This window comes from Mesoplodon mirus, assembly GCF_964341445.2.
Source record: "Mesoplodon mirus genome assembly, chromosome: 5".
In the NCBI taxonomy this organism is placed as follows: domain Eukaryota; kingdom Metazoa; phylum Chordata; class Mammalia; order Artiodactyla; family Ziphiidae; genus Mesoplodon; species Mesoplodon mirus.
In genome coordinates, this window is record NC_138980.1 from 131,722,996 (window position 1) to 131,867,174 (window position 144,179).

Sequence of the window (144,179 nt, forward strand, 5' to 3'; positions counted from 1 at the left end):
ATCTTTAGTTTATTTGGGAAAGTCTTAATTTCTCCTTTGATTTTGAAGGACAGTACTTGGCTGGCAGGTTTTTTATTTTAGTACTTTTGAATATATTATCCCACTCCCTTCTAGCCTGCAAGATTTCTACTGGGAAATCTGCTTATAATCTAAAGGAAGCTCCCTTGTATATGATGAATCATGGTTCTTGGGCTGCTTTCAAGATTCTTTGTCAGTGTTTTATGACAGTTTCATGGGTCTTGGTAAGTCTTTAGATTTATCCTAGTTGGAGTCCTTTGAGCTTCTTGAATTTGTGTGTCCATTCCTGTGTCAGATTTGGGAATTTGGGGGCCATTATCTCTTAAAATAGATTCTCTGCTGCTTCCCCTTTCTTCTCCTTCTGGCACTCCAATAATGCATATATTTTTCTGCTTGATGGTATTCCATAAGTCCCTCAGGCTCTCTTCATTTTTCTTCATTATTGTTTCTTTTTTTCTGTTCTGCCTCAGTAATTTCAAAATCCTGTCTATGAATTTGCTGATTCTTTCTTTTGCCTGGTTAAGGCTGCTGTTGAGTCCCTCTAGTAAATTTTCTTTCAGTTATCGTATGCTGTTTCAGAATTTTCGTTTGATTCTTCTTCATTGTTTCTCTTTGATATTCTCATTTTGTTCATGCATCATTTTTCTGATTTTATCTAGTTGCCTACCTGTGCTCTCTTTTAATTCATTGAGCACCCCTATAATGATAGTTTTCAATTATTTGTCTGGTAATTCATATATCTCCATTTCTTTAGGGTCACTTTGTGAAGATTTCATTTGTTCCATTAAATGTGCCATGTTTCCTCGTTTCTCTGCTTGTTTCTTGTTGGGATTTTGGCATTTGACAAATCTGTCACCTCTTTCAGACTTGCAGTTTGGTTATGTATAGGAAGGACTTTCTCCATTCAACCTGGTTAGAGATTCTGGAGACCTCTCAAGCATTCTCTGTGGATGCATCCTCTCTGGGCTTGTGTGTGTAATCTCCTAAATGAAGAGTTTAGCTGGTTTCTACTCAGGAGTTCTTCCTCTTGTCTGCCTGCACTACTGGGACTCTCTGGTGCTACAGTAAGCAGTGATACCACTGTTTACTGGAGCTCCACATGTCTGTCTGTGGTACCGCACTCTGGTGTATGATAATTGTTTTTGTTCTTAGAGACCTGCACGTATGCACCTTGTTCCTGCCTGTGCTTGGATTCAGGCAAGACAGAAACCAGTCCTTCATACAGCACCCACTAAAGGTCAGAATGTTAGATGTGTGGGCTTCCCTGGTGGCACAGTGGTTGAGAATCCACCTACCAATGCAGGGGACATGGGTTCGAGCCCTAGTCCAGGAAGATCCCACGTGCCACGAAGCAACTAAGCCCATGCACCACAATTACTGAGTCTGTGCTCTAGAGCCCACGAGCCACAACTACTGAAGCCCATGCACCTAGAGCCTGTGCTCCGCAAGAAGAGAAGCCACGGCAATGAAAAGCCCACGCACTGCAATGAAGAGTAGCTCCCACTCGCCACAACTAGAGAAAAGCCTGCGCGCAGCCACAAAGACACAACACAGCCAAAAATAAATAAATTTATTTTAAAAAAGAATGTTAGATGTATGTCCTACCCCTTTCTCTCCCCAGGGAGTAGATGGGAGTTGGGGGTTTCCTCCCAATCACACTGCACAGCATGAAGGGCTCTGGCAAAATAAAGTGTCCCAAATTTTCCTACCAGGATTTGATATGGTTGTTTTTACACTTGCCTGAGGTGCAGGAATCTTTTAACTGGTTTCTCTCTCTCTCACATTAAGTATTTGACCCAAGAACTGTTGTTAAATCTGTGTCTCCACAGAGGCATGAGGGTCTAGGGCTTCCTGTTCCACCACTTTGCTGATATCATTCTGTGCTTGACCCATTTTTTTTTTTTTAAAGGCTTCAAATGGTTATTTATTTATTCATTTATTTATTTCTGTGTTGGGTCTGCATTTCTGTGCGAGGGCTCTCTCTAGTTGTGGCAAGCGGGGTCCACTCTTCATTGCGGTGCGCGGGCCTCTCACTATCGCGGCCTCTCCCGTTGCGGAGCACAGGCTCCAGACGCGCAGGCTCAGTAGTTGTGGCTCACGGGCGTAGTTGCTCTGTGGCTTGTGGGATCTTCCCAGACCAGGGTTCGAACCCGTGTCCCCTGCATTAGCAGGCAGATTCTCAACCACTGCGCCAACAGGGAAGCCCCCGCTTGACCCACTTTTAAAGGTCTTATCTGATTAGATTGGGTCCATACAGGATAATCCCCCTTTTGATTCATTCAAAGTCAGCTGATTAGGTATCTTAACTTCATCCACAAAATCCTTACAATTTTGCCATATTCTATTGGTTAGAAGCAAGTCACAGGTTCTACCCATATTCAAGGGGAAGGGATTACACAAAGATGTGGACATCAGGGGTCAGGAATCATGGAGACTCTGTGAGAATTCTGCCTACCATACTAGTCCTATCTTAGTTGGTGGTATGGGTACTTACAGAGAGGCTAGAGCCTAACCTCAAGTGTTTCCAGGACCTATATTAAATCTTGGCATATAAGTGTTTTGACTCCACTTACTGGTAAAAATGGGACTCTTGTTCAGATGCCACCCTCTTCTCTCATTAGCTAAGGACCGGACAAAGGCTAAAGGTACATGAGGTAGGCTCTTATCAAAGACTTTATTTTCCAGTAAATGACTACATTTAAATTCCCTGGTGCTTCACAACCCACGAGCTTCACTCCATCGTTCCCTGAATGTTCCACATCTTCCGAGCCTTTGTTTGGGAAGTCTTAGGTATCACTGAGTTGTACAAAACAGAAACCCACTCAACTGAGCTTCAGAAAAAAATGAGAGGATTTTTAGTGTGGATCTAGAGGAATTGCCCAGAATCCAAGAATATTAATTGGGTTTTATCAGGAACTGAAACCAATAACTGGAAATCTCTCAATCTCTGTGTAATGTTACCTTCTGGACCTACTTCATTCTTTCTACTTTCTCAGCTACTCAAAGCATACAATAGAAAATGGCTTTGTTACAATAGAAATTTTAGCACCTACTTACCATGTTTATACAAGTCTAGTACCTGCCCTTGTCTAGAATCACTACCCCAATTCCAAATTCTTGAGAAAGAGAATCTGTTTAGTCCAATTTGAGAAAGAGGTACAATCAATTATGGCCAAGGAGATAATGGTCCACCAGGTTGATCTCAGCTAAAGCCTCTTATTAGTTCTGTAAAAGTTTTGTTAAATACATAAATAAATAATTTTCTACATTATGATGTGTGGAAAAATAAATTTGTTCTCTATTTTTCAAATATCTATATTACATTTATTTACTTATTTATCTAATACTTTATATCATGTTAGATTAGCTAGAATCCCACTACAGTACTGAGTAGTGGTGGTAATGATGGGTATCTTCCTTTTCCCTGTGTTTAGTGGGAATGCTTCTACAATTTCACCAGGATATTTTTTTGATTTACCTCCTGACCCATTAGTTGTTCAAGACTATGTTGTTTAATGTCCACACATTTGTGACTTTTCCAGTAAAGGTGTTATCAGCTTAAAATAGACTTTATGTTTTATGGGAGCTTCATGGTAAGCACAAAACAAACATATACAGTAGATTCATAAAAGATAAAGGAAATCAAAGCATACCGCTATGAAAAATAATGAATTCCAGTGGTACTGGAGCAGTCTTTAATCTAGGGCTAATTGTTCCTCATTACTGAGGCAAGACTATTCTATGTACTCTACCGGATGCCTGTGACTCATGAGGTTTCCACACTTGCTGATGGAAATGGGCATCTTTATTCACTTTTTGTGAGCACAGGGCACTGTTGCCTCAAATCCTTTCAGGCAATTTTTTATCCTGCCCTGAGGACTTTCCTCACACATGTGCTGATCAGTACTCAGCTGAATTGAAAACGGGGACCCTACACAGATCTCTGGAGTTCTCTTTCTGTGCAGCTCTCTCCACTTCATTATTCTGCCCTGTGAACTACACCTCCCTTGGTGTCCTGGACTCTGAGCTCCACCTCCTCAATTTAGGGAGTCTGCCAAGCTTGCCTGGGCTCCCCTTCCATGATCCATGGCCTGGAAATACTCTCAAGGTAGTAGTAAGCTGGAGACAACTGCAGACTTCACCTTTTTTTCCCCCCTTGTCCCTCAGGGATCACTGTCCTTCAGTGCCTGATGTCCAGTATTTGAAGATCATGATTTCTTATATTTTATCTGTTTGGGGTTTTTTTAGAAGGGAGGATAAATCCATCATGGCCAGAACAATCAGTACCAACAAATTTACTCTGAAACATACATGGAAAAATAAAAATGTACATATACCTGAGCCAGTTTTGAAAAATAGGAGCAAAAAGGGAAGATGATTCTCTTGAGTGTTATCTCCATACCATAAGCATCACCTAGGAACTTGCTAGAAATGAAAATTCATGGGCATCAACCCAGACCTACTTAATCAAAAGCCCTTTAGGTGAGGCCCAACAAGCCTCCAGGTGACTGATGTGGTAAAGCTTGACAATCACTGATATATACATATATATATATGAAGTTTTAGTTAAAAAAGAAACACAGTACATAAAAGCAAATATAGAAAAATGTTAATGGAAGACTCTAGATGATAGATGTTCCTTATAAAGCTTTCAAATTTGCTGAAAAAAAAGGTATAGGTATAAGAACAGAAAAACAGACCAAAAGAACACTATAAAGAACTCAGAAAGTCTGTGTATACAGAGGTATTTGATACACAATAAAGATTGCATCACAGATCAATAGAAAGAAGTAGGCCTGTTTAGTAAATGATGTAAAGAAAACAAGGAATTGATCCCAGCATTAGGCCATAAACCATGGTGGACTCTAAATGGATTAAAATCTAAATAATAATGTATATATATCTATATCTATCTATCTATCTATATATATATATATATATATAGTAGAAGTAAATGTGAGAAAATAGCTTTTTGACTCAGCAATGGGGAAGACTTAATAACAATAAAGCATAATGATATACTTTATTGTTGACAAATTGATAGATTCGTCTTCATCTACGTTAAACTTTTTTGTAAACAAAATACACCATAAACAAAGTTAAACAGACTGGACTGGGAACACATATTTGCAAATGTCCAAAAGGAAAGGACAGTAATATCAGGAATGGACAAGGAACTACTACAAATCAGCCTTGAAAACATCAGAAAAATGGGCAAAGGGAATAGGACAATTACAGAATGGTAAACTTTAATGGCTAACAAGTATATGTACTTGTCAAACCACGGGTAATTAAAGGAATGAAATTTAAACCAATGTCAAAATACAATGTTATATTCATCAAACATGCAAAAGTTAGAAAGTCACATAGTACTATTTGCAAATGTGGAGAAATGAGATCCATGTTTAGCTAGTGAGAGCATAAACTGGTGCAGACTTTGTGGAAAGTACTTTTAGTGGTATTTTGTGAAATTAATAGTATCTATGACCTAGCAATTGTACTCCTAGGTACATATTCTAGACAAACTCTCACACAGGTTCAAAAAAATGAAATAAGGATACTCACCACTGTGGTGTTTATGGCAACACGGGGTGAAGTGCAGGCATCAAAAGTGTTCATCACTATAAAAATGGATAAGTCAAATGCAGTGGAGTCAAACTATATGTATACACATCATTGTGTGACCAAAAAATAAATAAATAAAATCTAGAGCCTGTTGCATTTACTTGTATAAAAAACACATAATACTGAATGTCTTTGTATAATCATTATTCACCACAAGAATTCCAACTTAAGATTTTTCTAATATTTTACATCCACATTATTTATTATCAATACTAAGGACATTTATTTCTGCTCTACAAGTGGTTTTGGTCACATTATTTCTTGGATCCCAAATTTACTTTTGAGATTAAATTTTCATTTTATTCCAGTATATCCCCTGGTACCTCTTCTGGAGAGGCTATGTGGGAGGTAAATTATGAAACCTTGAATTCCTGAAACTGTATTTTGCTTTCAGACTTAAATAACCGTAAAGTTTTGGATATATTGCTTTACTGTATCCTTGTATCCAATGATGCTGATGAAGATTGTCAATCTGATTTTGTTCACTTTACAAGTAACTTCCTTCACATTTTGGAACTTTGCATGGTGTCCTTTATACCTGATCTGAAATTTCATGAAGATCTATTTAGAAGTGTGTTCATGTTACAGTTTTTGTTATGAATGGACCCACTGATCTGAGGACCTATGTTGGTCTTCAGATCTAGGACATTTTCTTGAGCATTTTTTCTCATTCTGTATCTATCTCCTGCCTTCTCCCTTTGAACTCTATTGGATCCAAGTTGGAACATGAAGACTTTTCATGTCTCACTTCATACTATTTCTTAGTTCTTTTGCATTACATTCTATGGAATCCAAATCTAAGAGAGAGAGTTGATTTGCTCTTTAGGTGTATACTTCCTACTTAGCACAGTTGTTGAATTTGTGACAAATTCTACTTTACATTATGAAGATATTTAAATACTTTCATAAGTTTCAAAAGATACTGCTTTTAAATGGTGATTTCTTTGGTGACATTCTTCATGGTGTTGCTTTTTTTCAATTGTTTAGTAACTCTTGTTGTCATTGTAGTATGAGCTTGACTGCAGTAAGCGAATAACCTTCTCAAACTACCTGCACTGATGGTGGGTGAAGGCGATATTACACTGGGTAGGCCACGCCACTTCAAAATGGCTGCACTGTTTTTTTTTCTAATCTAAGCATCCATACTCATTGCTCCTGCCTTGGGCCAGACATCTCCTGCACATTGCTTGGCATAAAAAAGGTGGTTGTCCTAACCAGTTTCTCATGATGCAGCACCCAACCATCATTAGAACTCTTGCTTGATCCACTGTCCTGTCTCTACTTTTGAGGTATCCCTGAAGCCAAATACACCTTTTGTGATAGAATCTTCTGGCCCTACCTGCCCTAGGTCTTCCAACAATTCCTTGAAGTTTATCCAGTGCACACCTTTATTTTCCAAAACTTTGGAAATTAAATATTTTCACCTATCATAGTATTAAATAATCTTTTGTCACTTCTAGGGATATGGATGGGAAGGGGAGCATGAAGGATGAGCCAGTGTGCAACCTTAAGCAATTTACTTTGGGAGATAAGCCTGCACATGGTTCTTGGGAAAACAAATGCTCCTTTGAAGGATGATCCAAATGTGAATGAAATGTTTTAATAGCCATTCTGGGATGGCATTAGTTCTGAGTATTAGGTTTGGCCCTTCATGAAGGTGGGGAGCCCTACAATCATCTACCCTAAGAACTCATGCTCCACATACTAATTTTTCTTCAATTTTAATTTTATTTCTTCAGTTTTAGCTTATTTTTCTTTAAGTTTCCTGACAAGGAAATTAGTTGGGAAGAAGAACACACAAAAAAAGATCCTTCTAAAGCTCTGCCTTGGAGGAACAAAATTGGTTTGGTTAGATTAAAGGTCAGTTGAGGAAAAATATTTATCGACAATGTTCTTCATACAAAACAAAAATAGCTTTATTGAATCACAGGGTTGGGGGGAGGAAAGCATACATGAGCTTCTCATATATCATCCTGAAATCAGACTGAGGGCTGACTGAGAAGCTAGGTTGGCCAGATGAAATCCTATGAAAGATTGTAACTGTCCCTAGTTGTTATATTTGAAAAAGGGAATTATAACAGTAGCATCATTCTTCAGCCTCTTTCTTAAAAATTCTACTGAGGTATTTTCCCCAAATAAACCTTCTCAGTTTAGAATGTTGCTTGGATTTTAGGACTGTACATTTTTGGAGACTGTAAATTTTAATTCCGCAAATTGCTTCACAAAGAGTATGCAAAGTCCTAAAAAGAAAATGGCATTCTCTTTAAGATTTTTCCAAAACTATAAATGACTGTGTTTGCTACCCTGCTGGGCTTAAAATTCTGCAGAGGTAAAGAAACAGCAGCTTTAGATATAAGATAGCCAACCTTTCCTGAATTCTATTATTAGAAACAGAAGGATTACCTAAAGGTTTGAGCTGGCTACTTATATAATCTAGACTACCTTTTAAAAGTAATTGCTTGTTCCCTTGTTCATCATCAATTATGTGTATTCATTAACTCTTAATGAAACAAAATTATTTTAATTTTGATTTCAATATGTCATTCATAAGCAATCTATTTACTGTACATTAAACCAAAAGGATAAGCTAATAAGAACTTCAACAAAGAATGAAAAAAATACCTTTTCAAGTAGATGTGACTGATCACCAATCCTGAACTAAAAAACATTTCCATCCCAAAGGCTTCCTTCAGAAGTAAAAAATAAGGTAAACCTACACTTCTTCCATACCCAGAAATACAAGGGATTAAATGTTCTTAAAGAATTTTTCAAGTATATACACAGCTTCAAGTCCAAAGAGGTCAGAAAAATATTTACAAAATAAATATGTAGGGAATTTTAGAATTTCATGGACTCAAAGGAACCAATGATTCCTTAATGCATCAGCATAAAACTTTAGTTTGTGTAAACAATTCTGTGCTGGGCATATAATTTTTAATGGTTTAAAATTTTAGGGTGGTCAATTTTATTTTTTATTTTTTATTTTTATTTTTTTTCCTGTACGCGGGCCTCTCACTGCTGTGGCCTCTCCCGTTGCGGAGCACAGGCTCCGGACACACAGGCTCCGCGGCCATGGCTCGCGGGCCCAGCCGCTCCGCGGCATGTGGGATCTTCCGGGATCGGGGCACGAACCCGTGTCCCCTGCATCGGCAGGCGGACTCTCAACCACTGCGCCACCAGGGAAGCCCTAGGGTGGTCAATTTTAAATGCTGTTACTAAAAATAAGACAGTTTTGGTTTTGATGGTTTGCTACATAATACTTATTAAAAATAAGTATATCAATTATGGGCATGGGCCTTAACTAGATTACTCAATAATATATAAACTAAAAATGTCTCTTCTATTTCCTCAAAAGATTTAAATTATTACTTTTATTCAAATTTTGAAATTTTATCATTACCAAAACAAAAATTCTAATGAAGAATTCTTGTTATTTAATTTTAATTTTCCAGTATTTTAGAAGAAAACTTCGGCTATTAATTTAAGTGCAAAACTATTTTGCTATTAGTTTTTTAAGCTATGTGTCACGTTACTCATCTTGTAACAAACTTCCTTACTTGACTTTATGTGTTACGAGAACATTAAAATTTTTTTTAATTAACTACAATAGAATAAAATACTAGTGCATATAACATGTGTTACACTTGTAATATTTCAATATAATGTGCAGACAACTAATTTAAGGTTAGATCATTGATGAATCAATTGTTCTTTGTGGCTTATTTCCTTTTCTGAAATCACAGTCTGTGTATCTGATTCAAGGTAAAGAAGTTGAAAATGTCAGAATTATACCTATTTTTTGTATTCCTTATTAAAAGCAGAATGTGACTGAAAAGTGGACTGAAACCAATAAAAAATGATGGGAGTAATTTTAGAATGCCAAAATTAATATTTTAAAATAAACTATGAATAAAGGGAACACCAAGGCTTGTCTTAAAGAAGCTGTTTGTCATTTTTTTAGAGATTACAACACACATACAATAAATGAATTTTATCAAAATACAGCACATTTTGTCTACTATATCCATAAAAATCAATTCCTATGTAAATAGTACTGAAAATCAACTAAAATGAGTTAAAATTTACAAAGAGTTGTTAAAGGGCTTCAATCAATATTATTAAAACTATACAGTACAATAACCAATTGATAACATCTTGAAAGAAGTGCAGTATTGGAGTTCACATCTTTTTAAAAGTACTGCCTATTTACTCTGACTAGCAAGAAACAAACGAGTCCAACTCACTTTTGCAAACATAATGTAGATTGCTGTTTTCGCTAGTCTTATAGAAGACTTAACCTTAAAACAAGGTTGAAGAACAAAGTGAAACAGATTCAAAATTCCAAACTTATATTTCTTAGTAATTAAAAATGAATTGCAATAACTGAATATTGCTCTAATGAAACGCTCGGACTAGCCTCGACTAAAAACAGTTATTGGTCTTCTATGGCACTTTTTTCTGGTCCAAATAACCATGCATTAATTCTTACCATTGCATGTCACTCAAATTTTATTTGATTACATAGACAGAACAAAAACAAATAAAATTAATGGTCTGAACAAATTAATAAACCTCTATCAAATAATTGTTACACTAACGAGGAACAAAGGCAGTTGGTGGTAAAACACTATTACACTGATACACTTAGAAACCCTTTAAAGACTCTGAAGTGTCGAGTTCACATTTAATGTTACCTGTAGGAACAGCCCTTTATCTGAACACCATTACACACTGGTAGGCCTCAAGGACCCATCCCTTTGCTCTACAACTCTCCACAGCAATTCTCTATCACTGTGCCAGTTTCACAAACTTGCTTTGGTTTCCTAGCTCCATGCGTACTGTTTCCTTTTACTTTACCAAGGCAATGTTGAGACCAAACAAAATCAAGAGGCTTTCCTAAATCTTCTTACATTTTGTGTTACAGCAACACAATCTTAAAACTGGCCATTTCAGTTTCATTTGTTGCTTAAAATAAAAATTATAAATTAAGATTAAAATGGAGTACTAATTATAAAACAGATTGCAAGTACCACCATTTGCAAAAAATCAAGGAATTTCTGCATCATGGAAAATGCATGGACCAAAAAAAAAAAAAAAAACAAAAAGAAGGAAAGAAAATGCATGGACATGCATCTACAGAAGAGTTAAAATTTCCTGTGACTAAAAAATTGAAACTTGATTCACTAGTAGCAGATGTAGAGTAATGGCTATGACAAGAACAGATCCTGAAGAGCTCATAAAATGCAATTATTGTCTTTTTTATTTCTTTAAAAAGACATCACATTTTTTATTGCATTATTCTATTAATAAAAACACATTAACAGCTGTTTTTTTTTCATTCTTTGCTTCCAGATTTTTATAGGAAATAACTGTTTTAATCTGGCCTTGGAAAGTGAACCCACCAGCACCACCTTCACCTACTCACTCTTCAATTCAATATGCACATAGCAAAAGCCAACACTTCGAATCTCTTGCCCACATAAAAAAAAGTTTCAGCAGAAAAACATTAATACCAGTTGAATAAAAATAAGGGCATAAAAGCTATGAGATAGATAGCTCTGCCATCTGTCTCTGGGCTACAATCAAGGCTAACTAGAGCCTTGCACAGAGTTCAATCATGTGTATGAAATCCAAAAATAAACCTACACTCTATACAAAAACAACATACATTTGTTTTTGTAGCCTTGACTGCTATGTTTAAAAACCTAAAAGTTTTATATGGTATGAATTCAACAGTCTCCCCTATATACTGTACAGTGGTTCTTTCCCTCTAACCACAAATTCCATTATTTCATTAATGTACAAATTTGAACATATTTGAGTTCTTTATATATAAAAATAGTCAAAATATTAATTTCCCCTGCAAGTAACTTCCAATAAATCTTGCTGTCTCTCCATTTTTTAGTCCACAGCTCTTATGAGGAAACCTCTCGTACAATGATGAGTTCTACTGTGTTCTGGAAAGTTTTTAGCAAGGACACTGCTTGTCCATGTTCAATATTGATAAAACTGTAGCCATTAGCCTAGAAGAAAGAAGAAAAAAGCTTAAAAAAATTTCATAGTCATTTATTTGCATTTGTGCATTTGAATTTCTGCCAGGTCACAAACCTGGCCGAAAATAAGAATCATTTTGGCAATTTAAAACAACATCTAGACTCCTGGGCCCTACCCCATCTCTATGGAAATAAAATCTCTGAAGGTGGGACCCAGGACCTGTATCTTGCCCGCATTTTCAGATGATTCTTACATAGCAACCTGACATTAGGAAGCACTTGTCTAAGACAGTGTCAGACATGGTGTTGTGTGTACATGCTAAGGTGCAACTGAGGTCACCAAGCTGCAAGGGTAACACAGGTCAAGGCTTAGTCTTCCCATTGCCTAGGAGTCACCAGATCAAGGACACTACACTTCTTATAATTTAGGCTAAACATTTAATGATGTTTTACTATACATCAGACACACAGTTCTAAGTGCTTCTTGTGAATTAAATCCTTTAATTCTCGTAACACACAGAGGAGATTCTTTTATCATCTTATTTTAGAAGAAGTTAACATTCATAAACTTAAACAAAAGGCTAAGATATATTCCAAAAAATGCTAATGTTTATTTAAAAATATCAGTACGATCTTCCAAGGTACAAGGTGGAAATATTTTAAGCTATGAAAGCACTGGAGAGTAGCCTATAAGAAATGCCACTGTTTTCATCCACAAGTATTTAAAGATAACTTCATAAAATGCTTACTTTCAAATCTGGCATTTAATAATCCCTTGATGAGGAGGGCAGATGTTATAAAACAAAAAGTAATAAAAAACGTATCTTAGTTACCTGAATAATTTTATCACCTGGTTGCAATAATTTTGATGCTGGTCCTTCAGGCTGTACCCTTGTTACAAATATACCCTTTAATAACAACAAAAAAGATAATTATTTGATGGAAAGCAGTATGCATAAATAAAACAGTACCAAGGAGCAATCTTTTTTTTAATAGTATGCAAATATTTGAATTGTGGTGCAAGTTTTCTCCCTGTCTTCTCTGAATAATATTGTGACCATGCTATGTTATTTGTGCTTCTGGTAATTCTGACTTTAGTGATTTTTATTAAAGTGATAAAAAAAAAGTTACTTCTATAGATGTGAAGAAAAGTATTAACAATTAAAACATCACTTCACAATATAATGAACATTAAAAATTTTTGGTTAAATTTGTAGTCCTCAAACAATTAATTTGAGCTGATCACATTTCAAAACAAAAAGCTGAACAGTACAGAGGGAAATCACAAGGTGATGTCTGTCTATATCTATATAAATATCTGTTAGATTTTTACTTATGCATAAAAGGTACCAATTTAGTGAATAAAAATTAATGGGCATTTCAAGGATATATAAACAAAACTCACATCATCATCAGGTCTGAATGGGTTTCCTCTTCCCCCAACCCCTCCTGATATGCTAAATCCAAGTTCTGGATCCTTGTCAACTCTCACTCGAATCTGAGTTAATATGAAAATAAACTTATTACTAATATCAGAAAAAGCTACAATACAATAATAACCACACTGGTAAATTAAGTTCAGGAAAACATAAATATGTAAGAATTCACCTAAAATAAATATTTGGGCAGATGAAATGAAACTACAATGTGAAATATTATGTTAATAAGTTAGTGAGTTAAAGGCACAGCTGGGATTATAAAGCATAGCTCCTAAATTAATCTATTGCTATCTTATGAGGATATGCAACCAATTAATGTTGACTTTATATATTTTGGACAGCACGGACTTTAATGACATAGAGCATACACACAAAACATGTATTTTATTATCAGTTTCCATTTGTAGAACATCTAAATTACACAGTATTTCTGACTACTGGACGTTTCATAAGACATCTAAAAGATCCCTGGGTGGTTGTTGGATATTAACTCATTTCCTAAATCTGTTTATATGCTTCAAAGGAGTTGGGATTGATGATCAATCGATACTATTTTTTACAACCAAGCTATAGAAAAAGATGCAAGAACTAAACTTTTGTTATAAAACACTCCCTTTCCCCAGAGACCAAAACAAAAATGAATGAAGCATTTGTTCTCTAAGTTTCTAATATTATTATTTTATTAATAAACTATCAAAATACACGAATATATGACTGTTGACTTTTTAAGTACTTTGTAAGATTTAATTCTCAAAGTAGTTTGGAGACTATAGTCCAGTTTCAAAAGCTAACTATCAAATAACAATTAGAAAACTATAATATGCCATTCAAGTTTAATGGTCTACTATTTTTATTCCTGAAGAAGGTCCGATTACTGGAGTATCATCATCAACCAGTTTTGGAAAAACAACCACCTTAGGAAAAAAAAAAAATCATGCCCTCAATACTATCGTATGTCAATTTATCAGAACAGTGGGATCATACAGTCAAGTTAAACCACAAAGTTTAATACCTTATAAACTTAACATGAAACCAAGCCATTAAACAAAACAGTAAAAACTATGTTAAATTCTGTATGGATTTATTGCTATAATTAAATAACCTATAAAATACATTAAAAGCTTAGTCTCATATTCCAAATATTCTTGATCATTCTTACCTCTTGCCTTGCCAGTTCATGGCCTTGTCTAGGAGAACAATGGGGCTGTGTGTATGGAGGCTGGTGGGCCACTTTCAGCATCAAGTAATCAATTAGTTGTTCTCTAGAGGGATGCCTTGCCACAGATGCCTGAGGAAGGGGGTGATGTATTTGACTATAATTTGCCTGAGGCCTGAGAGGCTGGCCCATCTGTCCATTACTCAAAGGCATCTAAGAAAAACATGAAGTCTCTTAAAATGACCAATAATAATGCCTTGTTACAAATATTTGGATTTTCTTCTTGGAGCAATACAAAAGCACTAGAGTTTAACATTCTAAATCACACAGTATCATGCCATGTGTGCCATTTTTTCTAATTTTATGCTTTTAAAAGAAAAAAACCTGTTAATGTCTTAATTCTAAGCTTGTCTGAGTGCTCGCTGATAGATTCACTCTTTAAAAGTTTCAAATTAAGTACATCATACCTACATTTTAAATTATTTGCTTTTCTGTAAGCTTAACCCAATGTTAAAATGGTAAACAGTATGCCAAATTTTAACATTTAAGTCAGCCCATTAAAAGGGCATCTCTTCCCATACTATACTTAATCTCTCACATACACTCAAAAGATGCATTTGCTGATGCTTTTCTTCAGAATGAAAGTATAAGTAGTTTTGTGGTAGAAGTTTTTCATAATCTGAGTATATTCTTCTACCTCTATTCCTTCCTCTCCAGAATTAAAAAGCCAATCTAGCTATGCAGCAGAAAATTGATTTATTCCTCGTGTGTGTGTGTGTATCAAGTTAGGAATTTTTAAACTCTCTAAGTATTAATTCCATAGAATGTTAACCACAAAAATTAAACCATGACGTTTTATTTTGCTTTTCACAAGCTAAACAAAAACTCCAGATTATTCTGTTGCTGTTAAAGAAATATCTTTGTCTTAAAGTCTCTTGTTTATTAGACTTAAAAATAACCTTTATGGAAATGTGATAATAGCTTACTCTGTTAGTGTGAGGAATCTATCTGAAAAATAAGAGGTTATATTTACATTACAAATATTTGCATATAAAGAAATTTTTGTGTAGAAGAGGAAATAAGTACATTTAAGCAATTCAGTCATTTAAAACTTCATTGTTAACTATTAACCCACAAGGAAATTAGAGAAAAATTGTGATGATTTGAGTCCCATTTTCCTAAAATTATCCAAAGTAGAAAAGTTTGGGAAAACATTATAGCAATAGTTTCAGAACTACGTATCTTCTTATGTTCATCCTGCTGAGGAATACAAAGTTTGGTTTTGGTGAATAATATTTTTACTTAAAAAAAAATTTCTCTTTTTCACTGTATTATACTTGAGAACTTAGTTAATTCTGAAGCCTGGGAACATACATGGGTGTTTCATGACAGGGCACAAAGATATTATTCTCTCACAAATTTTATGTTGGTTGGAGAGAAGAGGTGCTATATTATCTCTTTTTAAAAAATATTGTGGTTGTTTCCCACTTGATCACTGTAGATTTGAAGCAATTAATCCACCTAGGAGTACTTAAATAGTTATGCAGTTATTTTATTATTTTTGCACAACTCTGTAGACAACACTTACTTTTCTTCATGTTAGCACAATTTATTCCTACATGCAGATTTAACACCTTTCTCCTGGGGAGAATACTCCAGACAATAACTACTTCTGACCCATTCTTAAGACTCCCTGACACCTAGAAATTGGACATACCTGAATGTGTAGAACACATTCTATATCAGTGTTGAACATAGCCATGGAATATACTAAGCTATGATTAGCAGATAACTCAGGAGAATAAAAAACATAAAACAAACTCAGTAACCCAAACCAGAAAATGGATATTAAAAAGAAAAAAGAAACTGGATAGCAGAAAAAGAAACTCGACAGCAATTAAAAGAAAAACAACAAAAAAAGGGTAAAATAAATACATACAAACTTATATGGCTGGATTCCTACTCTCAAGAACAAAGTAGAAGTTTATATAATACATAACTATGTTCACAATTATAACTGGTTATACTAGGGATATGGGCTTAGTTAAGATGAAGAACAGCTGAGGAAAATACTAAAGAAAAGAATTATCTATCCAGCATTGGTGACAAAAAAGTAAACTCTCTAAATGAGTGATGTTTTAGTTATAAAAGTAGTAAGAATACAACCATCATCTATTCTACCATATACAAAAGTCTTTCAAGGTGATTTCTAATTACATTTAAAGTATGTTAAAATGCCTTCATCCTCCAATGAAGAATTTAAGACAGGTTCATATTTAACTCTCCAAACAGTTTTACTATCAGGAATGCCAAGAAGTAGGAGATACTACAGAAATCCAAAGACAACAAAATGATTCTTCAGTGTGGAAGAAATCATGGAATAAACTAAGAAATAGCAGAATGAAATTTTATTTCATATTTCTCAATTATTAAAAAAAAACCCTTACTAATCAAGAGGTAAAGGTCCTCAAAAAAGCATTTTCAGCGTTAAAGCATATATGATATTTCTTAGTTCAAAAGCTGTAAAACACAATAAGCTCACAGATACTACTTCATTCCCTGAGCACCTACTTTCATCAAGCTGTCTGGAAGAACATCTTTGTGACTAAGTGTAGCTGACGGGTAGTTCTGCTGTCCTGAAATGAATATATCATCTTGACAAGGATCTCCTGCACAGGATGTCTGGGGATGCTTCAAATGAGGGGGAAATAAAAAATAAACACATAATGATCTTTAAAATGTGAAACCAAAATGATGATGACACTTGAGAGGAGATACTGCTAGACAATGGAAAGATGAAGAACCAAATCAAACATTACCATCATAACTACCATCGATATTAGCACCTTTATAATGGGTGTTAACTAGATTTATTTATTTATTATTGTGGTAATCACTTTGTAATACATACATATATCAAACCATCATTATGTATACCTTGAACTAATATAATGTTATATATCAGTTATATCGCAATAAAACTGAAAAAAATATTAGTACCTTTAACAGTCTTTCAAAGTTACATGGCAAAATGTTTGTTCTTATAATGTGTGAAAAGTACATATGAACACATACTGTTAAGATATTCCTTTATAATACTTTTAGTTTTATTTACAGTAATACCTAGCTTTTAACACTTTGAGCAATAAATTTAGTTATTAATCCAAGTTAAGAGTCCCAAATTTTAAGAGAAACTAAAATATATGCACTCCTGTTGAGCACAGCAAAAAGTTTTTTGGTAAAAATATTAACTGCTGTTTTTTTTAACAGCACAGTATCACCCAGGATTTCCTTATTAATGATGAGCAATATCAATAAACATACAGTCTTATAAAACTTGCTTTAGCCTAATTGTATCATACTAATATTAGCTCAGTATTTTCAAAAGCACTGCTCTGATTAAATGCTTTTAAATTTTATTAGAGTTCATATTTTTACACATCAAATAACATCCTTACATTATAGCTTATCTCACTGATACCTTTAGAGAAAAAACAGACTCAATATCTCATTATCTCTGAATATTTCTTATAAATATGTTGGGAAGCAAGATGCTTATTTTTCATCTTAATTTAGTTCTAAACACACCTAGCTATATTTTAGAAAACTACAGAGACTGTGATAAATAGCAGTACTGTTACCTTCAAAACAGTGTATGGCTGGCAACACATATATGCAAACTACATCATCATGTTGAAAAATAATCTGAAATCCAGTTCATTATGATATGCCATAGGATACATGTAAATCTAAGGGTTTATAATTTAGTCTTAGGAACCATATCTGCAACAAAGCTATCATGTGCAGTTTGTTGCTAGTTCAAACCATGGCTTAGCATTTTTAGATGTAGTTTGATCTAATTTTGTTTATTTATACAATGAATACTTTATTACTTTATTTTCCTTTTCCGTTTTTGAGATGTGCTTTCAGAATGCATAATAATCAACTCAGCTCACAGCTTGAAGTTTAAACTCAAGCGTGAATGTACGACTATGTCTTTAAATGAACAAGTGCATTATGGATGAAAAAGTTAATAAACGCAACAGACTCAAAGACTCTGACTTGAATAAAAACAAGCAAAAGATATTACTGTTCAAGAATTTGTAAAGAACAGTTGTTCCACATGACTATAAAGATTATCCCTGAGTTAATAAAAGCCCCCGGTCTTTACCCCATGGCTTCAGCTGGAATGAGTGCCAGAAATGCAGGGCTTACTTGCCATCATCTCCTCTCTGTTTCAAACTGCTAAGTTACAAAACGATTGTTGCCACTATTACGTAACACAGAAACCAGGTGGTGGCAGGTGACAGAAGGCAGAGCAAAATGGGTGAGGCCCAGCCAGAACAAAGTGGATCGAGGATACTGCTCCTATCCTAGAATACAACAGAGTTAAGCCAGGAGTATATTAAAAAGTAGTAGGAGATTGGAGGTGGTGGGGAAGGAGACACTCAGGAAAAAGCAAAGGACCCAGAAGCAGGGTCACTATGGAAATAAAACTATGGGGGAGAGAATGCGGCTTTACAACGGGAGAAAGGTCTTTTCAGGATGGAGGAAGAGGGGCAGAGGAAACATTTACTTAGAGGCCATGCTACCACCTCAAGTTGTCACGGAAAGAAAAATCTTAAAACAGCCACGCAGAGTTGTTCTGTTCTTTCTCCTTTTCTGTCATTCTTATCCCCTACCCTTAACTTTCATTCAAAGAATAAACCTTTCTTCTTCCCCACTAATGATTACGTGGGTAATAAAGGATTTGGGTTTTGCCTTTTCACTGGTACTTAATGCAATTTCTCCAGGCTCACATTTAATCATATTCTGCAAATTATGATTAAACTTAGTTCCAAGTATTTATTTGCCAACCCTCAATCACTCAAGTGAAAATTATTCTTTCCCACATCCCCTCTGTGTATTACACATGGCATAGCCTTAAAACCTTGAGTTAGGGAGAGGAAGCTAATTTTAAGAGAAAGCACTGCGAAGAAAAATAATTTTTTAAAAAACCTCTTAGATTCCTATCGCTCACCCTTTTTTATATAAGAGCTGACTACATCCTCAGTTATGACCACAGAAACGTAAGAGATAAAAACTAAATCAGCTTTGCAGAGTTTTAGAACTAAGCCATGGAAGAACTGGGAGGTAAACAAGATATTTAACCCACAGCACAAATTTATTTTCTAGAATTGTTAGAACATCAAAATGTGGGGTTTCTTCCTCTTCTATGTACTAAAGGTACTGATCTACTACAGGTACTCACTCGAAAAATGTGCCCACCAGAATCTCTTCCGTCTGCAATACTCAAGGCAAGACTGCCTTGGCTGCCATGCAGATCCCTAGAGCTGCCATAGTGAAAGTGGCTTACAGCAGTAAAATTGGAATTAAAGGACCTTGACAGCATGCTCTGAATAAAGAGGGGATAGATTTAACAGAGATTAGTGTAGCATGCAAAATTCACAAGACATGTTATGTACATAGACATATATACAAGTAACCCCAATACCACGCAGAAATATCAGGCAACACTGAATTTTCAGTGCCACTGAAAGAAATTGGCACTATTTACCATATATTTACATGAAAACATACATGTACACACATAAATTATATGTAAACCCAACCAGTCACATGTTTAAACACCAAAAAAGAAAGTGCAAACATACAGCTGCTTTTATAATGCGATTATTTCTTTTACTCCTAACATATCTTATTAGAAGGTTGTCGGAAGATAGGAATTGATGTTATACCCAGATATACCTGTATGTATATAGTTACACACAGAACACAAACTAATTTCTTTATAAAGACAAACTTTACCAACATTCAGTTATTCCTAAGTCAAAATGGGTTTCTAGAGAGTCTGCTTCATTTTATAGAAATTAATTGTCTTATTAAGTAAATGGAGAGTTTAGACATACATAATACAGCACAAAATATATTTGCAAAAAAAAAATACCTGGCTCTTGGCTATTGCAATTTCTAATAAAAATTATCTTCCACATTTAGGAAAACGTCTTAACATCAGAGAAAAGTTTAACATACACACAGAGTTTTAGGATATAACATTTAAAAGGCTCCTACTGCTTTATAATTACCAGGAAAAAAATTTCAATAAATCTAGAAAATGCACATGTAAAACTTTTTTTCCCATTCAAATAGATAGATATTAAAGATTATTATATTTTAGTAGTTAGTAGTGGCCTTGCTGCTTAAACTTGAAGAACCCTTCAAGTTTCACTGATGGTATCCTTCCACGACTGAGTTTACTATAAATGCCTAATTGCCAATCCCAGAGCTGCCTGAGAAATGTACTTCAATAAAAGCACTGCCTGATTCTCATTGTTCCTGCTTATTTATTCCCAGAGTTAACTACTGTTCTTTCACATGTGGATGCTTTTAGTCATGTCCCTAAACTTTAAGGGTCTGATGGTCAAACCGAGAGAAACCATATTTTGGGCATGACTTATTAGTAAGAAATCCACAAATCCACAAATACTTGTTATGACATTTACAACAAGCATTTATATATATGTTATGACATATATAATAAGCATTTCTGTATTACTCTTAGAAAATACAGATTTTCTCCAGATTATGAAGTTGATCTCTAATACCAAGAAACATTAACATGACATTCCAGAATGAAAAGAATCTGTAAAATTACAATGTACACGTTTAGTTATTTTGTGGATTCTGAAGTAAAGACTAAAGAAAAAGCTGAATTTAACAGGCCAGGCCTGTACTTTCCCAAACCATCTCACAAAGAATAAGGATTTGGCAGAGGCAGTTCAGAGGTTCCCCAAACACCTGATTAGAATGTAAAAATAAATTATACACATAACCACACACACAGAGAAACATTTCAACAATACACCCTCACGTGTTACACACAGTTTTAACGTGTCAACTTGAGTGGTCTGATTGACCCTTTTTAATAATATGTTGATCTTGGAACAAAGCCTTTGCTGTCATCTTTGAACATACATGAGGTTTTTGCAAATATTTCACTGATTAAGAAGGCTAAAGTTTGGAATAGGTCTGACTTTGAATCCAGGCTTGTACAGAGACAGCCACATAAAACTGCACTCTGTCACAACACATCAACACATTGTGCAAAGCTCAATTAAGTGCTGGGCAAACGTCCTGGGCACTGTTTTTCACTACACACTAATAGCTGTATAATAGTAAGTGAACATGGAAGTCATCATGTTTTGTTAATCATATTCTGGTTGAGTGCTTCTTATCAGTTTTTAATATAATAAGGAATACTGGCAAATGCTGATATTAGAAATAATTTTAATTTTGAAATAAATTTTTATTCCTTTTCAATCTCTGTTGATTAGTTTAATTAAATAAGTCTCGAGATTTCTGAGGTAGAATTTATTTTATACATTTGCGTTCCAGGTACAGTTTGCCGCAGTGGTTGGGAAGGAGGGGTTAAAGGTTAAAAAAAGGTTAAAAACCTTTACTGCAAGGTTAAGAAAAAACAAGTAAGCTTCAATAACTTATCTCTTTCTGTGTTACTACTAAACTCCTCAGCTGGGCAAAGTAGCAACTTTTCCTCTAGAGGTGGGGCAGGCATTGTGAAATCCCCCGAGGAAAATTTTCAAATGTCTACCACGCCATTAGAATTATGTTTAAGAGAGAGAGGAGGAGATGCAGAGGAGCAAATGGAGCAAATAGAGATCTTCCATCACAGTCTAAATCTTGTTGCCCTGTGTCCTCAAAAGGCTTTTCCTAATTTCACTGAATTGATTCTCACCTATAAATTACCAGTGAGCACAACAGGGAAACTACTGTCATGCATTCTCTAAGCAATCATACAGTAAATTCTAAACATGAGGTTTAGAATTTAGAGAGATACAAGTGAACAATGAGATGGCTGCTACTTGCTTCTTATTTACTAAAGTCCAGGTGTGTCTGTGTCAGACAGGAAAGTAGTGGAGAATAGCCATCTGAGATGCCAACTAAAAATACAATGATAACCAAACTCATCTCTTCCTCCAAACCTGCTATTCCTCTTCAATATCCAGTTAACAGCAGTCCCAAAAAACAGTTATTCAAGGTACCAATCTCAAGCTTAATCCCTTTTCCTCAATGAATGATTACAGGAATATTCCCATCAGAAGTAAACTCTTATAATCTATTTCAGAACTGCCTCTTGAATTTGTTCCTTTGCCTCAATTCCACTGATGTATTTTTCATTCCATTTATTTTCTGGACCATGAGACAGCCTCATAACTCAATCAACTTGACTATAGCCTCTTCCTCCTCAAATCCAGTTCCACACCATCACCAGAAGTTTATTTATAAAACAGTTATGTTACTCCTTTGCTTAAGAATTTTCCAAATTCCATAGGTAAGGCACACAAATTTAAAGAGCCTCAACAGTATGTAGAGAATTACAGCCGAAACAAAATGGAGAGCTGACAACGAAGTCGCCTAATGCTATAGATGCTCAGCTACTTAAAGCTAAGAACAGAATTAAAAAGAGCTAACAATTACAGACAGAGGTTCAGTGTGAATTGACATAAGGTATTAATCACATTTTAGACACTGATTTCTGAAAAACTTAAAGAATTTTTAAAAGTAACGATTAATTGAGGTTGTATACATTCAGCTGTTTTAAAAAATATCATATCAATAAACAAAGTTAAAATAATCCTTGGGTCAAATCCAGTGAGAGATATGAAGCTAAATCTTGAAGAACGAATATGCCTTATATACTTGGGCCACAGAACTGCCCCAAAGTATCAGTTTTAAGAATAATTAAAAAAAAATTTTATCTCCTGTCAAAAAAAGAATATCTATACATAAGGTTATAAACTGAACATGAGCTTATTTCCAAACTACATTACACTACACTAGAGCCACAGACACATGAGTTCAAATAGGTCAGAAATGCAATTTAGGAAAGTCAAGAGTAAATGCCATGCCAGAAGCCATCTGAGTCAGTGACAGTATTAGTCATACAACAAGAACTGGGGAAAAAAATCTTAGGTGAAAGATATACATTTACGATACATTTCTTGTTATTCTGTTAACTATATAGTAAAATGCTATTTCTGTAAACATATTTACATAATTAATTATTAATAGATGAGAGCAGGAAGCCAGAAAACAACAGAGGTAAACATGTATATATGTGTATTATTTGTAGTATGGCACAATCTAAACGAGATACACATACACACCTAAATATATAAAATGAAGGTAAGCCCATTAGAAAACACTAAGGAGTAAGAGAAGGGAAAGAAGTTTCTATTAACATCTCAACTGTTTTGAGATTGGGTAAGTCTAAACTTGGACCTCTAATCTCAGTACCAAGGAATAACTTCTAGAATATAGGTATATATTCAATAATTCAGAGTATCCTGTTTCATCAACAAAGACTGCCAAATATTTTAAAGAAAATTAGTAAATTCATAAATAGGAGAATGAAAAATTTATGTTTAATTACCTTTTCTAACTTTTTGGCCTCAATGTGTCGTAGTACTTGTTCTCGCCAATCGTGAGGAACTTTACTTTTTCCTGGAGGATCTAATAATGAATGTTCAGAACCAACCCTCGCATTTGGTCTTTTTGAAGGACTAGTCCGTGAATAATTGAAATCACTAACTGACATAGTTCTCTCTGGTATTTCACTAACAGAAGGTCGAGCACTCTGAGGCCTTGATGCATTTGGACCATCAATGCTGTATGTTCGTGCAGAAAGAGGTCTCTGTGATCCTGACATTATTGGAGGAGTTCTTCCCACTGAATGTAACTCTCTGTATGATAAATAATCTCCTTCAGGAACTTGGGCCCGCCTCGTGGGACCCAGCTCACCAAGATTTACAGAGGCTGTAGAGGACACACTACTCTGTCGCTGAATCGTAGTTCGCGATGCTCCAGGAATGAGTCGGTCATTTGGTGAGATGGCCCACATTTCCCCATGTCTTCCTGGACCAAGTCTCTGATGTAAATGGTATCCAGTATTAGCTCGAACATTGTTATGATTAGAGAAATTCCTATTGGCAGAATGTTTAGCGTAACTGTGATTTTCTGTGCTCTCTGATCTAGGAAAGCGCTGCGGAGGAAAACTGACATGGTCTACCTGGGGATTTTGTTTGGAGTGCCGCAAAGTGTCCTTGACTGTAGCACTGCTACTGTACTGGGTATTATACTGTGGAGGACCATATACTTGAGGCATGGACTGTGGGCCACTTGTTGTGGGGCCTCTTATTATATTTGGTTCTTCAGGATTATAATTTGAATCAAACTTGAAAACTGCCTTTGTACCTGCTATTAAATCAGAAGATGAAGAAGAACCAGTCAATACTTGCAGTGGTTGATCATACAAAAGCGTAGCTGACTTGCTCCTGACTATATTTTTTCCATCAATAGTAGATGTTACTTTAACTGTTGCACTTGGCTGTTGAGGTCCATTATCACTAAGTATGTCATAGATTTTTAGCCCGCCAGTCTCCATATTAGTTATGCTATGAGATTTCACAACAGATCCAATTGGCCCACTTCTCTGAGGGGAGAGATCTTCAGTGCTTTTGGAAAGACCCCCATCAACAGAAGAACTGGTGTCATGTGGTTCAGTCCTCCTAGGAGACTGTGGAGTTTCCTCAGAACGTCCATTTACCTTATTTATGCATTCGAGAGTAGGATACTTGTTTCCATTATCCAAGTGTTCAGTCTCTCCTTTAGCATTATTGCTTAAAAAGCCTGTTTCAAGCACTGTATCCTCTGTCTTTGATCGTTCCACTATCTCTGGTTGAAATGTATCATTAGTTACAAGTTTTTTAAGATTCATATTGATATGGTTTAATTTGTGAGATTCATCAGATGTGGCTGTTGAGTCAACACCTTTTTCAATAAGAACTAATCGCTCTTCAATATTCAAATCATATTCAGGTAAGTTAAAATCTTTTTTATCAGGAACCTCGGTTTTTTCCTCTGTTGAATGATTTAAAATATCTCCATTTTGTAAAAGGCTGTTAAAATTTTCATCTTCTTGCCTAAAACAAAGAAAATTTTATCACAAACATCATAAAGCCCAGTTTTCTTAGTAATGGGGAACATTAACAACTAATTAATTAATGTGTAGGTACATAAAGATAAGAGCATTGATGGGAGTTATAGATAAAAGGCATTTATTATCAAGCATGTAATTTAAAAATATTATTGTAACAGTCAAATAATATAGATTTATATTAAATGGAGACAAGGTAAAGCATACTAATTAAAATTCATAGGTAAGATTAATTTTCATCAATATCATCAATCTATCACAATAGTTTAATAGAGCTAAACAATGAAGAAAAATGTGATTATGTAATGAAATAATTCTCTTCTACTGCTGCATCTTTTCATGCCTGTGTTAAAACATGAAATGCTTGAAAGTTGGGCACATAATGGAGAAAAGGCCAGTAAGTTTAATAGTTAAGTAAAAAGCACAGAATATTTTTACAAATAATTCTGAAACCTCACATTATTGATCAGTTAATCATATTAACTAAGTAGGTATTATTAGATTCAAATATATATGAGGAAATTATACAAAGAACTAAACAATAACTCAAAGATCTACGAAATATGAAGAAAGATCAAAAGAGAAACTAAATCTAATCATTTTTCTGTGACTACACGGTATTTGGCAAATATTTATAAAATGTACCATATTCCAAAATTATAGAAGATATTTTATTTCTATTTGGTGATATGAAAACGTATTTGTGTCCTCTTTGTAAATATTCAAGTTACGTTTCAACAAATTCTTTAATACTGATCTTCCCATTAGGTAACAAAAAATATTACTAGAAATACAACAAAAAAGGTGTAGCTATATCCCTTTCTTAGCCTTTATTTCATTACAAAAAACATGACTTAGACTAAACTACTTCCTAACAATATCAGTAAAATTTTACTATTTGACAAATTAATCATTATCTTAACCTCTAAGAGGTTTTAAAATTAATATTTTACCATACTGATCTTAGCCTCAAATTCAGAGGATAGATATAAATGATTAAGCATAACTACAACTACATAATAGTTAAGCTCAATTTGAGACATAAAATTCATCTTTCTTTTAAAGCAATGCAAATCAATACACAGAAAAATTTGACTTAGATATGCCTGGAATTTAAGAACTATTTAACTCCAAAAATTAGTTAACAATATCCATACAATAAGCTTTAGATTCAGTACTAACCCAAATCTTCCTATCAAGCACTCTAGCTGATACAATAACATGAAAGTAAAATGGTATAGTCTCACTTTGATAACAAAACTTCTTGAGAACCCCAGTAATAAATTTGTTTTAAAATTCACCCAAATTCAAGCCTGTAGGAAGTAAATCTTGTTTCAGCGAGTTTGACCTACAAATTTAACTCTAAAACCAAAAATACAGCACTAATCAGAAATATTTGATTGAACCCTTTAATGATAACCCCCAAAGTGACTCTGCATTTCTAACCCTAAAAATACCCCTTTTAATTTGAATTATTCCGAACAGGCTCTTTATGTTGTAATACCTAGAAATATTATAAAACTGTTCAACCTTTCAATGAAGAGAATTTGAATATATTTTAAATCTTTTCTCCCCCATTTAAAAGACTGATTTAAAATGGAAATGTATAAAAGCTAAATAATTAGTAGTAAAGTGGGGAAGAAACCATATACTGCCTGAACCATTTCTATAATATTAATTTGTAAAATCTTTTATGTTTTAATAATATATATTTATTTGCCTTACCACTTCTATTTATTGTACAAATAAATTATTTTGTTAAGGTGTTCACAAACCTGATTTTGGAATTAATACCAATATGAGTTTGTTTCACTGGAGAGCAGAGTGAGGTATCTTGACTACTATCAGTGTTAAGAGAAACTGAATCAGACATCCGAGATGGAGAAGAACAGTTGCTGTTATTCTGATTGCTATTGTGTGTAACTTCATCTGATAAAGAATCTGTATCCTTTGTATCATCTGAAACAAAAAAAAAACTTAAGCTATTGATAAAGCCAAGAAGAATTTCCAGTAATGACAAATGGCATTTATATTGTCCTGGTTCAATATATAAGGTAAAGAATTATATGGTTAAGAAGATAAGCAGAGGCTCACCTCTGAAAACTCAGTCTTAATATATAAAAAGATTAAAGAATTTAAAAATAGTGATACCTTCAGTTAGTTTTTAGTGATACCTATAGTTTTTTTTTTTTTTTTAAATATGACCAGGGGCTTCCCTGGTGGCGCAGTGGTTGAGAGTCCGCCTGCCGATGCAGGGGACGTGGGTTCGTGCCCCGGTCTGGGAGGATCCTGCGTGCCGCGGAGCAGCTGGGCCTGTGAGCCGTGGCTGCTGGGCCTGAGCGTCCGGAGCCTGTGCTCCGCAAGGGGAGAGGCCACAACAGTGAGAGGCCCGCGTACCGCAAAAAAAAATAATAAAAATAAAATAAAATAAAATAAAATATGACCAGTGTTAGTTACCCAGAATTTGATTTAGTTTAAACTACTGACAAGATGATATCACACAATGTTTAAGGTCATCAATTAGTTTTAGTGAATATGCTTTTCCACACATCTTTAGTTTTAAAAAGTCATAATAGTAAGAAACACATAGTACAGTTCATAACCTTGGTAAACTTTTCTGGAGTAGAAATTATTTCATACATGTATGGAATTGTTTTCATCTATTCTGATAATAAAAATGAGCAGCACAATCAACCAAAAAACAAACACCAACCAAATCCAGAAATTTTCACGTCAGTTTTCCACTTTTTAAAATCATTTCAAAGAATTGTATACGAGTAGTGAACTCTCAATATGTGAGATGGATTTGTAACAGTTATATAAACAGAAATAGACAATATTCATATTCCATTATAGTCAGGTAGTATAAAAAGTACTATTTTTTTAAAGTAGTAATAAAAAGATAATAACTTAATATCTTTACAACCCTAAAGGCTGTTTTTAACTAACTCAATTCTAGCCAAATCACAGAAATAGTACATACAGATACATAGTCATAGGTGATTATATGAATTTTTTGCTGTTCCAAATATCTCAGTTCAAGTAGTCTGGATTGTGTTTACAGTTGAAAACAGTAGCACATGGGGCTCTGTAACTTCAATTTTAAGGTATTTGGGTTTTGGATTCTGAATTTTTAAAATACTGTTAAACTATATGGCACTTGAGTTCTCTCCTAGATATATTCTTCTTCTACCTCCTTATCATGGGGCAATTGTGACAATTAGATAATAACATGTATACTATTTAGCATAGTAATTAAGAATTAGTAACAAATATCAGTACCATTATTATTATGAAACCCCAAGCTATCCTCCAAAGGGCCACCTTGATAATAAGTTTCATTAATGCCATAAAGGTAAAGGCTGTATAAACCTCTGGTGGAGATAATGTAGAGATGTTCAGACATTTGGTGGAGAGGACTGAGGGAAGGATAAAAGGAAGGGATAGAGACTCTTCAAGTTCTCTTTCCTTTCCAAGAGTCTGAGATTCCATGTCAGATGGGGGTGGGGGTGGGGGTGGGGATGTTAAAAAGAAGTACTGGGAGAGATAAAGTAACAAGCAGCATGTGTTATACATCAGGTACTATGCTAGGTCTGAGTGCACTAATCCGATATATTTGAGAGTCACAAAACCCTTCATTAGCCTCACTGTATGTCTAATATATACACACACAAAATTAAGGAGCGCAAAGATCATACAGCAAGTAAGTGGTAGAGAAGGAATCATAATCTAGGCTTATTTGCCTATAAAATCTATGACATGTAAGTAAACTTGCACGAATGAGGGAAGAGAAAAGATCCATCAAGATTTTTCTTTAAAAACGAGAGGTAAGGAATAGATCTTTTAGAAAGGCATGTTTTAAAAATTGTTTCTAAAAAGTGTTTTAAATAACATAATGACATTTAGTGAAATTTATTTGAAAAAATGTATAAACTTATTCAGCCCATTTCTATTCTTAGTGCTTTCCTTTAACACCTAACCTTTTTTGTTATTACTAAGTGCTACCACTTTGGGCTGGTTAATAGAGGTTTCAATTAATGGTGGTCGCATCTCTGCCATTTTCATCTCTTCATCAGAAGAAAGTTCTTCAGATTCCTAATTTAAAGAAAAAAGAGAGAAAATATTTACAAAAATAAATTTTGGTTTCTTTAAATATTAAGTCATAAGAACTTCAAAGAGAAACAAATACTTAGAACAGGTAAAAAACCTTTTTAAGGTAATAGTGAATAAAACTAGTATATGACTTAAATTTTTCAAGACATGGCTGTAAAACTATGGAAATTATTAACAGTACACCGAAGTTCCTAAGGTATAATTTTCTGTACAGTCCTTAATCCAACTGTATTAATGATTGGTATGTACCTGGTAATATGTCAAGTGCGAGAAACAAAAATGAGTAAAACACAATCCCTGCCATTGAAAAACTCAAGTTTAGTGAAGGTACTCTAACAAAAAGTCTATTCCTAATCCTCAAATTTATTCCCTCAAGGATCACTGGGTTCCAAGGAATCAGAAGGACTGAGATGTTCTTCCACCAAAATGGATTAATGGTAATTTTTGCCCAATTTGATTTTTTTCTCTGGTATTTGGCAACTGTCCCAGACTATCTACCATTGAGTGCTGTTAGCACACAAAAAAAGAGACCTTGTCATCAACAAATATTAATAGAAAAATTTTAACACTGTATATAGTGTATATAAAATCAGATCTACTATAGGTTAAATTATTCCTAGTTAATATGATGAAAATAAATAAAAGCTCTTAAAAGGGTGTTCTATTAAAAATACTAAGATTTCTAGGTGCTTTAAGAGTGCCATAATAAGACATGGACTGGAGTCAGAAAACTGTTTCAGTAAAAAGGCCAGAGAGTAAATATTTTACACTTTGCAAGCCATACAGTCTCTTGTTTCAACCAACCAATTCTGCTGCTGTAGCACAAGAGTAGTCACAGGCAATATGTAAACAAACTGCCATGGCTGTGTGCCAGTAAAACTAAATTTCATCTGATTTTTCACATTTCACGAAATACACTTTCTCTTTTGAATTTTATTCAACCATTCAATAATGTAAAAGCTGTTCTTGGCTTGCAAGCCACACAAAAACAGGCAGTGGGCTGGATTTGGGCCATAGGCCATAATTTGCCAACCCTGTACCAAACTGCACTACAACAGTTAGACTGCTAAGTAGATTAGGGAGAGAACGTAAATTGGATTTAGTCTTGAAGGGTGAGTTAAGAGGGAAATGACATTCTGAGTAGGGGAAAGCATGGAAATAAGAAAAGGTATGGCAAGTCAGCTCCATGCAGCTGGAACTTAAGATAAGCGGCAGGAGACAGAAAAGGCAGACTGGAATGGATAGTAAAAGGTTATGCTCTGAGTATGAACTCAATTAAGTATGCATTGGTCATTACTGAAAGTTGACAAGCCAGGAACTCACAAGATCAGATTCTTTTAAAATAGTAACTCTGGTATTAAAGATGTATGAAAAGAAAAAGAGACTGGCAGAAAGGAAACTAGCTATACTGATAGTCCTGAAGAAAAAAAGACTACATCTGTCCTGCAATGGCAGTGATGGATAGTAAAGAAAAAAAGAATTTGACACAAATTTTGCAATTAACAGGACTTGATTGACAGAATGAATGCGAAGAATGAGATAAAAGGACAAGGAGGTCTGTCTTAATCTTTGACATCTGCAGCATTTAAACTGCTGACCAGGCCTTCTCCTTCATGAAATTATATTACACACCTGGGCTTCTGGGAACTGTAGTCTCCTACATATCCTCCCACCTTTCTGTTTCCTTTGCTCATCTCAATTAATCTTCCTGCAGTTAGCTCATATTCTTTCCTTTCTTACTCTTTCTCCCTGGATATTGCATTTTCTCCAATGATTATGTTTAATGTAAATAATTCTGCTAATAAGTCTTCAGTGGCTCCCTGAAGACTATAGTGTAGAACATCAAGTCCAAACTTCTTAGCAGAGGTATTAAGGGCTTCAGAATCAGGATCCAACCTACCTTACTAATTTTATTCATATACTATAACCCCTGACATATTCAGTCAGATGGAACATGCTCTTTTCTACATTTTCTAAATACCATGCTTTTGCTCTCATTATTCCTTCCATTTCATTCAATTCTCTTATTTCTGCTAATTGAAACACTTCAAAATACAGGTTAAATGCTTCCTTCACTTAAAGCATCCACGGTTCTTTGTAGCCAGAAAATATCTCCTTTCTAAATTTCTGTAGCACTTAATATCTCCAGCAGTGTATGAAGGGAATATAAAATGGTGTAATCACTTTTGGAAAACTGTCTGGCAGTTTCTCAAACAGTTAAACATAAAGTTACCATACAATCTAGCAATTATACTCTGAGGTATATACCCAAGAGAAAAGAAAATATGTATCCACACAAAAACGTGTACACAAATATTCAAAGAAGCCTTATTCATTATAGCCAAAATGTGGAAATAACCCAAATGCCCATAATGGATGATTACAATGAAATATTATTCAGATATTAAAAAATGCATGAAGTATTGATTCATGCTACAATATGAATAGTCTTGACATTATGTTAAGTGAAAGAAACAGTTACAAAGACCACATATCAGACGATTACATTTATATGAAATGCCAAGGACAGCCAAATCTAGAGATACAGATAAAGTATATTACTAGTTGTCTAGAATTTGGGGGGATAGAGAAGTTGTAGGGAGACAACTAAGAAGTACTGGCTTTCTTTTGGGGTAATGACAATGTTCTAAAAGTGACTGTGGTGAGGGCTGCACAACTTTCAGTAAACTGAAAAACCACTGAACTGCACCCTTTATTTAAATGAGTGAATTGTATAATATATGAGTCATATCTCAATAAAGCTGTTTTTCTTTTTTTTTAAAGTTACAGTTTTTATTGATCCACGGGATGAATCTCTTTAAAAAAAGTCTCAGGGGCTTCCCTGGTGGCGCAGTGGTTGAGAGTCCTCCTGCCGATGCAGGGGACATGGGTTCGTGCCCTGGTCTGGGAAGATCCCACATGCCGCGGAGCGGCTAGGCCTGTGAGCCATGGCCGCTGAGCCTGCGCATCCGGAGCCTGTGCTCCGCAACGGGAGAGGCCACAATAGTGAGAGGCCCGCGTACCGCAAAAAAAAAAAAAAAAAAAAAGTCTCATATTCAAGAAAAAAATTACTTCATAAGCAATGGTAGATGCCTAAAGAAGTCAAATAATTGAAATACACCTACGGCAACTTTTCATTTTTTTTTTAACATCTTTATTGGAGTATAATTAACAATGTTGTGTCAGTTTCTGCTGTATAACAAAGTGAATCAGTTATACATATACATATGTCCCCCTATTTCTTCCCTCTTGCATCTCCCTTCCTCCCACCCTCCCTATCCCACCCCTCTACATGGTCACAAAGCACGGAGCTGATCTCCCTGTGCTATGTGGCTACTTCCCACTAGCTATCTATTTTACATTTGGTAGTGTATATATATGTCCATGCCACTCTCTCACTTTGTCACAGCTTACCCTTCCCCCTCCCCATGTCCTCAAGTCCATTCTCTATGTCTGTGTCTTTATTCCTGTCCTGCCCTTAGCTTCTTCAGAAGTTTTTTTTTTTTAGATTCCATATATATGTGTTAGCATACGATATTTGTTTTTCTCTTTCTGACTTACTTCACTCTGTATGACAGACTCTAGGTCCATCCACCTCACTACAAATAACTCAATTTCGTTTCTTTTTATGGCTGAGTAATATTCCATTGTATATATGTAATCTTTTCATTTTTAAGTTACAGAAATAATAGCAATTGCTGTTATGAATTTTACAGAATGAGAACAACACTGCCACAATCTGATTTACATAGTAGGGACTTCCCTGGTGGTCCAGGGGGTTAGACTCTACACTCCCAATGCAGGGGGCCCAGGTTCGATCCTTGGTCAGGGAACTAGATCCCACCTGCATGCCACAATTAAGAAGCCCGCATGCCACAACTAAGAAGGAGTCCGCATGCCGAAACTAAAGATATTGCATGCCACAACTATGACCTGGCGCAACCAAAATAAATAAATATTTTTTTAAAGGACATAATTTACATAGTAAAAATTTTATACCCACTGTACTCCAATGTTTAAAGTGATAAACGAGTGGTCTAGAAAACATTATGAGATTTCTCAATGGCAGATGCATTAGCATATTTTCTGCTATCAGTATCAGGTTTCTCCTATCTTTAGTTAGCAACAATGAAATATTAAATTCTTACCATTTATCACTACTCCAGAATAATCATAAAGCCATACCTCAAAAACATCATCATGATTAATAATATGCTTCAAGTTCTCAGAGGCTTTCATATTTGCAGTCACTGGCGGATTCCCAGGACTAACTTCAGCTTCAGGTTCACTGGTCTTCGGTATAGAGTTTCCTATCATATACTTTTCTCTTTCATCAGCTTTGCTTCTTACTGGAGTAATACTTTCTGAAGTCTAAGTAAAAGAAAAGATAAAGAATTCACATTCTTTACATCTATTCTTGTATTAAAGTTCAGATGAAATTTTAACAGTAATTTAGTATCTTCCTATTCTGGATAAACTGAAGAAACTTTAAACATGGAAATCTGTAGGACTCACAGATAAAATGCTCATTTTGGGAACAGGTGGTCCCAAAGGTCCACAAGCCACATTAAACTTTACAATTTAGCTGAGGCTACATTTCATCCTAGAAGTTGCAAAGCTGGTATTTATGAGTGAGTCACTTAGCTCAGCATGCTCAAAATCAGGATGGCTAGATATTTTCCTGCTCATTGTGGAATATATAGTAACTCTACTGACATGATAAAACTTCTGTTTCTGTGATACAATGGCGGCAGAGAGCGGGGGGAGTCCATTAAAGAACACACAATTTAAGGATTAGTGTAGGTTTCAGAAACATCCCAAGGAAATGCCAATGGTCTGTCATAGCAATTACATTTAAAATTAAAACTGGGTAGAGTGAATCAATATTACCAGGGGAAAAAGTATTTCTATAACAATGAATTTTCTGACATTTGTTACCTTATTCTTTGTTCAGGCAATGATTTTTCAAAGGCTATGCTGACACTCCCCTGCCCATATGAACAGTCTGTAACCACACTGAAGTGGTAATAATAGCAATTAGGGAGTTTGCTCACTATTATAGCTTTTAGTTCAGGTATTTGAGAACACTGTCGTAAGTTTGGAAGTACATTTTCTTGTAAACAAAAAGGATCATTATATCATTTAAAAATTTTAAAGAACCTGAAACAGGTTTTGGTCAATGCTTTTGAATTTTCTAACCTTCATACCCACATCATTATTTATAACTTGCTGGTCTTCATGCGGTTTCAAATCTTTTCCAGAGTCTTCGTTAGTCTCTTCATCTTTTAGTCTATGTACAATGGTTTGAACAGTTTTAACCATATTCTTAAGCTCATCTGGGTATGGTGTTGGATATCTCTTTAAATTTCCCTCCTAGAGAAATAAAATAAGCACAATTTAAAATACAGATAAGTATTTCTTTTTTAAAACATTTTTATTGGAGTACAGTTGATTTACAATGTTGTGTTAGTTTCAGGTGTACAGCGAAGTGAATCAGTTATACATACACATATATCCATTCTTTTTTAGATTCCTCTTTTCCCATATAGGCCATTACAGAGTACTGACTAGCGTTTCCTGTGCTATACAGTAGGTCCTAATTAGTTATCTACAGATAAATATTTCTAATGTCAATCTCAAAATTTAATCTATAACCCATCTTAATTACATTGCTCAGAGGGGTAACTGTAAAGACAGATGATAGGCCTTTGAAAGTATTTTAGACTCAATAAAAGTATGGTTTTATCGATAATCAAAAACTTCACAGTTACAGATTTCAATGTTTTAAAAGCTTTTTTTTTTAGTAGACTTAAATATATTCCATTTGGAGATATATGGTGTGGATATTGCCAACACCACCTCTTGGCTTTGAAACAGATATGTTTTCCAGCTAGATGTTTATGCAAACATACATAAAATTCCTAGATTATTATGACATATGTGCTGGGAACCAAACACTTCTAAGGTCAATCTAATTATCATTTTCTGGGATACAGTTAGTTTTATTATATAAGGGGAAAAAATTACATCCATAAGTAACTAGAAAATGTGTATTTGCTACTTCTATCACTGCAACACAGTCTCACAAAGAAACAAAATGTTCATATCAAAGAGTTCTTTATCCCTATAATATATATAAGTAAATCACTAAAGAAAGGAAAGGGGGAAATAATAATCTGTTTTTCTCTTATATTTATACACACTATGAAATTTGGCTTTTAATTGCATAATTTTATATTGTTCTCGAATACTTTCACATGATAAATGTATTGGATTAATAAAATTTCAAGTGCCTTGAGGGCAAAATAGCACAGATTAGCTATATAGTACCCAATAAATATCAGCAGACCTGTTTAAAATTTGAAGGAAAAAAGAATAGACTCACTCTAGGAGGTGCTTCCCTTTCATCTTTGTCTTCATCACATTCAAATGCCACTTGAGCCCGCTGTTTTCTCTGTTCCTCCCACAATGAAGGATTAAAACTTTCATTATCTGATATGAACATAACTAGAGAAAAACAAACAAAACCCCACTGTATTTTACTATAATTATGAAAAACTATTACTTGCTCATAATTTTCTTTATGAGGTATGTTCATTAAGATAAATCAAGACCAGTCAATGTCAGCAGCTATAAATGCTACACTAACAACTAGGCTGTGTTTTTCCAACATTTCTTCACAATATCAATGACATATCTTTTCTTCCTTAAAGCTGATTTGTCTTGTTTTGTTACCAGAAGGATTCCTGAAGAGAATATAACAATTAAGACACTATAGATATGTGATTGTGTGCAGTTCCCTACAAAAAGTAACATGGTAATATATAAATTATTTCATCCAGGTTCTGGCATTCAGAAACCTTCCTAATTCCAACATTGTTCATTATGTACTGGGGGAGGGGTGTTAAGTCAGAAAGAGGGAAATACTTTGGTAAAAAATGACTACCCCAATGGCATGTAATTACATCTTTGCATGAAACATTATATATAGCTTTACTATGTAAATAAAGTAATTACAAGATATTCTCTATCAAAACTAAGGAAAATTGAAAATTTAACATAAACTCAACACTTATATATCCTGCTATCTGATATTAATATTAAAGATGTGACAACTGTCACATCTTTTTGCTTATTAGGCAACTAAAAACAGCTAAGGCTTAAAAAATTAATCCATCTATTATATATCACCTTATAGAAGTTTGTGTAGTACAAAATAAAATCACAACTTATTTTCTGCCCGTTAGAAGAAAACAACAAAAGGGATTAAAAGCACCTAAAATTAGTTAATACAAAAACTGAAATTCCTGGAATACCCAAATATGGTCAGTTTGATTATTTATGCAAAACTAGCATAATTATCATTTATTTTTAGCCCTTATTTTGGGCTTCTTAACCTTCTTTAATCTCATATCCAAAGTTAGAATGCCATGAAACCAAATACTAACAACAGGAATAAAGCTTTGAGATTCACCTTTTTCTTTGTTTTCATTACTTGACTCAAAAATTTAATTGCTTTGTGTTGTTAATATTAAATGAATTAGAGTGTTTGCTCTTGTTTGTCCAACGTGGTTCAAACTCCTGGGAAACCCTATTGACATACTTTTTGTGGTATACTTGGAAAGGCAAGCAGAGTCAAGCAGTTTCCAACAAAGTCTATTTCCAGGATTGAGAAGATTTCTCCTCCTGCCTTAGGCTTTTTTGTTACCAGAAGGATTCCTGAAGAGAATCTAACAATTAAAACACTATAGATATGTGATTTTGTGCAGTTCCCTCAGTTCCCTACAAAAAGTAACATGGTAATATATAAATTATTTCATTCAAGGTTTGGCATTCGGAAATAATCTTCCAAATCCCAATACTGTTCATTATGTACTGGGGGTGGGGATGAGGGTTAAGACTCCACCATCCTAGCCCAGAGATCTCTAAGAGTTTTAGATTACATCAAAGCAATTTTACACCAGAATTTTTTCAGAACCCCAAAGAAAACTTTTACCATGCCTCTCACTCCTGTCAACTTCTGGTCACCTACACTTTCTACCCTTTAGTGTAAATCTCACATCTTTTGAGATTCGGGGCATCAGGTAGTAACATTACTTTTTCTGCATTTCAGATGCCACTAGATCTGATCACACTGGCAAATTCATTGAGGACTCTAGTATTCGCCTAGAGTGTTTTTCTTTACCTAAGACCTGCCAAAATCCTGAATGATGAAAATGTGCAATGACCCCACCTCAACCCTATAATTTCATAATTCCTCGATGCCCTCAATTCCAATGTCCATCTGCATTTCACCCATGTGATTCACAATCATGGTAATACTCAAGACCTTAGTTTCTGTAATACTTTTCCACCTCCCTGACCACTACACTTGTCCTTCTAAATCATTCACTTCCTTATTATTGCTGGTAAACGTCAAGTTCCTTAACCTCATTTCTTTTTCTTCCTGTAAAAGCACTCTAGGTTTTATTTCCTTCTCTATTCACCTTACATTTCATGATATATTATTTCCACCATTCTCACCTTTCTTGCCCCCTTTCTTTAAGTCATACCTATGCAATAAGTCCATAACGTGGTACTTCAATCACCTACCTTCTTTGCCCTGGAATTTAACCAGAGAAAAATGACATAACCTTGTTGTTTAGAACCACTGCACATTTATGGTATTCCCTCCTCCTTGCTCCATCTTCAGTGCTGCTCAGGAATTCTATTTATTCTAAGTCAGTCTGCTCTGCCACTCCAAATCACTACCACTTCCCTCAAATGCCCTTCCCCCAGTCTTTAGAGGCAATTTTCCCTCAAATGCCCTTCCCCCAGTCTTTAGAGGCAATTTTCCCTCAAATGCCCTTCCCCCAGTCTTTAGAAGCAATTTTCTCTTTGACTTCACTGAGAAAATAAATGCAATGAAAACCCTCACACTGATATTGCTCCCCGATACCTTGTTTTCCTCAGGTATAAATTTATTGTTAGGTGGATCCGTACTTCCCCTTTTTCCTGTTTAAGACTGATTCCTCTAACTAGGCTCAAGATACCATGCCTTTTCTTTCAAATTTATTCATCATTATCCCCCTCTTACATCATAAGCTTCTTGAAAGCAAGGATTTAAGATCTTAAATACTCAGATCTGAGACTTCCCTGGCAGTCCAGTGGTTAAGACTCCACGCTCCCAATGCAGGGGGCGCAGGTTTGATCCCTGGTCGGGGAGCTAAGATCCCACATGCCATGTGGCGCGGCCAAACAACAACAACAACAAAGACCAAAAACTTAGATCTAACACAATGCCTGGCACATAGGTGGTAATAAAAATGGAATGAACTAAATGTGAAGCGTCTACTCTCGAAGTATTAAAAAATTCCGCCTCAACGACATTGTTTTCTAACTCATCTGTTTCTTTGAGACACTGTGATAAAGGAAAAAGCTTTTCTTGCAGTTGAAAGGAAATTCACCTGCCTGACCATACCAAATGTAGTTTCTGATTCAGTATTAATAAGTATACTAGTTATAGTGCTCTCCTTATAATACCCATAGTGAAATACTTTAAAAAACACATGAACTCTAAAAGGACTCAGAATATTATAAACTTATACTTTTCTGTTGAAGCCCCTCCCACACTAAAATGCATCTAACAAAATCAAAGGAGTGATTTAAGGAAACATATGGTATACATATACCTCTAAATTCAACTATCTATAATGCTGAGATATTGCCTTTTTTCCCCATTTTCAGAGAACTTCATTAACCAATTCTCCAAATTTTCTTCAAATTATTAAAAGTCTTTGAGACTTAAAATTCACTTTACACCTTTGCTGTAATTTTTCAGTATTTGTTTTTTAAAAGAAAAGAGATTCTTAAATTCCTACCATCCTCAGTCCTTGGCTGCTGAGGGAACATGTAGTTAGTAAGCACCATTTTCTGGGTCTCTGAATCAGTCTCTTTTTGAAGAGGTATCAGGGGTTTGGACTAGGGAAAGAAAATAAATGTTTAGTTTTCAATAATCCTAAAGCAAATACATATCCAGCAATACCTCTGAATAAGTACTCACCATTTTTTCTATAAAGTATCAATGTGTAGGTTACCCCCAAAAATGTTTTTAACATACATAATAAAACGTTAAGATTTGAAACAATATACAAATCTAAAAAATAAAATTTAGCTTTGAAAACAAAGCAAACTCATACTGTATTGCAATTATCACTGATCATCAATACAGTTTTAAAAGTTCTCATATATTAAGTACATCCACAGTCCAATAATTACTTACCATAGTGATTTTAATAATGCCAAAAACTAAGCCTTTCCATTTTATGTTATTTTGCCCCTTCTAGTATTCCCCTTTGGGAAGATGCTTTTGTAGAAATGATTTAGAAGGTTTAGTCTAGTTATCTGCCGGTTTATTTTAGCTGAAAACAGAGTACTTAAACATTAAGTTGTAACCTTCTCTATCCTGCCCTGTGTCTCCTTTCTCCATTAAAGATACCACAAGTTACTAAGTGGCAGAACTAGAAAACCCAATTATTTTGGACCTCATTTTTCCTTACGACTCTTTTCCTAACTGGTTATTAAGTGTTTTCAATTTACTTCTTAATATAACTCATACTTTTTTGCCAGCCTACTGACCTAACATCCTACCAATCCAAGCCTCAGCTAACTCCAGACAAGCAGGAACTACCCAATCCTCCCCTCACCTGCCACCCTATCAATTAATTCTTTGGACTTACTCTTGTGAAAACCGTGCAGCTAGTTAATGCCATCCTATAATCTTATTCCCATTCAAACATTTTCTCTGTGCCCCCATCCTTCTTCCACAGTAGAGATACTGCCCTGCATCTCAAACATCTTCACTGAAAACTTTCCTTGACCTCCTTAGATAATGAAAATGGTAGATCGACTCCTTTCCCAAGGACAGCACTTCCCTGAAGCCTTCTCAGATACAGGTTGCTTCTTCTCCCAAACCTCATAAACTCTAGTTCAGGCGGTGGAGTTAGTGTTTACAAATGCTGAGATCATTACTCCTCTCTCAATTATAAACACCTCTTCTTTTGAGGGAGATCAAATCCTGCCCCAACCATTCTAGCTCCTTTCCTAATATCCACTGACCTCCCAATAGTACCCAACTATTTCTGACTCTTTTATGCCAAATCTTTCCACAGTAATGGGTAATTCCACAGATACAAAATGTAGATGACATAACCATACTTTTAGCCCAGTGATTTCTCAGTAGATAAGGAGTGGGTTGGAACGAGGAAAGAAGTCTACTTAGATAGACACAATTATCTGGGAGGGAGTTCCCTGGTGGCCTAGTGGTTAGGATGCTGGGCTTTCACTGCCATGGCCTGGGTTCAATCCCTGGTCGGGGAACTGACATCCTGCAAGTCACGCGGCATAGGCGGAAAAAAAAAGAACATCACTAAATATAACTACATAGGTAAATATAAAAGTTAAAAAAAACAAAAATTATCTGGGAAGGGGAATTCCCTGGCGGTCCAGTGGTTAGGACTCCAGGTTTGATCCCTGGTTGGGGAACTATGATCCTGCATGCTATGCGGCGTGGCATGCATGCATGCATGGATGGATGCATGCATGCATGCATGCATGCACAAATAAATAAATATTTAAAAAGAACGGTAAATTCTATGTTAAAAAAAAAAAAAAGAATGATCTGGGAAGCTTTTAAAAACTAATCACACCCCTGAAAAAGTTCTAAAATTAACTGTGGTAATGGTTATACAACTCTATGAATATATTAAAAACCACTGAATTATGCACTTTAAAATAGGTAAATTGTAGAGAATGTGATTTATATTTCAATAAAGGTGTTATAAGAAAACTAATCATCTGTTATTTATCGAGTGCAAAGGCAGAAAGAGACTGAGAACTATTTACCGAGCATCTCCATTCCCTAAATACTTAACTCCAACGATCTTTATTACTATTTCATTTTAGATACTCATTCTACTCCCTTGCCATAATTCCTACAATATAACCTGTTAATGTTCTTTCTCTGAAATATAAATTCACTCATTCAGCAAGTGTTTACTAAGTGCCTCCTATATGCAAAGCACTATGACAGGCACTGGGTATAGACTGGCGAGCAAACCATCTTTACTGATTCTGTAGAGCTTACAATATATGAAAGGAGGGATAGTGATAACAAAATAAATTACAATACAATGTAAGAACTAGATAGAGAGGGTATAAGGTGTTAAGAGAACACAAAGCAGGAGGTATTTGCTTACCAAAATCTTGAGCCATGAGGAAAGCATTCCTGAAAGAACGCCTTCCAAGATGAGGATGGGCACATTAACCAGGTAAGAAGGGGGAGGATGCATGTTCCAAGAGAGCAGTACTCACTTGAGGAAATGAGAATAAAGACGTAAGGGGAGGAAGTGAAGCTAGAGGATGAGCAGGCATTTTAAGCAGGTAGTACTAGAACAAGATTAAAGGATCACTTGAGTTGCAGTGTGGTTCTGAATGGAAACAGGGTGATAAGAGATAGGGGCTGTGGCAACACCCAAGGCAGAGACCTATCAGGAAGCTACCTCAATAGTCTAAGCGAACACTGTCCAATAGAGATATAATGTGAGACAAAAATGAGAACCATAGATAATTTACAATTTTCTGGTAGCCACGTTTCTAAAAGGTAAAAAGATTAATTTTGATAATGCATTTAATTTAAACTTATACATTGAAAATATTGTCATTTTAATATGTAATCGATAATAAAAATTGTTGATGTGATTTTACATTCTTTGTTCATACTAAGTATAGAAAATTCAGTGTATATTTTGCACTTGCAGCACATCTCAATTTGGACTAGTCACATGACCATGTCTACTGTATTGGACAGTGCAGGTCTAACTGAAAGATGATGGTGGACTGTATTTAAGGGAAGGCAGAGCAGGGATAAAGCAAAGCACAACAACATCTGATATATTTAAGAGTTAAGACTAAACAGAGCTTGCTGATTCACTGTACTGAAGTACAGGGAGAAACAGTAGTTAAGAATTACATTCCCAGGTCTCTGTCTCCAGCAAGTACTTTATATTGATCCAGGGAACCCAGGAAAAGAAAAAGATTTGGAGAAGATGAAATGTTCAGTTTTAGGTTGGTTGAATTTGAGACATCTAGGGGGGTAATGTTAAGTAGACAGTGAGTGTGAAGTTCAGGAAAGAGAACTGGGCTGAAGACAGTTGTTAGGAATAATGATGATATAGTCAGTAATTGCATCTTTCCCAGAGGAAAGTATAAGGAAAGTAACTAAAGCATAGCCTAGAGCACCATGAGGGGCACCAACATATAAGATACTGGCAGAAAAAAAATTCCTGAAAAGGGAACTAAGGCGTGGTCAGTCAAAAGGACAACCAGCAGAGCATGGTAACATAGACACCACGCACATCTCCCACTTCACTGCTCCTACAAAACTTGCTCGTCAACCCCACCAAGACTGTCACTCTCTTGAACTTTTTACTTTATCACCATCATTCTTTCCTGTCTTTGCTTCTCTTTTCATATCTGACCATATCTCATTATGACCAGTTTCTTACCAATTATCAAGACCTTGCTGCATTGTCCTTCTCTTGCAACTGGGTTGGCAAAGCTGCAACCCAGAATTATTCTAATTGTGTGCTTTCTCTGTATCACACAACTGAGCAAATTAGTACTAACAATAAGTCTGTGGTAACAAACTTCAACAGACTCCCAATGTTGCTTGAAAATTCTTCTAAACTTCCTAAATTATATTCTGAAGAAGATATTATTTTCAAAAAAAATTTTTTTTAATAAAAATAGGATTCAAGAACTGCTAAAGAGTTTGGAAACTGCTACATTCAAAGAGTTTCACCATGTAGATTATTAGCCCTCCCTCTCACAAACTTCATACCCAAGATCCCTTCAAGAACATAAGAATCCCTGCCAGAGCTTTCGATTCCATCAGCTTCCACTCCAGTTATCCATCACTCTCTAATATCCTTAATCTCACTCTCCATAGAGCCTCTTTCCAACAACCTATAAACATGCTCTTATCTTGTGCCTAGCTACCAATTTATGTTCCACTCCTGTTCTTTCTTATCCAACCTTCTTAAAAGACTAATCAACATTCATGTCTCCATTCTCTCATTTATTTATTCCTTAAACTACTTCAATCTGGTATTTGACATATGCTTCTAAAACTGCATTAGCTATAGTCAAGATAAGTTGGCAAGATAGGTATAACTTGCCAAAATATAATGGATATTTTTCAGACTTCATTTGAATGAACCTCTCATTGGCATTTATCCTGTTGCAACTCCTTCCTTTAGGCCAGTTGCTTCACCCTTAATGTAAAAACACCGTCATATAGTTTTCCTTCTAAAGAGCAGCCATAGAGGTATGGTCACTCTTTCTAAGCCTATTAACCTGCCTGCCACTTACATGTTAGTATTCCTCAGGATTAATCCATCCCTAACATTTAAAAAAATAATCTGACAATAACCCCTTTTGACAAAATAATAAAAAGCTATGAAATCACTTTGAAGAAAAAGTGATTAAGATGATGGACTGAACACACATCTCTTCTCATGCTACAAGTCTTTTAAACACATTTTACAAATGAAAGGAATAAATTTATAATAGTACTGGGGAAAAAATCATGCCTTCAGGAGCAACTTTGAGAACACCTGGAGGTTAAAAATTAAAAGAGTAGAGAAACCAAGAGCACAGAAACCACAGCCTAAAACAAGGCGATGGGTGTGGGTGCGGGTGGGGGTGGTCCAAGCCCACCTGAACTGTTCTATGCGTGCCTACCTGGATACACCAAAGGTACTTCAAATTCAATAAACCTAACCAGAACTTCACATCTTCCCATAAACAGATTCCTTTCTCTTGTGGTTCTCTATCTTGGTTATGGTATCAATACCCACCTAGTCACTCAAGCCACATCTCTGAGGCTCATCTTTGCTTTTACTTTCTTCTCACATACATGCATTCTTCACACGTTCCATTGATGTGACCTTTTAAGCTATGCCCTAAATAGACAGTATTTTCCCGGGCCCTGTTATCATTACTCTACTTCAGCCAACACTTTCTGTTGCCTTGAGTATGGCAATGCCCTCCAATAGGTCTTCTCTGGCCTTCCCACTTGGCACCACCCCCTGCTAAATCCATCTTTCATAATGCAGCCTGCAAAGCCTTTCTAATGTATCAGTCTGATCATGCCACTTGCCTGCTCATATGTTACGCAGCTTTCTTATCTCCTGTAGTAGGGTTGACATGTAATCCCAGGACCACTTCTCTTAAACTGATAACATATATGAATAATTGACCATGACTATAATGACCAAACATCCAGGTTGCCTGGGACATTCCCATTTTACAAATGCTATTCTGATGCTTATCATAGAGGCCCCTTTCACTATCAAGTGTCCTAAAATAGACAATAAATTACAGTCACCCTAATCACAACAATTTTCCACTGAGCCTGAATATGACCTTAGAATCCTTTAAAAAAATCATAATTTATCAAAGTTGACATGCAAGATTTAAAAAATCTATTTGCCATCCTTGAAATATAACGCAAGTTCCTTTGTATGGCATATGTGGTCCTCCATGACCTGATCTGTGTCCACCTCTGTGGACTCACGTCCCACTCTTCCATCTCACAAGTTATGCTCTAGTTATAAAACCACTTGTAGAGGTACTGAATATACTACACTGCTTCACTAATAAGTGCTTAGGCTCATGATATTCCTTCTAACCAGAACACCCTTCCCCTTTCTTTAATCCTTCTACTCATTTTTTTTTTTGAAAGGAGCTGTCAGTTATTTTATTTTTTGAATAAATTTATTTTATTTATTTCTTTTTGGCTGCATTGGGTCTTCGTTGCTGCACGTGGGCTTCCTCTAGCTGCGATGAGCGGGGGCTACTCTTCGTTGTGGTGCGCGGGCTTCTCACTGTGGCGGCTTCTCTTTGTTGCAGAGCACGGGCTCTAGGCGCGTGGGCTCAGTAGTTGTGGCTCACGGGCTCTAGAGCGCAGGCTCAGTAGTTGTGGTGCATGGGCTTAGTTGCTCAGTAGTTGTGGTGCACGGGCTTAGTTGCTCAGTAGTTGTGGTGCACGGGCTTAGTTGCTCCGCAGCATGTGGGATCTTCCTGGATTAGGGCTCAAACCCGTGTCCCCCTGCATTGGCAGGCGGATTCTTAACCTCGGCCCCATGAGGGAAGTCCCAGCATGGCTCACTCTTAATTTCATTTGAGAATCTGCTTTACTGTTCCCTTCTTCAGACAGATATTTCCTAAATCACTCTATCTAAAATAGGATGTTTACTCCAACCCTGTTATCAGGGTTCCAATAGCAGGGTTGTTCCAATGCCTATCAAACTTTTTCTCTGTAGTTCTGAAACATTATTATGTAGTTAGTTCTTTGCCTCTGTCTCCCATGAGAATGTAAACTCAATGAGAATGTAAGAAGATTCTATTTGCTTCATCAGTATAACTCCAGCTCCCACAGCAGTTCATGTCCTACCGTAAGCTTTCAATAAATGTTTGTCAAACAAAGGGAAGTCCAAGGAACAAGTCTTAATTCCTTAGAAATACTTCTTCAAGGTTTGTCAAAGTGCTTGATTAGAAGCATAATTATCAAATTTATATAGATATAAGCCACAGAGAGTCTCTATAAAAATGTTAAAAAGTTAGGGAGAACTCTGTCCTAATCTATCTTTTTACAGATATAGAAGTTAAACAAGCCCCAAAGGACTTACCATTCATGAATCTACACATATTTCACAAAAAATTATCTGTATCTAAGTATTTTCCAGTATTTTCCTTATACATGTGTCTTTACATGTGTACCAGATTAGAACTGCTGTTAAATAATCCTAAGTAAATTAGAATGCATAATCATATAGAATAACTGGAATTCTATCAATTTACAAAATCAGAATGTCTACCTGATTATCTGAGAGCCACATAGCAGTCAATTGCTGTAGCTTTGTAAAGCTAAAGGGCAAATTTTTTAATCTGTGGGAAAAAATACAAACAAAAATTAAACTTTAAAAATGAGAAATGTTAAAATGAGAGCTAGATCTAATGGTTTTCTAAACAATGTTATATTATTGCATATGAAAATAGGAGAAAAACATTTAATTCAGGAGAAAACCCAGTACAGGTCTTTGAACAGGATATAAGACAAAATACTATTCAGTTTTATAAGAATTAATTTTAAAAATATAATTCTTCAATTGAATCAATTTGATTGGGGGGAAAATGGATAATCTAATAACCTCAAAAAAATTATCTGCTAAGAAAAACTGGTAACTATCCCTACCTTACTGCAAAGGCAAGGACAAATTAAACAATGTCTCATTAAATTGCTTTGGATGTTTTACTTGACTTTACAGAAAACAGACTGTTATAGGAACCACTCTGAGTAAGAGCTTGTTATAAATACTGCACTCTTTTTATTTCATTGTGACCCAGCACTTTCATACTCAAGAAGACTATTTTAACACTATAATGAGTAAAAACAAAGTAATAGCAATACTCAGTAGAATGCTAAATTGGAACAGCACCCTACTTAAACCTTCTGTCTTATGCCTATCTATTCTATGCCTAACTTTCAAGGAACCTAGGGAATCTAGGTCTCTAGAAACCTAGGGTGCTGGAACTTAGGGCTCTAGTTTTAGGGGACAAAGTATGGACTGAAACAAGGATTTAATTTTAAAAGGGATTTAATTTTAAGGATTTAATTTTCAACCACACTGGATAGCTATAATTAATAATTTAAAAGGAGGGGGGCAGGGACAGTAGTTCTTCTTAAATGATATGGAACAGTTTGAATACCCTAACTAGTCAGAAAACTGAGTTTACATTAAAGCTCTATCTTACAAGCTATGTGAATCACCTTAAATCTGAGTCTTAATTTTCTCCTCCAAAAAATGGGAATACCCATTTATTATTTTATAGGGCTGTTTTAAATACTTTGTAAGATACTACAAAAGCAAAATGTAAAAATGCCCTTACAATGTTCTTTTATCACTATTAGTATCTTTACATCAGAAAAAAATTATGGACAATCTGTTAAACACTGTTCCAATTTGTGATCTATTTTGCTCTATACCTTGGCTGTGTTGTCCAAAAATATTTGAGTGGGTGTCTAATCACACCTTTGCCCAGATTAATACAAGGAGTAGATTAGAATAAAAGCTGCTTTGTTCAACAGCAGTATTAAGGTGAAGATCTGACTTTAGAAATAAAAATGGCTACTATAAGGAGATAATTAAGCTAAAGTCAACAAAAAATGAAATGTGACAAATAACCACAGTACGATAATTAACATCAGGTAAAATTAAATCATTCTTTCAAATGAAAATTCTACACAAAAAAACAAAAATATATATGAAAAGAAAAACATGCATTAGATTTTCTAACACATATAATGAAATTTTAATTTCATCCAGTAGATGTCTTCTACAAACCAAATGATGAATTACATTGTTACAAACCTATTATCACTCAAATTAATGACTTTTAATTTTTGCATATCACCCATTTCCTCTGGAAGTGTCTCAAGTTTATTGGAATGGAGAAACAGCACAGTTATATTTTTCCAGCTTCCAATCTGAAAGAGAAACACAGAATTCTGGATCAAAACTTCGCCTACTGCTTAACAGACATTAAGTGAAGTATCATTTTCCAAAGTTATAAAAAATACTCTTCTCATTTATAAAAGGAATTATATTTTCCCTTTTCAATTATTAACTTCCATGTATGAAGAAAAGTATTTAGGTATCTCTTGAAAATCAATATAGCTAATTATTATTCAGAAAATAAATAACTTAGTTACTTACAAAATTATTTCTGAAAGAAAATAAAGAAAACCACACTGGATAGCTATAATTAATAATTAGAAAAATAAAAATTCAAAATAAATTTTAAATACAGTACCTCTGGGGGTAACTGTTGTAAGTAATTATGATCTGCAGCAAACGTTCTTATATTAGTAAGCTGACCAATAGATGAAGGCAAAGCTTCAAGTTCATTGAAGCTACAATCCAGTTCTTCTATTGACACTAACCTTTAATTAAAAAAGAAAGCACATATTTTAACAAAAGATTTCCTGTATATCATTCAAAACTTAAGAACATATGACTATTTGAACTTGACTTTAACAAACCTAGAGAAAATCTACTTCCATTAAAGTTCACCTATAAAAAAATCAGCCTGTCTTCATTATAAATAAACCCAACCTGCAACCAACTGCTTATTTAAATGTTTTTGGAATCTCCTTTAGATGTTAACAATTATCTGAAAACAATATATGGCATGCTGAACTGAAAGAAAAATCTTCTAGTTCTATTAATACACAAAAATCTTACCCTCCTATAGAGTCTGGTAGATACATTAACTGATTTTCATCTATTTTAAGAGTTGTTACATTCTTCAATGAACCTATTGAGGGAAGAAATAATATACAATTTTCCATCTTGAACTAGAATCAAGTCAACCAACACTCAATGTGAGCACATATTACATTTGACATGAATCATAAAGAACTTTTAAAAACCAACATATCTAAAAAAGATACGGGCTTCCCTGGTGGCGCGGTGGTTGAGAGTCCGCCTGCCGATGCAGGGGACACGGGTTCGTGCCCCGATCCCGGAAGATCCCACATGCCGCGGAGCGGCTGGGCCCGCGAGCCATGGCCGCGGAGCCTGTGTGTCCGGAGCCTGTGCTCCGCAACGGGAGAGGCCACAGCAGTGAGAGGCCCGCGTACAGCAAAAAAAAAAAAAAAAAAAAAAAAAAGATACCACCCCAACCCCACCAACTCTCTATTCCCTCACCCTGTATTTAAATTTTCACATACATACTACCTCTTAACAGTAGTGTATATTTATCGATTTAATCCTCACTAAAATGTAAGCTTCATAAAAGTATGTATTTTTTGTCTCCCTTTGCTCACTGTGGTAGCCATGCTCCTTAAAACAATGCCGTGATAGCACAGTGAAGATACACAATACAAACTTATGGTATCAATGGATTAAAGAAGTGGTACTATGACCATAGTTTTCTTACGTGTATAACAATATATTCTACATATTGTACATATACTAAAACAATAAAAATGGAGTTTAATTTAAAATTAAAAGTATTGAATAAATTATGGTAGAGTTTGCAAAATGTAACCTGAGCTAAAACAGTTATGTAATTCAATTGAAAAATATGTAAAAATAATTCTTATTTTTATATTTAAACAACATGAAGATGCCAAGATTTAAGTTTTTGGTTAAGATAATTCAATTTCCTTTATGCATCATCAGACAAACAATTACACAAACACGGTTGACCGTTGAACAACACAGGTTTAAAGTGCATGGATCCACTTACATGAAGATTTTTTTCAACAGTAAATACTACAGTACTACATGACTCACAGTTGGTTGAATACATGGATGCAGAACCATGGATAGGGAGGAAATGAATGCAGATACAAAGGTGCAACTAACATTATATGAGATTTTCCCACTGTGCAGAGGGTTGGCCCCCTAACCATTGTTGTTCAAGGGTTAACTGCATAGATTTTCGTAGGATTTTGCTTATCTGGCTGTCTTCTTGTGAGTCTAAAATGTAGTTAAGATTGAAAAAAGTTACTAGATAATGGCCACGATCAAGAGTTAAACCAAATTTGGGTAAATTAAACTCTTTTAAAGAATTTAAACTTTATTGTAGTGATAAAAATGACATTTCCTTAAAGAAAAACAGTAATGTCAACAAAAGAGTAAATTGTATAACTGATCACATCAGAAAAAAATTCAAATAAGATCTATGACTTCAGAGAACAGTGAAACTATCTGATAACAAATAAAATTTGATATATGGAAGGTCTGAATCAAGCAATGGCATTAAGTTTCTCAATTTTATATTAGCAAACATTAATTACATGATTTAGACAGCAATACAAACCAACAGTCTCAGGCAGTTGTTGAAGTGAATTGCTTGATAATAGGAGGTCTTGAAGGTTTTCACATGCTGAAATTCCTTCTTCAACCATTTCAATATTATTTTTAGAAACATCCAAATATGTGAGCTGTTTCAAGCTACCGACAAACTGTAGGTAAAAAAAAAAAAAAAAAAAAAAAGGAAATCTAATGACTCCATCAACAGTAAGTGGTGAAAAGTTTAGATAATAAACCTAATGCCAAGTTATAATTTAAAATTAAATATTTATGAGAGGATTCATAATTTTTTTAATGCTATTAGTAATGTATTCAGTAATAAAGCTAAGAGCTCCTACTAATGTTAGCCCAGCAGACTGACAACAGACATATACTTTTCTTTGGGAACTTAGCTGCCCATCATTTGCAAGGAGGAGAGCAAATATGGGGATTCGTATGGCTTTAGGTCTGAGAATGAACACAATCTCAGCTGCTAAGAAACTACATAGAAACTAGCTTACTTCAACAATTCCCTGGGCAAAATGAAATAAGATATAAAGTCAACTGCAACCGCTGGGAAGGACACACTCCATGGCATTAAAAGAGAGTGACAGTTGACCCTTAACAACACGGGTTTGAACTTCACAAATCTATTTACACATGGATGTTTTTCAACAGTAAATACTACAATACTATACTATTTGTGGTTGGTTCAATCTGTGGATGCAGAACCGCAGATCCAGAGGAGGAACCCCATAACAATGAAGGAATCTCAGATAGGGAGGGCTGACTATAAGTTATACACAGATTTTTGACTGCACAGAGGGTCAGTGCCCCCAACCCTTGAGTTGTTCATGGGTCAACTGTGTTTTACAAACATTTATTACAGAAATTTTAGAATTTTAATCAAGAATGTGTTGACAAACCCAATCAAAAAATAGGCAGAAGATCTAAATGGACATTTCTCCAAAGAAGACATACAAATGACCAAAAAGCACATGAAAAGATGCTCAACATCACTAATTATTAGAGAAATGCAAATCAAAACTACAATTTTGATTGTACAAAACCAGTTCTACAAAACTGGTCAGAATGGCCATCATCAAAAAATCTATGCTGGAGAGGGTGTGGAGAAAAGGGAACCCTCCTACACTGTTGGTGGGAATGTAAATTGGTACAACCATTATGGAGAACAGTATGGAGGTTGCTTAAAAAACTAAATATAGAACTACCATATTTAGCTCTCTAAATATGGTATCGATCCAGCAATCCCACTCCTGGGCATATATCCAGAGAAAACCATAATTCAAAAAGATACATGGGGATTTCCCTGGTGGCGCAGTGGTTAAGAATCCGCCTGCCAATGCAGGGGACATGGGTTCGAGCCCTGGTCCGGGAAGATCCCACATGCCGCACAGTAACTAAGCCCATGCGCCACAACTACTGAGCCTGCGCTCTAGAGCCCACGTGCCGCAAGTACTGAAGCCCGCGTGCCTAGAGCCTGTTCTCTGCAACGAGAAGCCACTGCAATGAGAAGCTCACACACCACAACAAAGAGTAGCCTCCGCTTGCCACAGCTAGAGAAAGCCCGCGTGCAGCAGCAAAGACCCAACACAGCCAAATAAGTAAATTTATAAAAAAAAGATACATGCACCCCAATGTTCACTGCAGCACTATTTACAATAGCCAAGACATGGAAGCAACCTAAATGTCCATCAACAGAGGAATGGATAAAGAAAATGTGGTACATATATACAATGGAATATTACTCAGCCATAAAAAAGAATGAAACAATGGCATTTGCAGCAACATGGATGGACCTAGAGATTGTCACACTGAGTGATCTAAGTCAGACAGAGAAAGACAAATATCATATAAGGATCCACTGATTAGCACAGGGAACTCTACTCAATGCTCTGTAATGACCTATATGGGAAAAGAATCTAAAAAAGAGTGGATATACGTATAGGTATAACTGACTTACTTTACTGTACACCTGAAACTAACACAACATTGTAAAAAAAAAAAAGGAATGTGTTGACAATTTTTAAAAATGTAATTTGTTTCTATCTAACAGTATTAAGAATTAAGTAATCATTTTTAAACTAATTAAAACTTATTTGAAAATGTGTAACTCATAAAAATGCAAAGGACAGACAGCAATAAGGAAAGTCTTTAAAATTTGATATACGTACCCCTGGAATAAAAGTCAGTCTATTACCATCCATCCAAAATTCTTTCAATCCACTTAGCTGCTCAAGTACTTCAGGCTATTTAGATTGGGGGGAAGGGGGAATATATTAATTTACTTGAATATATTTATTTGGCAAAAGAAGCTCCCCTGGGAATTTCTAATGATAAGTTTCACTTTTAAAAAAAAGCAGAGCCAAGACTCAAGCCTTTCCACTATATTATAGCTATTACACAAATATTACTAAACAGATACTCCATAACAGATTACATAAAACTCCTTTAAGCTTTTGATTACATAACAGGCTCAAGTATTTATACAATTAATAAATAAAACAAGACCCATTATTTTCAAGAATACAATAAAAAGATACTCTCAATCATTATCTGTAAAAAGATGTAGCCTTTTAGGGAATCTTAAAAAACAAAACAAACAAACAAAAAGATATTCTCTGATAACCTAGAGGGAGGAAAAAAGAAATAAGGCAATATACATCCTAAAAGTCCAATAATAAGGGAAAGGTAAGTAAACCAAGGCAAAATCATATGATAAGCGTATTGTGTTATTTTCAGCTTCCTGCAATTACATGGTAGAATACTATTCATAACATGATGTTGAGGACCAAAAAATTAAAAAGATGTAGTGGACTTTGGTATTCAGGCAAAATTTGCTCTTAGGTATTGGTATTCACCCTTGGAGGCTCTTCTGAATGCATCCTTTGAAGATATTTCTGTCATCCCACAAACCTGTGTCCAATCATTGACAGTGTGATGGCATGGAGTGTCATCATATCTAATCACCATAATAACATGAGTAATACATAAAAGGCATGTCATTCAGATTTACTGTTAACATTAAGTATACGTAAAAATTCTAGGTTTAAATTGTATTAAAAGAAATCTCTTTCTGTGCTTTACCTGTTACAATTCTAACAGTATTTTTTTTTTAATGTGTAATGTTGGAAGATGGAAATGGTACTAAAACTAATGATTCTGAATGATGCTCTGATTCATAAAATAAACAATAATTTAGAATTTTCAAATAGTTAATATGGAAATAGATTAATACATATAAGACAAATATTGAGAAAATGTACAACAGTTAGATAATTTAGGAAGCACAGAATATTCATTTTTTTCACAAGGAATAAAAACTTCTACAACACAGAGTAAAAGTCATCATATACCAGCTTCAATTAAAATATAATAAAGGATATAAAATAGCATATTTTAGAAAAAAAATGTGATACCCAAAACCACCATGCTCCTCCAGTGACTTCAGCTGAAAAGCTGTCTATTTAGTGAGCAAATGTACAATACAATATCCAAAGGGCAATCATGCAGCTGGTGGTGCTGAGAAATTCTTGTTCTTAAGATGATCATTTGGGGGCTTCCCTGGTGGTGCAGTGGTTGAGGGTACGCCTGCCGATGCAGGGGATGCGGGTTCATGCCCCGGTCTGGGAAGATCCCAAATGCTACGGAGCGGCTGGGCCCATGAGCCGTGGCCGCTGAGCCTGCGCGTCCGGAGCCTGTGCTCTGCGGCAGGGGAGTCCACGGCAGTGGGAGGCCCGCGTACCGCAAAAAAAAAAAAAAAAGACTATCATTTGGAACTTAACAGCAATTTAAAAAAACGAGCTTGTAAACATAATGTAAAAATTTTAATGATGATGATATTCTTAATGAATTCCTCTTCAAAAAAATATCTAGCTTAGGGGGCTTCCCTGGTGGCGTGGTGATTGAGAGTCCGCCTGCCGATGCAGGGGACATGGGTTCGTGCCCCGGTCTGGGAAGATCCCACATGCCGCGGAGTGGCTGGGCTCGTGAGCCATGGCTGCTGAGCCTGCGCGTCCGGAGCCTGTGCTCCGCAACGAGAGAGGCCACAACAGTGAGAGGACCCTGAACCACAAAAAAAAAAAAAAAAAAAAAAAATCTAGCTTATTTTTCTGAGTTCTCTTGGAGCAATGACTGAAGACAAAAAACTGCTTACATACTTCTTTCCTTTTTGATTTAGCGTCATACTACTTTGCATACAAAGCAAAAACACGATCCTGAGGTCTCATTACCAACTCGAAAATAATAGTTGTTTCACTCAATGTTTTCCTTTTAGCTATTAAGTAAAATTATAGAGAAGTACTTTATCACTGAGAAAATTCCTAAGCAATACTCCCATGGAGTTATTTTTGACTCACAAGTACTTTTCCTGATGCATTCTAGTCTGATGAAACTTTTTCCCTTATAATCTTTCAAAGTTTCTACTTCCTGTGCCTAAAAACTTTTAAATACCTTTTCTATGGGTTTCTCATTAATTTTACATTTTTACCCTCACTCCTTTCAGATGTTATCTGTTTAATTTTCCCTGTTAAAAATTTTCACATCTTGGGCTTCACTGGTGGCGCAGTGGTTGAGAGTCCGCCTGCCGATGCAGGGGACACGGGTTCGTGCCCCGGTCTGGGAAGATCTCACATGCCGTGGAGCGGCTGGGCCCGTGAGCCATGGCCGCTGAGCCTGTGCGTCCAGAGCCTGTGCTCCACAACGGGAGAGGCCACAAACAGTGAGAGGCCCACGTACCGCAAAAAAAAAAAAAAAAAAAAGTTCATATCTTGTCTCCCTAAAATATGTGTATACCTTTATCCAATTTTATACTTTACAAATGCAGAGAAATAAACACATTAATTTTCACATTTTGCTCTTGATCAAATGAAAAGACTTATGGATAGTGAGGTTGGTGAGAACTTACCACTTCTGTGAATTCATTACTTCCCAAATCCAGTCTTTCCAGCTGGGTCAGTCTATTCATGGTTCTATGCACAATGGATTAATAAAGAATTAAGTATACAAAAATATCAATTACATGGAATCTTTTAAAATTTATAGTGTAAAATATTCTTATGTATTATCTAATAACATACAGGCTTTCAAATGTTGATAAAATAAAAACAATAATTTTCTAAGAAAAAAGTCATTATTTAATTTCTAAATAAAATGAAATGTTATCAATTATTCTCTAATTTTGCCTTCTCATCAGGTTATTTCTATTCTTAAGAAGTAACTACAGTAAATTTAAACCCCCAGTCCAGAATACGAGTAACTGATTTTCCATTTTCTCCACAAAATAAATTTTCAAATAGTATAAATTAACTAATGATTAGATTGTTTGGCAGCTTCATATGAATTACCATTTTTCAAGACTGGTGATATATTTGTAAAACTTTAAGATAATTAACTGGAAATTAACATTCAAAATTCCAAGAACAGTAAATATTACACTGTTCCCCACATTTTCAAATTAAATTCAATACAATTCAAAATAAAGTTTTACATGAATCACAAATATAATTCGTAGACTGCATTTATTTTAAATTAAAGCTACAATATACCATTTTTAACTTCCAACTTAATACCAACATATCTCTGCAACTACAGAAACTTGAAGAATGTACAAACTGATTTCATGATGAAATAAACTAAGCTGTATTTTTATAGCTCCTTCAATGAAGGCACTTTTGAAACTAAACTAATTTCTAATTAATTCAAACACATATTTATATTCTTAAATTATTATTTTTAGAAAAACCTATTATTTAATAGGTTGAGGTGCTACCAGCTACCCAGATAAGGAACTATATTAATTTTTTTTCTAATTTTTAATTAAAAAAATTTTTTCTGGCAGTGCCGCATGGCTTGCGGAGTTCCCCAACCAGGGATTGAACCTGGGCCACAGCAGCGAAAGCACCAAATCCTAACCACTAGACCACCAGGGAACTCCCTAGGAACACATTAAATTTTTTTTAGGATATGACAAAATAATGGCAAAATACAATCATATTATCAATATATCAATATGTTAATTAGGAAATTAACACCATTAAAAACCAACCGACTCCTTAAATTATGACACAAGAACCCAGATTATTTTTATCTTCTCTTGAAATTCAACAAATTAATAATAATAAGTAAAATAAAACTTGATTAAATTTATCTGGCTTTTTAGTGAAAAAAAAATAAGAATACGTATCATAATTGTAATGTAATCATGTTACTGACCTACCATTAGAGAAAGCTAATTTTCCCTAACCCTTCCATTTAAAATATGCCATTCTATCAACACTAATTTAATTCATCTCCCAACACCAATTTTTCTCAAAGCTGCTTTATTTAACTCTGATTTACTGAGTGCCTATTCTCAGGTTCTATGAGGTACTATAATTCTACCTCCCTTACTCACATCTGTCTTTGTCCTGAAAACCTGTAAATTAGTTCCAATTTGCTTTATAACAAAGCGAAAAGGTGTCTCCAGGATCCTTCTCAAGAAAGACTAGATAATAACTCCTATGTCCATAATACTATACCAGGTTGATGTGTGAGAAAGGTAAAGAGGGCTGTGATGAGAGGGTAAGATTGAAAGAAGAAAACATGGTCTCATTTTTCTTAATTCAGTATTCTTATAATGACAAGATAACAGAAAATTCACATGCAGCAATTAAACACTTTATATCAACAAGGGTAAGTTATTTTTTAAAAAGGGTACAAAAAGAAAAGCAGTGCAGGGCTTCCCTGGTGGCACAGTAGTTGAGAGTCCGCCTGCCGATGGAAGGGACACGGGTTCGTGCCCGGGTCCCGGAAGATCCCACATGCCGCGGAGCGGCTGGGCCCGTGAGCCGTGGCCGCTGAGCCTGCGCGTCCGGAGACTGTGCTCCGCACCGGGAGAGGCCACAACAGTGAGAAGCCCGCGTACCGCAAAAAAAAAAAAGAAAAGCAGTACACTAGAAAATTCAATTACAAACAATATCGTTAGAAATTTAAGTTTTAAAACTGATTTAGGAAAATGTGAATGACACAGATATGTAATAAAAAAGAGGAAATACATTGTTAAATTCTAAAAGCATCTCCATCGCAACTTGCTGTAGCTAACATTGGCAACTTTGGTCCTACTCATACACCTCAAAAATCTAAGACACAAGATTTCATCTTTTCATTTTCATTTCATTTTTACATCTATTCATTTAAGATCCAGCTTCCTACTTCAAGGAGAAAGTGAATACAATATCCCTCAAATTTCATCCTGTTTGTCTCTAAAATTCCTTTGTATTTAACTCATTTTTACCTTCTCTTCTGTCTCAGAGGAAAAATATACATCCTTTGTGTTCTTTGTACTGTGCTCTCCAGTATTAAGACGGTATTAAATTCCATTTAACTGCGTATTTAAAACAGCTTTCCCACTGTTCTAATCTTGGATCATAAAAAGGTCCACTCATGGGCTTCCCTGGTGGCGCAGTGGTTGAGAGTCCGCCTGCCGATGCAGGGGACACGGGTTCGTGCCCCGGTCCGGGAGGATCCCACGTGCCGTGGAGCGGCTGGGCCCGTGAGCCATGGCTGCTGAGCCTGCGCGTCTGGAGCCTGTGCTCCGCAACGGGAGAGGCCACAACAGTGAGAAGCCCGCGTATCGCAAAAAAAAAAAAAAAAAAAAAAGGTCCACTCACATAACCTGAATGCACATGACTTTCCTAACACATAAAACTGTGGCCTCTTCAGTTTGTGAGGCCTCAAATATTTTAATCATGTCTTAAAAAGAAAGCAGTAAAGAATTATATTTGCAAATACACTGAGAGAGCCCAATCTGAAGTTAAATAAAGACTTAAAGTAGAAGGAGTTAAAATAAGTGAATTAACCTATGATATCAGAGACACCATATTAATTGTAGGCTTAGATGTTTCAGTAAACAATTTACACCTTGTTTATTCAAATCTCTTAGCAGTCAAGTTCTGAGCTAAGGAGTCATCAATGCCAATAACAAATCTGTAAAAATTTAAACCTTTTTGAATTTTAATATGGATAATTCCCACTTTATACTCACAACCATCACCATAAACTCTAATCAATCCAGTCTTTTGGGAATCAAAACCAGATATGCTCCTTGCCCTCAAAGCCTTACACTCATGGGGGGGTGGGGATAGGGAGGAGGAAGAACCAAGTACATGTGCCAATGGGAATATGCTGGCCAGGTAAGACAAGAGTAAAATGTATTTTAAAAATTAGGCTAATGCAGTAAATGTCATAACAGATATAAGTAAAATGCTATAGAAGTTGAGTAAACAGAACAACTAACTCCTGGAGAAATGAAGATGCTTCTATCAAGAGGTGACAACTCTTGACAAATAAACTACAACAGGAGTCTGAGAAGTTTTCTGTAAGGGTCAGATATTTTAGGCTTTGCATAAAGTCTCTGTCACAACTACTTGACTCTACCACTGTAGAGCAAAAGCAGCCACAGACAATATGTAAATGAATGAATGTGGTTCTGGTGAAACTATTTACAAAAAGTAGGCTCTGGGACAGATTTAACCAGTCTGTAGTTTGCCATTACCTAAACTGTAAAAATGCAGCAGTGAATCAGGGTGTTTTAAGACATTTCTTCAATAAATGGACATAGACCAGTGCATTTTGGGTTTGTTTATCTGTTTTAGTTTTATCTTATTTGCTCTTGGACTGCCATCTCCTCTTGATGTTAGCTTATCAGTAGGGGGCCCTCCATCCCATTTCCAATTTACAACAGACTAAAACCAAACAAGTTCTGAAAACTTAAGAGTTACCAGACTTTACATGAAGACCTTATGAATCTAATGAGTACTATGTAAGAGCTCTAGTGTAGGAACACGGATCTTAATTTGGGACTCAGGCGGGCTTTACATACTTATTATTCTGACTTTTGTCACACGAGACTGAGTTCCAGAAAGCTATGAAATCACTTAAATACCAACAGATATACAGATTTTTATATTGAACACCACTAATTCATATACAAAGACCACAAATGTCAGTCTTTTAAAATAATTTGCACTCACATTTTAGATATTAAAAAGTTAATATTTCTCTAAGGATTTAAGAATGTAAAATTCTAAACTAAATTTCACAAAGGATAGCACCTTTACTTACTTTGGCAACATTTTCAACTGGTTTTCTCTAAGTTCTAATATCTGGAGTTTAGTTAATCTGCAAAACAAATAAAATAAATCAAGCATGTATGATAAAGATAAAGAATTTAATTAACAAATTAATGCAATCCTCTAAAATTTTAAAGCAACCAATATTTATTGTGTAATTACAACATGCAGAATATTGTATTAAAAATTACACAGAAATATAAAGGAAGAAAAGACTATTTTGCTCCTCAGAATTAATGGGGGGGGGGATAAACACTTCTTGACGTATCCAAAGCACAAAATAACTGCCCCCTAATATCCATTCTAACAAACTTCATGCATTTTTCTGGAAAAACCTTCCCAGATTATTAGTCATTAGTAGATTAGAGAACAATAATTTAACTCTAGGGTTGAGCTCTGAGAGAGAAAAATAAAGAAACACAAGGGGACATGGAAAAGGAGAAAATCCTCTGGCACTTCAGTGATGCACATTCCAATAAAATTAGAGGATAAATGAGTAGATGAACTGGTCCAGAGGTGCTCACCAATGCTACAACAGCAATCATATTACAACATACAACTTATGAAGTCAGCAGGCTGTATACTTTAAACTTACACAGTGTTACATGTCAAATACATTTCAATTTTAAAAAGTGGTCCAAATACCAGATACAGAAGAGAAATCTGACAAGTACATGACATGCATATATGTATACACATACATATATGTGTGTATGTATGTAAGTATATAAAGCATTATAATGTGGTTCCCATAGGACAGTCACTGGGCTGCAACGACACCCAAAATTCTTTTTTCTTTTTTGAAATACAATTGACAAACAACATTGTTAGTTTCAGGTGTACAACATAATGATTCGATATTTGTATGTACAGTTGACCCTTGAACAACATAGGCATCAGAATTCCAATGGGACAGAGTAACCGCCTGAGCTAAAGCCGGCCCATAGCTGACCCTTGAACAACATGGGTTTGAACTGTGCGAATCCACTTATACACAGATTTTTTTCAACAGTAAATACTATGGTACCACATGATCTGTGGTTGGTTCAATCTGTGGATTTGGAACCTTGGATACTAAGGAACTACAGATATGGAGGGCCAACTATAAGTCATATGCGGATTTTTGACTGTGTGGAAGATCAGCACCCCTAATCCATGCATTGTTCCAGGGTCAACTATATTGTGAAATGGTCACCACAAAAAGTCTAGTTAACATCTGTCACTATACACAGTTACAAAAATTTTTTTTTCTTGAGATGAGAACTTTTAAGATCTATTCTCTTAGAAACTTTCAAATACCACACAATACAGTATGGTTAACTATAGTCACAATGCTGTACATTACATCCCCATGATTTGTTTATTTTATAACTGGAAGTTTGTACCTTTTGACCACCTTCACCCATTTTGCCCACCCCTGCCCCCTCACCTCTGGCAACCACCAATCTTTTCTCTGGTATCTATGAGCTTGGGGTTTTGGTGGGTTTTTTAAGATTTCACATACAAGTGAGATATGGTTTTTGTCTTCAAGACAAAAAGATGACTACCATATTTACATGTATTTGGATAGCATTTTCTCTAGCAATTAATCTAAACACAGTAATAATTTGATACCTATTGTTCATTTACTGATTCATTTTTCCATTAGAAAAATTATTCAGGGACTACAGTATGACAAGAATCGGTCTAAGTTCAAGCAGGGAGCAATGGGGTGGACCCCAGAAACACATTTTTCTTTTCTCCAGAACTTTGATTCCAGTGAAGACAGATAAACCAATAATTAGATGATTTTTAAAAATGTGTAAGTGCTAAGAATAAAGCATTTTATCTCAAATATGCAAAAATTATCCTGATTTAAATAAACTCCCTATTTTTACATACTTTAAAACCAAGTGTTAAATTACGTTTTTCTTTTAAATTTTCACTGCTTATTTCTACTTGGGAAAATAAATTCCAAGACAAAATAACAAGTTCTAAAGAAACTATAAAAACTACAATGCTTGGAAATAATTACAAAAGAAGAGCCTATGAAACTGTAATTAATAGTATTACTAAAGCAACTTGTAGTTTTGTAAACTTTACAAGAGCAAACAAGAGAAGGTTTTAGAAGAAACTGTAACTTACCTGCCAAAATTAGCTGGCAAGAACTCAAGGAAAGCGTCATTCAGATATAACTGGGTTAGGTTTAACAGCTGAGAAAATCCATCAGGAAGCCTATGTAAAATAAACCAGAGTTTAAATTTAATTCATATACAGAATTTTAGTCTCTTATTAAAATCTGTCTAAGAAACTGTCTAACCAACACATGTTCTTAACAGATAACAGTCACCTCTTCACTTTTATGAGTGATCCTCAAATTGAGATTTGCCTTTTATAATAACTTACCTGTTTCAATGTTTACACCTTCATCATTTTTTAAAAGGAAGTGAGGCAATATTTGTCCCAATAAGATAAAATCTGCACATAACAGTCAACCATGAATGAGCCACAACACACAGAAATGTATTCAGGCCATGACTATGATATATCAGCAGACACTCTTGAAATTCACCTTATCTAACACCAATCCAAAGGACTAGACAAAGAATTCTAAACTTTGACAGTATTGACTTTTGGGGCTGGATAATTCTGTGTTGTCAGGAGGCTGTCTTCTGCATTGTAGGATGTTTAACAGCAACCCTAGCCTCTGACCCACTAGAAGCCAGCAGCACTGTCCACCACCACAAGTTGTGAAAACCAAAAAATGTCTCTAGAATTTCCCAAATAGCCGTAAGAGCAAAACAGTCCCTATTTGAGAAACACTGGTTTAGATTATTTTCAATTTCAATATTTGGTCCCTAAATAATCAAATAAAGATTGTATAATTTTATAATTACCAAATGGAAAGAAATAATATTAAAAGCTGAATGACATTTAAGATAATTTAAAAACCTATAAGTAGCTTTACTTTTATTTCCTCTGGCTTACAAAAGAAATTACAAATCTAGAACTTGATGCTAGAGCAATATTTTCAGATGAAGGTAGAACATCATCTTTACATGTTTGTCCTTTACATGTTTGCCTATGTTTGGAAAAACTCGTTAAATACAATACTGTACTATGTGAAAGCTGGTTTCAACTTTCAACTTAGCTATACTAAGCTATGCTTCACACTATTCACCTTTTGCTTCATCATTACATTTTTGCAAAATTTAACAGCTTTGGTGCTAAGAAAGCATTCTGCTTAAAGCCATTACCATCATAAAAGAATATATGTGACCTCTGGTATATAGTATAACCAATCACATGGCTATTCCCTTTTTTTGTTGTTTTTACCTTTTTGACCTTTTGGTTTCTTTTATTCTTTTCAAAAGTCTGAGTATGCCACACACATTGGATTTGCAAGTGAAGACATTTTTATATTGTGCAAGTAACACTGAGCTAGGAGACCTGGATTCTAGTCTCATTTCTGACATTTACTATCTGTGAGACTTGGGGAAAAGCACTTGCCTTATCTGTATGGATGTCAAATATACCTCTGTAATATATGGAGTTAGAAAGAGTAATTAAAAGGCTCCTTTTTAATCTAACTAAAATTTTGTGCAGATTTCAGATTGGTATTAACTGTTCATTAAAATGTAGAAAGTAATATTCTACTATATCATACTTGCTTTATTCACAAAGGTAACTTTTAATTCAACAGAGAACTCACTTGGAAATAGGATTTACACTGGCCTCCACAATTGTCAAAACTTTACAGTTTTTTATATTTTCTGGAAACTCCTGTATTCCTAGAAAATGAACAAACAATCAATGATCAAGTGAAAAGAATCTATTACAAAGGAAAAAATCATAATGATATTAATAATTAATGTACACTTTTCAGATTCAAAATTTACCAACTGAGCAGATTCTTGATAAACTGACAACACCAACGTCAAACGAACAGAACCATCTGTACAACAATTTCTCTTCGCTCTTTTGCCTCTTTATGACTACTGCTAATTATCTTGTTTAGTTTTGCCTTCCTTTCCTTCTCCCAGCTCTTCTGAAAATCAGTGCCTTCTCTATGTGGTATTAAGGACACAAAATTCAGAACAATTAAGCATTCTTTGTTTTTTCATATAAAAAGAGGCATTAATTTTTTAAAAATTTTTATTGGAGTATAGTTGATTTACAATGTTGTGTCAGTTTCTGCTGTAGAGTAAAATAAGTCAGTGATACATATATATATATATATCTACTCTTTTTTAGATTCTTTTCCCATATAGGTCATTACAGAGTATTAAGAAGAGTTCCCTGTGCTATACAGTAGGTTCTTATTGGTTATCTATTTTTTATATAGTAGTGTGTATAAAAAAAGGCATTACTTCTTAATTGCTGGGCTCCAGACTGAGCTGGTCCCTAATACATACAGGTTAACAAAGCTGAAAGCAAAGCTGAAGACAGAAGAGGTAGAAAATATGTATCAGATATGCCAGTGGATATGCCTGACGCAGTTGTACACAAATACTTCTGTAAAATACAACACAAATGTGACAAGTCAAATTTTGGTAGAAGTTTCTTAGCACTTAATCTTATCTCTTCAACTTATCTTAGCAAAAATATAGCAACAATAATTTGTGAACTAGCAACAATCCATAGAGAAACTTTAAGTAGTACTGTTCTAATCTAGACTAGAGGAATACGAATTAATAACTTGAAAAAATATTCAAAAAATTCTGTGTTATAAGACTCACTCCTCCACTAACATAACATGTATATCAAAGGGGCTGACACTAAAGGATCATTTATAGCTCTTTCAACTTCATTGACGTATGATCCTAAGCAAGTTTACTACAGTGCCCAAGTATAGAATTTCAGATAATGAAAAATGAATGATACAAAATCATCAACTGGCAAGTATTACAGTAATAACTGATCAGTCAAAACTCATCAATGGATGCTAAAATTAGTGGGTTAAAGAATGAAGAAAACCAGTATGCATTTATATAGTCTCAAAGTTTCTCTCCCCAAAATACTTATTAATTTTAGGGGGGGGGGGAAAGTGAAGAAATCTCATAGGCACCACTTAAACTGTTTCAAAGTTAGCATCAGCAGTTAACAGCATCATCACGGGGCAACTAATCTTAAGACGCACTGAGAAGGGGTGCAGCATCTACTGTTGTGTTCCTGCCCCAAACACCCAACCTGAATTGAATCATAAGCAAACATCAAACAAATCCAAATTAAGGGAAATCCTATACACCTGGCCAGTAATCTTCAAAACTCTCCGGGTTTAAAAAGATAAAGACAAAGAAAAACTGAACAACTACCCAGGTAAGAGGAGATCAAAGAGAACTGACTGTGGTAAATATCCAAACCTACTTCACACACACACACACACACACACACACACACACACACACACACACACACACACACACAGGAAAAATCTGAGTAAGACTGGGGGGCTGTATTAATGTCAATATTATTACTATTCTATAATAACTGCAAACATTACCATTGGGGGAAACTAGGTGACAAATACAAGAGTACCACTCTGTAATGTTTCTTAAAACTGCATGTGAATCTACAATTATCTCAATAAAAATTTCAATTAAAAAAATCTGGGCTTAATGATTCCTTAAGGAAAGGTTTTATCATTGTTGTTTTATTAAAATTCAATTTCCCTAACAGTTTCAAGACGATTCTTTTTTTTTTTTTCAATTTTAGTTTAAGGAACTTTTGTTGGAATTTACAGAGTTCATGTAAAGCTTCAAATCAGAATATGTTAACACTGATGGATATCTAATGATATTAAGGAATTACTGTTAGCTGGTTCTCTTTTTTTAAGTGTGATAATAGAGAGTTTCATCTTAACATATTTATACATGAAAGAGGTTGTCTGATTTACCTTAAAATAATCAGAGGTGGCAAAACAGGAGGTATAAATGAAACTATAACATACTGATAAATTTTGAAGCTGGTTGGTAGGCACATCAGGTTTACTGTATTATTCTCTCTACTTAGATAACAAGATTAACAAAAAAAGGACTTTAAAACAGCTATTGTACTTAAAGGGAAAAAATGAACAAAACGGGGAGGAAAAGATTAAATGTAAGAAATAGAAACTTTACAAGTGATAAATACAATATGTGAATGAAAAATCCAAAGGACAGGATTAAAAGATTAGTCACTGTAGGAGAACATGTCAGAGAGACAGGAAGACATGGCAACAGAAAAGAGCCATTCTGAAACATAGAGGGGGAAAAAATATATGAAAACCCAGGGATACATGGGACAATGTAAAGCAGATTAACATATATTTACCTATCTTTAGAAGTTTGCTTATCAGGCACCACTAAGAGTACATGCTCTGTGAGGGGAGAATCTTTGCCTCTCTTGTTCACTACTGGAATAGGACATGGCACATAGTTATCAGTGTCACTAGATAACATCCAAATTCTTTCCCAGGGTGGTAATATCAATTTTCATACTACAGTACCTATTTATATTCTTGTTGACATTTGATGATGTCTTTACTTTTTGCTAGTATAAGGGGTTGAACCTCACCAGAAATAATAGAAATACTAATTAAAACTAGATATTTTCCTGGTATTTCCTAGAGATGCTGAACACATTTTCATGTGTTTAATGATCTATTTAAATTGAAGTACAGCTGATTCACAACATTATGTAAGTTGTAGGTGTACAGTATAGTGATTCAGTATTTTTTTACAGATTATACTCCATTAAAAGTTATTACACGGCAATGGTTATAATTCCCTGTGCTGTACAATATATCTTTGATGCTTATCTATTTTATACATAGTAGATCATATTTCCTAATCTCATGCCCCTATCTAGTCCCGCTCTCCTTCCTGGAGGAATCAAGCTCCCTGACTTCACACCATACTACAAAGCTACAGTAATCAAAACAGTATGGTACAGGCACAAAAACAGAAATATAGATCAAAGGAACAAGGTAGAAAGCCCAGAAATAAACCCACACACCTGTGGTCAATCAATCTACAACAAAAGAGGCAAGAATATACAATGGAGAAAAGACAGTCTCTTCAATAAGTGGTGCTGGGAAAACTAGACAGCTACATGTAAAAGAATAAAATTAGAACATTCTCTAACACCATACACAAAAACAAACTCAAAATGGATTAGAGACCTAAATGTAAGACCAGATGGTATAACAATCCTAGAGGAAGACATAGGCAGAAAACTCTTTGACATAAATCACAGTAATATCTTTTTTTTTTTTTTTTTGCAGTAAGCGGGCCTCTCACTGTTGTGGCCTCTCCCGCTGCGGAGCACAGGCTCCGGACGCGCAGGCTCAGTGGCCATGGCTCACAGGCCCAGCCGCTCCACGGCATGTGGGATCTTCCCGGACTGGGGCACGAACCCGTGTCCCCTGCATCGGCAAGCGGACTCTCAACCACTGCGCCACCAAGGAAGCCCAGTAATATCTTTTTGAATCCATCTCCTAGAGTAATGGAACTAAAACCAAAAATAAACAAATGGTGGGGCTTCCCTGGTGGCGCAGTGGTTGAGAGTCCGCCTGCCGATGCAGGGGACACAGGTTCGTGCCCCGGTCCGGGAAGATCCCACATGCTGCAGAGCTGCTAGGCCCATGAGCCATGGCCGCTGAGCCTGCGCGTCCAGAGCCTGTGCTCCGCAATGGGAGAGGCCACAGCAGTGAGAGGCCCACGCACCTCAAAAAAACAAACAAACAAACAAACAAACGGGACCTAATTAAACTTAAAAAGCTTTTCACAGCAAAGGGAACCATAAACAAAACAAAAAAGACAACCCACAGAATGGGAGAAAATATTTGCAAACAATACGACTGATAATGGGATTAATCTCCAAAATATATAAACAGCTCATACAGCTCAATATTAAAAAACAACAAACAATCCAATCAAAAAATGGGCAGAAGATCTAAACAGACATTTCTCCAAAGAAGACATACAGATGGCCAAAAGGCACATGAAAAGACTCAACATCGCTAATTATTAGAGAAATGCAAATCAAAACTACAATAAGGTATCACCTCATATGGGTCAGAATGGCCATCATGAAAAAGTCTACATAAAAATGCCAGAGAGGGTGTGGAGAAAAAGGAACCCTCCTCCACTGTTGGTGGGAATGTAAATTGGTACAGCCACTATGGAGAGCAGCACAGAGGTTCCTTAAAAAACTAAAAATAGAGTTACCATATGATCCTGCAATCCCACTCCTGGGCATATATCCAGAGAAAACTATAATTCAAAAGGATACATGCAACCCAATGTTCACTGCAGCACTATTTGCAATAGCCAAGAGATGGAAGCAACCTAAATGTCCATCGACAGAGGAATGGATAAAAATGTGGTACATATATACAATAGAATATTACTCAGCCATAGAAAAGAATGAAATAAGGCCATTTGCAGCAACATGGATGGACCTAGAGATTATCATACTAAATGAAGACAGATAGAAAAAGACAAATATCATATGATATTGCTTATATGTGGAATCTTTAAGAAAAAGAAAAAATATACAAATGAACTTATATTCAAAACAGAAATAGATTTTTTGTAATAAGCTACAAGGGAAAAAATCTGAAAAAGAATATGTATATATATATACACACACACACACACTTACATATAAACACACATACAAATGTATATGTATAACTGAATCACTTTGCTGTACAACTGAAACTAACACAACACTGTAAATCAACTATACTTGAACTTAAAAAATCTCTTAAAAAAGGGACTTCCCTGGTGGTCCAGTGGTTAAGACTCTGCGCTTCCACTGCAGGGGGCATGGGTTTGATCCCCGGTCGGAGAACTAAGATTGAGCTAAGATCCTGCATGCCGCATGTCACAGCAAAAAAAACACCAAAAAACTCTAGCTCCATCCACATTGCTGCAAATGTCAGAATGTCATTCCTTTTTACGGCTGATTAATATTTCATCATGCACACACACACACATATGTATAAAACACGTCTTCTCTATCCATCTGCTGATAGATGCATGCATTGCTTCCTACTGACCATTTTTCTTTCTTCTTCTTTGAGTTCTCTGTTCACTGCACATTTTTTATTGGATTCTTTTAATTACTGATTGTAAGCATTCTTTAGAAATACTAGTATATCAAATGTTTTCTCACAGCCTGTCATGAATTTTTACTTTATATTTTGTCATGTAGAAATTTCATTCCTTGGGCTTCCCTGGTGGCGCAGTGGTTGAGAGTCCGCCTGCTGATGCAGGGGACACGGGTTCGTGCCCCGGTCTGGGAAGATCCCACATGCCGCGGAGCGGCTGGGCCCGTGAGCCATGGCCGCTGAGTCTGCGCGTCCGGAGCCTGTGCTCCGCAACGGGAGAGGCCACAACAGTGAGAGGCCCACATACCACAAAAAAAAAAAAAAAAAAAAAAAAAAAAAAAATTCATTCCTTTACTGCTGTGCTTTTAATATTCGAATAAGACATCTTTCCTACTCCAAAGTCGTAAAAATATTTTTCTACATTTTCTAATAATTGTAATTTTTGTTTTTCATATTATTTAATCTGCAATTTATTTTAGTATATACTGTGAAGTAAGGCTCTCTTTGTTTTTTACTATTCCCCATATAAAAACACTGTGCCAACACTTATGAAATATTTGTTTTCCTTATTCCACTGATTTGTAGAGGCATTTCTGTGTGTCATATTCCATTTGTAGAGGAATTTTTGTGTGTCACATTCCACGGTTATGTTTCTGGGCAGTCTTTTCTGTTACCCTCTTCTACTGATCTATTCCATAGTTTTATGTCTCCCTGTTTAGATCATACTGTACATTTTTTTTTTTTTTTTTTTTGCGGTACACAGGCCTCTCACTGTTGTGGCCTCTCCCATTGCGGAGCACAGGCTCCGGACGCGCAGGCTCAGCGGCCATGGCTCACGGGCCCAGCCGCGCATGTGGGATCTTCCCAGACCAGGGCACGAACCCGTGTCCCCTGCATTGGCAGGCGGACTCTCAACCACTGCGCCACCAGGGAAGCCCATACTGCACATTTTCTGTTAAGTTTATTTCTAGATATATGTGATAGATGGATTACATTAATGACCACTCACTACTCCCTATCACCACTCTCTGAATGTGATGTACCAGCTCCTCCCAACAAAATGCGAAGTATAATTTCCCTAATCCTGATTCTGGGCTCAGCCATCTGTTTTGGTTTGGCCACTAATATGTTAACACAATTGATGAAATCAAGGGTTTAAAAAAGCCCTGCCTAATTTCCACTAGATCTCAGGTTCCCCTAACTGTCCTATGAGGACATGCCTGGGATGCCTGGGCTAGCCTGACAGAGGATGAGATCTACAGCAGAGCCACTCCTGTCATCCCAGCAGAGGATTTCCAACATTTTAATTTAAACAGTCTTTATCCATTTCTGTTATTAAAGTTTTATTACCCTTATAAACTGAGTCAAGTACTTTCCTCCCTTTCTAATCTCTAGAATAGATTTTATAAATTAAGGATTATCCCATTCCATGAAGGTTTGGTCCAACTTTTCCCTAAAATTAGGTCTAACCGTTTTTCTGACCACTAATTTGATTTAGTATTTTCAGTTTTCTATTTCTTCTTGAGTTGATTTTGGAAATTTTTCATTTCATGTAAGTTTTAAACTTTAGTGGCTTTATAGCATTCATTTTCTTTTGGGTGAGAAGTCAGTTTTAAATAAAATTATGGTAATAGGGATGTGAGAGATGTTGTTTTTTGGAGGGAATGAGGGATAGGAATTTTCTTAATGCTGAAATAAAAACTTGATAACCCTATTACAAGTCCCCAAAATGGAACAACTGATCTACAAAGCATTCCTTTACCAGCACATTTAACACTTCAAATATATATTTTAGGGCATTTATACAATGAATTACTTAATAGTATCTGTATGCTTCTTATATTACTGCTAATAGGTCTTATTTAGGCTGACTCAATTCTCTATTCTAAACACATGTAACTACTTAGTATACTGTACTTTTGTACAACTCGTTAAATTTGACTTACCCACTAATAATAACATTGATATTTTTTACACTAATTTTTCTTCTTTCTTTTCTCTCATTTATTTACATACAAAATATTTAGTGTTACTGAATCCTATACATTTAGGAGTTAAATTCTTATCAGTTCTTCAACTAACAAATAATTTGCCTCAAGTGATAATTCTACTGAGGATACATTAAAATAACTCTCCCAGGTGGCAAGGCCTAAGGAATATCTGGTAGCAGCAGGGCACCCATGGTAGATGTGGGAGACACTGAAGAATAGGGCAAAAAAAGGAAGGAGGTTTCAATAATTATGAAAAAGGTGCAATGAACTTTAAAAAAAATCACTATATTTAATTTCAAATGACATGTATTTCTCTTGAGTAAACACCAAGGAATGGAATTACCAAGTTCACTATATGTCTATTGATGTGTTGAATAACACTGATTTATTTTCAAATATCAAACGTGAATGCCCAGAATGAGTCCCACTTGGTTGTGGTGAATAATTCTTATCATATACTTAAAAAAAAAAAAAATTCCACATCTAGAGGGAAGGTGGGAGGAGGACATTCTACACTGTCCTCATTAGAGCCTGACTTCATTTTCATACTCAGCTTTACATATCATTTCATTGGTTTTTATTAAAGTCTATAATGTATCTTGAAATAGTCTATGTAAATGACATTATTCTAAGAGCTGTAATATTTTTAGTACATGATAAAGTCTATCTAAGGAGAAAAAGACCAAAGACTACAGTATGTTCTACTGACCTAAAATTTTATACAGATAATTTTAAGAGTTCTAGGACTTCCCTGGTGGCACAGTGGGTTAAGAATCCGCCTGCCAATGCAGGGGACACGGGTTCGAGCCCTGGTCTGGGAAGATCCCACATGCCATGGAGCAACTAAGCCTGTGCACCACAACTACTGAGCCTGAGCTCTAGAGCCTGAGAGCCACAACTACTGAAACCTGCGCGCCTGGAGCCCATGTTCCGCAACAAGAGAAACCACCGCAGTGAGAAGCCTGGGCCCGCAACGAAGAGTAGTGCCCGCTCGCCACAACCAGAGAAAAGCCCACGTGCAGCAACGAAGACCCAACACAGCCAAAAATAAATAAATAAATTAATTAAAAAAAAAAAAAAAAAAAAGAGTTCTATGTTAGACTTCTGCAATTTAAATTTTTAATGGACAGTAATGCTTATATCATCTTCCACATATACTTCATATTTTTCAAATTTTAAAGTACTTTATTTCATAGCATGTGGTTTATAAAAATTAACCAATCAGTATCTATGAAATAGTAACTCTAATTTCAGATACATGGTAGTAATTTTTTCCTAAGCAAGTAGTTTTGAAGTACTCACTGGTTTCCTGCTTTTACAAATTGCTAGCAAGGTATTCACTGTGATTTCAATTCTTATCATATATATGTTCAGGTTCCAAGTCTGTATCTCCGGTTCCCTCCTCTCTCCTTAACTCCAAATAAGAATTTTCAAATGTCCTTTAGGGTACTGGTTAGGTACCTTAAATAAAACATGTCTCGAACTGAAATTACTTATTCTCTATATTATTCAGCAAATATGTACCCATGCTATGGTCTGTAGATACTGAGACAGAGTTCCTTTTCTTGAAAGCTAAAATGTAGCAAGAAAAATAAATATTTTCATTCTATTGGCTTCCTTCCTTCCTCAGTAGTGTTCCTTCTCAGTATCTTTTGTACCTTTCTCTCCTTCCTCCAGATCTCTTAATGTTGGGTTGCCACCAGGGCTCGTTCTTTAGTCCTCTTTCATATTCATGGCCTTGTGGACTGTATCTAATCTCAGGCTGTATATACCATCTACATGCTGGCAATTCTCAAATATGTATAGCTAGCACATTTCCCTTTCGACTGAACTCCAAATCCCTATGAACATCTGGATATCTTATCTTAAATGTAACATGTCCAAAAATGAGCCCCTGATTTTTTTCCACTAAAAATTACGAGTCCCAGATATGTCCCCATCTCAGCTGGCAGCACTCTATCCTTCCACATGCACAGACCAATACCACTGAGATCATTCTTGACTCTTATCTCACATCCCACATCCAAACCATCATGAAATCTTGTTGACTCAACCTTCAAATGTATCTAGAGTCTGTCTACATCTTACTACTTCCACCCCTATCACTAGAGGCGACTGAAATAGCACCTAAACTGGTTACTTTTCACCCTTGTACCATACTGTTTCTACACATAACCAGAGTAAACCTTTAAAATGCAAGTCATTTCATGCTCTGAATGACCTGACTCAGACTCTTCCAAATGATTCCATTTCACTGAGAGTAAATGTCAAAGTATGTACAAATGCCTACCAGGCTCTACATTATCTGCTGCTCCAAATCCCTACCTTTCTGACCTCTATTCCTATCACACTCCCATCTTGCTCACTGTATTTTAGCTACCATAGCTTTCTGTTTCTCATACATGTTATGGATACTCACACCTTATAAACTTTACACTGGCTGTTTCTTCTTTCTGGTACATTCTTACCTTAGAAATCTACATGGCTAACTTCCTCACTTCCTCAAGTCCTTGCTCAAGCCACTTTCTCAATGAGGCCTACCCTCAATGCTTGTTAGCTTGTCTCCAAAGAGAACTCTTTTTATCCTCGTACATGAAGTATGCAGAACCTGAATTTTATCATGAGCTACTTCTTAATTCTCTAACAATTTCAGCTACCTGTTCCTTTTTCATTCTCCCTTAACTTCAATAGTGTTCCTTCTTTGTCATATACTCTTTTTATCTTATAAAAAAAGAATCTGACTCCTGCTAAAACTCAATAAAATGAAGATACTATAAAACATGGCTATCCTTCTCATATTAATCTATTTTGGTTACAGAAGAGTTCTCCCTTTACTGCTGAGAAAGAGAAAATACCTCCTGAAATCTAGGAACTGGTCTTGCACTATGAGCTAGTCTTTGTCTTACTATGAACAAGCTGCATTCAAAGGGAGGCCTTGGCATTTTCCTGTTGAACTAAGCAATTTCACTGAATACCAATATTAGACAAGGCCATTCTTTAACCATGACAGATCAAGACAAAAGCAAATTTGTAATCATGTATTGACAAAGATAAAATATGAACCTTGTCCAAGCCACCCCTTATCCTAATGAGTGACAGCTGCTTTTTTACTGATTATAGTTTTAGCCTTGCTCTAATCTGCCCTCCCTATAGATGAGATTTATTAATATTCTCAATCACAGAATTACTCCTACTTCTTGACAGCATTCCATCCATAGCAAACCCTCATATTCTTAAACCTTCTTCCAATCACCAAGTAGAAGCCCAAATCCTATAATAAGTCTTTTAGCACCCCCTGAGACTCCCCTTCCATCCCCATGGCTCAATCACATGTAATCCTCGTGATCACTGTTTGGAGGGCATCAACACTCCTCCAATGCCCTAAATGTACAATATAAGTTAATAGTGGCTCCTTACTTAGTGGTTTCTGTATTTTAAAAGCTAAGGTAATTAAATAGTACAGAATGTAACACTGAGTTCCAGTCAAAACAGGCTAAAGGAGAAACTGCAAACTCAGATGATTAGGAGAAACTGCAAACGCAGATGATTATATTGGCTAGGGGATAACAGGTGTATGGTTTGGATCAGTTATAACACAGTGAATGGTAAGGCCTATGGCAAGGCACAGTGACTGCACACCCCACTTAGAGTCTACATTAACAACACACTTAGCAGTGACCAGTGATTACCAGCCTACATTTTTTAAGTTCCATGTCAGTTTAACACATGGTTTTTCTTCTTTCATTATCTTAAATAAGCTGATTTATTAAAACAGCTGAACTTAAACATTAACTATTAAACAAATTAGCAATTTTAGAAATTTTAAAACACAGAGAAAAATAGTGACCTCCCCAGCAATCTATAATTTCCCTTGTAATCAATATAACTTCTTTGAACTTAAAGTGAAGAGGCTTTTCCAACATTTTGTCCCCAATCATCAGATTTTCTCAGGTTCAAGGAACTGCTTTCTGTACTGACCCACAAACTTTCAACCCATTTTTTCTGGACTTTTGGACTCGATTTTTAAAAAAAGGCCTAATTAACCTCTCTAGCATTCCCATATCAGAAAAAAAGATCTGAGCTAATCTTTCTGGTTTCTTTGCCTTACAATTCCTAGCTTTTAATCAGTGTGCTTATATAGAGAGAATTAACAACTAGAGAGTCTTCATTTCTTTTCTCTCTCCTCTCCATCAGTTTTCTCTATCAACCCCTTTGGCAAATTGTTTTAATCATCATCCCTATTGGTCTTCTCAAGAAGACAGGCCATTTGAACACAACGGCTGATAATTTCTCTAACACCAGTTGCTATCTGCAATGGCTTGGAATAGCACCTTGGTGAGCTTTTCATTTCTTTAAAAAGCTAACAACAAATCAAAACCTTAGGCATGAAAGGAAAGAGCAAATTAAGACTCATAAATTAACACTCTAGTTTTATCATAGAATATAAATGATAAAAAAAGAATTCCATACAAAATGAAGACAAATATTAATACCTCAAATTTATATACATCCTATACACAGACTAGTCCACAATTTAGTCGCCAGTCTCATGAGGCAAGACGGGAAGTGGTAATATTGATAATATTATGTATAGTCTAACCGAGAATGAGATTAATTCCCCAATATAACAACAGGGCAAATAAACAGAGAAGCATCGATTAGAGTATATTATTAGATTGAACTGATAAAAACACCTAAAAGGAAAAAATAGTAGAGTTTGGATACAAGATTAAAGCATCTTATGCAAGATTTAACATGATGAGATGTTGTAATAGAGAAAAAATTTAGGAGTAGTTCAATTTTCTCATTCAGAATATAAGATGAAACTCCCATCCATCTCTAATATAGTGGTCATCTTAATACTAAATGTAATTTTTTTTTTTTTTTTTTTTTTTTTTTTGCGGTACGCGGGCCTCTCACTGTTGTGGCCTTTCCCGTTGCGAGCACAGGCTCCCGACGCGCAGGCTCAGCGGCCATGGCTCACGGGCCCAGCTCCTCCGCGGCATGTGGGATCTTCCCGTACCAGGGCACGAACCCGTGTCCCCTGCATCGGCAGGCGGACTCTCAACCACTGCGCCACCAGGGAAGCCCCTAAATGTAATTTTAATACTTCCAAAATCTGATAAACACTACTTTCATTTAGTGTGCTATCCTTTAAGCAAATTGTTACTTAATCAAATATGCAACTAGCAAAATTCAAATTTCTCATAACCAACCACATCAACTATAATATGCATGATATTTTCTTGTTTTCAGTAACGTGGCTGGAGTTCCCTGGTGGCCTAGAGGTTAGAATTCCAGGCTTTCATTGCCATGGCCTGGGCTGAATCTCTGGTCGGGGAACTGAGACCCCACAAGCCACAAGACACAGCCAATAAATAAATAACATAGACTTGTATAAACATACACTTTAGGGTTACATATTACAAGTTAATTAAAATAATCTAAACTCTCTAAAAGTAAAGTGGGTTAATTACATCAGTTGTAATGATGACTATCAGATTAGGAATTAGGAATACAATAATTTTTATCAGTCAAGGTAATGGTTCCAACATTATCATAGTTTCTTGTCTCTCCTCACTAGCTTTTTTTACCATCAATGAAATGCGGTTGCATTTAGACATCAGTTTAAGACCAAAAAGAGAAAAAAAAAAAACAAGTAAAAGGGACCGATTTTGCCATTTAAAAAACAGATGAGATCACACAGAAAGAGAAGAAAAGAACAGATAAATCAACTTAATTTTTAATGAAAATAAATTGTAAGGTTTTGTTGGCAACAATTACTAAAGCCATTCTCTTTCAGGGCAGAATATTTAAGTGCTTATCCTAAATCTTTTGGTCACATAGAAATTATCTCCAGCTCCTCAAAAACACAAGCTGACACAATTGTACAAAGCAGGTTTTCAATATAAGCAAGAAGGAACTGTTGAAACTAGAATGAAAAAAAAGAGAAACACTACAGTTCAATAGGTTGTCTTAACTCAAACACATTATTCTTCAAGAAGTTGCATGAAAGTCTAAGATATTAATTTAATGATGCTGCAGGGCCATAATTGCACCATTCTCAATTTAGAGTAATAAGTCTGGAGTTAGTGCATTTTCAGGAGGATATATGTAAGCGTGTTCATTATTGAGCCAAGTAATAGTTTCATATCATGAAGACTAGTTACATGGGTTACTAGCCTCTCCCAGGTGCATAGAGTTTTATCAATAACACCCAGATTATTTCAGGTCTCTTTCCTTACACCTTAACATCTCTCATTTTAAAAGACCAAAAAGTAGAAAAGATACCCCTTTAGAGTGGAAGGTTACACTTGATGACTTGTAATGTCACAACAGTTCCGAAGTTCTATAACGCTACTTAACTGTCAGCATATGCAGAGCACAATGTAATGGATCAAGTTCATTTACTCTGGAATTTATCAAGCAATACTTGCCACTCTATTAAGTACAAGGAATGGAAACAAATTTCAAACTGTCCTTAAAGAGAAGTTTCAAGCTGAGGAAATTTATTCAACCTAAAATAAAATCATGAGAAGAAAACTCACACAAATTAAAAACCAACTGACCCGAACTCTACAAAAATGACAATATCACAAAAACATGGGCAAACTGTTCCTGGTTTTGAAAGATCAAAGAGACACAACTGAATGCTATATGTGATCTTTAACTTGAAGGTGGGGGTAGGGTAAGCAAATAGCTAAAAAGGGCATTGTTAGGCAACAGGGAAAATGTGATGTCAAATTTCTTGAGCGTGATAATGATATTGTGGTTATGTATAAGGATTTCCTTGCTCTTGGGAAATGCTTATTCCAATATTATTCCAATATATTGGAATATATGCTTATTCTAAAATTTTCAAGTGTCTACTTCTCTCTCCCTCCAAGGTAAGCACTTAACATTTTGGAATATATCTTCCATACTTTCTTCAATGTTTATCAAACTAAACAAACAAAACCAAGACTGTGTGCCCCAGGAGAACAGTGACCATGTGCTTTTACTTTTCATCATTAATTGTAATCCAACTCCTAATAAAGTATTTGGCACAGAGTGGTCTCTCAATAAATATTTGTTGATGTTCAATTCGTTTATGTTGCACAACTTTTTTTTTTAACCTTTACCACTACACTGTGAATATTTTATGTCAGTATTGATGGAGGTACATTACACTCCACTCTTATGGATGCATTAAATTATGTAAGCAACAACAGACATTACAGTTAGTTGTTACTAGTTTCTCACCATCACAAACAGGGCTGTAAATATCTATTAAAAAAGATATAAGGATATATAAATATGTACATGCATTTACCCACAGCATTTTAATTAAACAGTCATTTAAAATTGTTTATACTTACTCTCTGCCTTTAAGTTCTCATAGATCATTTATATATATATGAAAGCTAATTATGATAGTGCATTATAATCTGACTTTTTAATTCTCTTTTTATTTGCTAAAACACAATAGAAATTTTAATAATATAACATGTTCCCAAGTACAAAAAGTTAGGGGGAAAAAAATCTTACCATTCTTGCTGACATCCAGTTCCCTGAGATTAATGAGATTTGCAATAGATGCTGGTAATGTTGTTAAATCATTATCTGGCAAACTCAGTTTGTGTAGAGACTGACAGTTAAAAAGTTGCTGTTGAAACAAGGTAGAGAAGGATTTTGATTATTCCGTAAGTTTCCTTAAATATTTCATTTATTAACCTTTACACAAACAAATATTATTAATGTCATTAAAACTGAATGAGTTATACCTACACAAATAACAGGGAAGATCTCTTATTATTTTATGCTATTATGGATCTGAACACAATGGGACTACTCAGAATGATTTATATCCTCACACTTCTGCCCTGGGTGAAATGTACTTATTGAAAATAAGTATATGGTGTATTTTCCGCTAAGGTCATAAAAAATAAGCGGCTGTTAAATACGGTAAACTTTGGATCTTGTAATCCAAGCATCCTTATTCCAAAATGAAAGTTTATATAAATTAAATTCAAATATGTACAACTGATTTTAAATGACTTAAAATATAGAATTCTGATTTGGGAGCACAAAATAAATAAGGGAGCAAATATACTGTTATGCTAAAATCACAATAATGAAATGTGACCAAAATATATTTAACCAAAAGCAGTAAGTAAATGGGCTACTTCTAAGCCCCATACCAAAAAACTGTACAGAGCATAGAGGATTTTTAGGGCACTGAAAAGACTCTGTTTGACAGCATAATGATGAATACGTATCGTTATATATTTGTCCAAACCCACAGAATGCACAACAACAAGAGCAAATCATAATGTAAACTATGAACTTTGGGTGATTATGATTTTTCAACATAGGTTCATCAGTTTTAACTACTCTGGTGGTTTAACCACTCTGGTACCACTCTGGTGGGGGATGCTGATAAGGGTGGAGGCCATCCATGTGTGGGGATATCTCTATACCTTCCTCTTAATTTTGCTGTGAATCTAAAATTATTCCAAAAAAGAAGAGTCTTTAGAAAAAAACAAAACTGTGCACAGGATGGTGCTGAATAAGTCCTATTTAAGAAGAGCACTCTTCCAAAAATGGAAAATTGCTAGGCATGATAAGTGATTCAGTTATTTTCACTATCATAGCAAGCGTCTCTCTTTTCAACACAGTCCCGAGACTGAGACCCCTTGCTGGTGGTGATTAGAAAAAGGGACTAATTTTAGTCTTCCATTTTCTCTAGGAGAACTAGCTAAGGAAGATAAATTACTTGCTGAAAAACAATATACAAGGGAACAGTCAATTACAAAGCACCCTATTACAACTTAGGGGAGAAATTCATGAACATGCAACCCACAACCTTTAATATTTTATCCACATCTATATACAGATTTCTTTGTAAGACAATCTTGGATAGCACTGCTTTCAAAATGATTTTACTACTGGCCATCCAGAGAAAACCTTTTTCAGAACACTGCTGCCATCCAGTATGTATATATACACACACACAAATCTAAAACAAATACTTTAAGTTACAATAGATACATGCAATCCTCTTTATTTTCTACTCTATGACAGTTAAGGTTGCCAGATAAAATACAAAGATTCCTGATTAAACTTGGATTTCAGATAAACAATAATTTTTTAGTTAAAGTATGTTCTATATACTGCATGAGATACACCTATACTAAAAAATTATTCACTGTTTATCTGAAAAGTGTAATTTAATTGGGTATCCTGTATTTTTTATTTTCTAAATCTGCCAGTCCAAATAATAGTTCATTATTTGGAAATGCCCCATATATTAAATTGATTTTTATAAGCCACTAATGAGTCTTCATCCACAGCTTGAAAACCACTGCTGTGTGGGTGGTAAAGCTCTCTGACAAAACTATCGTAGCTTTCCGCGTAACAATAAGAAACTGAGTAGAGGATGAAGACGGGTTAGAATTTAAGGGAAAAAAAGTAGCCGCCACTAAAAAATTTTAGCAAAGAAGTTGTTAATGTGAGATGATGATTCATGGCAACAAACCTATTTTCTCCTGCTAGTTGCTCCTACATTTCAGAAACGTTAAGTCCTCCAAAACTTTTCCAAATAAACTGAAATGGGGAAAACAGAATACTACCTCTACAGAGCTGTTAAAAAGCAAAATTCTGATGTGATAACTGAAAGGACAATTTATCCTCAATAATTATAATGTAGATCAATGTCTCAGGAAAACTAGAAAAACATTAATTTCAATTCTTTGTCTAGTTAAATCTATTGGCTGCAGAAATTGTGCAGTCTTATTGTCTACCTTAGTGGCTAAGGTACTGGAATTAAATACAAAATTTTAAATTATTTGCACAAGTATTTAAGCAATTAACTTGAAGAGATAAAGGTTAAAAATTCTATTTAAAAAAATTTGCGTCACGTTGCACACCCTAAGGTGAAATTAAACCAAAAAAAGGGGAAATAATGCTGCATATATATATATATATATATATATATATATGCAGCATTATGGCAACATTGGGAATATCATATTTCTAGGCATAAAAATAACCAAAGGCAATTCTTGAAAGACTGAATTAACATACCTTTGGAAGCTCTTCAATCTGATTAGCATCTAAGTAGAGCTCCTCCAGAGTTTTTTCAAAAGTAAAAATCTCTTTGGGAACCTGTTCCAAACTGCAATGAGAATAATCAAGAGTAGTGACGGTCTCCTCTTCTCCTCGTAGACAACGACATGGTACCAACCGCACAAACAAACTTCGTTTTGTAGTCATTTTTAGACACTGCAATATACAAACAAAACTAAATTTAGTAAAAACATGTATTATAACAATTTTTCAAAACAAATTATTCCAATTCAATTCTCACAGTTTACATATCACAGATAAATATCTCCTCCCCAACACACACTAAATAGAATGCATTTAACATTGCTTTACTATAAATTTTATATATAGTGAACTTCAAATTAAACTCAAGCACTTCTGTACTTCACAAAACGATCCATTAAGTAACCAATTACATGCTTCTATAAGCATATAGACCCACCTCCCAGAGTAATGAAAGTAAAAACAAAAATAAACAAATGGGACCTAATGAAACTTAAAAGCTTTTGCAGAACAAAGGAAACCATAAAAAAGACGAAAAGACAACCCTCAGAATGGGAGAAAATATTTGCAAACGAAGCAACAGACAAAGGATTAATCTCCAAAATATACAAACAGCTCATGGAGCTCAATATCAAAAAAACTAATCAAAAAATGGGCAGAAGACCTAAATAAACATCTCTCCAAGGAGGACATACAGATGGCCTAGGGGCACATGAAGGATGCTCAACATCACTAATTGTTAGAGAAATGCAAATCAAAACTACAATGAGGTGGGACTTCCCTGGTGGCGCAGTAGTTAAGAATATGCCTGCCATGCAGGGGACACGGGTTCGAGCCCTGGTGAGGGAAGATCCCACATGCCGTGGAGCAACTAAGCCCGTGCACCATAACTACTGAGCCTGCACTCTACAGCCTGCGAGCCACAACTACTGAAGCCCGCATATCACAACTACTGAAGCCCATGGGCCTAGAGTCTGTGCTCCACAACAAAAGAAGCCACCACAATGAGAAGCCTGTGCACCACAACAAAGAGTAGCCCCCGCATGCCACAACTAGAAAAAGCCTGTGTGCAGCAACAAAGACCCAATGCAGCCAAAAATTAATTAATTTAAAAAAAAAAAAAAAAACTACAATGAGGTGTCACCTCACACTGGTCAGAATGGCCATCATCAGAAAATCTACAAACAACAAATGCTGGAGAGGGTGTGGAGAAAAGGGAACCCCACTGTGGAGAACACTATAGAGGTTCCTTAAAAAACTAAAAGTAGAATTACCATATGACCCAGCAATGCCACTACTAGGCATATACCCTGAAAAAAACATAATTCAAAAGGACACATGTACCCCAATGTTCACTGCAGCACTATTTACAATAGCCAGGACATGGAAACAACCCAAATGTCCAATGACAGATGAACGGATAAAGAAGATGTGGTACATGTATACAATGGAATAATACTCAGCCATAAAAAGGAATGAAATTAGGTCATTTGTAGAGATGTGGATGGACCTAGAGCGTGTCTTACAGAGTGCAGTAAGCCAGAAAGAGAAAAACAAATATCGTACATTAACACATATATGTGGAATCTAGAAAATGGTACAGATGAACCTATTAGCAGGGCAGGAATGAGACAAAGACGTAGAGAATGGACATGTGGACACGGGGGGTGGGAAGCGGAGGGTGGGATGAATTGGGAGATTAGGATTGACATATATACACTACCGTGAGTAAAACAGACAGCTAGTGGGAACACGCTATAAAGCACAGGAAGCTCAGCTCAGTGTTCTGTGATGTCCTTAGATGGGTGGGATGGGGGTGGTGGTGGGAGGGAGGTCCAAGAGGGAGGGGATATATGTATACATATAGCTAATTCACTTCGCTGTACAGCAGAAAATAACACAACACTGTAAAGAAATTATACTCCAATTAAAAAAAATTTTTTTTAAAGAAACATGGTTCATTAGTCTGCTCATCCTCAACAAGAAAAACCCTAATAAACAAAGATATTTCTTTAATATCTAAGAGCTGTTTCTCAATTAAGAACTTGACTCTATGCAGTTCTGAGTAGAAAGTGGGTGTGCAAAGATATTTTCAGGTCTCCTAACCAGCCATTAACTTTCCTGTAACTCTCCCACATCGAAATTCCAATCTATGCCAAGTATATTTTGTTTCAATTAATATTGTTCTTTTAATTTTTCTAAAGGTTATAGGTCTTATATGTGTATAAGTTTACACAATAGAGAAGAAACTTGCTCCAGTAAAGTGCAGACGCCATTATTTTGATCTAATTGGGGGGAAAGGCTCAATTCTGAATTAGTGAAAATTCTCAAGGCTAATTTTATTAAGAACACAACGTTCATACAGAGGTTAATTCCAATTAGGAGGCTAGCATTATACTAGCAAAGAAAAGCTTACATCAATAAATGATTGCTAATTAATGTTATCAATTCTTTGTAAAATAATAATAAATTCTTGCCCTAAGCAGAAGACTCTATTAGAGTATTAGATTACTTCTACACAGAGCCAAGGCTAGGTTGAAGCCAGTGCAGCAAATGCCTCAGGCACACACACACACATACAAAAACTCAGTAATCAAATTAAATATTTTAAAGCAGTATCTTTTTAAAAAATCAAAATCACTGAAAAATAATCCATTAATGACCAAAATGGTAAATTTAAAAATAAAGACAGAATCAGTATGACTAATTTTTTTTATTTTGCCTCACGCTCCAATATGGCTCTACAAGGCACTGCTTCTAACTCTTCTAATTATATCATATTCTTAAAGAGTTTGACAACAGGATAAGTATTTCCCTTGCAATTAAAAAAAAAATCTGACTATTCTTACTTACTATGTGTGCCAGGCACTGTGCTAAACTCTTTATATAAACTGTATGTTTCAGGACTTTCCTGGTGGTCCAGTGGTTAAGAATCCGCCTTCCAATGCAGGGGACATGGGTTGATCCCTGGTCGGGAAACTTAAGATCCCACATGCCATGGGGCAACTAAGCCTGCGCGCTGCAACTACTGAGCCCGCATGCCACAACTAGAGAGCCCTCGTGCTGCAACAAAAAATAAAATAAAATAAAATATAAAAAACTATATGCTTATTCTCATTTCATCGTGTATCTTTCTAAGGTATGTATTATTATTATCCTTATTTTTCCATAAAGAAACTGATTCTGTGCTTGTAGTGCACTATACTGCTTCTCAATATATAATGATATACTTGAACTCAGATTCATGAAATAATTCAAGTATCAATAGGTCTTTACTACATACTTCTCCTTTAGGGTTTACAAAAACAAGCTACTGATGGGGTTCAGGACAAACCACCCCAAAATATGGCACCCCAAAATATGGCATACTGAATATTTTAAGCTAAAGGAGTTTGATAAAACGGCAGAAGCAGGAAGGTCACTCTGAGCTTCCACGCCCTTCTCCCCTGAAACAGGTAATAAAATCCTCCTGTGAAAGGTGCCCTCCCTATACCAGGAGGTATCTCTGAAGACGAAGGAAGAAGAATTCTAATGAACAGGACTTGTTAAATCTCCCCCAGTTTACTACACTTACTTCATACTCTTTGATCTATCGTATTTCTACACAACTGTCCACTTCATCAAACATGGCATAAAAATACTCAGGTTTAACTGTTTCTTTGGGTCTTCCTTTCCTTACAAAGGCTCCCTATGTCACTTAAAACCTACATTAAATAAATGTATATATTTTTCTTCTTTTAATCTGTCTTTGTCAGTTTAACTTTCACATCCAGCCAGGAACCCTAAGAGGGCGAAGGAAAAATTTTCCCTCCCTTACACTAAGATGTCAAACATCAAATGTTTCTATCTAAAATGTTTGTCTCATGGGGATGTAATGTACAGCAAGGTGACTATAGTTAATAATACTGTACTGTATATTTGAAAGTTGCTAAGAGAGTAGATCCAAAGCTCTCATCACAAGAAAAAAAATTGTTACTATGTATGGTGACGGATGTTAACTAGACATATTGTGAGGATCATTTTGCAACATATTCAAATATTGAATCACTACATTGTATTACTTGAAACTAATACAATGTTATATGTCAATTATACCTCAAGAAAAACAAAAAATTACTTTGTCAATAAAGTTTACTGAATATGTTTAATCTATGTTTATATGAAGGTGTATTTTACTGATAAGAATAAGCAGTCTTATTGATCTAATAAGAATTTAATCACTGAAGGGGAATTTAGCTTATACTTGTGTGTTTAATGAGATAATAAAAAAGATTCTAAAAATGAATATACACTTTCTTTTTCAAGAGATTCTAAGACTTCAACTGATAATGAGTTGGGGGACACTTAAGAAAAACGGGAAAAAAACTCTATCTGCTCTGTCCAATCTGGTAGCCACTAGACACAGTGGCATTTTAACCTGAAAATTCAAGTTAAATCAGACAAAATTTTAAATCTGGTTTCAGTCACACGGACCATATTTTAAATGCTCAATAGCCACAGGTGGCTAATGGATACCATACTAAATAACAGAAGATACAGAACATTTCTATCACTGCAGGAAGTTCTAGGAGACAGCACTAATACAATATTTCAAACTATTATTCTGGTTCATATTATAACTACTGTATGCTTATATTTATATAATATGATAGTATGCAATAACTTGCAAGATATGGCCTAAAAAATCAATTTTCCAGAAATCATAATGGATTTGGAAGTATAACTCCCAGCTGAGAATAATGGACATGAAATGTTATTACCAAATGTACATGGTTTAAGAGTGTAGGGACTTCCCTGGTGGTCCAGTGGTTAAAACTCTGCACTCCCAATGCAGGGGGCACGGGTTCAATCCCTGGTCAGGGAACTAAGATCTCGCATGCCGCACAGTGTGGCCAAAAAAAAAAAAAAAGTGTATTTATTTTACTATATTTATTTAAATCATCTGTGCAGGGCACTTGAGGTAGGAGGCAATTTACAAGGCAGAATAATTGTTAAGAAAGGTAAAAAGACTTCCAAGACTTTTCTGTAGTACTAATCATATTGCAGAACTTCTCAGAAGAGACCATGAATTCAGAAAAAGATTAGACACTTAGCTCTAGGAAACTGCAAAGAGTTTACATCTCAAGTGAAAACTTCCCCAAAAAAACAAAACAAAACAAAACTTCCTGTGGACAGAGACAGTGGAAAGGGCAATTTAAACCTCAGAATAAATTCAGTGGGCCTGAACCAATACAAAATGGATCCCAATTTAGACTAAAAACTTCTGACTGATAAGAAAGGAGGGGGACCTTAATTATTGAGGTCAGAAGAGGAAAGTACCATATGAAAGGGAATGAATAACAAGACCCAAAGAGATCCTCCTTTACACAATACTACAAAGAAGTAATAAACCAAAGGGAGAAAGACTGGCCTGATCAGAACAGGAAGTGATCAACATGGGACCATTAGAATTTTAGTGTTGTGATATAAGAGCCACTTAGAAATCAGACTTAAAACGGCAGACACAAAAACATTCTAATCAAATGGAGGAAGAGAAGCCAACCAAAAAAAAAAAAAGGCATAATAACTCAAACATTTTCTAACAAAAGAAATTAAAACTACTTACCACTGGGTTGAATTTATCTCCCTGATGTTTCTTAATTGAGCCAACATTCTATGGAAACCATAAAAAGAAACAAAATTAACAATAAAAATAGATCTTTAGGACTTTAAGGAATATCTCTTCTAATTTCTTATTTACCTCAAAATGTAAATTAAAATTCTCAATAATTCAGCCCCATAATCTGACACACACAAATTTGCTAACTTCTAAATACATGGCTACCTTCTCGACCAGTCACTGGATTTACTGTTCATAATACATTTGTAAACTATTGAGAGCCCTCATCTATATCAAATAATAAATACCTCTCTATCTACCATTAAAACCCCATTTTTTTGCGCTTACTGAAAAATAATAAAGTTTTCCCAAGCAAATAAACTCTAATCACCAATTATATTTAAATTTAGTAATTTTTGATGGTTCTATGCAGCAGACACTGTTAATTACTTATCAGTCTTTTCCCCCTTTCCAGAATTTTCCTTATTCAGGGTGGTAATAGACCCAGCTAAAAACCCACTTTTGAGCTTTCCAAGAAGGGTTAACAGGTAATGGATGACACAGTTAAGATCAACGACATATACTTAGAAGTCTACTTTGGGGGTGGGATGGGGGTTGGTCCTGGAAAAACATTTGCTTTCCTTATCCAGGGACAGATGTGAACATGTCTACTACTATCCTATGACCATGAGTCAACAAGCATGAGGATTAAAAACCTACCAAAAAGGCTGACAGAGTAGAAAGACAAAACAAGCTGGGGGTCTCTAATAGCACAGTTGAGTAGCTGAACTACAGAAATATCTGGATTTCTTGGTTTATAAGAAAACTAAACCCCTATTTGCTTAAACCATTGCTAGGTTTTCTGTACCTGTAACCAACACATTCCAAAATAAGACAGCCCAAAACCCAAAATAACAGCATTAATGTATATACATCATAAATAATCTATTTTTCAAGATATTAATAAGTATGTGTTTCAGAATTTACAGGGTCACTTTAAATATACTGGGCTATATGTCTCTATGCTAAATTGTTTAGGACTGCTGAGTTGTTTAACCTTCTCCACAAATTCCACCCATAGTACATGCCACAAAAAATACCTTTGCGTATATCAAGCAAAGATGGCCACTTAATCTGTCACTCAAGGTACTCCCACATACATAGTAGTCTGGTAAAATGGCATTGCCAATGAACTGAGATGGAATAAGGCTACAGAAGGAGCAGGTTAGAGAGAAGAGAGAAGGAAGTTTGTGTTTAGAGACTTTAGCTTGAAATACCTGAAAGCTGTCCTACTGCGATCCTACATAGGCAGTTGGATATGGGTATTCAGAGATGTGGGGAGAAATCCAAACTGAGGATATAAATTTGTAAGTTATCTGTTTAGAGATGATATTTAAAGTAATGAAATTAGATGAAAGAATCAAGGGCATGAATGTGGACAGAAGAGTACAGGTTCAAAAGAGAAAGAAAAGAAGAAGGGAGGGAAGAAAACAGATTCAATGATTGAGCCTTGAGATATTATAAAAATAGGTCATAGGGCTTCCCTGGTGGTGCAGTGGTTGGGAATCCGCCTGCCGATGCAGGGGACACGGGTTCGTGCCCCAGTCCGGGAAGATCCCACATGCCGTGGAGCGGCTAGGCACGTGAGCCATGGCCACTGAGCCTGCGCGTCCGGAGCCTGTGCTCCGCAACGGGAAAGGCCACAACGGTGAGAGGCCCACATGCCGCAAAAAAAAAGGTCATAAAGAAGAAATAGAACCAGAAATAGAACACTGAAGAGAAGCAGTCAGTGAGTCAAGAGAAACTACCCCCCAACCACCCACCCAAAGTGTGATGTGGAAAAAAATGTTTCAAGGAGGAAGTTATCAACTATGTTAGTAAGAACTTTAATTGTCACTGTGTAATCATGTAAAGGTCATTGATTATCTTACTGGGCAGTGGTAGAGACAAAACACTGTTTGGAAGGGATTCAAGAAATAGGAAGAGGATAATTTGACACAGCAAATACAGGCAACTCAGGTAGTTTAGCTAAAAAAGACATTGGAAAAATAGAGCAGTAGAGAGAGCAGAATGTGAATCAAGAGTCACAGCAGTGGATTTGTAGGCAGATGCGAATAATCTAGTAAGAGAAAGAGATATATTTTTATAAAGAGATTTGGAAAACCATTCATAGACCATCCTAACAAAGTTTCCCACCAGTTTCAAAAAAAAAAAAGCTGCTCATGAGGAGGAGAACAAAACAAAAGAAACCTCGGGTGCCATGGTACAACTACTAGCTAAACGAAATTCACTTAGGGTATTTCTAAAACTACTACAGATTACCGTAGCCTCTCCCTAGAGATTCTGATTTAGGAGATGAGATATAAAACTCAAGATTCTTTATCATACACAAAATGCTGATGTGATACTTTTTTCTAACAGTTTCAACAATAATCAATCCATAGTCAATATTATTTCATCTATACTCAAACCACCATCTTTTCCCCTTTCCATCCTTTTTTGATAAACTCTCATTTGGGGGATTACTGTACCAAGTGAAAAGTGAAATCACTCTAAAGGTTTTCTAAAATATAGTATGTTACACTTCCCTATGGATCTGAAGAGATCACAAGTTATACTTGGCTAGATTTAAGAGAAATCTTATGTTGGAACCATCTTTTTAAATGAGTTCAGAAGTTGAAATGTACAACAAAGGCTCCTCAGGCATGCCCATAGCCATTAGATGGTATTTAGTGGTTGTGTAAGATCATTTTAGTTTAATCATGGCTATCACAGTATTTGCTAATCTGTATTTGGTACAACCTGTGCTTAATTCTGAGGCATTTTATGGACATTATTAACCCATTACCGCTGAGTACATGAATAGTAAACGAGGAAAATAGTTATATGCAAAAGAGCAAAAATAAAAACGTAAAAAAAGCTATGTAATGAAAAAAAAAATACTGTATAGGAGCATTTGATTCTGAAGGACAAAAATAACTGAACGTATAAAATGTGCTATGACTACAACATATACAGCAAGAAATGAGGAAAGGAGGCTGGTGAAATAGCTAAATTTCACACTTACAAGGTCAATGTTGCTGTCTGACCCCTGCTAGCCTAATTCTAATTCAGTAGAAAGCTGAGAGCTTCTTCAATGTCAGCACTGTTAATCAAACTTTCACATCAAACCATGGTTGGCCTAAATATGCCAAAAAACAAACCTTAATGTGGAATAAAATAGTTGACATACATACTGAAGTTATACGGAGTTCCCACATTTGCAGAAACTTCCACTTTATATTTTTACAAATAACTTAACATAATAAAAAAGACCTTTAGAGTACAGTTTGGCAAATGCATACATCCATAGAACTAACAGCAACCAAGATATAAAATCTTTCTATCACCCCAGAAAGTTCCCATGTGCTACTTTCCAGTCAACACCCTGGCCAAGGCAACCTATCCTAAATAAGAGTGCTATGACATTTGTGTACAGTATTAGGAGAATGCAGGCTTCAGTTCTTGTGGGTAAATATGGGAGTGAAATTGCTAGATCAAAGTCTATAAGCATGTTTAATTTTATTAAAGAAAAAAAGGAATAAACAAGTCATTTTACAAAGTGGTTTTATCACTTAACACTCCCAGAGTTCCAATTAAATCCTCACCAACACTCGATATTCTCAGTCTGTCTTAATATTAACCTATGTAGTAGGTGCAGACAAGTAGCTCGCTGTATTTGTGTTTTGCATTTCTCTAATTACAAAATGGCATAGCAGAGCCTCATCTGTACTTGGAACTCAGTTAGATGATAAGATACTGGACTCAAGCCTTACATGACACTCTAGCGGGATAAGACTTTTGGAGAAAAGAATGACGAAATTTTGTATATGGGAGGATTGCAAATTATTGTACAAGAGGATATACTATATTAGAAAACAATTCTCCATGAACATTTCACATTTCTGCATGGTCTGGGTCCACTGAGCAATGTCATTTACAGCCAATTTAAGATGTTTATACAAGGATACATTCCAGATAATAACACTTAGCAACACTGAGACAGTTCAATGTCCTCTCTCCAGAGACGATTTGTTTAAACTCCAGAGTAAAAATAAGGTTTCTATCTCTCACTCTCCTGAGGAGAGGATAGACAGGTCATCAGTGGTCCTACGAAAGATCAGAGTTTCCTAATTTGGGGTTCCCCTTCTGTAATGAACACTACTAGCTGTGCAGGTACCATCTGACCCTCACTGTGAAGCCCTCCGAAGATCTAGGCTCAGGTAACCGACACAAAATATGGCCCTGGTTGCTGCTTTTTCAGGGAGTAATAAACCCTTTGTTTCTGGTCTAGAAGTCTTGTGTTTTCTGGCAAGTTAACATTTTAGATTGTAAGTAGGGTAAAACCTCAGACTCTTTACTGTTTCTGTTTTAACCAGCGTAAATTAAGAAACATGGCCACGATGTTTTATACCACCTGAGATCAAGAGATGCAGAGTCTATTTCCCCACTCTTTGAATTTGGGCTGAACTGTGACTTGCTTGTAACAACTCAATGTGGCAGAAGTTAGGCAAGTAACAGTGCCTATGCCTCAAGAAGATTTACAACTTCTGCTTTTACCTTCCTTGAATGCAGCCCTGAGGACATGATGCTGTAATTCTTTATAGGATAAAAGACCACAAGCTGATTCACAAATTCAAGAGCTATATAAATTGCTGTAGTTTTAAGCTTAAGTTTACCAACTGTATTGATTTTTTCAAAGAGAAAACTTCATAATTTGTTCATTTACTTATGGGACATTTTCCATTTCCCTGATTTCACTTTTCTCTATTTTTTTGGCCTTTTATTTATTTTGAATTTGTCTCTCTTTTTCTGACTCTTAGGGTAAAGCTTATTAAGTAATTGATTCTAATACTTTATTCTTCAAGATTTAAAGCTATAAATTCTGAGATGCACTTCATAAAATTTGATATGTTGTCTTTTTGAATTTGTTTAAAATGCTAATTTCCCATTTGATTTATTATTTTACCCGTGAGTTATTCAGAATCATCTTAATTTCAAAACATTCAGGGATTGGGAATTCCCTGGTAGTCCAGCTGTTAGGACTTGGAGCTCTCACTGCCAAGGGCCCCGGGTTCAATCCCTGGTTGAAGAACTAAAGATCCCACAAGCCATGTGGTACAGCCCCCCCCCACAAAAAAAAAAAGAATTCAGGGCTCTACTAAACCTCATTTTGTTACTGATTTCTAATTTAATTCCACTGTAATCAGAGAAAATAATATTATGATTTCAAGTCTTCACAATATGTTGAAGTTTTGAGAGCCCCACATGAGATCTACCGAGGTGTTTCATGTATATTTAAATGTCACATTCTGCATCTCTTGGGTTTAGTGTTCAAAAAATGTCAGGTTAAATTGATTGAGAGTGGTGTTCAAATCTTCTGTACCCTTACTAATTTATGGCATTCTTTTTCTACTAATTACTGAAAAGTACTTCAATCTCTAACCATAAGTGTAAATATGTTTTATTTCTGTCAATTTTTATTTCATGTATTTTGAATCTCTTATAAAGTATCAATAAATACACATTTGGGGTTCTTGTACCTTCTTGAGGAATGGATCCTTTTATCATATAAAATGTCCTTTCTCTCTGCTAATAATCCTTGTCTTGAAGTATAGTTTGCCTGATATCACTATAGCCATAGGAACTTTCTTTTGGTAAGTGTTAATGTATATTTTTCCAACTATTACTTTTAACCAAATTTGTCTTTAAAGTGCCTATTTGTATGAAGCATATAGTTGGGTCTTACTATTTTATCCAATCTGACAATTTCTATGTTTTGATGGTAGGCATAGACCATTTATATTTAATATAATTACTGGTGTGGTTTAATTTATTACATTACTATTTATTTTTTATTTGTTCTTTGTTCCTTTTTTTCCTGCCTTCAAATATAGTTATTTTTTTCCTATATTATCTCATTTTATGGACTTTAAGCTATACATATATATTTTGTGGTTGCTCTAGGAATGTACAGTATGTATTCTTAATTCATCATAGTCCACCATCAAATAATATTATACTATTCTAATTATACTATGTAATTTTATATATGATGTAACAAATGTAAGAGTATAATTTATTTATGTCTACTCTCGCTCATATTTCATGCTATTGTCATAAATTTTATTTCTACATATTATAAATCCCACAATTTTTTTTTGTTTTACACTATTCAACTGTCATTTATATAAATTTAAAAACCAGAAAATAGACTTTCATATTTATTCACACATTCACCATTTCTTAGTCTATTTCTTACTACTATCAAGCCCATTTGAATAGTTTTTTTTTTAAAGATACTACTTTTTTCAGTTCTAGAAAACATCTGGTGTTGGTACAAAGTTCCCAATACTCTCCTGAATACTCAACCCCTCATATGTTATCCTGTAAATTGTTTTAAAATCATTGTCTCCTAACTCATTGACTCCTAACTCTGGGTCATCTAATAAGTCTGGTTTTGTTAACTGTTTTCTCTTAATTATACAATCATATTTTCCTTTTTCTTTGTATATTTCATAATTTTTCACAGTATTCTAGATGCTTTTTATAAAATAACAGTTGAGAACTGAATGTAATATTGTTAAGTTTTACTTATTACCCAGAGAGTCTATGCTCTTCTCTCAGTTAGGATGAGTGACTGATAATTCAGATTCCTAGTAGAACCAATTTGAGCTGGGACTGGCTGCAGCTTCAATTAGAGTGAATTCTTCTGTGACCAATTCAACCCCCAACTTCCCATCTCCAACCACAGCCATATCTTTTTGATCTTGTCAAAATTTGAGATAGGAAGACTTTGGGCTGCAATTCCAGATATTTTTGGTTTGGTTTACCTTTAGATTCAACCCCAGCAGTGTCCCATAATTCAAGAACCGTTAGAATTTGCAGAACGATACATTTCTATAGGTTTTTTTCAACTAAGCCTCTACTCCTCTTTATGGCAAAATTCAAGGTGGATAAAATTATCAGGTTTAATGATTTAATTTTGCCTTTGGGGCTCTGTCAGATTCCCATCCCTGCACAAAAGTCCACACTGTCACTTGAGGACTGGATGATTTATATTCATCCCTTCAGTCTTTCCATTTACAGTAAGTCCTGCTTCATCCTATACTGAAGTCTGGCTGCAAAACTGCCACACTCTTGACTCACCTATGAGAGGTTCATGTATCTACGGAAGTCAGTTCACTAAGGCTTCCTTGATTCCACTGATTTTTTGCTAGCTCTATTTTTTTTTTAAGTGTGATTTTCATTCTTTACAGGTTTTTCTTATTCTTACCAGGGGATCAAAAAATTTTTGTGCTCTCCTATATGCTAACTAGAAGCAGAAATACTAGGAGAAAGTGCAATAAAATTTCTGGGGAAAAACAAACAAACAAACAAAAAGAAATACTAGGAGATTGCCAGTGTAGATAAAACAGTTCTGTTTATAGAAAAGATACTCCCATGGAAGATATCCAGTCTGACTCACCCCTCTGTGAAACAAACTTGGTCAAAGTAGAAGACAAATCTTCAGAATTCTCCATCTCAGTTTAGAAGGAATGACAATTTATGGGACAAAAAGAGGGCCTAATTATTTTTACAGAAAAACCTTTCACTCCACAATTAGAAATAAGACTACAAATGCAAACATCCCAGCTAGAATTGGTTTATTTAACTCTGAAAACCTAACATTAAATAATTCTATAATCAGAGGGAGGAAGCAGAGGGAGAATGAGGAAAGAAAGCAGCTCAGTATGGCTCACAACCAAACTCAGAGAAGGTGAAACTGTGCCAAAAAGGAATACTGAAGGTCTGTGAGTAAATTTCAACTTTTTCTAACACTGAGTTAGTTCTGTTATTTTCAACAATAGGTCAATAAAGCTGTGCTAAGAGACGTTTGTTGGCAATATGCATCACAAACATGTATTCACAATGATGTTGTGCTTAACATGGTAGGAAATTAAATCTTGGCATTATTTCAAACTTAGAAATACTTTCTCATACTGTCTTGACCGGATTCTAAACTATTCCCATAACACAATCCAGTGGCAGGACTAATTTCTTCGTGTGTATTCCCTTATTTCTCTTTACTTCCTAGTATTCATCTCTATGCCAGAGTAAATCCCAATCTTCTTAGTTTCTGCTAAGGACTTATATAACAACTTCTTCTCCTCCTTGAACTCATTACACATGATTTGGGAAGCCGTGATGGGTATAGAACAAGATGCTCAAATAAACCAAGGAGAACCCTAGTTCTCTAAGATATTCTAAGGAACAACTGATTTTGATCATATGCAGAAATACAAGACTAAGTAGGTGTTATTTTTCCTCCCATCTTAAAAAGGACCTCTCCTGAGGATATCTCTTCAGTTACTAACCCATTTCTCTGCCCCCTTTTACAGCAAAATTCCAAACAAGTTGTCCATATGCACTGACTTCAATTATTTCATCAACAGTTTTCAAACCCACTCCAATCACACTTTTGTCCCAATTACTTCAGTGGAAACTGTTCTTCCTAGATTATTAATGGCCTACCTATTGCCAAATCCAACAGACAATTCTAAGTTCATCTCTCACTTGACTTAGTAGTAGCATTACTCCCCACTACTTTACTCATTTTCTTCACTTAGCTTCCAAGATACCACATCCTCCTGATTTTGTTCCTACACCACTGGGCAGACCTCAGTCTCCTCTGCTAATTGCTCCACTTTATGTCAACCTCTTAACACATTATAGTGACTGAGAATACAGATGTTGGCCCTCTTCTCTATCTATACTCATACCTTTGGTGATCATCCAGTTTCAAATCTTGAAATATTATCAACTCTTTCAATACTAAGTACTCTACCGAAACCTGTCTTAGTTTGGGTTCTCTCAAAAACAAAGGCTGAGGTAAAGATATGAATGCAGATAATCTGCCTAAGAAATGACCTGAGGGAGCACTGAGAGTATGAGATATGGAGGAAAAGCCAATATAAGAAATGGTATATTATCAAAGTCATCCCTAAGGACAACTAGGGTTCATTCTACTTAAACTCCCTGAGACAGGCACACAGGAGGTCTCAGAACTGTCTGCCTATAGGATGAGAGGAAAGTTGTTATCCATCTGCTCCTGTCTCCCACTAGTTAAGGACTGCTTCTATGGACATTAACTTTCCCAAACCACCAGCCCATGCTTGCTTTCTGGTCTAGATGGCCTCCCACAGCAGAGAAATCACTGGGGCTCACTTTCACTAAAAAGACAAATAACAAAACTTAACAATGGGCAAAGGATTTGAAGAGGCATTTCTCCAAAGAAATACCAATGGCCAATAAGCACATAAAAAGACGATCAACATCATTAGTCATTAGGGAAATATAAATCAAAACCACAAAGAGATAAAATTTTACACCAACTAGGGATGGCTACAATAAAAAAGGTAGGTATCAAGACAGATGTGGAGAAATTGAAACCCTCATACATTGCTGATGTAAATGTAAATTGCTGTAGTCACTTTTGAAAAACAATTTGGCAGTTCCTCCAAAAAGTTAAACATAGTTACCATGTGACCCATCAATTCCACTCCTAGGTATAAAACCAAGAGGACTGAAAACACCTGCTTTCAGAAAAACTTGTAACTAATGTTCATAGCAGCATTATCCATAGTGGCCAAAAAGTAGAAACAATCTAATATATATCAACTAATGAATGGAGAAACAAAATGTTTTATATCCATACAATGAAATGCGTATTATTCAGCTATATAAAGAGATGAACTACTGATAAAGATACAACATGGATGAATCTTGGAAACTTTATGCTATGGTAAAGTAGCCAGACACGAAAGGCCGTATACTGTACGATTCCATTTTTATGAAATGTCTCAAACAGGCAAATTTATAGAAACAGAAAGCAGATTAGTGGTTCAGGGTCTAGGGGCAGTGGGAAACAGGAGTGACTGCTCATGGGTATGGAGTCTGGGGAAATGATGAGATTTTTTGGACTCAGATGATGATGATGGTTGCAGGGCCCTGTAAATGTACTAAAAATTATTGGATTGTACACTTTAAACAGGTGAACTTTATTGTATGTGAATTAGAGCTTGATGGAAAAATAGCTTTAAAAATAAAAAAAAGAAAAAATATCAGGACATTGGTTAATGCCACTATGATGTATTAATACAAAAGATTACAAACTGATCTCCTAACCCCATTCAGTTAGCACCTGACTTTTCATTTCAATTTATTTTACCACCTTCCTTCTCCCTTTAAAACCTTAAAATAAGTTACTTATACCCAACCCCATAATCTAATCCCAACTAAAGTTTTACAACTTTACTGAGCCAAATCCTTTGCTCAGATGAGGCCCTTTACCTTACCACAGACTCCTCCTTTCCACCTGACACTTCAATATGCTAATTACCTCTTTGTTCTTTAAGTGGCATTTTAAATGAAGCTGTCTATAAATAAAATGTTTTTATGCAGCGTGTACAATGCCCTAGAAACTGAGCCAAACCTGTTGAAAAGCATGACCTGATTTGCAAATCCTGGACACAAGTGCCCTAGTGCTTGAAATTCCACCATTATGTATTTTGGACACTCTCCAAACAACCTCTATTAAAATGCAAATCCACCTGGTGGAAAAAAGGCCCTAATTTCTTAAGGTAAATTTCCTTACAGTATTTCCTAAGTTCAAGAGAAAAGGAGCTATAGAGAAGGAACCACGAGCAAAGAGCAGAAAAAGGTAGAAACCAGCAAATGCGTGTGCATACACACACACACACACACAAGAGGCAGGTTTGAAATCATCATTTTTCTGTACAGCTAATGTGTATGTTTTGAGGTTAACTTAGCCTAATTATGATTATAAACACCACAAACCTTCCAAAGAAAACGAGATCAATCTTAACACCTTGTTACAGAAGGATTTTAAAAGATTAATTAACACTTGTAAGTAAAAGCTTAAAAATACCACCACTTGATCAAAGTCTTATGTATAAAAAGTTTCACTTTTGGTAGGATTTAGATTAATATTTTAGGTATATTTATAATTTTATTTACTCATTCTAAAAATCCCTTAGGGCTGAAGACTTTTATTTTTTAAGTAAAATAGCATCATATATGTAGAGAAGAGAAGCAAACCCAAATTTTAAGCTGCTTCTACTTCTAAATGTCCCACCTATACCTAAATCCTCTTGTGCTTATCTAATAGACAACGTGTGGAATTAGCCTTAATTTGTCAAACGTTACTTTTGAAAGTACTTTTTTTAAGTAACAAATTTCTTTAAAATTCTCTGTAGAAAAGTGGGAAAATGTTGTGAGAACAGCTAAGAACTGCCAGGTGTTTTGTGCCAAATTCATTCACATACTGAACTCTGACATCCCTCTAAATTAGCTATGATATACACATTTAAATATAAACAAAGATCACAGGACAAACAAGAGGCAAGTCTTAAAGCTCCAAGTATAATAGTGTTCCATATCATCAATGATTCTCAATGAATGAAAGGACACCTTAGGTCCAAAAACATCAAGGACCGACATGATAATAATTACACTTTCAATATTCCTGTTGAGAAAACATTTATAGGCTTATGTATGAGTCTGGGAGTCTTCTGCGATAAAACCCCATGGCCTATGGGTGGAAACAATTCTAAAATTTCAACAGAGATATTCCATCTATCCCAAAATGGATGACAGGGAAAAATGACATAGACACCATTAGAATAACTTCCCAGTTCACAATGACCCCTTCCTTTCTCCGAGAAAAGGTGACCGCAAATCCATAAAATATTACAGTCAATGCAATTTAAAAAAATATAGCCCTTAAGGCAATACAATGGCACCAAAGACAGTCTTTTCAACAGATGGTGCCAGAACAACCAATCACACTCAAAGGAATGAACCTAGACACAGAACTTATACCTGTCACAAAAATTAACTCAAAATTGATCACAGGCCTAAATGTAAAACATGAAACTATAAAACTCCTAGAAGACAACATAGAAGAAAACCTAGATAAACTTGGGTATGGTGATGATTTTTTAGATACAACATCCAAGGCACAATCCATGAAAGAAATAATTGATAATAAGCTAGACTTTGTTAAAACTATAAACCTGTTCTGCAATGTGAAGAGAATGACAGGCAACAGACTGGCAGAAAATATAACTGGCCCTCCATATTTGCAGGTTCTGCATCCTCAGATTCAACCAACCTTGGATCAAAAATATTTGAAAAAAAATCCCAGAAAGTTTCAAAAAGCAAAACTTGAATTTGCCACAAGCTGGAAACAATTTACATAGTATTTTCATTGTACTTACAACTAGTTACAAAGCTTTTACATTGTATTAGGTATTGTAAGTAACCCAAGGTGATTTAAAGTACATGGGGTAAGTAACCCAAGGTGATTTAAAGTACATGGGGAAGGCTTCCCTGGTGGTGCAGTGGTTGAGAATCCGCCTGCCAATGCAGGGGACACGGGTTCGAGCCCTGATCTGGCAAGATCCCACATGCCATGGAGCAACTAAACCCGTGCGCCACCAACTACTGAGCTTGCACTCTAGAGCCCGCATGCCACAACTACTGAAGACCACATGCCTAGTGCCCATGCTCTGCAACAAGAGAAGCCACCGCAGTGAGAAGCCTGTGCACCGCAATGAAGAGTAGCCCCTGTTCGCTGCAACTAGAGAGAAGCCTGCGCACAGCAACGAAGACCCAACACCGCCAAAAATTTAAAATAAATAAATTTTTAAAAATAAAAAATAAAGTATATAGGGAAGATATGCCTTGGTTACATGCAAATATTATGCCATTTTACATAAGGGACTTGAGCATCATCAGGTTTTGCTATCCTGGGACAAGGGAGGGTCCTCGAACCAATCCGCCCCCTCCCCCATATGTGGGAGCACTGTATTTACAAAAGATCTGATAAAGGACTGTTATCCAAAATACACAAAGAACTCTGAAAACCCAACAAGAAAACAAACAATCCAATTAAAAAATTGCAAAGATCCTAACACTCTCACATCACCAAAGAATATATACAGATGGCAAATAAGCACATGAAAAGATGCTCCACATCATAAGTCATCAGGGAAATGCAAATTAAAACAACAAGATATCACTGTAAACCTATTAGAATGGCCAAAATCTGGAACACTGACAACAACAAAGGCTGGTGAGGATGTGAAACTCTCATTCAATGCTGGTGGAAATGCAAAATGGTACAGCCATTTTGGAAGACAGCTTGGCAGTTTCTTACAAAACTTAACGTACTCTTACCATACAATCCAGCAATCATGCTCTTTGGTATTTATCCAAAGGAATTGGAAACTTATGACCACAAAAAAAAACCTGCAGGTGTATGTTTATAGAAGCTTTATTCATAATTGCCACTACTTGAAAGCAATCAAGATGTCCTTCAGTAGGTGAATGGATAAATAAACTGTGGTACATATTCAGAGATTAAGAAGAAATGTGCTATCAAGCCATGGAGGAACCTTAGATGCATACTGTAAAGAAGAAGCCTGAAAAAAACATACACACATATGTGATTCCAACCACATGACATTCCAGAAAAGGGAAAATTATGGCGACAGTGAATAGATCAGAGGTTTCCAGGGGTTGGGCATGGAAGGAGGATGAACAGGAAGAACACAGAGGATTTTTAGGGCAGTGAATCTACTCTGTAAGATACTATAATGATGAATACATGCCATTATACATTTGTCCAAATCCATAGAATGTGCAACACCAAGAGTGAACCTAAATGTAAACTATGGACCGTGGGTGATAGTTATGTGTCAACGTAGGTTCACTAACTGCAACAAACGTACCACTCTAGTGGAGGATAATAATAGGAGAGGCTATGCATATGTGGGAACAAGGTTGTATATAAGAAATCTCTGTACCTTAGGCTCAATTTGGCTGTGAACCTAAAACTGCTCTGGAAAAAAAAAAAAAAAAAGTCTATTTTAAAAAAGAACTAGTCCTGATATTTTACTTATTATGAAAAAAAGAATGGATGCACATGAACTGGAAGACTTACAATCTCTGTCAGTAGTACTCATATTCCAACGTGCAACCACTTAGTTTTAAATAATACCTCAAAGTCACCTCTTTTAACTATCTGAAAAAAATTTTTTTTAAGCTAACTCAATCAAGCAAACTGGGACACAATGCTGCCCAATATTTGACATTTCCTGGGACTATGAGGATTTTTTTTATAGCAGACATGTGATTGGTTATACACTTGGAAATCTTGAAAATCTGTTAAGCCAGAATCATCTGTACCATATTCTTTGGTATTTTAGTGGTCTCAGTAAAGCATTTGCATTAGGTGCCTATTAACAGCTCTAAACCTGCCTCCTGAGGAAACTACAAGCTTTATAATAGCAAGTACCCCTGTAGAGGAGGAATGCTTGGCTAGTCAGACATAAATACTTATCACTTTCTTAATCTGACAATAAACATACCATTCTCTCAACTAATTTCCAGAGCATCAATAAGCAAAACAGAATTCTGATATGCCATTCTTTCATTAGAAAGCAAAATCCTGAAACTGTCTGCTACTCGGCTAGATAAACTCCAAATTAGAACAGTGATGGTTAGAGGAGTATAAAAAATACTATCTCCATCCATGTCTATTTTACCCTTAGATCAAGTCAGAGTACCAAAAAAAAAATATATATATATATATATATATATGTGTGTGTGTGTATACATATATGTGTGATATATATGAATATATATAATATTTTGAAACTCATTAGCCTACCCTCATGTATGATCCATCTTTGCTGAGTTTTTTGTATACTATATCATCCTATTTTTATTAAAATACATATATATTAAAAAAGAGCCTGAGAGCCATGGATATGTGTTGTTAAATTATTGTCAACAATACTGTCCATTCATTACTCAACAGCTCTTACATAAGGGAATTTACACTTTAGAAATCATTTAGAAATTAATGCAAGGAAAATCTTTGAATCCTTTGGAGAACTTGATATGTATTTCTTTATTCGGGGTAACGAGAACCTTGGCTCCCAGGAAGCTTAGCTAAATCTGATGTTCTATCATAGCTAAATTACTTTAACATTATATATTTCCTCACTCTTTTCCTTGGATCTGATTTTGTATTTCTATTAACTAGTATTCACATCCTATTAAAAGTCACCTCGAATCTTATTTTTAAGAAGAAATAGTTTTTTAAAAAAAAAGTCAAACTGAACACACAGGGATCTTAATAAATAACTCTATCATATGGTGAAAAAAATAAAAGAAAAACTGTTAAGGCTGCCCTTGAATTATCATTTGAAAATATCTCCAAATAGACCCCCAAAGTGCTAGAAAGTTACACAGAAAGCTAACTGCATAACTATAGAGGCTGAATGGCACAACAGATCCTGGCAAAAGAATGCCTATGTGTCTCAGCTTATTCGCTTATCAGAATAAAGGTAGGGCTACTTATAGACTAGGAAAGTAGGACCTCAAATATTTATTCTTTGTCCTCACTTGAGTCTAGAACAGTTCTTAGCCCAAGGTAGGTGCTTAAATGCTGTTGTTATATCTAACTTCTAAGCTAGAAGAGAATAGAATCTAGATTCTATATTATCCTCCAAAAATCTACCTCAAATCCTTGCTCCTACATGGTAAGCAGACTATATAGGTGAGACACTGTAGTGCAGGAAAAAACTGTACTCCATAAACTGATACACTGGAACCTCTTCACCTTGTATACAATTCAAAGAACTAAACACTCTACTCTGAAGAAAGTGCCTAATACTAGTATATACGCCAATGCACGGCAGAAGATAGTAGATTAAAAGTAGAAGTTTGTTTCGTCTTTTTTTTTTTTTTCTTTTAACAGGCTCCAGACGCGCAGGCTCAGCAGCCATGGCTCACGGGTCTAGCCACTCCGCAGCATGTGGGATCTTCCCGGACCGGGGCACGAACCCGTGTCCCCTGCATCGGCAGGCGACTCTCAACCACTGCGCCACCAGGGAAGCCCTGTTTCGTCTTTTTAAGGTATGATGAGTAGGCCTAAATTAATTTGTCAAGTATATGCTGAGAATCTATTCATTATGTGTTAAGTACTATGCTATGAAAATAACAGATGGAAACACTATAAAATCCTATCAATAATAAACTACAGCAGAGCTACATAAAATTACAAAACCATTAAAATGCTGTCTTTTTATGCAGAAATGGAAAACTGCTCATAATAAAAAGAGGACAAAGAACAATTTTTTTAAAACAAAAAGTAATCTTATGCATATATACACAGGCTTAAGAAAAAACTAGAAACACAAAAAAATATAATAGTAATTATCTCAGAGGTGGAACTGCATGTAATTTTTATTTTCTATTTTGAACCTCTCCTTATGTTAAAAAAAATGTCTACACACACAAATATTCCCAATTGATTTTCAACAAAGATGCAAAGCAATTCAACAGAGGAAGAATACAGCCTTTTCAAGAAATGGTGCTGGAGCAGCTGGATACCCAGAGGCCAAAAAGATATCCTTGACCTAAATCTCACACCTTATACAAGAACTAACTCAAAATGGATTACAGATTTAAATGTAAAATGATAGAACTTTCAGAAGAACACACAGAAAATTTTCAGAATACAGGGATAGGCAAAGAGTATTAAGCACCAACCATAAAGAGTGACAAATTGGACCTCATGAAACTAAAAACTTTTGCTCTGCAAAAGACCCTGTTAAAAAAATATCTGCAAACCGCATATCAAGAAAGGATCAGTATCTAGAATATATAAAGAACTCTCAAAATGCAATTGTAAAAAAACATACATATATATAACTAGAAAGTGGACGAAAAACAAGAACAGACATTGATTGCACTGAAGAGATATACAGATGGTGAATAATCATATAAAGGATATTCACCATCATTAACCATCAGGGAAATGAAAATTAAAATATGATGAGATACCACTATGTACCAAAAAGAACAGCTAAAATAAAAAGTAGTAAGAAAGTAAGAAATAGTAACACCATCAAATACTGGCAAGAAATACTGGCAAGGATGTGGAAAAACTGGATCTTTCATACACTGCTGGTGAGAATAATGCAAACTAGTACGGCCACTCTGGAAAGCACTCTGACAGCTTCTTATAAAATTAAACTACACAACACAGCATTACACTCAGACATTTATCCCAGAAAAATGAGAACTTATCTCCACAGAAAAACCCGTACATGAATGTTCATAGCCCAAAACTGGAAACAACCTAGATGTCCTTCAACATGAAATAGTTAAACAAACTGGTAGTACATCCATACTGTGGAATATCACTCAGCAATAAAAGTCAATGAGCTATTAATATAAGCAACAACTCTGATGAATTTCCAGGGAATTAGGCAATTAGCCAATCCCAAAAGTTATACACTATATGACTCCATTTATACAGTTTTGAAAAGACAAAAAGGGAGGGAGGGAAGTATGGGAAGGAGATGTTATTGTAGTAATAAAAGGGCAACAACAGGGATTCTTGTGATGACGGAACTATTTTGTATCCTGGCTATCAATTTCAATATCCTGGTTGTGATACCGTACTATAATTCTTCAAGATGTTGCCTCAAGGGGAAAAATCTCACTATATTATTTCTTAAAACTGCATGTGAATCTACAATTATCTCAAAATAAAAGGCTTAGCTCCAAAGAGAAGCCCGAAATGCAACATTAATAAACTAGGGGAAGAGAGAAAAATGCTAGCATTTTTACTTTTATTTAAAAAAGAAAAAATTTAGTTAAGCTAACCAAAATATCCAAAAATAATTACAAGAGTTTATATATTTAAGTTTTAAATTAAATAGCTAAGCACTTTTTAAAAGTTACAATCCAAACTAAACTCTTAGAAGAAAACATAGGGAAAAACTTCACGACACTGGATTTGGCAGTGAGTTCCTGGCTATGACACCAAAAGCAGAGGCAACAAAAGAAAAATTAGACAACTGGATTTCATCAACATTAAAAAAATTTTGTGGGGGCTTCCCTGGTGGCGCAGTGGTTGAGAGTCCGCCTGCCGATGCAGGGGACACGGGTTCGTGCCCTGGCCCGGGAAGATCCCACATGCCGCGGAGTGTTTGGGCCCATGAGCCATGGCCGCTGAGCCTGCGCGTCCGGAGCCTGTGCTCCGCAACGGGAGAGGCCACAACAGTGAGAGGCCCATGTACTGAAAAAAAAAAAAAAAAAATTTGTACCTTAAGCCACTATCAACAGAGAAAAAGGTAACCCACAAAATGGGAGAAAATATTTGCACATCATATATCTGGGTAAGGGATTAACATCCAGAATACAGAGAACTCCTAAAGCTCAACAACAACAGAACAACCAGATTAAAAAATGGGCAAAGACATCTCTCCAAAGAAAACATATAAACAAGCATATAAAAAGATGTTCAGGGGCCTCCCTGGTGGCGCAGTGGTTGAGAGTCCGCCTGCCGATGCAGGGGATACGGGTTCGTGCCCCGGTCTGGGAGGATCCCATATGCCGCGGAGCGGCTGGGCCCGTGAGCCATGGCCGCTGAGCCTGCGCATCCGGAGCCTGTGCTCCGCAACGGGAGAGGCCACAACAGTGAGAGGCCCGCGTACCGCAAAAAAAATAAAAAATAAAAAATAAAATAAAAAAAATAATAAAAAAAATAATAAAAAGATGTTCAGGGCTTCCCTGGTGGCGCAGTGGTTGAGAGTCTGCCTGCCAATGCAGGGGACACGGGTTCGGGCCCTGGTCTGGGAGGATCCCACATGCCGCGGAGCGACTGGGCCCGTGAGCCACAACTACTGAGCCTGCGTGTCTGGAGCCTGTGCTCTGCAACAGGAGAGGCCACGACAGTGAGAGGCCCGCGCAGCGCGATGAAGAGTGGCCCCCGCTCGCCACAACTGGAGAAAGCCCTCGCACAGAAACGAAGACCCAACGCAGCCAAATAAATAAATAAAATAAATTTAAAAAAAAAAAAAAAAAAGATGTTCAAAATCACTCGTCATTAAGAAATGTAAATCAAAATGATGAGATACCACCTTCACACGCATCAGGATAGCTACTATCCAAAAAACAAAACAGAAAGGGAGTGTTGGCAAGGATGTACTGAAATTACACCTCTCATTAGATCACTTGTGCTCTGTTGGTGGAAATGTAAAATAAAATAGTACAGGTAACTGTGGAAAACGATATGGCAGTTCATCAAAAAACTAAAAATGAAATTATCATATGTTCCAGCAATTCCATTTCTGCATATATACCCAAAAGAACTGAAAGCAGGGTCTAGAAGAGTAGTATCTGTACACCCATATTTATGGAAGCATTATTCACAATAGCTAAAACATGGAAGCAACCCAAGTGTCCATGACAGATGAATAGTGAAGCAAAATGTGGTACATACAAAGGAATATTCAGCCTTAAAAAGGAAATCCTGACATATGCTACAACACAAATGAACTTTGAGGACATTATGCTAAGTGAAATATGCTGGAAGCAAAAGGACAAATATTATACAATTCTATTTTTATGAAGCACTTAAAGTAGTAAAAATCAGAGAGAAAATTAAGTAGAATGGTGGCTGCCAGCAGCTGGGAGGAAGAGGAATGGAACAGGGAGTTATTGTTTAATGCGCAGAATTGAAATTTTGCAAGATGAAAAGAGTTCTGGAGATGGATGGTGGTGACTGATGCACAACAATATGTACTTAATACCACTAAACTGTACACTTAAAAATGGTTAAGACAGTAAAGTTTGTTATGTGAACTTTAACATAATCTAAAAAAATTTAAGTTATAAATCCAAAGAAGGGAAAACTTCTCAAATATTTCGGGAAGCTTCAGTGGAAACAATGGTACTTGGGCTGGGCTGGATGGATGAGTAGAAAGAGGCAAAAAAAAAAAAGTATATTTTTTAAAATGTGAGATTACAAATTGCATGCTGCTTTAGTATAGCTCTTTCTATGAAACTTCTTGGCTCAAATATTGATGCTTTTTTTTTTTGTAAACTGAGCTGTATTCCAGTTATTTCTAAAATAAAAAACAATCATCTATGACAAACTAGCATGTGCCAAAGGAAAAAGAAAAGGTGTATTAACTCAAGGTGTCCTCACTTACATGAACCCAGAACTTTTTTCTAACACCTATTAAAAATATTTGGAAAATAGTGCTGTTCTAGCTGCCGTTAGAAGTATAGTTCTGGGGAGGGGGGTGACGAGAAACAAAGGAAAGAAGGATTTAGTTTTAGGGATCTAATGCACAGCATTATGATTGACTATAGTTAACAAGTATTATATACCTGAAAGTTGCTAAGAGAGTAGATCTTAAATGCTCTCACCACAAAAAGGAAAAGGTGAGTATGTGAGGTGATGGAAGTGTTAGCTACCCCAAAGGTAGTAATCATATGGCAATACATGTGTATCAAATCAACCCATTATACACCTTAAACTTACACAATGTTACATGCCAACTGTATCTCAATAAAGCTGGGGGAGGGGTAGGGAAGATGAGAATTGAAAGGAGGCACAAAATAAACATTTAGCAAATTAAAAAAAAATAGTGCTATTCTACAGAAACTATCTGCTTCAGAACATACCAAGTAAAATTCTGGTATAAGGGGAAAAAAAGCCACAGAGTCAGGAAACCTAGATTTTTTTTTTTTTTGGCCATGCCACGCAGCTTGTGGGATACTGGTTCCTCGACCAGGGATCAAACCCAGGGCCATGGCAGTGAAAGCACCAAGTCTTAACCACTGGACCACCAGGGAACTCCCTGGATTTATTTTTTGAATCTCACTTATGTCACTAATAAACTAAATGACCTCTAGGATTTCACCTCTCCCTCTGGGCCAAAAGCTTCCCCTTCTGTTAATTGAAAAGAGTGGTTACTTAGACTAGACTGTTTCTAAGTCGCTTTCAGTGATAAAATCCACTGAATATGAGGAAAATATCAGCATTCTGGGGAACGTCTTTCATTTACACCAAATTATCTATTAAATATATTAAAAGGAAGGATAAGATCAAGGTCAGTGAAACATGTAAATTGACAAAAATAAACTCTAGGGTGTAAGCAGTGGCAAAGATCTCTTGGGAAACATTTACTATGTGTATAAACTACATAGCTAGAAGAGTTTACTATTATGATCAAATAAAGGACCAAAATAACTATCATTAAAAGATATACATACGGGGCTTCCCTGGTGGCGCAGTGGTTGAGAATCTGCCTGCCAATACAGGGGACACGGGTTCGAGCCCTGGTCTGGGAAGATCCCACATGCCGCGGAGCAACTAGGCCCGTGAGCCACAACTACTGAGCCTGCGCATCTGGAGCCTGTGCCCCACAATAAGAGAGGCCACAACAGTGAAAGGCCCGCGCACTGCGATGAAGAGTGGCCCCCGCTTGCTGCAACTAGAGAAAGCCCTCGCACAGAAACGAAGACCCATCACAGCCAAAAATAAATATAAATAAATTAATTAATTAAAGAAAAAGATATACATACTACTACTGTGCATCACACTAAATACTAAGAGTTGAAGGAAAATGTTTGTAAGTAGTAGTATTTTTCTCAGAAATAAATCAAAAAGCAGTAAAGGAACAAGGTTCAAGAAGCCATTCTCATACCACTGAAGTCACCTTCGAGAGGCAGTTAGGGGGCAGAATAGTTATAGAAGGAACCAACTTCTACTTAAATCAACCTCAGAATTTAGCAAGTTTTCTTGTTCCCTTTCCAATTCCCCCAGCCAGACAATGCTAGAGAAAGAAAGTGTCGTATGATTAAATGGAAACTCCTGGGCAACAATAAAAATCCCCTCGTTAAAGACTAAATTAATCAGACTGCTATCCTAATGTTGGAGGATCATCTCAAGGAACGAAAGGAAATGAGGAAACAGACATTTCTCCAAAGAAGACATACAGATGGCCAAGAGGCACATGAAAAGCTGCTCAACATCACTAATTATTAGAGAAATGCAAATCAAAACGACAGTGAGGTATCACCTCACACGGGTCAGAATGGCCATCATCAGAAAATCTACAAACAACAAATGCTGGAGAGGGTGTGGAAAAAAGGGAACCCTCTTGCAGTGCTTGTGGGAATGTAAATTGATACAGCCACTATGGAGAACAGTATGGAGGTTCCTTAAAAAACTAAAAATAAAATTACCATATGACCCAGCAATCCCACTACTGGGCATATACCCAGAGAAAACCATAATTCAAAAAGACACATGCACCCTAATGTTCACTGCAGCACTATTTACAACAGTCAGGTCATGGAAGCAACCTAAATGCCCATCGATAGATGAATGGATAAAGAGGATGCAGTACATATACATACAATGGAATATTACTCAGCCATAAAAAGGAAAGAAATTGGGTCATTTGTAGAGATGTGGATGGACCTAGAGACTGTCATACAGAGTGAAGTAAATCAGAAAGAGAAAAACAAATATTGTATATTAACGCATATATGTACAATCTAGAAAAATGGTACAGATGAACTGGTTTCAAGGCAGAAATAGAGACACAGATGTAGAGAACAAATGTATGGACACCAAGGAGGGAAGCAGGAAGGGGGTGGTGATGGTGGGATGAATTGGGAGATTGGGATTGACATATATACACTAATATGTATAAAACAGATAACTAATAAGAACCTGCTGTATTAAAAGAAAAAGGATATGAGGGAAGAATTTTACAGTTAAAAAAATAGGTTACTAAGTACTTGTCAGGATGCATATTAAGTTATAGTACATGAGACTATACAATTTAATATATTTATAATTCAATTTTCACAAAGGTGCTATTACTCGTTCATCTATAATTATGTACCTAGAAGATGTACCACACCATCTAAAAATCTATTAGCAATTTTTAAAAAGTCCTCAGTAGAATGCAGTAGGTAATAAATATGAAAAATCAATCTCCTCCCTCCATTTAAGTATCCAGATAAGAATACAATGAAAGAAATAGCCCCATTCATAACAGCAGCAGCTCTCACCTTCCCTCCATTAAGTTTTTTGGAAATAAGCTTAATGAAAAAATATACATAATTCTTAACAATAACAAAAAATATGCATACTAATAAGAAACATGGATATGACAAGAAGAACATCATAAAATCCACTGAAGGGCATAAAGTATTAAATAAATGGAAAATTTACTTTCCTAGAAAGAGATATGCTATTGTAAAGGTATCAATTACTTCTTAAACAATCTATAAATTCAAGCACTCTCAATCAACATACCAACAAGAAGTATTTTTAGAACTTAATGATTCAAGTTCACCTGGAAAATTTTTTCAGAAGTAGAGTAATAAACTGACACTTCCAGATATTAAGCATACTATAATGAGGAGAGGGGGAAAAATGAAGATAGCATAGTATTATAACAAAAACACAATAAATAAAAAAGAAGACTTTCATATAGATTAAGTATATTTGGGAATTTTCTATTGATAAAGATAGAATTTTAGAAGTAAAAAAGGTGATTTATTCAACAAATGGTGTTACAACAACTGGTTAGAAATTTGGAGAGAATCAATCTAGATAATTATTTCACTCCTTAAGCCGAAGTAAGAAAACTTAGGTTATTATTTTTATAATCTTGGCATTAATCCTTTCTAAGAATACCCTTAAACCCAAAAATGCACAGACTGACAAATGACTACATTAAAATTTAAACTTCTAAATGGCAAATACCATAACCAAAGCATATAAGTAACAAGTCAACTAAATCCATGTAGAACACAAAAGGCATACAAATACGTAATATTCCTAAAAGAATTTTTACATTTAACTTGCCAACATCTCAGTTAGTAAGTTGCAATCTGACTCCAAAGCCTATGTTATATATATACTATACTATGCTGCCTGTCTCAGATTTGCACAAGTACTTTAGCTAATATCCAATTTGTTCAAGAATGCTCTTAAAGAGGTACTCTCATATATAATTGGTGGAAGTATAAATGGATACAAACTCTTCAGAGGGAATTTGATTCTATCAATTTCAACTACACACATAGCAAATGCACTTTAGGTATTTATCCACCAGAAAAAATTCATACAAGTGTAAAAATTTACATGCAAAGAATACAAGAATAAACCTATATTCTGTAAAACACTGTGATGTATATAAAACAAAATTCATATTTATGGCAAGACAAGAGAAATTTAAACGTAAAATTTTTCTCTGCCCTCTCCTCACAGTGTGCATTGTGTATCCACATTATGCATTGACCAAACCTCCCCCATCAGCAGGAATACCTGCTCAACCATAAACAGCAACATTCTGCCAGCATCAACACGACAACTCAAAGGATACCTACCATTCCTTCTTGATCTTGTAAAGGGTCACATGACCCACAATGGCACTTAAATCTGGATTATGTAAACTGTCAATAATTTATTGTACAGCCCTCTGTCTCAAAAAAAACTTATATACTATGTGTTGACTTCTAATAGGTGGAATAGTTCTCAGAGCTTTCTGAGACGCTCTTCCCAGGTTATAATCCTCAAATTTGGCTCATATATTATTTTCCAATTCTTAGATGGACTGATTAATTTTTCATCAACATGTATAACAACCTAGAACCAATTCTAATGCTAATTAACACATATAACATACCTACTATATCCCCTTAAATATAAATGAAATATATCTTCCATTTTTATTTAAAGTTACTTACACATGTACACACATATACACTTACATGTTGGAATACACACAGAAGTCTTCAGAAGAATAAAAAACACACTGAGGATCTCTGGGAAGTGGAATTATAGAGAATTTTCATCTTCTATATTATAAATTTCTGTATTTGAATTTGTACAATGAGTAAAAAAAAAAAAAATTAAGGTAATTGTTTTAGCCCTTTGCCTAACAAAAGCCTCTCAGTGCTTGTACCTTGTCCAGCCCTCCAAGCCTACCCTAAAGTATGTCACTCTATAGATACCTGAAAGACAGAATTGATAGAAATGGTACTGATTTCAATAACCAAGTTCAAGAAAGATAAAGAAGATAGACTCTCAGGGTTTCTAGCTTGGGAACAATTTTCAAAAGAAAGAGCATACGGGACATTATGTTGCTATCAGGTATCTCTGACCCATCGAACTGCATCTACTATACACAGTCTCTGATATTCTTCAGCTAGCCCCAGGACAATTAGCTAAATCTTTTCAAGCCCCCAGAGATTAACAGGGCACCCAAAGAATCCATTTGTTGCCACCAGGATCCTTATCTTTTCCTAAAAGACTGAGAATAAATCTATTCTAGCCACAAAAAGATATCCCAATATGCCTCTAAAATCATTTCCAAAATCTCCAGGGATGGGGGAAGTCAAACCAACTTATTCTAGACTGGGTGATAGCCTCGGCAAGGAGATTCATTTTTAGATTACAGGTTTCTTGTGTTGGCCCTAATACAAATGACAAAACTTTCTCCCACCCCAGCCCACAGCATTCTAGAATTGGTCTAAGGTTTGAAATTCCAAGGACACAATTATCAAGAAAATAAGATACACGCTCCAAACTTTGGAATTATATAAATAAAACCTTCATATGGAAAAATACAATTGCACCAAAATCACTGCATTCATACTAAAATAGAGCCCCAACATTATCTCCACAAGGAACCTATCCAACATAGACCATAAACGTACTGATTCATTCCATCCACCTTTCATATAGTAACCTGGAATTACTAAGGAATGAAATATTTCACCTAAGTATATTTTACCTACATTTTAGAATTTTATCCCTTTAGAAATACGTCAAAAATTAATTGGACTACAGGGACTTCTGGCTGAAAATGTCTGATCAAATGTTTAACTCATCTCCCTCACCAAAAAAAAAAAAGTACAAAAACAAAACTAGTTCTCACTATCAGAAAAAAGTTACAAATATGGAAAGGGAAAACACTAGACTGAACTCTGTGGTGCCGGATTAGAACCAGAAGTACCACTGCGAAATCATTTTATATTTATAGAAATATAGATGTAAATGTGAATGTGTACGTGTGCGCACATAAAAATATCCCCTACCTCTATATACTAAGAAGGCCAGGTGCAGCAACACCCCAAGAGCAATGAGCACAAGAAGTGCCCCAATCTTGGCTTCTAAGTACCATTTTCCACTAAAAATAACTGGGGCAAGTTTGAAGGTAAGTCTGGAACGGCATATTGTGCTAAATACAAAAAAGTGCTCAAAGAAGGAAGAGGTATGTCAAAAAGAAAATAAACCAGATGGAAGGGGTTCCCACTAGCCTAATCAACAACAATTTGAGTACCAAAATAAATGATAGTAGATTATAACTCAGTGAATATAATAGGTAATCATGAATAGACAGAGATGTAAATAAAGGAATACATTAAAAATCTGATGAGGAACAAAATATTTACATAGTTTCAACACCTAGCCCAAAAATATTAATTACAAATGAGAAAGGAGTACTTTGACATAGGTGATGTCTGGCACTTACAACCTTAATCACATAACCAATTCCTATCAATAATGGGACAACTGAAATTGCCTGGCACCTGATAAGATACAGGAGAAGAATGCAACACCATGATAATCCTGCCAAAGATCTAATAATGCAAATCTAATCAAAATCTAATTAAAATGTCAGAGAAATGCAAATTAAGGGTTATTCTACAAAATAGCTAGAGCTATATATAATCTTCAAAGTATCAAGTCAGTCCCCTGAAAGTAAAGATAAAAACTGTTCCAGATTAAAGAAGACTAAAGAGACATGACGACTAAATGCAATATACATGATTATAAACTACTTTTAATCTAAAAGACATTGGGACGATTTGTCAGATTCAGATGTTGGTAATGTATTCTTGTTAACTTCCTAATTTAATAGTTATGATGTTATTATGTAGGAGAATGCCCTTGTTTGTAGGAAATAAACAAGTATTTGGGGGTGATGAGGCATCAGAGGTGGACAGCTTACTCTCAAATGGTTCAGGAACAAAAACAATTCTTTGCACTATGCTACTAACTTTCCTGTGTATCTGTCATTGTTCCAAACTTTAAAATATGAAAAAAAATTTCAAAAAAAAACTATAGTGACACTAAAAAACCTAGGAGGGGTACATCTACAGATAAGAACAGAAAAGAATTTGTAGAGAATAAAAAGTGGATTGGGGCGGGGGGGTGGGTGGGTGGAGAGGGTGGATGACAACAAAACACATCTGAAGAACCAGATACACAAGACAAGTATAAAGTGGGATCTCCAAAAAGGATAAGTTTTCTTAGCAAGAAGCATTGGAAGAAGTGTGTGTCCCGGGCAGTCAGCCAGGTAATAAAACCACAGTAGAACAGCTGCATGGCTAAGGCCTCCAGCACAGCTCTCAATACTGTGGGAGATCTGACATTTGGACAGTATAACTGTGAAATAGGGGAATATTATCTCCTGAGGGACAAGAAATAAGACAAGAGGACAAGCTACCCTAAGGAGAAACCCATTAGCTAAATATACCAAAGACAGAAAAACTGGGATTCACTTGGGCTGGGGAAATACACGTAAATGACCAATACGGTATAGTCTGGACCATCATATAAAACTTTACAATGAAAAATCTAACATTTGAGGAAAAAACAAAAGCATGATGGATATACCAAGCACAAGAACAAACTTCCTATATAGTTAACCGAGCAAACAGAAGTCAATGTAAAAGTAATATATATCTCAGAGATTCAAGAGCTTATGTGTGGACCAAAAATACAACCAAAAAGTAAAAATCAACTCCTATGAAAATGCAAAGCAAGAGTTCTGAGAAATTCTATTTTCCTTCCCAAAAAAGTAATGAAATAATTGAAAAGAACTGAAGACCAAATTAATGAGCTAAACAATCAAGCCTCAGGATTCTCCCAGAAAGAAAAAAAAAAAAAAAAATCAAAGCAAGTAACAAAAGCTCCACAAATCCCAACATCCACCTAAGTTCTCAAAGTGTGGTCAATGGGCCCGGAAGTCCTGGGAGACTTCCAAGGACTTTTCAAGGTCAATACTATTTTCATCGTAATATTAAAACATCATTTGCCCTTTCCCTCTACACTGACAGCAACGGTGGGTAAAATGGCTAGCACCTTAGCACAAACACAGTGACATCAAGCTCGACTAGCACCATTACATATTCCTAGATTTCTTTTCAAATTCCACTTTCACTTAAGTATATCTTTTTTTGAGCACAGGCTCTGGATGCGCAGGCTCAGCGGCCATGGCTCACGGGCCCAGCCGCTCTGTGGCATGTGGGATCTTCCCGGACTGGGGCACGAACCCGTGTCCCCTGCAACGGCAGGCGGACTCTCAACCACTGCACCACCAGGGAAGCCCAAGTATATCTTTAATGAAGCAATAAACAAAAATTTTTTTAATTTGGCCATGCCGCGTGACTTGCACGATCCTAGTTCCTTGACCAGGGATCGAACCCCAGCCCTCTGCAGTGAGTCCTAACCACTGGACCGCCAGAGAATCCCTCTCCCAAAATAATAATTTTATTAAGTCTCAACTCTTTGATACATGTCTTCTTCATATTCTATGTGGAGAAATAGCAATCGTGAGGAAGAGCACTTGTGTAAATTACTTTTGAGTTGTGAACTCAATTAGCCTTTTTTTAATGGAACAACATTTTGACCTTAAAGAGAATGAGAAATTAGGGTTATATAGACTTAGGAATTTGGCAGACATTTTCTCAAAAATAAACCGAGTAAGCCTGTAACTTCAAGGGAAAAACACTGACAGTATTTGTTACCAATGATTAATATTCGAGCTTCCAAGTGAAAATTTAGAATTGTGGAAAACTTATATCTGCGACCCTGAGCTTTACAGCTTCGTATTAAGGACTTCTGATGAGATTACTGGTGACATTAACAACTTTTTTGGTTTTGTTACTGCATAATGAAATGTGTCAACTTTGGGGAAAAAATGTGTAACTCAATGAACCTGTATTTCCCAAACAACCAATACACGGTGTTACGAAATCATAAACAGGTGAAAGATTCATTTAAAGTGCAAGATACACCACGGATTATCAGATAACAAGAAATGGAAAATTCAGTGATACGGTTTCAGATTCAACACTGCAGCTCTCCTTTAAAAAACTACCACTTGTCAAATGTTAGCTAAAATACCTCTTCCTTTTCCAACCATGTGTCTGTATAATACAGGATTTCGTCATATACTTCAACCAACACAATATATTGCAAGATTGAATACAGAAGCAGATATGAGAATCAAGCTGTTTTCTATTCAACCAAACACAAGAGACTTCCAAATACATATAACAATGCCACTCTTTGCTAAAGATTTGTTTTGGAAAACAGGATTTTTAAAAAAACCTAATTTAATTTTTTAAAAATATTTTTATTAAAAGAGGGTTACACTAACAGGCAATGGTTTATTATTTTTAATTAATTTTTAAAAATTTGTAATGCAGGAAATATAATAAATATAACCCACATAAACCAAAGCTCTGTGGGGTTCTTAGTAAATTTTAAGACAGTAAAGGGATCCTAAGACCAAAAAGTTTGAGAACAGCTGCCTTAGGGTTAGTGACTATTACTTGTAATTATACTATGCTATAATAGAGTGAATCCTCCTATGGACAAATAAAATGTATAAGGCACTCATCCGCAAAGCAAGTTGTCTGAGACTACTCTATTTTTTAAAATTTTTTACTTGTATACAATTTTTAAAGGTTACTTTCCATTTACACTTATTACAAAATATGGGCTATATTTCCCGTGTTGTGAGACTACTCTGTTTTCTAAGTTACTCAGTCTTCTTTTCCACTCTTCTATTCCCTCATTGTATTGGGTTGGCCAAGAAGTTTGTTTGGGTTTTTCTGCAACATCTTATGAAAAACCTGAATGAACTTTTTGGCCCACCAATATCATAGTCCCTAGCTTCATGATGCTGTCAGTGTGCTTTTTCACCTCTTCTAGTACATCAAAAAGGCAGGAAACAGCTCAGTATAATAAAAAACAAATGGATGGGCTTCCCTAGTGGCACAGTGGTTGAGAGTCCGCCTGCCGATGCAGGGGACACGGGTTCGTGCCCCGGTCCGGGAAGATCCCACATGCCGCGGAGCGGCTAGGCCCGTGAGCCATGGCCGCTGAGCCTGCGCGTCCGGAGCCTGTGCTCCGCAATGGGAGAGGCCGCGGCAGTGAGAGGCCCTCGAACCGCAAAAAAAAAAAAAAAAAGGGCTCTGAATAAGGATGTCCCTATGAATGAAGTCCCCAGATTTTATTACATCTATTTTGATTACTTAAATGTCTCTTTTATTATTTTCTAGTTCTTCTACTACACTCTATATACCTAAAGTCATAGGTAGATAAATAACCTGCAGATAAGTAGAATCTTCTTTTATTAACTTAATTTTTAGATATTCTTTCCTATTGTCTCACATACTATCAATTAGAAAGCCTGGCGTGGCCTTAATCCAGTGGTACCTGGAACGAAATTTGAAGTGAGAAGAATAAAGTGAGTGATAGAATTCCACTCTGCTTATTTCATAAAAACAGACAAAAGAAGGCAATTTCAAAAATTTAGGGACACTGACAGAGAAGACACCTAATTTGAGAGGTAGGACAGGAAGGAAAGGAACAAATAGAGAAGGGAGGTATAGAGGTATAAGCTTGTGTGTTTTAAGAGGCCGAAAGCATAATAAAGCAAGAAGGTATTGGGGTGAGGGTTAATTAATATAAGAATACATAACACCATGATATTACCTTAACAGAGGTAAATCTGGTGATATTAAAGAGAAAAAAAGAATTGAGGAAACAAAACATAAATAAAAACAAATACACTGATGAGTATTGGGTTAATACTGACATGTAAACTGAGTTGGAATGAAAAGGCATATTCAGAGTTCAATGGAGCTGAGCAAATAAATATTTTCTACTCATGTTTTAAACAACTTTTTAAGTGATAAGCATAGACTAGTAAAGTTCAAAAAGAGGAGAAGGGCAAAATATAATTAAAAAACAAGAACTGAACATGGAGAAAATAGGGGAAGGAAATGAAGCTAACTATAAAAATAGGAAGATAAAGGAATTAGAAGAGAAAGCTGAATAACAGCTGGATTTCTTTTTTTATAAAGACAGAAAAAGTTAAATCTGAAAAATGATGTAGTACATTTCAAGTGATGATAGGCACCAAGAAATAAACAAAAAATAATAGGGAGTAAATCAGAGAAAAGTAGAAGGCAGCAGTGCTGAGCTTATTTCCTTAGACAATTCAAAAGTAGATATTACAGAGCATAATCCACATACACATTTTTCATGGCAAACAGTGTGCATTTAAAAACTGAATAATCAGGACTTCTCTGGTGACGCAGTAGTTAAGAATCCACCTGCCAATGTAGGGGACACAGGTTCGAGCCCTGGCCCGGGAAGATCCCACATGCCGCGGAGCAACCAAGCCCATGCGCCACAACTACTGAGCCCGTTCGCCTAGAGCCCAAGCTCCTCAACAAGAGAAGCCACTGCAATGAGAAGCCCGCGCACCGCAATGAAGAGTAGCTCCCGCTCACCGCAACCAGAGAAAGCCCGCGCACAAGAACAAAGACCCAACGCAGCCAAAAATAAAAAATAATTTGAAAAAAAAAGAATCCGCATGGGACACAGGTTCGAGCCCTGGTCCAGGAAGATCCCACATGCCATTCAGCAACTAAGCCCACGAGCCACAACTGAGCCTGCGCTCTAGCCCGCGAGCCACAACTACTGAGCTTGTGCGCCACAACTACTGAAGCCCACGCGCCTAGAGCCCGTGCTCCGCAACAAGAGAAGCCACGGCAACTAGAGAAAGCCCGTGTGCAGCAACGAAGACCTACCGCAGCCAAAAAATAAACTAATTAATTAATTTTTTAAAAAACGGAATAATCTATTATGAACAGCTAAACACGGGTACAATATATGTTATCAGGAAAGGAAAAGAGAAAGGCATCTTTAGGACTTTATAACACAGGTGTTCGCAGAAAAAAAACAAGACGTGACAGAGAAATGGATGAGCAACGGAAAAAAACGCAAGCAACAAAGTCTGTTTAAAGAGAATCTAGGTAAGCAGCAATTATAAAAAAAAAATTACTTTCCTATCCAACATCACTAAAATCTGCATAATCCCAAATACTCTGTAAACACTGCCATGATCTATTTCTAAGCGAAAAACAGCTTACACTCTAAACCATGTCATCTATAAGCAATTATTTAAAATAAATGCCCAAATATGCACCTAATTTTCTGAAATTTTCATGTGTTTCTTAAAGGTATCATTTACTACCAAGAGCTCAATACCAATATTCCTAAAATATCTGAATTTTAGAGATTTACCAATGATACATGCAAAATGTCTCTAACTATAATTATCACTTCATTAATAAAAAACATGCAATAAAAATTTGCTTTCCATATTTGAACATCTGTAAGCTTTTTATAAATGAAAAGTTTGTAATAGTTTGTTCTCAAACAGCAGGCAGACTTCATAACATAATATTTGAATTAATTAGTTGAAAGATTAAGTTTATCACTATGGAATACTCTTAAGTACCTTCAATAAACAGTGCCATTAAGAGCGCATTTTGCGCAAACACCTTGGACGTACTCTAGATTTGCCAATTTAATCTAAGAAAACCCACACAATGTTAACAGTATCCAAAATTTGAAGCCATTTTAAAATATTTTAACTGATTATCATCTTTTTTAAACCTCTTTTCACTGTCACATTTTAAACGAGACTGAAAAATATTTATAGTTTGATAATAGTATAAAACCTAAAATTCATTACATTAATTCAGTGCTAACCTAATAAAATTCTGAGTAAACTGAAAAGTAAATTTTGCCTTGTTAAGGGGAAAAAAAGGATTCAAAGGCAACTACAAAGGTGAACATCTCACTTTAAAAAATGTGTTGTCTGCATTTAAACATACTATTGCTCCCTCAAGGAAAAAAAAAATCAAGAACTATATTTAAAAACAGGGATTTATTTAAGTAGGTATTTTCGAGGGCTGTAATGCTTTTTATAAGTACAATTCACTAATGCAGAGAAACATTTTTGCAAAGTGATAATTATCTATAAAAGACTTGCTCTATTAAGGTTTTGCTGCTCTGAAGCCAAGTATAAACCATATAAGGAAACCGAAGTTCAATGCCATTTATTTTGTTCCCCTCTTTCAGATGCCCAAGAATAACCTCTTTTGTTGCCTAATGATACGTCCCAAAATCATAAAGTAGATTAGTTATACGCTTTAAATTTCTGGATAAAGCCACTTTGACCTAACAGGAATTACCTGATGGGTCACAAATCTTACCAACAATTTTAAAAATTAAAGAAAATTTTTAAAAGGAGTTCCAGAGACTAAGCTCTAGGGAAAAATTCAAAACAGTACAGAGTAAGACTTAAAAATTTCCCATTTTGAAATATACTTGTGAAATAATTTGATCCTGTCCTTTAAAACCTACCTTTTCTCTTCTTTTAACTAAAGAAAGCCACCTATTTTTCCTTGAGGTAGCATGGGCAAATAAACATCAGTTTATATTTAAGACACACCTACCAGCAAAATACCATATTTATTTAATATTTATTTAAAAGCACAGTACTATCTTTCACCTCCCTTTACCACAAAAGTACTGGGGTAAAAACCAACCTTAAAAAGACACACATTAAAACACCACTGAAGAAACCGTTTGTGTTTGCTGCGACCAAAACTAGTTTCATCTATACAGACTACCGACTGGTTCAGAAGTGTTTACATCTATAACTGACTGGTGGAATGTCCCCCCTGCTTCACTAATCCCTGCCCCCAAGGCAGATACTCATCACTTTCTGGGCGGCAGAACCGGCCAAAACACTTGGGCCAACACAAAAATGTAAATACTGTACTATTCAAAAAGCACAGCTGTTTATCACAATCAACGTGATGATGACCATGAAAATTGTTTTAAGCGTTTTACTTCCCTTCCTGTATCTTCTGTTCTAAACTGCACAGAAGTCCTAACAAACCAAACCACTTACAGGTGTTTACGTTTGTTTTTTAATTATAACTCTCTTTGTCCATAATACTTACTCCCTCCTTTTTCTTTCTACTAAGTCAGTGACAAGAAAAACCTAGCCGACAGTTGCTTTCAATTAATTAACCCAACAAGTATTATCAAGTTCTAAATGTCTGAAAGGAACAAGTTATTGAAAAAATGTATTACCCACCTAGAAAAACGACTAAGAATGGCAAAGGTTTTTGGCTTATAAGATCCAAATGAAATATACCCATAAAGGTTGGTACTAAAAAAATCTCTATATACAATTAAACAAAAAAGCCAAGTAATCGGTAACAGTATAAACAAATGTGGCAGCCATCTCAGCAGCAGCAAATTCCTCCCCGCAGTGACCTTTCTTCCAAAACAATAAGTTGCCGGGTTCAGCAACTTAATAAATCAGAAATATACATCGCATATGTTCCGGGAAACTAAAACTTCTGGACCTTGTGCCGAACAAAGGCACTCCTTCCTCGGATTGCTGAAAACTTTTCGACCCACCGCACTCTTACAACCTCTTCTAAAATAACCAGAGTCCAGATGGTAGAAGGAATAAAATCAGTTCTACTATTCAGCACCCAAAACACTATCCAGTTCGACGTCAGAAAGGGAGAATCTAGGTGAACTTCAGAAAAAGTGAAAAACGCTAAAGTTCCCTCACTTTCCTGGCCCGGGAGCTTTGTGACTCGCAGACACTTGTGAATATTACCTTTCGGTCGGGCAGTGTCTCAGGGCCGCTTTTTCAAGGCTTCGCCTGACATGATTTCCTTCCCTTCATTAGTCACTTCGGATCCAGCCGAATTTCTCTCTCTGGTGAGAGCGGATGTGAAGTGGCCTCCCGCAGTAGGAAGAGTAGGTGGCTTTGGTGGGGGCTGGGACGCGGACTGGTTTCCTGGTCTCGAGTATTGCAGGAGTTTCCCAGACCCAACTAGGATCTCCGCCGAAAAACAAAAACTTTTCACTCGTGACACCGCCCGGAATTACCGTGCGAAACTCACTTCCTGCCGTGGCGAGCAGCAGGATCCAAGTCGGTCCAGAGGAACCCGGAAAACCAGCTCCACGCGCGCCGGGGAGGGGGAGGGCAGGGGGCGTCAGCTGCGAGCCTGGGACTCCGGGCGACCCGCGCGCCCCGACACCCGACGGCGGCCGAACCTGGCCGGCGGGGGGCGAAGACGCCGCCGGGGCGCTGGGCGAGCCTCGGCCGCGCTAGGCCGCCACCTCCTTCTCGCCGCCGCCCCCGGAGCCGGGCGGCGGGGTTATTGTCTCGATAGCGCCTGCCGCGCCCTTCGCCTGCGCCGCCGCCGCGGCCGCCCCGAGCTAGAGCCGAGGGGCCGGACAGGCTCGATGGCGGCCCCCTCCCCGGGCCGTCCGTCGGGCCGTCCGTCCTTCCGTCCGTCCCTCCCCGCTTTCCCTTCTCGCCCTCGAGCCCTCTTCTCCCTCTCCCGTTTCCCCGCCGCCGTCCCCTCGCTCCCCTCCTCGTTCTTCTTCCCCGGCGGCGGTGGGTCCCCCGGGAAGCGCAGGGGGTGGGGGCAGGCGGCGGCTTCGTCTCCTCACGAGCTCGCGGGGCCGCGGCAGGGGCCGAGGCTGCGTCCCGCGCCACCGCGCCACATTCACTCGAGCGAGAGAGTGCGAGGGGCGGGGAGGGGAGGGAGGGAGAGGAGAGAAAGGAGGAGGAAGGGGGCTGGGGCGGAGGGGAGTTACTGCCTCACAGGCCGCGGCGGCAACAGCGCCACCGCCCCGGCGGCGAGGGGGGAAGAGGTTGCGCGCGGCGGCGGCTCCGCGGCGGGGACGGGGGCGGGGGCGGGGCGGCTTCCCGCGGGCTTCGACCCAACCGCCAACAGTCGGGCTGGAGGCCGGCGCGAGCCAGTCACCGCGCGCGGGGGCGGCGCCGGCGGACGTCGGCGGGGGGGTGGGGCTGCGGGCCCGGGGCAGTGGGCCGGGGGCCGGGGGGTGGGGCCGGCGGCGGCTGGGGGTTCGCTTGCGAAGCGCGGCATGAGGCCCGCTCAGGCCCAGGCCTGGGAGGCCTTCCTGCGGCTTCCCGGCTGCCCAAGGTGGGGGACTCGGATGAAGCCGACCCCGGCTGCCCCCGCCCAGCCTGGGAGACCGAGAGTCCCCAAGCCTCCTCCACCCCAGCCGATTGAGTTTCTTTGTACGACAGTAATCGGTGCGAAGGGTTCATGTCCAACCCGATTTTAAGGCTGCAGGTATCTCTTTCAACTGCAGCACTCCAACTTCCTCTAATGGCACGCTCAGTTTGCAAGAAACCACAGCGGTAGCGCGGTGGAGCTTCCCACGCCAGCCCTTGCTCCGAGCTTGCTCGGACAGCAACGCAGCTGGGGCTCCTCCAAGTCTCGGCCTCACACCGACGGGGAGACAAAGCTGGCACTGGGAGAGGGAAAATGGCCCGCGAAATTTCCTCAAGATAGTGCCTTTGTTAAAGGAAACATTGGATACACTCCGAACGCAACGTAGGCTTCCAACCCCGGCGGTTTCGGTGATGCAGTCGTTGAATTACGCTGGCCCTAGTGAAACTCAGCCTGGCAGGGTTTGCGTTTATTGCGGAGAGAGCTGCTTAGGCATTCTATCAACACATATGGCAGAAAACGCCTCAACCATAACATTGCAGTTTTTGCAGTTACCGCTTTAAATATGTCAACAGAAAAGACGGCCTTGTTTTACCCCGAGAAGGAACGCAATAGATAACGAAACCATTCCCCGCCCCCAGTCTCTGCTGTACTTAACCGTGTACAATGAAGGTAATTAGTCTCTGTGTCCCTGAAGTCACTGCTTCAGTTCTTCCGTCTGTGTTCCAAAGATAATTATTTATTACCAAGTTTGAATAAAGAGCTGTAAGCCCTACAGATGATTTTTGGCTTGCATCCAAAGGAAGGAGTTGATAAAGTCCATCAAAGAATTATTTACCAAAGTGAGTTGTCCGCAAGTGATAAACACTTGAAATAACTCTAAAGATATTCAAGACATTCTGTTAGGGGTGGGAGCTTTTAACTACTTCAGAACTGGTAGAATTAACACAGGTAGTGCCTCAGCCTAGAGCAGAAGTTGAAGGTTCACAGACAGTACAAAGTATTCAGGCTTATTCAGTGCTGAACTAGACGTAAAAGCATTAAGCTGGAAGTTAGAAGAAACGGCAGCCAGGTATACTAGTAAACTAGTTATCCATTTTATGTGAATATGAATCTTGGCAATTGTATAAAAGTTAGCATATAAACTATTTTTAATCGACACAAGAAAGATTTCCTACCCCACTTTCAAAAACTGCTTTGAGTTTGACCAGAATCAGTGGTATAGCTCTCTCCCCTAAAGCAACCCAGGATGGAGAGTCTCCCACACCAGCGGGAGACCAGATGGATGGTGAAATTCCAATGTTGCATTTAATCTCAGGTTGATTCAAGACCCCTTTAAATGTGGCATCATAGATTCAAGTAAACCTAACCTCCCATTCCCCGCCCCACTCCCAAACCGAAATAAATAGGACTGGACCAGTCCCTAGGCTAGAACCTGCCTTGGCCCCTAGCCTTTTTTTTTTTTTTTAACTTAGACTCCTACTAGGACCTATCTGGCCGATTACCATTTAGGCTAGAAAAGTACCTATAACGAAAAACCCCTCCTCCAATTCACCTGAAATTTTGCCACTAGAGTGGCAAACCATAAATAATAAATAAACCACACAATAAACCCTTTGAGTGGTTTATTTCTCTAGCACAAAGCCATAATCCTGGGAAAGGTAATATTTTAAGCCTTATTAGTCATTTATACCACTTCATCAGATTGTTTCCCCAAAGCAGCTTTTGGTGGGAGGGAATATAGAGATAGCATATGCTGATGTTGAGTAGGTAGGAGAGGGAAATGTGGTTTCATTCTTTGGGGCCATCTGCAGAGAGTACAGAAGTATAGACAGTAAAGTGCCCCTCATTTGATTGTTAAATAAGTCCTACTTATACTGTAAGAATGAACCCTAAAACACTGGCCTTAAGAGGATGGAAGCCAGGATACACTTATCAATATTACCTATTTGAGGGCGTTCCCTGGTGGTCCAGTGGTTAGGACTCAGCACTTGCACTGCGGGAGCCACATTGGATCCCTGGTTGGAGAGCTAAGGATCCCCCAAACTGTGTGGCTCCGCCAAAGCAAAAATAAAAAAAAATTACCTATTTTGACAAATATTTCTTTAATAGCCCCTTGGTAAAGTATCTTCAGCAGGAATTCTACATCCGTGCTCACACAGAAAGGTGAAATGACAGCTATATGATCAAGGTACTCAGTAATCAAAAGTAGTGATTCATCTTAATTATTCATCACTTACTACTTAGTTCTAACTCATATGAGCAGAACATACAGATATAGCTAAATCTTCCCTTTGTTCTTTTTATACAAGGCATTTCTGTTCTGTGCTTTACAGATTAGTTTCCTTTGAAAGTCCTCCTATAGTTGAACTAATATGGACTTAACGTTTCTTTCAATTATGATTAAAAGGAGAACTAAAACTCCACTTTAAACAAGCCTGCCTAATTGTGATTCTGTAATAATTAACTGAATTCCAGGACCACCTTAGAGAGTAAACTAATAAATATTTGTTGATAATATAGCTTAATCTTCCCCATTGTGATTCTCTAAATAATTCTCTGTGAAAGTAGGAATTGCTTCTTAGGGATTCCCCTTCCCAATGGCTGGGTTCAGGAAAGGGCTACTGGAGATAAGCCACATACCTGAAGGAAAGCTTTAAGGCCTTAAGCATTCCAGGGAATGCACACAGCAGCCATCAGGGAAAAAAGCAGAGTTTTAAAAAGGATTCCCCTGTCATTTCCCCATGCCTGCCCAGCAGCTGTGCAGAAGCATTGTGCTGACAAAGTTAGCAGAGGGCAAGGAAAAGTTTAGGGTGCTCATCTTTTCTTTTGTTCTTAACACCTAGTAAATAATTGGTTACCTAAAACCAAAGTTTTTATCACAGCAATTTTGGGAAAACTTAATATTTGGGCTAGAATAGAGTTATATTTGAAAAAAAAAGTCTAGAAGCATTAGATTAAATGGATCAAAATGCATTATAACATGGGGTTTTGTTTTTTTGTTTGTTTTGTTTTTTGCGGTACGCGGGCCTCTCACTGCTGTGGCCTCTCCCGTTGCGGAGCACAGGCTCCGGACGCGCAGGCTCAGCGGCCATGGCTCACGGGCCCAGCCGCTCCGTGGCATGTGGGATCTTCCCGGACCAGGGCACGAAACCCTGCATCGGCAGGCGGACTCTCAACCACTGCGCCACCAGGGAAGCCCTAACATGTGTTTTTAATAGGAATTGACTTTCCTATTTTCACTTCCATCTTAGCCCCTAGATAGAGAGGGCAAGAGGTTAGGGGGGCAAGTGTGTGGGAAACGGACGTTTGGGCTCAAAAGAGGCAGTACATACAGGAACTAAAATTAAGGATTTTATAATATATTGGGAATGGAATCATCCCTGCCATAGCATATTTCTTTCTTTCAGACATATTTTCAGTAATACTTTATGAATCACAGGGAAGTCTGCCTTGACTTATGAAAAGCTTTTTTAAAATTTTGAAGTTTTGCCCCCTACTATATGCTTGATAATTTTTTTGTATCCTATACATTTTGTAGCCTATCAAAGTTAAAATTTTCAGATGTCTTATGAATTTTTTTTAAAGTATGGAGAAAATAAATGGTGCATGGTGATTATTTTTGTGACCTCTGAAACAAGACTGCTTGAATTAGAAACGGCTACTGCATAACCTTGGTCAAGTTCCTGAATAGCTATAAACATAAACTTGAGCTTCCTCATCTCTAGAATGGGCACTATAATACTAACTGTCTCATAGATTATTGGGAGGACTACATGCGACAATACTCATCAAGTGCTGGGCAGACTCAAAAGTGTTAGCTGTTATTAGTAGTACAATTAAAATGCACTGATAATAAGGTGACCATATAGTGTATCACCCAATGTAGAACACTTCTGAGAGTGAAAGCAGACATTAATAATAATTACACAGGGACAAGAAATATAAAACCAGGGCTGTCCTAGCCAACTGAGACAAATAGCCACCCTAATAATTTCCAACTTTATTACCATCTTCTGATCCACTTCCCCTTCAGGTCTTCCCTGGTATGAATAATAATGTTTCAATCATATTACAATATGCACACTTCTTTCTAAATCATAACAATATTAAATCAACAAAAGGTTAAATACTGCTGCTTATTGTCCTTCGATGCAGGCCTTCAACTAAGAATATTTTCTTTGGGTAATGAAACTGCTGTTTTCCTACTCATTTAAGCCCACTTATAACTTTACATTTTTTTCTACAGTATTTTGTTTTTTAAAAAAAACTGTTTAACATCAAACATGCCATAAAAATAGCCAATACATGGGTATTATGCATAACTTGAGCTGTAGTAAGAGGCTAAATGCCCTGCTCTAAAATGCCAAATATGTTCCATAAAACCTTGTTTTTTAGTTAAGCAGCATATTATTCCTATTTCAAAGTAAAAGTAAGTCATCTCTATTTGTCGACGATGGCCATATCATAATCAGAATACTGAGTAAATCTCACCTAAATCTGGTTTAATCAGTATTTGGAAAATAATATATCTCAACTGGATTTTCTAATATAATTCTGAATATACTTTAACTCATACTTTCTTTCCTTGGAAAGAAATTTATTTTCTAGGAATTGACTGCAATTATCCTTCAAAACTGTTGATCTAAATAATAACATATTTTGGGCTTCCCTGGTGGCGCAGTGGTTGAGAGTCTGCCTGCCGATGCAGGGGACACGGGTTCGTGCCCCGGTCCGGGAAGATCCCACATGCTGCGGAGCGGCTGGGCCCGTGAGCCATGGCCGCTGAGCCTGCACGTCCGGAGCCTGTGCTCCGCAACGGGAGAGGCCACAACAGTGAGAGGCCCACGTACCGCAAAAAATAAATTAATTAATAATAACATATTTTAAAATGTTTCCTCTCCTGTTTTCATCATCCAATCCCTTTGTTTTTATGCCATTAAATTTATGTCAACCATCAGATTAGTCATAGAATATTTTACTTTTCTTAATTTTTAATTACTTTGAATTTTCTTGTTCTTCCACTTTTCCTTTAAAACAGATGCTGAATTTCCCTTCCTTCTACCTCGGGGAAACTCCCTCTGAGGGTTTTTGTTTTCTTTCTTTTTTTTTTTTTTGCGGTACACGGGCCACTCACTGTTGTGGCCTCTCCCGTTGCGGAGCACAGGCTCCGGACGCGCAGGCTCAGCGGCCATGGCTCACGGGCCCAGCCGCTCCGCGGCATGTGGGATCTTCCCAGACCGGGGCACGAACCCGTGTCCCCTGCATCGGCAGGCGGACTCTCAACCACTGCGCCACTAGGGAAACCCAGGGTTTTTGTTTTCTTATACAAAACTTTATGTAATATATTTTTCATATTTCCTGCTATACAGCATACCAAACTATTAATAGAAATGCCATTTCTTTCCAAAAGGTTTATACTTCTTTATGTAGAAATAAATACATAAAGAAGAAATCGCCTTCAAATATTTTTATAATTTTCAATGTAACTTTTCTTTTTCATTCTTGACATTTTATTTCATTTACCTGATTTCTAGCCACGCTGCCTCATAGATAACTGATATTTCTATTTTGTCTTCTATAATAATGAAACCTAGCCAATAAATTCTTTCTTGACAATATTGTCATCTTTCAGAAAAGTTCTGGCAGAGGCATTAGCATTTACTAGCTGGTGACCGTGGAAAAATCATTTAATCTCTCTGTGCAATAGTTCATGATCTATCAGATGGAAAATAAAGCTCTGTCTTACCTACCTCATAGGGTTATTGTGGGCACCAAATGAGAGGATGGACACGAAAGCATAGTACATAAATAAAAGCTATTTTTTCCCTTACGTCAGTAGTGATACATTTCATGATTATCATCAATAAACTATCATAAGCCATATTCAATGTCCATTGACTTAGTGGCTCTATGATATGCATACTTTAGATTACATATTAAATGTGGTGTCTATTCTCTATAAAAGCCTATATCTATAAGAAGAGGTAGGGGGCTTCCCTGGTGGCACAGTGGTTGCGAGTCCGCCTGCCGATGCAGGGGACACGGGTTTGTGCCCCGGTCCGGGAAGATCCCACATGCCGCGGAGCGGCTGGGCCCATGAGCCATGGCCGCTGAGCCTGCGCGTCCTGAGCCTGTGCTCCGCAACGGGAGAGGCCACAACAGTGAGAGGCCTGCGTACCGCAAAAAAAAAAAAAAAAAAAAAGAAGAGGTAGGTATAAATTCATCAAATTTTATATAAAAATTCAAGACATTAATTCAGGTGCCAAAAATTCTGAAGTTTTAATAATTCAGACACTGGCTAGATTTTACACTGTGAAAATGTTGCTAGGCAAATTAGAAGTGTTAGTTTCAGTGAGAGTGTTTGGCCTACTTAAAGAAAATAAGTTTTTTAAAACTTTAGACTCTAAGAATTTACAGTAGTGGTTGAATATGCAGGAAGTAGACCTTAGAAGTTTAGAAGTCATCTGGTGTCTATTCCCCTCCATTTTATAGGTGAGGGAACTTAGATTTGAAGACTATTAGCAGAATCATAATTAGAATCCAGTTCTCTTCCAGTTCAGTCTGTGTGTAGTGTATACACTTTGCCACCACATAGTAATCCAAATATGGGACAACCAGAAACCATCAAAGAAAAGTTGATAGACAAAACTACAATACTTAAATTTATAAAACTTCTATTGATAAAAGACACAATAAACAAAGTTAAAAGACAAATGACAGTTTGAGAGAAAATATATGTTAGAAACAATAGCTAATATCCCTAGTATATAAAGAGCTCTTATATAATAAATCTAGAAGAAAGTAACAATCCAGTATAGAAGTACTTACAAAATATATAAACCAGCAATAACCCCACACACAAAATAAAAAGAGCCAATAAACATTTGAAACATGTTAGGGCCTTAAAAACCAGCATAACCGAAACTCTAACCAGGTTTTGCTGTTGTTACTGCAGTTGGGGTGATAGTTCCTTTCCAGCAATCTCAGTGAGCAAAAGGAACTCCAGTGGGGTGTGTCAAAGGGTACTCCTATGACCTTCACAGAAAGGGAAGTAAGCCAATCGGATGACAAGTAAATGGGAATTCCTTGTCATTTGAAACATGGTCCCAGAAACTAGACACAATCTTTTTGGTGCCACTGTCCATGAATGTGTGTAGGGAAGCTCAGCAGCACCACCCCAAAAGGGTCAGGCCTGGGCATATGCTAGTGAGCCCCTCTTTGGGTGCATTCCCCTAGGCCAGACCACCAGGCTTCTGGATATGTATCCGCCACAGTTTGCCAAATTCCAAAGATTATACACTTTGGAAACCATGGATGTTAAGATTGTAGTTTCCTCAAATAAGGGCTGAACATGGTGAGATGGTAGCAAATTGTTCTAGCAAATCAAAAGTACTGTTTGGCGGGGGGGTTGTGATAAATTAGGAGCTTTGAATTACATATACACACTACTGTATATAAAGTAGATAACCAACAAGGACCTACTGAAGAGCACAGGGAAGTATACTCAATATCTTGTAATAACGTATAATGGAAAAGAATCTGAAAAAGGAAAAAAAAATATATAGATATATATATCCATATCTGAATCACTTTGCTGTTCACCTGAAACTAACACAACATTGTAAATCAACTATACTTCAATAAATTTTTTTTAAAGTGCTGTTTGTGTAATGAGTTTAAGGCTCTGAAAGGAATTAACCCCCAAATTCCCCCAGGCCCATGGAGTAAGTTTCTGTTGGGGCTGGAGAATCTTGTGAAGGATCTAAGGAGGCAAGTGCAGGAATAGCCCAGGAGTGAGGAAGGGAATGAAAGGAAGCCTCTCTCCTTCTGCTCTGTAAGGGGAACTCTCTCAACCCTTCACATTTCTTGGATTTGCTTCCTGTCAACTATTATAAAAGCAAATAATAGAGAGTAAATATGGAATCAGGTAGGGAGAAGATGACAAAAATATGCTTAAAATAATTTCTTAAAAAAGACTAATGCAGACCTAAAACTAGGAATAGAAGTAAAATATTTTTAAAAGATTGAAATAAATTTGTAGGAAACACAACAGATTAAGGGAGAAGAAAAATGATAGTTAAAAATCACTAGAAAGAGCAAGTAGAGAAAAAAATTTTGTTTAAATTCTCCTAAAGCCAGAAAATCAGATTCATTCAGTATATTATATATGAGGGGGGAAAAGTACAAAAAAAAAATCACATCGACAGTAAGAGGAGTGTGGATAAACTAAAACAAACAATCTAGGGAATTCCCTGGCCATCCAGTGGTTAGGACTCTGCGCTGCCACTGCAGGGGGCACAGGTTTGATCCCTGGTCAGGGAACTAAGATTCCCACAAGCAATATGCCAGCGTGGCCAAAAAAATAAAAAATAAACAATCTATAATACATCCCTATATCTTTCTCTCTTTCTTTCTCTCTCTCTCTCTTTCTCCCTTTCTTTTTCTTTCTTTCTTTCTTTCTTTCTTTCTTTCTTTCTTTCTTTCTTTCTTCTTCCTTCCTTCCTTCCTTCCTTCCTTCCTTCCTTCCTTCCATCAACAGTTGTGAATTTGTTAAAAGAAAGAAAACAGCTAGAGTTCAGTTTCTGAATGAGTCTGATATTCCCAGGAAACGGAGTCCTACTGCACCCTGGAACCAAGGGGTACTCTGAAACTGCCTTGGGATATCTGGAGGCTCATGGCTCTCTCATGGCTTCTTAGCTACTTGTGGAAGCAAGTACAGTCAGCATCCCTGGTCCCACATCTGCAGATAGGGAGGACCGACTATCCTATGCCATTTTATATAAGGGACTTGAGCATCCATGGATTTGGGTATCTGCGGGCATCCTGGAACCAATCCCCCATATGCCCCACCCCAGCGGATACCAAGGGGTGACTATATCTGACTTCTATAGCTGATCCAAGCATCACAACCTGGCCTCCAAAAACTTCTCCAAAGCTCTCCCCTCCCTCCTCTTCTTCCATACATCCTTATCAGAATAATAAATTATGTATCCAGTTAATAGATAACCTCCTGCACAAGATCACATAGGTAGGAAGTTGTAGAGCTGGAATATGAACCCAGCAATCTGAGACCAAAGCGTAAGTGCCAACTATTCAATTCTAGGCAGTCCTATAACTAGGTTTAATACCTGTAACAGTAGATTTTCCACACCTTATATAAGCCACCATTTCCACTTTTAGTCATTGGGGATTTTTTTTTCATAATTCACAACCTTCTGTCAAATAAAAACAAAGCAGCTTTAATTTCATCTCGAAATACTTCCTGTTTCTTCATCTTCCTCTTCCTCTGCTTCTTTGAAACAAAAGCTGGTCCCTTGCTTTTCTTCTCTTTTATCTCTCTTTCTATTATAAAGGCAATGTGTATGCATTGTTAAAAAGCATACAAAATAAGAGGAAAATATCCCATCAAGTAGAAACAACTAAAAATAAGACCCTGGGGCTTCCCTGGTGGCGCAGTGGTTGAGAGTCCGCCTGCCAATGCAGGGGATGCGGGTTCCTGCCCCGGTCCGGGAAGATCCCACATGCCGCGGAGCGGCTGGGCCCGTGAGCCATGGCCGCTGAGCCTGCGCGTCCTGAGCCTGTGCTCCGCAACGGGAGAGGCCACAACAGTGAGAGGCCCGCGTACCGCAAAAAAAAAAAAAAAAAAAAGACCCTGATAATGGTGTTATTCAAGTGCCTGAGTATAATTGTAGAGACTAGGTGATTTCAAAATCTTTTCTCCAGAACATAATGCTCATTTTTTGAAGTCGTAATAAATGATTGTACTAGATCTATAACTAGAGTCATACATTCTTTTCTTTTTAATTAATTTTTATTGCAGTATGGTTGCTTTACAATGTTGTGTTAGCCTCCACTGCACAACAAAATGAATCAGCCATACACATACAGATATCCCCTCCCTTTTGGACTTCCCTCCCATTTAGGTCACCACAGTGCATTAGGTAGAGTTCCCTATGCTACACAGTATGTTCCCATCAGTTGTCTATTTTATACATTAGTATCAATAATGTATATGTGTCAATCCCAGTCTCTCAATTCCTCCCATCCCACCCCTTTCCCCCTTGGTATCCATACATTTGTTCTCTAAGTCTGTAGAGTCACACATTCTTTATTCATGGGACTGAAAATGAGCCATTCCAATTTGGTAGTGCCGTAGTTTACCTTGAAGTGATAATACTGTGTTTTCTCTTAACCTCATTTATAAATCCCATCTCATTTTACCAAAAAATAGTTGCATTGGAATCTTGCTGATAATCATTCTTTACATATATCTAATGGAATAAAACAAAAATAGAGTAAGCATGGTTTCAATACTGATATACTAAGTGGTGTCTAACACCTTGGTGTTCTTCTCTTTTCCTAAATGTATATAATACTCATTGACACTTCTGAGCCACTCGTAGAGAAGGTAGTTTAAAAATCATTACCGACATAAATTTTCATCCACAGACTACCTTTTACTTTCTCACACCATCTCATTTAAAGTCTCTTGTGTTTAAAAGTATGTAATAGCCCTAAAGGAAGGTATTATGTGTTTCATCTGTTGCTCCAAAAGAAGCGAAAAACTAGACTATTAACCCACTGTGTAATCCCTGCTCAGACTACAACGCCTTTCAGTGGGAAGCCAGGCTCTGCCAAGAGCAGGAAGATTGCAGTTTAAACATTACAGGGTCAAGTTCAACATTTGTTCCATTCACAGAACTCCCACTGACATCAATGAGCGTTTTGTGCAGAGTAGAATTTCTTCCTCAGTTAGATGATTTCTGTAATGCCTTCTATTTTGCCAGAACGTATTCCACAAAGAATGTAATAAAGAAAATACATGTAGTACTCCTCTTTTTTTTTTTTAGGTCTACCCTTGATTTCAATAAAATGTCATCTACAAAAAAGCATTTTTCTTATAGTACATGATTTAAAAGGTAAATAAGACATTTTGCAGAGAATGGAAAGACTTTTAGATCATTCTAAACTCATCTGTTTGCAATTATATATATATATATATACACATATATATATATATATATATATTGCCTGCAATATAAAAATCACAGCTGAATTCAGTCAGAAGGCTTTGAATCTCTGAAATTTCATGCCCTATGATATATCACTGACTGATTGGGAACATGGAGTTCTTAAGCTTATTAGACCAACGTATGTGGAACTAAATATCAATTCCACAAATATTCCTAGGTAAATAAAGGCTGATAAGCAGGAAAAGTGAAGGCACTGAATTTTATATAATGGTTGGAAGGATAGGCAGTCTATATTAGTGAAGAGTTTGAACACACAATGTAATTTTTTGTTGTTAAGTAAAACAGTAACATCAATGAAAATAAAGTATTTTAATAAATGTATATTAATAATTTATAATTAGCCCATTGCTTACATGACTTATAATTTTAAGGGACCTTTAAGGGAAAAGAAAATGTTAGAATATTAAATTTAAGGGAAAGAGAATATTAGATTTTCTTTCTTTGCATAGCGATAGGAATTATCTGTAACATTTCTATCAGTTTGGGAAATTACACATTAATTTACATTAGGAATGAATTTCACCATAATTTAAGGTCATCTTTGACTTTTAAGATTTAAAAAGAAAATTTGAAGCTTCTTATAGACACAGAAATCTGGTGTGTGTTTTGCTAAATTTTCAGAAATATTTTAAAACAGATTGGATTCCAAAAATCATTAGTATTCTATAAAAAGCTCTGGCATGACACATTCATACATCACATAAGGGAGATGCTCCTATTTTTCTGTTGCTCAGGAAAGTTTTTAAAAAGGCAATCTGGGGAAGAAGAAAACTGATAGAAAGTAAAAACAAAATGGAAAACAAAATAGGCACTCTGGCTTATGCAATGACACCCTCCCTGTTATCTCTAACTATCGCCCAATTGCAACATTTTAGAATGAATTTTAGTTTCTACAGAGGTTCCATTCCTCCTACAAACTCTAACTACACCAAGCCTTTCAGAGAATCACGAGGTCACCCCAACTTACTACAACTTATTAATGGTGCACTCACCATTAATAAATGTAGTAAAAACTTCCGAGGAATTTAAACATGTATCAGATATCACCAGCATTTGTGGACCCAGTACTGGGCTGGGCTTTCACATGTGACATCTCATAAGGTAATTTAAAAGATACCAAGTTATGAAGTTTTAGGTTATTCTATAAGCTATATGGGAATTTCAGAAGGAATCAGTTGTTCCATGGTCTTAGGAATCAGAAAAGTCCCTGCTTATGAGTAACCATGATAAATAGACTGTCAATTCTTTTGTGGTATTTTGAGTTGAGGACTGTTCACCAGATGTGTGGGATGATGTGGCAGTTTTTAAATATGTCTGCAAATTCTTTGGCATTCCTCTAACCAAAAATGCAATCTATGAACTCTCTCCTTGAAAATGGGCTGGCTTTTTCTTCTGCTTCAACCATGAGAATACAGAGGAAATGACACTCATGAGAATTCCCAGGTGAGGGCATAAAAGGCAATGCACTTCCACTTTGTTCACTGGAATACTGGCTTTTGAAAACATCAGCTACCAAGTAAATACTCTGTCTGCCCTGAGACCATTAAGTGTGAGAAAGATCAAATTCACCCACAGGGAGAGACCACATGGAGAGGGCCTATGACTACATATAGGAATTGAGAAAGAGAGGGCTGCCTGGCCAGTCTCAAGCTGTTCCAGCCTTTCTTGCCATTCTGCCCTGCCCTGCCCCTGCCTCTCACTCCCCATTCTGGTACAGTTCCAGCCATCAACACATGAGAAATTGTGAGAGCCAGGACTGCCCAGACAAGCTCTTCCCAAACTTCCAACCCAGAGAAAATATGAGATACAATATAACGATTACTGCATTTAAGCCTGTGCATTTGGGGATGACATGTTACATAGCAATAGTAACCAAAACAGATACAATTTTTTTTTAGTTTAAAAAAAATTTTTGTATTGAAAAATTTCAAATACATTCTAGAGTAGAGAGACTAGACAATAAACTTTCATGTATGTTACCCAGATTCAACACATTAAAATTTTTGCCACATTTGCTTCATCTGTTCCCTCTTTTTTTTTTCTTTGCTGAAATATTGTAAACTGCATCCCAGACATTGTGTCATGTCAAGTGTCATATGATGCTTTGGTATGAACATCTAAAAAAATAGACATTTTCTTACATAACCAATATGTCATTATCACACTTAACAAAATTAACAGTAATTCTCTGGCATCATCTAAAATCCAGACCATAATCAAATGTGCTGATTGCCTCAAAAATGTGTTTTTACAATTCTTAGAATAAGGATCCAAACAATGTCAACACACAGTATTTGGTTGCTGTGGCTCTTTGCCTCTTTTCTTCTAAAAGAGTCACTCCCTCTCCTCCCCTTTCCCTTCTGCCATTAACTAGTTGCAGAAACCAGATAAGTAGCCTGAGGAATGTTTTTTTTCTTGTGGTGTCCTTTAACTTGCTTCTTTATCCCCTGCAGTTCCTGTAAATGAAAGTTGGATCAAAAGAATTGATTAGACCCCCCCCCCAGGGACACTTGATAAGTGCTATATGCTTTGCGATGCATCACATCAGGAGGCCCGCAATATCTGGTTGTTCTACTTTTAGAGATGCTAAGATTGATCAGTCATGTGCAGAGAGCCTTATTATCCCTCACGGTAAAGTTCTCATTCACCTTTCAACTAACAGTTTCATTCAATGGTGAGTTGCCTGAGTCAAGTATTTCATCATTGCTACTGGGGTGTCACTGCTTCTAGGCCTTTTCAGTAGATAGTAGTAGGAAATATCTGTACTTGAAAAGGAAAAAATACTGATAGTAATATTTATAATTCAAATATGACATTGTAACAATGTAATCCTGTAGGATTTTTTTTTTACTTAGGTTCTTTGACTTTCTTTTTGTTTCTCTTACACTGAAAACTTTGTTCCTAATGTCAACATAGATACTTATTTGCATTAATCTATAGTATATTTTAAATAGTTTCAAAATAATAATAGCAATATTGCCTCTAGCAGGTAGATACAGAATACAGTTTGTGATTTCTTTGTACCTCTATTTGTTCTTAGAATACGTTCTGGTAAGGTGTACCCTTGAAATAATTATTTTTCTTGTATCTTTTTAGTTGTGTCTTTTTGTGTTACTGACTTGATATGGAGTTCATTTGCTTCAATTCATTAATTTACTTCGGTTCAAGTTAGGTTTTTTTGTTTCAGTCTGTTTTGAATTTTTATAGATAGATTTAAAATTTTAAAATTTTCATTTTAGAATATGTGAAATATTTATATACATTACATGATCAAACTATATAACAAGATTTATTCAGAGAAGTCGTTTCATTTCTTTTCCCACTACCCTGTTCATTCCTTTTTGAGATAGTCATTGTTAGTTTGGGTTTGAGTGTTACGTTTTTAAAAGATTTTCATTTATTTATGCTATTTTGAGAGACTATGAGGGATGGCGATTAGGCTTTAGGCTGAGTTACTATAGGAACTCTTAGGATCATAACAGCTGTAGATTGAGGAAGAATTAGTCTTCAGATGAAGTGGTCTTCATAAAAACAAGTCATTTTTGCCTTTCTCTCCTCACTGCTTCCCTATCAAAGCCTTTTTTAAGTGGAGAAGTAGTTCTCTGCCTCTCTTCTTAATGGTCATTTGCCACATCTGCTGAAATGTGGATTACTAAGTTAAAAGATTCTTTTTTTTAATGGCTAGAAAATAGAACTCATAATAGCATTCCATTTTACATGTATATGTTTGCAAGAGGAAAACTAATAACATGATATACCAAAATACTAATGTTATTTGTGAGGAGTGACATTTCAGATGATCTATTTTCATTTTTATTTTTATCTATATTTCCTAATTTTCTATAGTAATGATTACATACTTGAATAATATTAAAGGGACATGTGCTTTCCATTATATAAAAAGATTTTAAAAACTGCTTAAAAATGACTACATAAATTATTGTTAGGTATAGAATTTTTGTTTAGGATGATGAAAAAGTTCTAGAAATGGATTGTGGTAATGGTTGCACAACATTGTGAGCGTACTTAATACAGTGAATTGTACTCTTAAAAATGGTTAAAATGGGCTTCCCTGGTAGGGCAGTGGTTAAGAATCCACCTGCAAGTGCAGAGGACACGGGTTTGAGCCCTGGTCCGGGAAGGTCCCACATGCCATGGAGCAACTAAGCCCATGTGTCATGACTACTGAGCCTGTGCTCTAGAGCCCACGAGCCACAACTACTGAGCCGGTGCGTCTAGAGCCCGGGCTCCACAACAAGAGAAGCTACTGCAGTGAGAAGCCTGTGCACCTCAATGAAGAGTAGCCCCTGCTCGTCACAGCTACAGAAAAGCTCCCACGTAGCAATGAAGACCCAACGCAATAAATAAATAAATTAAAAAGAAGTTACTGATGATATATATATATATATATATATATATATATATATATATATATTTGTGTGTGTGTGTGTGTGTGTGTGTGTGATACGCGGGCCTCTCACTGTTGTGGCCTCTCCCGTTGGGGAGCACAGGCTCCGGACGCGCAGGCTCAGCGGCCATGGCTCACGGGCCCAGCCGCTCCGCGGCATGTGGGATCTTCCCGGACCGGGGCAGGAACCCGCATCCCCTGCATTGGCAGGCGGACTCTCAACCACTGCGCCACCAGGGAAGGCCCTGATGATATTTGAGCTAACAATTCAGTTGACAGGTCAGGCAGAAATGCTCACTATATATCCATTTGAAAAAAAATGGTTAAAATGGTAAGTTTTATGTTATATATATTTTACTACAATAAAAAAAATAAAGCAGGTAAAAAATTACCCCAGATTATCCCTAGTATTAAATTAAACTTACTAAATACCATGATCTTGCTTTACTTCAGTTATGTTCGGTAAACAGGTATCCAAAACATTATTACTTGCTTGGTGTCTAGGAATAATAAATATAAACTTATATTTATTGAGGGACTGAATAAGAATTTTACACACAGCATGTCATTTAATATTCTCAAAAGTCCATGAGATAAGTAGCATTATTATCTCCATTTTGAACGTGAAGTTAAGGCTCAGAAAGCTGAAGTCATTTGTAAAAGTCCACTCAGATAGTAAGTGGCAAAATCAAGGCTTGACTCGCAGTCTGTTTGACACCAAATCACTGCTCTTAACTACCAAGTTATAGCAGTTTGACTCTACCGGCTCTATATTGCCACATGGGACTTACAACACAGCATGTTTGTGATTATAAAGTGTTTCAAAACTTTCCAGCTATGGGTTTACTTAAGAAGTCTCTCACATTTACTTTTAAGATTTTGTGTTTCTGCTATGTTTAAAATTGGTTAATTGAGCTTTCATGGAAATCATTGCCGTGATTATAATTATTTTTATAGTCATGTTAAATAATGATAATCATGGTACATTTACTCTATTTTAGCTAAAGAGAGAGTCAACAAGAAGGTACAATTTAGGATGCATCTTGAACACATTTTTCCAAGGTGGGTTCAGCAGCTTTCTGGAAATGCCAGAAGAAAAAAATCACATAATTATCTTTCTACACCCAGTACCTTCTGAGTCTCCAGGCTCTGGGGAGAGGACCTGGGTTCAGGTTAGGCCTGAATTTAAGACACACAGTCACAGTTGGACCTAAAGATTATCATACTAAGTGAGATATGTCAGAAAGAGAAAGAAAAATACCACATGATATCACTTACATGTAGAATCTGAAGGCACAAATGAACATATCTATGAAACAGAAACAGACTCACAGATATAGAGAACAGACTTGTGGTTGCCAAGGGGGAGGGAGCATGGGGGAGAGAAGGATTAGGAGTTTGGGATTAGCACATGCAAACTATTATATATAGGATGGATAAAAAACAAGGTCCTACTGTATAGCACAGGGAACTATATTCAACTATACTTCAATAAAATTAAAAAAAAAAAAAGAAAGAAAGCTCACACATTTTCCCTCCAGCTTGGAAGCTTAAAGTGTATTTTGTTAGTATATTCCCAGGGCAGCACACTGGTCCTAAGACCCACTCCCTACTTCTTCCTCATACTCCAAAATCATCAGAAGTGAGGTCTGGTTAACAGTTGGTAGAATTTGGGCCCCCTCCTTTTTTTTTTTTTTTTTTCCAGGCATGGCTTAGAGCTCCTGCAGGGATCCTGGAACCAATCCATTCCTTTAGATGCCATTATGAATTTCAAATCTGAACACCAGCCCTGGATGGACTGTTAATAGCAGCACATTTCTTTGGGTCTTTCAACTGACCCTTTAGACACTGAAGGCTCAACTTTGGAATGCAGTAAGCTACCTAGGGTTTGAAGTGCAGACGAACAGCCACAAAATGAAAAAATGTCTCTACCAGGAGCCAGCTTATAGCTTTGCATTGTATTGACTTAATTTTCCCAAATAAAATTTAATTTATTTGTTTAAAAGAAGAAATGCTGTTTCTAGAACTGTTGAGACAAATGTAAATTTAAGAGCTCTATAAGCTCACTTCTGAAAGAAGTGTGAAAAGCAATTAAAAATTATCAATATTAAAAAAACTTTTAGAATGAGGATGAGAAAGTAAGGTTCATTCCAAGAATTTGTCCAGTCATGCAGAACTGAAGTCTGAGCATGCAAGTAACTCAGTTAATCAGGGTCAAAAATGGAGACTGAAATAGGCCTTTGAGGTATGGAAAGAATACGTAAAAATTGGATGAACATTCAGAAACCAAAATACCCAGAGAACTGACCTTTTTGAAGTCCAAAAGATTTGACATTGAGAATACTTTCCACACTCTTGGTTAAGACTCTATGGAATGTTCTTCACACAGATTTCTACTGCCCATAAACATGCCTCAGCCATTGTGCAAATGCCCAGCATTAGACATTCTCCTTTGAAAAGAAGAGGTGTCTCCCACTGAAAGGCCTGCATGAGGAATGATGAATGTATAGTCAGTGTCCATTTTCCTTGTTCACAGAGGAAAGCTGTGGAATAGAGAATCCAAAACAGAGGATAACCCCCAAGTAACTCATACTTTAGTATGAAATGTACTTGTTAATTGTAAATCACTCCCTATTTTATCCTTATTTACCAGGATTTCTCAACTTTGAGACTACTGACCTTTTGGAACTGAAACTCTTTGCTGTGGGTACCCTGTGCATTATGTGATGTTACCAGCATCCCTGGCTTCTATCACTAGATGCCAGTTGTGACAACCAAAAATGTCCCCTGGGGAGGCAAAATCAGTCCCAGTTGAAAAGCACTGATTTACACCAGTATCAAAATTAGTTTGTTATTTCTGCTGGCACATACCAGCTAGATGGGAGGGAAAGTGGTATAAGAGACTACAAGAAGAAGCTGGCCCAGGAAAAAGAAAATTTATTGCAGATAATTTGCAGTGTAGATAATCAACATGTAATCTATGGAAATTAAATATAGGGCCGGGACCAACTTATTAGAACCAAGGTTCTCAAATGGTACACGGTGAACGATTAAGGTTGATATAAATACCGGACTTAGTTATAACCACCTTCCGGCCGCCAGACCCCAGCCACTGAAGATCAAATCAGTATTCCTTTTATAGAACTGAATTACCTGATACACATTGTGCAATGAGAGCTCGCTTGTTTTTCATTCATTGACAGCTGGTCTAGTAGAAGGGCTGCCAGATGCTTGGGTCATGCAACCAAATCTCAAAAAGCAGATTGGGCCTGAGAAGACATAGAGGTGATGAGAAGGGATTTTAAGAAAGAAGTAGTAAGCACTTCTAACTTAAACATAAATTTGATGGTGTTGCTGACGCATTTAGGCAAAATACGGTTTAGTCTCCTTTACATGCGTTGTATATATTTTATGGACAAAAATCTTATTTCTGTCAGAAAGACTTAAGCAGGACGGTATATGAGTTAGTACTCTGAAGACCAGTACTACAAAATACAGGCTAAACCTCCTCAGGCTTCCTAATCACTACCTCCCCCAAGGATACCACTCGACTGATTCTTAGCAGTATAGATAACTTTTGCCTGTTTTGTGATGTATTTAAGTGGAATAATATAATGTGTGTTTATTTTGTGTCTGGCTTCTCTCATTCGACATTATTTTGTGAAATTCATCCAGGTTGTTGTGTGTAACTGTAATTTGTTTTCTGTGGTTTTTTTGGCTGCGTTTGGGTCTTCTTTGCTGCACGCGCGGGCTTTTCTCTAGTTGCGGCGAGCAAGGGCTACTCTTCGTTGTGGTGCGAAGGCTTCTCATTGTGGTGGCTTCTCTTGTTGTGGTGCACAGGCTCTAGGTGTGTGGGCTTCAGCAGTTGTGGCATTTGGGCTCAGTAGTTCTGGCTCGCTGGCTCTAGAGCTCAGGCTCAGTAGTTGTGGCACAGGGGTTTTGCTGCTCCGCGGCATGTGGGATCTTCCCAGACCAGGGCTCGAACCCATGTCCCCTGCATTGACAGGCGGATCTTAACCACTGCACCACCAGAGAAGCCCTCTTCTTTTCATTGCTATGTATTATTTCAATGAGTTAATATACCACAATTAATTTCTCTACTGTTTGGTTGTTTCCAGTTTGGGATTATTAAAGATAGAGATTCTATGAACATAACACAGGCTAGAAAAGGTACATTTTTAAGGAGACTACATCTGTTAATGCATTTCTTCTTGTTCTTCTATTAATCACACTGACTGGGTCCTGAACTCTGTTGTGTGTGAAGCATTTAACAAAATGTTGTACGGATGTGCCTGTGGATTGGGAAAAAGTTTACTCAGTTGTACTTATATCAGGTTCAACAACCATACTCTTTGAATGTTCAACAACAGATTTCTATCTACTTAATCACCTAGAGACAAAGCTAGGGTTAAGAGATATGTCTTAACATATCAAGGGGTGGATCCTTGAATCTGAGTGTATGCAACAATTTTAACAGCTAATTTAATGAAGACCTCTGAAAAAGGCATGTATTGTACACCTAACACAGTACCTGGCACAAGGAAAGCACATATTTATTGAATGAATGAATAGATGAATGGATGAATGCCAAAGTGGGACAAAGTCAATATGGTTAGTAAGAAAAAAATGTTATTTAAGAAAATTATAATATTAACAATGTAAAGTAGTTTGCCCAAGAAAGAGAGCCAGAAAATGGATGAGCTGGGTTCTGAGCTCAGGCTGTCCAACTTCAAAGCATTTTACCTCTAAACCAGGTAAAATGATCAGAAAAGAAAGGCTAATAAGGATGAATATAAATTCCCAAATTTAAGAGGGAAAAATAAATTGTACAAGTGCAAAATTGTGTGCTGCTAATAGCCACAGTTCATATAAGAGACCCGATGGCTTTGGTTGACCACAGTCTCAGCTGAGCCCACAATGTAATGCACTACTAAGAAAGTGACTGCTGTCTGAGGGTACATTAATCAACATAGAATATCCCATTCGAAGCAGTAAAAGTCCTGTTCAAACCAGCTCAGCACCTTTCATTTTTCTCTCCCTGACCAAAGTCTTGGATAGGATGTTGTAAAAAGATTCAGCTCCTTGTCCCTGTGTTTCTGTGTTTTATTGTCACTGGAAACATGTAGGCTTCACTTCATACAGACAAGAAACCAAGAACCGATTTTAAAACTCCAATTTAACCATTCTGGATTATTAATCTTTTATTTCAGGTCCAATTCTTGCCCTCTGACTATTCCCCTTACGTGACATTTTGGATTGTCTCTTACTTCTGGCTCACACTTACATGGGAAGTGGCCATTGAATGTCTGTTTATAACTCACAGGCCCAAGCCAGCAAGGTTCACTCCCACAGCCAACCTAAAAATCCTGGCCTGAGTCAAGCCCTGCACTGTACTAGTGTGGAAAGGGGACTTACTCTATGATGGAACATTGTATTTAGTCACGGGAGTCTTGCAAAGACAGATATTGATAAGCAAGGATATAAGATAATCAAGATGATGAAATATCTAGAAACACCATACCACAACTGATCTTAGCCAAAAGACAAAAAAGGAAGTGTTATCCAAGGAAAAGGTGAAGAAACTGAAAGGGTTTTACTTGGACAAGAAAAGGCAATGATGTGCGATGGGCATGATTGTGTCCTGCATGTGAACAGCTGTTATACAGAAAAGGGAATAGTCTTAATCTTATTCTATAAGTAAGAAATGCAAAAGGGTGGAAGCTTTCAGGGGGCACTTTGGGTTAATGAGAGGAAGAACTTAACAATTAAGAGGTATCTATTGCAGTCGTGTTTACACACTGAAGAGAAGGTATTGTCCTTTGAAAAATTCAGAGGGAGAGTTGGCTTCAGACTTGAGAGGAAAATGGAGTAAAAATAAAACAGGAAAGGAATCCAAAACATATTTGAGTCACTTTAAATCTCCAGAGGTTGGAGTGTCTTAGGGTCAATTTCTTGGAAGAGGTTGGTTTTTTAAGTATTTTGAAGAATAGAATGGAGATGAGGGACTTCCCTGGTGGCTCAGTGGTTAAGAATCCACCTGCCAATGCAGGGGACACAGGTTTGAGCCCTGGTCTGGGAAGATCCCACATGCCACGGAGCAACTAAGCCCACAAGCACAACTACTGAAGCCCGCACACCAAGAGCCTGTGCTCCACAACAAGAGAAGCCACTGCAATGAGAAGCCCGCGCACCACAATGAAGAGTAGCCTCTGGTCACCACAACTAGAGAAAGCCTGTGCGTAGCAACGAAGACCCAGTGCAGCCAAAAATAAAAAAATAAAATAAATAAATTTATTAAAAAAAATAATTTCTAAAAAAAAATAAGAATGGAGATAATTTTCAGGGAAACAGTGGTAGACTGTTCAACACAATACAGCTGGGGTTGAGAGAAGAGAATATTGGGTGTAGTAAGGGGCTCTCTATTTGACTAGAATTGAACAAGAAGTGTACAAAAGGTTGAAAGGATACAAA

General features: G+C 36.4%; 1 protein-coding gene across 8 annotated transcripts; it reads right to left on the minus strand.

Annotated features, from left to right (window-relative positions):
- Positions 1–7,534: 7,534 nt before the first annotated feature.
- On the minus strand, positions 7,535–121,028 carry ERBIN (erbb2 interacting protein). 8 transcript variants are annotated; one of them, XM_082621625.1, is made up of 26 exons: positions 120,890–121,028; positions 86,154–86,201; positions 80,525–80,722; positions 77,987–78,104; positions 63,084–63,162; positions 61,517–61,606; positions 59,385–59,441; positions 55,189–55,252; positions 52,457–52,531; positions 50,290–50,434; positions 48,705–48,777; positions 48,274–48,403; positions 47,832–47,947; positions 46,278–46,347; positions 39,219–39,318; positions 35,744–35,865; positions 34,570–34,731; positions 33,544–33,729; positions 29,226–29,340; positions 27,021–27,204; positions 23,683–25,231; positions 16,803–16,922; positions 14,235–14,444; positions 13,042–13,134; positions 12,470–12,544; positions 7,535–11,666 (listed from the first exon to the last, which is right to left on the minus strand). In XM_082621625.1, the coding sequence occupies exons 3-26, from the start codon at positions 80,711–80,713 to the stop codon at positions 11,559–11,561; spliced, it is 4,230 nt and encodes a 1,409-aa protein (XP_082477751.1). In that variant the 5' UTR covers positions 80,714–80,722; positions 86,154–86,201; positions 120,890–121,028; the 3' UTR covers positions 7,535–11,558. The 8 variants fall into 8 exon arrangements, with proteins under 8 accessions (XP_082477751.1, XP_082477752.1, XP_082477750.1 ...); XM_082621626.1 differs by having other exon boundaries at positions 14,235–14,363; positions 34,558–34,731; XM_082621624.1 differs by having other exon boundaries at positions 34,558–34,731.
- Positions 121,029–144,179: the final 23,151 nt, after the last annotated feature.

Excerpts from the sequence above, each read along its gene's own strand:
- ERBIN (XM_082621631.1), bottom strand. The coding sequence starts at position 80,713 with ATGACTACAAAACGAAGTTTGTTTGTGCGGTTGGTACCATGTCGTTGT. Across the intron at positions 78,105-80,524 it reads AGATTGAAGAGCTTCCAAAG|CAACTTTTTAACTGTCAGTC; the intron begins GTATGTTAATTC and ends TTGTTTCAACAG. Across the intron at positions 34,732-35,743 it reads AAAGGGAAGCACCTCCTAGA|GAGGGAAATTTAAAGAGATA; the intron begins GTGAGTCTATTC and ends TTATTTCTCTAG.